Here is a 102935-nt window from a genome sequence, read left to right on the forward strand (position 1 = left end):
AGTGAGTAATTTTCTTTTATTTATATTGAAGAAGTACTTTTTAGCTTCAAACTCCACTGGAGGGGAGTTTAAACTCAAAACCCCATAGACTACACTCATAACATTTTTAGTGTATAATTTGCTTTTTTTTATTATTAAAAAGAGTTATTTTTACCTGAAGTGAAGTGGGGTTTAAACTCAAAACTGAGTCATTTAGCTACGCTCATAACATTTTGAGTGCGTAATTAGCTTTTTTTTTATATTGAAGAGGGGGTTTATCGTAAATTTTTGAGGGGGTTTTAAAATAAAAATCTTCCTTAACTGTGCTCTTGGAATTAGGGGATTTTCGTTTGCATTTCTTTTTTTTTTGTTTTGTTTTATAGAAGAGGGGGAGTTAACTGCAAAAACCCCAGGTAGGGGGTTTAAAGCTCAAAACCCCTGGTAGGGGGTTTTAAACTCAAAACCCCTAGTAGGGGTTATTAAACTCGAACCGCTCTGGTAGGCGTTTTAAACTCGAACCCCCCCTGGTAGGGGTTTTTAAACTCGAACCCCCCTGGTAGGGGTTTTAAAACTCGAACCCCCCTGGTAGGGGGTTTTAAACTCAAAACCCTTTGTTGTGCTAGGGCAAGTGATGGTTTAGTATTAAAATCTCACATAAAATAAACAAAATCAAAGCAAAAAATCAGTCACTAAATTCCGACTCCCCCCCCCCAAGGGGGGGATTTCATTTCGGGGGGGGGGGGGTTTGAACCCCAAGAACCCCCCCCCCTGGCTACGCCCATGGTATTTTCTATACATTCTTTCACCCCTGCAGCAATAAATCTTTGTTATTATTACTAGATTTCTAGTATACGAAATTAGCTTTAACAAAAGTATTTTTTTAAATCAGGGAAACAAATGACGCACTTGCATCCTCAAAATCAAAGTTTGTCTTTCTCTCGCACCCGTGAACGATAGCGTTGGGCGTTATGTAAGTTTGCTCATTTATATGTCTTATTAACAATTATTTTCCTTGTTGAATTAGATTTTAATAATATTTTGTTTTTGTTTTATATGTCATCATGACTTTTTTTCGCAAAATATATATATATATTAAAAAAATGCATACACAATTTGAGTATAAATATGATAATTACGTTCCATTTATTAATATGCGAATTTCATTAAATTTAAATGTCTAAAAATATGCATTTTATTTACATGATAAAATAATTTATAATGACATGCCTGAATTGCGTGTACCATTGTATTAGCAGACCTACGGAGCTTACTAATGTAGATCAAACTACAGATGGAAACAGTTATAAAATGTCTTGCCCAGTCATCCAAGCTTGTGTCTACGGCTACTAATGGGTCAGCGGTTCTCAACCTTTTTAGGTCGGCGACCCCTTTTTACGATTCTCCACAATGCGGCGACCCCCTAACGTAAAAATCATAACCCTAAGTAACTGCTTTTCACAATGTTATAAAACAGTTAACTATTTACTATTCTATTTCTTATTCACCATTTTTATGTTGCATAACTTGCATACTTATGTGACTAGTTAAGAAAAAAAAAGCATAACGTAATTCAATGAGAATAAATTTACTCTCAATGGTCTTAGGCGACCCCCAAGGGGATCGACACCCACAGGTTATAGGTCAAGGAGGGTACAGTGCCATATCAATCGGGCTTACCCCTGCTTTCGTTTTCCAGGCTTAGACGTCCCAGACTTTGCGAGCTTTGATTCTGCTTGCCTCTTGCGCCATTCACTCCGGCTTGGGGGCAAGCAACAGGTAATGAATTGTTCTCGGTGACAATATTGCGCTGGTGAAAAAATCGTAGTGTGTATCTTAGTCGTCACCTATGTGCTACGCCTATCCCACACGACACTGTTACTTGATAGGCGTAGATTGTCGTAAGTACATCAATGACATTAAAAACGTGAATCTCCCTGTAGATAGTCTCATGATCTCCCCCCCAATAGCTTGTAGTTGATTAAGCCCCCACCTTCTTCTTTTCCATTTCCGCTTAGCATGGGGGGGGGGGTAAACTACGTCTTTCAATAATGTAGAAGCTTGTACCAGACATACAGACGGACGGAATGAGTTAATAAAAACTTCGTAAAAACTTCCAAACAGATGCTTACACCTTTTTAAACAGTGACTGGAGGAAGTTTTTTTTTTTTTTTTGGGGGGGGGGGAGAGGGCAGGTATATTGTATTTGAAATTTTTTTATTTTAACTTCGGTTTTTCTAAGGTCACCAGACAGTCAGGTGTCGCCCCATCCAGTGTAGAAAAAGAGAGAAACTTTCCATTGACTCCGATGCATTCGGACCTATTTGAAGACAGTGTTTCGCCTGATAAATTCAGGTTTAATAAACTAGTTATACAACAGATTACTTATTTTCATATTTATTAAACTGTAAGTTTACATTCTAAACTTTACCGCAGTCTAGTTTTTCATATATCTTTTTTTTTTAAGGCTTTGGACGTCTGGTAACCTTCCAAATATTTCTAGAATATACTCATAAGTAAAAAAGTAGTCCCAAAGGCAGACGCCGAATGCGATGGATTGATGACGTGGAAGCAGATCTGAAGCAGCTTGGGGTTAGGGCGTTGAGACGAAAGGCCCAGGAGAGGTCTGAATGGAAGGATGTGTTGAAGCAGGCCAGAGCCCTCCATGGGCTGTAGCGCCACTGGGATGGATTAAAAGTAAAGTTTCCCTTTCAGACCTTTTGGTCTATAGGCCAGATGATGTAAAGGTCATCTATTTCTGTGGCCTGGGGTTAACAAGGGTGTCATGTGACCACCACAACGAACAACCGCCTTTACTTTTCTCCAACTAATGTCATGTACCATTAAAGCTGGGTGGACTCGAAATAAAAAATTTCCACTCTTCAGCAGGAGTCGAACCCAAGCGCCTTAACGCTCAGCTACCGCGCCTCATAATATGCACATATAACATCCTTATTGCATTGCGCTTAACTGGCAAACTAAATTGCAACGCGTGTCTTGTGTTGATATGGGCAACCGGACCTAGTCATCCTACAAATATACCAATCAGCTGGTACTTTATAGCTAAACTATAGTATCATTATGTCATTACTATTATATTGGTTCACAACGAAAAACAAACAAAAAAAAAGTATTTGCAATAAACTTTTTAATCTTTGATACAAATTCTATGTACAGAGTCCAACATCACACAAACATTAACGGTAATAAGATAAACCAGCCATCAATGTTCTCTCAAAGTGTTTAGACAATTTGAAAAAAACAGTTTCAACAAAAACATTGTTTTGAACACAAAAGTTGGCAAGTCGGGACTAGCATAGTTTGTCTTGCATAGAATTGTCTTTGTCTTGGTCATAGGTTTGTTTTTTTTACACAGCTTGCACACTGATAACCTTACACACAGTCAATCTTGCACACTGACAATCTTGCGCACTATGCAGTCTTGCATCACATCTTTTCAATGTCTGGGTCTTGATTTTTTAAAAATATATTATCGCATGTTGGTACATTTTCATTTATCTCACGGGTCTTGGTTGGGTTAGAAGTCTTATGTTTCAAATAATTATGTCTAAAGTCTTTACCTTTTTCAATGCTACGATCGATCGGAGGTCTCTGTGTGTGTGTCCTTAAAGTGTGTAGGTCAGTCTTTAGGAACACATGTTTAATGTGCTCCCAGGTCATTTAGGCACTCGTGTATTAGTCTGCATATTCAATTATTTTAAATGCTCCATTTCTTTAGTACCTTGAAATAGTAAGAAACTAATCGTTGATTAAAAAAAAAAACAAATCGCCCTCCTTCATTTCAAATACTTCGCTTAGGCCAATCTTATAATGTACACTTGTCACCTTGTCCATGTCGGTCTTACTACGTTTCGGTTTATGTCCAGGTTGGTCTTCGTCCATCGCGCTCATTGTCAATCTCGGCCATTTGTCCATCTCACTCATTGTCCATCTCGGCCATTTGTCCATCTCGGTCATTTGTCCATCTCGCTCATTGTCAATCTCGGCAATTTGTCCATCTCGCTCATTGTCCATCTCGGCCATTTGTCCATCTCGGTCATTTGTCCATCTCGCTCATTGTCAATCTCGCTCATTGTCAATCTCGCTCATTGTCAATCTCGGCTATTGTACATCTCGGTCATAGTACGCCTCGGTCTAAATCTATCAAGTCAATGTCCATCCCAGTCAAAGTATATCTTGGCCGATGTAAATCCTGGCCGATATTAATATTCTTATAGTTAAAATTGGCCACCCAAAAAGCAGAATTCACTAATTTTAAACATCAAAGGAGGTTTAAACTGGTTTCGCTTCACTGATTGCTAGATGATGACGTGATTTATTGATCGATGAATTGATTGATTGATTCGCATGTGTTGACTTCACCCATGAATAAGTACACATTGTTCTTGGTGATTTAAACTTTGTTGCATAGTTCAACTCTCAATCGGTGTAAACCTCTTTAAAACGTCTGCCGTCATATAAATCAAATCAGCACAAAATTGAACGAAATAATAATAATCACAAAATGCCGAAGCGTTCCAAATGTTTTCTGATGATAATTGAACGACAGCCCTCCATGACCTTCTTAATGTTGCCCGTGTCGACAGCACATGTGTAAAACAGATGACACGTGTGCATTGTGTGCCATTGCTTGTCATGGACCTGAATGTTCTTGTTAATGACCAGGTCCCCGCACGTGATCATCTGAAAGAAAGTGACAGCAGACGGTAATACAAAAGGGGGAAAATAAAATATGGAGATCTATTGACATTCCACTGCCTAGGACGTAAGCTTTCTTTTTTTTTTTAAAGTAATGTCAGTATTTTATAAGATAAGGTAAGAGTTTGAGTTTTGAGTTTAGGCACAATAGAGGCCATGTCGTGCCCGCGATAAGGTAAGATATTTGGCTTAATTTGTGGGCCAAGTGAAGACGTTTCTCTAAGATGCAGGGCCGGAATGGCTGTCACGTGATAACAGGCATGCATGTCAAGGTTGCCAGTAAAAACAACAAGTTGTTTGGTACCAATTTATTCTCGAAATCACAGTAGATTTGGAGTAGAGCCAAAAATAGTTTATAAAGCCCAAGGGAGATAACAAGTATAGTTAGAATTCACAATAACGAGAATCAAGATATTTTTAGAAGCATTATTCTATCGCAGAATAGTAAAAGAGAAAAAATCGGAGTCTTTTGTTGATTTTATTTTATTTCAAAACTTTCTCTGTGGATTTTTTTTTTATGCTGAATGATATTGTGTCCTTATACATTCAACTTTTTTAAATGTGCTTTTTATTTTACTTCTCAATTTAGTGATATTAAATACAATATATGGAAAGTAGATATATACCCATAAGTACGCATAGGTTTGCGCAATACTACCGTTACAAATCCATAGATGTAAAGGTATTGTAAAATCTAACATATAAACCAGGAGTTATATCGTATATATGTATCTATGTCCCGAATAAAAATCAAAACCGTTAGACCAATCTTGATCAATCTTGGCATAAATGTTCCTTAGATCATTGCGGAGACCGTAGTGTATGTTTAATGTCCCTACCACTACCGGAGGGCTTTTAAATAGACAAAAGTTATCTAATTGTATCTCCATTAAAAAAGCGAAACTTTTTAACAAATCGGGTAAACCTGTTATACTTTTGATTTCGTGGCAAAATTTAAAAAATGTGAAGGGAACATTTCCTAATGTTTAACATAGATTTTTGTTTTTACTTTTTATCGAGTCTTAACAGCGAGTACAGCGAGTATTAGAAATTTGTTTGAAAAACAATTTGTCGCGTGACATTTAATTGTGTAAGGGGTCTTTCAAACATGCCAGAACAATACACATTTTTTTGTATCTCTAATGTTAATAAAGTAAACTTTTTTTTTTACTCCGCTTGCTTAGAACTTTAGAATCGTTTGTAAGAAGATTGAAGATTTTCACGAGAAACTAAATGTCAATGACGTTTAATACAACTTCACTGCTGCCAACTAAAAAAACAAACAACTGAGCTAAAGTTTTAACAAAATCTCCAAGCGTGGCAGCTGATCTTCGTATCAAATCTCCTTTATTGCTGCTAGTTAGTTGCCCATTTGATTTGAAAAAAAAAATTAAGTCATAGCGTGTAAGTCGACTACTTCCTTCATATTGAAATTATTGTGTTCTACAAACGGAAGAGGTACACAAATCTGATAGTCTGCAGTGCTAAAAAGTCCACAGAAATTATCAAATACCTTTAAAAAAAACATAGCTTAACACTCCCTTTATTTGTGTACACGTGATACACCAAAAAGCTAGCTATTTATAGTTTTGTTTCCTCCATGTATGAAAATCTTTAATAGTAATTTAAATAGCAGAATTATTTTTCGAGCTGTTAATTTTCTGTTTTCAGCATCGGTACAATTAAGGCCATGCCCTGCCCATATACTAATAAGAAGATTCCCAATTCTTGCTATGACTTACTTGGTACAGTTTTTTAATATAGGCAGCAGTCTTGACCGCCTCAGCGCTGATGTCCGTCCTGGAGGAGCGATGTCTTCGTTTGCCTTGGTACTCAGACCCCCCGGGACATGACTCGATGAATTCATTCCTATCGGCATCTGGGAAGTAGGAAACACGAGAGGAACTTGAGCAGTGGCCGAACAAACAGTCCCACACTTGGTACACACACTGGGATGTTGTGTATAGAACTGTATGGTTGTAGGATTGTTATTGCATTGATTTGAATGTGATGCTAATGAGAATAGGAGTGTGAACTAATGGGACATAATCGTTAAGAGGGGATAATCGTAGCATGAAGGGGAAATAATCAAAGTATGATGGTGAGAGGTGGGGGACTTCATAAGAAGGTTGTCATTTCCTTTTAATTAACATAGTAAATGTGTTTGTAAGTTGTTAAAGTTGGAATTACTCTTGTCATGTGCTCATTGATGTATGTTTTGTCGTTGAGGGCTGCCTGAAAATGGTCAATGACTTTAATAAATGGATTCATGGACTAAGAAGTGTGAAATTAAACAAAAAATGAACATAGAGGGAGACAAACTAGAAGGGAAGTAGGACATGAAAACACCGGAAGTCTTTCAAAAAAAATGAAAGCACACGACGCGCTCTAAGCAAGCCTCCACTTGGGGAAGGCTGCCCAGGTCCGAGCAAACAGAGCAAGACCGGTCAGTGTACCGTTGGTTTATATTTTACATGGTTCAGGGTCAACTTCAACTCAAAGACGTCTCTGAGCGAAGAGGAGGACATTGTCTCATATTCTGCCCCGACTAGCTGACCTCCGTCTCGACAGGTCTAGGAAGTCATATGCTCTTGACCTCTATGGAGACATAAATGCAATGCGCACAGCCGCAGGGTTTTAGTCTGGGACTTTGGAAAGAGATGATTTCAAACTCTCAAACTCTTGCTCACACGATGTCTGATGACGTAATGATGAGGCAATGAAAATAGATTGTGTCAACTGGATGATAACATTTGATCATTTCCTCCAATTTCGTTAGACAACTCGAGTTTATTTATTTGCCATGGTAGGTTTTTCTGGCAAGGTTGATTATAATTTTTTTTAAATGATTTAACTGAGCAAAAATGTGTTTTTAAAAGCAAAACCTTTAACCATTTAGAACTGACGTTTAGGAAAGGGAGAAAGAGAGAGAAATGGCGAAAGAGAAAGGGAGAAAGAGAGAGAAAGGGAGAAAGAGAGAGAAAGGGAGAAAGAGAGAGAAAGGGAGAAAGAGAGAGAAAGGGAGAAAGAGAGAGAAAGGGAGAAAGAGAGAGAACGGGTTTTGTATTAATTGTATTTTATTGTGTGTCCTTTGTAACAGGCACACCAAGGTATTCGTAATTTTGTACTCTATATGTATCAAGCAAATAGGGACCTGGGCCTTATAGATGTTCCTGGTCTCTTCTCTCTAAATCCGGCCCTGAAAACATTGTTATGCTGCAAGGTAAAAGATAGCCTCAGTCATCGCTATAAAGACTGTGATGGTTCTGATGTTTTCAGTTTGTCATTACGATAAAGACAATGGCAGCTTGCCAGTATTCTATTTCAAAGACTTACTGGAATGAGCGAAGGTGGTATAATCTGGGAACATGTCCGGGTGCTGGTCTAAAAATTCTTGTATTGATCGCCCTCTTGAGACTTTCTCTAACAGTATGTCGATCTTGTTCAGAAACAGAAGCACCGAGACTGGGCGGAGAAATCTGGGTTTTTAAAAAGTTCAGAATTAGTTTTTTTTCTGAAACTGTTGACAGCTGTCAGACGTGAGCCCTGTGACAAAAAACTTTATTAAAACTTCGTCAAGCTGATTGTAGATAATTACATTTTTTTTCTTTCTAAAGAAAGTCTAGTGATGTATACAGTCTTCTGATATAGATACCGAACTAGCGTAAGGTTAAATCGTGTCGAAATTGTTATTTAATATTGTATGGCGATACTCAGAAAGTATTCTAAACGGGGAAAGGGTGGGGCCGTGATCGTATGCGGGTTTGTGGGTTGCTGAGGGTTGAGGTTAAAGAAATGACAGGAGGTAACAGCTTTTTTTTTCTTACAAAGGTAGTCTTAATGTCTTTATTATAAATGTAAACAAGATTACAAGGTGGCCCCCATAGAATTCACCAATGGGCCAGGAATATATCCAAGCCATAGTCTTGTTTCGATCGTTTAAAGTAATACAATTTTAAAAATCAATTGGCGTTATTTTTCACATAAAAGCAAACAGTGCAACACTTCGAATGAAAACCTCCGGATACAGTGTCGGTGGCACCTAGTGCGGTAGCTCAGGGTGTCACCCATCCCACATCAACTTTCTTTAAATATGTTCCAATAAAGACTATTGCTAGTTAGTTCTTTTTGTAGAACCAATACAGTGAGCTGATTACCTACTTTTATTGATTTTTACTCAAATGTAAAATCCAGCTGTTTATGACATTTATTCAAATGTTATTGCAAATTTTACAATGATATTTAATTAAAATTATAAACAGACTTAACATCATATGAACAGGTTTCCTTTATAATACTTTAAGACAGAAGTGGTATAACGTTGTGCTTTGACATTTAAACTTACACTACCATTTAGATGTGTTCAGGCATATTTGGGCATATATCTAAAGATTTAATTATTATCTTTTTCGATGTGTCTGCTTTTGCCAAGTTATAATTTTTCCAACTTGGTTGTCACCCCAAAATGGTGTCGACCAGTGTGGACCGCATCCCTTGCCCCCCCCCCCCTCCTACTGACAGCTCCAAGATACCCACCTCTTCCCAACAATTTCAATTAATATATTGGAGTAGACGGGCTAGGAAATAAAAAAAAATGAGCCCTCACAACTAAACAGGTTTCTTATACGAACAGCATAGGCCTAATACACTATTACCCAATAATAGGCCTAATATATATATATATATATATATATATATATATATATATATATATGCTGTACGCACGTTTATGCATAGGGTTAGGGTTTACTGGGCGTTAAGGTTAGGGTTTGGAAAAAAATCGCTTCCCCCCCCCACTCCAAAGTTCTGGATCCGTTGAAAACACGCCAAAATATCTAGGGGTGACCATGGATAGAAAACTGTCAATGCTCCAGCACGTCCAGGAAGTTGAATGAAAAGCCTCGGAGAAGTTAGCGTTACTAAGAAAGCTAGCCGGCACAAAGTGGGGTGCTAAAGCTGACATGCTACGCACAATGTACTTAGGGGCAGTTCAAGTATATGCTAGTAAAACTGCCCTCGAATCACTCGACCGGGTACAAGCACAGGCCCTAAGGTTCATTTGTGGCACCTTTCGGACAAGCCCAATAAAACGCTGCTGAAACCTTAACAAACGTAGCCCCTTTAAATCTTAGGAGGGAGAGGGTGTTACTTACGGCCTACGAGCGCTATAAAAGGGGCGACTCTAGGCTATCCACCACAATCTTAGTGCAACAGTGGAGAGAGAGGAACCGCATAAAAATGCGATCGTTTCTTCACATTGCGGTCAATTTGTCAAAATCAGCTGGGCTCTCCACTGTCAGAATCCCTATTAGAAGGATTAGTACATGCCCTCCGTGGAGGAGAAAACCGGCCCCACAAATAAACCTATCCCTTATAGGGCAAGAGGGAGCCACCTAGAGGCGATTAACACCTGCCATTGTCCAAAAATTTGGCATCAGCAACAATTAAGTCCTACCCATGAGATGCCATTTTCTGCTATACCGATGGGTCGGTAATGAGGGACCCCGATTGATCTGGGTATGGGGCCCTTAGAGTCTACCCAGACCGGACAGAAGCAGACCGGCTCTCTGGTCCATGCGGCTACGCTGCATGCTCCATGGACGCTGAGTTAACAGGGATAACTCTACATGAAACTGGAGCCACTACTGTGGTACGCGTCACCGACTCTCGCTCTAGTCTCCTAGCTATGGGTGGCGGGGGAGGGTCGCCCGTAACAGAAGAGGCAGTCAGCGCCGCAGATTACATCCGCCAAGCTATTGGAGCTGTCGTTTTCATGCAGTGGGCGCCCTCTTATGACTTTACACGTTTAATCTTAAATGACAAGATTTAGAGCTAGACCAAAATTGTGATCTGGATTAGTAGGCCTACACTGGGTAGGCTAATAGTGCACTAATGCTGTTCGCATCGGATTCCTTTCTAAATGTGATAGGCCTACTACTGCTTACATACTAAATACATCTGCACCCCTAATCTGTAAGAAGATAATCTATTTCCTTAATAGATTATAGATGTAAATTGTGTTCAAATTGAAACAACTTACAGTGAATAGTTGTATATGCAAGTGGGCTAGCATCCATACTCAAAATTGGGAAGATTTTACAGTAGATCGATCCACCAACAACAGACGTAGAACAATTCGAAGAGTGCACAAGATCCGGAACTGGCGGCTAAAAATAGCTCGCTGAAAGGTCTATAGTACGAAAAAAGGGTGGGCTATTTAACCACTTTGTTAAATTCAAAACAACCTTTTTAATTAAATCTTCTTTTTTTCAGAATGGAGGGTCAGAATGACCAGTCCTATATCTGAGATGAACTCAGGAATGGTTTCCATATCTGGCAGCGCTCCATTTCGTTTGTTTTCTAAAGCGGTGTTTTGGGGCCACTATCTTGTTCGGGTTTCTGGATCAAGTAAGCAGCTTTGAAGTATGTGGTCAGAATTCTCTGGAGACACTCCACAAAGGCATGCTAATTAAATAAAAAGGAACTCAAGATAGTCCATAAAATGCTAACAAGCAACTACCACCATTTGCTTATCATATGGGAATTCCCATAAAAAATATCAGCAAAATATGACCAAACGATGCAGACTACAGGAAATTCTTGCGTATACAGCAAAGGGCCTACAGTTTTGTACCTTCACAAATATTCTACAACCTCCCGCCTTCCAAAAAAAAAATGTGTAATAGGCTACCTGTTATTCCAAACTTGTTCAAAGTTTTCCAGAGACTCGAGAAGTCTGTTCCTCGTAGGATCTTCCCTGAGAGTTTGATCAAAGGAAGACATTTCTCCAACGTACATGATGGCAATGACGTCATCAAAGACTTGAATCCATTTCTTTCTCTCTCCCCTTTGCCCCCCAACATCGTAGACACTGAGAGGAAATAAAAATATTTACCGAAAATTCGCTGAGGGACATTGTACATCTACAATAAGAGGCGGAAAAAAAAATATTTAGGTTTTTTGATATATCTGGTGAACAGAATAAAAAAAGTTTTGATACAGAGGCGTAGTGAGCGAAAGATGCGTCAAGGGAAAGTTACTTTATTGGCGCCCCCTCCCCTTTTTCATGAATATCACATAGAAATATAGGCTTATAAATGAAAAGTATTAAAAATAATAATATAAAAAAAAACTCAGAATGTATTACCTAACTAAAATATTTACAATGATTTTATTTTTAGGCGCTTCTCTGCGTGTGGCGCCCCCCCCCCTCGAGGGTGGCGCAGAGAGCATCGTGCCCCCTTCCCCCCCACTACTACGCCTCTGTGTTGATAAGCTATGTTTTTGTATTAATAGGTTAGTAATTTCCATGCACTTTTTAGCGATTCTGAATCAAATTTCCAAGATCTTCCGTTGGTACCTCATTTTGTTTATTTATTTTTTGTAAAATAGTTTAAATTAAGCGTCCTTGACATTGTTTAGTAATGTATTAAGGTCATCGTGAAAATGGAATCTAAAGAAAAATGTGAGAAATAAACAAAGGATGATTGGGAGAGATTCTGAGATAAATAGGCAGAATTAACAATGTCAAGGACGTATTGAAAGATCACTCTTGCCAACTTAATTATGAAAAATACTTTGTGTTAAAGTTTAGAATTTTATTCTGCATTGCTAAAAAAGAATGTAAACAATAATTATTACATGCTTTTAAAAAATACTAAGCTTATAGACACTTTCGTATTCTGTACACCTGATACACAAAAGTTCCCATTTATGAAAATCCCACATGACTGCACAACTGTTTAACAATCAGATTATTTCTTTAGAGACAATCTTTAAATGTTTATGTTGGAAACTAATGGAAGTTATAACAAAAGGTCCTATGACGATGATTCAAGGGACGTAATGCACACTGGGACCTAATCCGATTCGGTTCGTGACATCTACTTTTTATGCTAGAGTCATAGACAAAATAAATAGAGACTGGCCGATTAAAGAGTTTTGTGAAACGAAAATTTGTGACTTGCAATTTTGTGTACTTTATTATACAGCATTTATGAGAAGTATAAAAGTTAAGGATTCATATCTATTTCAGCCACACACCTATATAAGTATTACATTATTTTCACAAGTGTTTTTTTTTTAATCTCTAATAATGAAGATCATGATATTTTTCATAATTCGGAAATCCGAATACAATAGATATACATGTTTTCAAGTTACATGAAGTTACTTCCTTCGGCCAGTCTATATTTATTTATGTCTATGGTTAGAGTGTACTAGCAGTTCTAAATTAAAAAAAAAAAATCCCCCTAGGTCTGTAGCCTACTTAGTAATACACGGTTAACGAGAGTGTCATGTGGCCTGCACAACTAGCTACTGACTTTGCTTTCCCACGTTCAATGTGTTAAGTTCACACCCAGGGACATTCAATACCTCATTCAAGTGGATTTGAACCTGGCCTGCTGAACGGTTCAAGAAAACTTTTTTTTGTTACTTAAGGAACGATAATTCAATAATAAAAGTTCAAAAAAAGAAATTATGTTTACTTCCCTTTAAAGTTGTAAAATTTATAACATTTTTAAAGTCTCTGAAATAACCTGAATAATGTTTAAGCTCTAGCACTTTCCAGAGAAGAAAGAAGGCACTGATGAGATTCACATTTTTGAAGTCCTATTTTATAGCAGAAGGCTAAACAAGGCTGCCCCTCCCCCCTCCCCCCCCCCCCTTTAACAAGTGTAGCATCGTTCCATCACGACATCTACAACACATATTACAACAGAATAACATAAGTCGCAAATTTAACACACACAAAAAAAATAATTTCTAAAGATTAGAAAGAGAGTTTGCAAATTCACAAAAACTCAAAAGCGGCCCCAGAAGAACTCACCCATTTGTCGATCTGTTTTGTATGCATTGCAGGATAAAAAAACTATAGTAAAAAAAAAAAAAAGACGATCTCGGTAGATTATTAGTAGTACGTACAACAGGAAACATTATTAAAATCTGCATTTCTTTTAAACTATTTAGTTAAATAAAATTGCATACATAAATTTTATAACAAATATAGGCACCTCCATTACTTAAAATAGCCTCCCTTTTTTTCTGCTGTTTTTTTTTTGTGTGACTATTTAAACTAAAAAGTTTTTAAATGGTTTATTTTTATGAAAAAACAAACTTGTTGAATTAATTTTTAAAACCGGTTCGCTTTTATAAGATAATAAAGTAGCTCTTGCGCCAGAACTAAGAAGGCTGCAAAATATCATGAAATCGGATTTTCAATATCTTTTCTAGTTTTGAGATATAATCGTGACGGACAGACGGGCAAGACGAATACGTCTTTCCCATTTGTTGGTCACTAAAAAAAGCATTTTCTTCATTCCTAGAATAGGATCCCAATTGAATTGGTTTATTTCGCGTCAAGAAATATGCTCATTGTTTGCACTAAAGTTTTTAACCCCCCCCCCTTTTGCATCAGTAAATATATATTGTGGTAAAGTGGTAAATCGCTTGGCTTCTGAACCTGTGGTCTTGGGTTGAAATCTCGGTGAAGACTGGGATTTTGAAGTTCGGAATTCTGACGTCAGACCCTTTGAGTCCACCCAACTCTAATGGGTACCTGACTTTAGTTGGGGAAAGTAAAACGCGGATGGTTGGTGTGCTGGCCACATGACACCCTGATCGTTAATCGTTGACCTAAAGAAACGAATGACTTTAACATCATCTGCCCTATAGATCGCAGGGTCTGGAAGAGGGACTTTACTTACACTTACAACTTACCAAGACACAACTTACCAAAATCGGACATTCTGTCCAGCATCACGCACTGTGAACTCAATTTGTTGTATAGATGACGTCACCACACGACATCGCAATATATCCTTGGAATGGGATAATGAATCTCAATTACTATATCACAAAAGTAGAATTCTAGTTTTAGCTTTGTGTAGTTGTAAAGGTTAATGATATTTGTTATCGGGTTTCGCGTCAGGCGTATTAACATGAATCTCTATTAAAAAAAAACTAGTGTTTTTTTTTTTATTATTATGATTATTTTGTATTCACAAATTTAAAAAAAAAAAATACAAAAAAATAAGAAGAAAATGCCATCGACACATGACAAACATTTCAACCACACATGACAAACTCATATTCAACGACACATGACAATTAACGATACTTACCTGGTCAGATGGTGTATACTCTGATGCTCTGAGCTCGTCAATCTTTTCTAGGAAACTGAAAGATTAACCAATGAGAATTCAGTTCTTAGATTAACCAATGAGCATTCAGTTCTTAGATTAACCAATGAGCATTAAGTTCTTAGAAAACTGAAAGATTAACCAATGAGCATTCAGTTCTTAGATTTAGAAATAATTGATAAAGAGGGCGTAGATAGGATGGAAGAGTCAGTGCAATGAACTCCCTCCCTCCACTTCCCTTTCACTTTAAAAAAAAATTTTTACACACTCTATTAAACTAGTCAAACAAGATTTTCTCACTCAACTCAGATTATGTTAACTGCGTTTCAATATTCATTACAATTTTTACACATTTCCAAGAAAGCTGAAAAACTGATTCAAACCAATGGGTTGTTTTGAAATTGAACGAAGGGAAAAGATTTAAATCTTAACGCATTAGAAGAAAAAAACAAAGAAATTGCTATTATAATTATAGCATAGGTTTTTTAATAAACAAAATTTGATTGCAGAGGAATTCACGCAAGAAAAAAAATTTAATGCTACAATATTTTATTCAGAGAAAATTTTTAAAAAGGGCGAATAAAGCAGGATTTCACCCATGCCCGAATCAGGGACCTCCCACTTGGTACCAACTCATGTCAGCAATACAGAAACCAAATAAGTTTTTTTTAAAACGTTCAGCGTAAACTAAAAAAGTTCGCATAAGTTGCATTTACCACCCAGTTGTAACGTGGCAGTATGACCCACCTTATGACCATACACCAGCACACTATCCCCTGCAATAGTAACAGGGTCAACACACATTCATAACAACCATATGCCCCAAACCCTGTAGAATTATTGAACAGAATAATATCCAATTAAACTTAAGTCGCTTCAGTAAAGTAGTGATACAGTTACAGCTCTGTTATTAAGCAGGCCCAACTTCAGCATTAACTTTTCGATTGGTTAGAATTAAGTAAAATAATTCTACATTCTAATGGAATTAAAAGTTTTATTAAAGTCCATCTTTGGCATTGACAGGGGAAGTCAGCATAATGTTGAATATATTAAGTGTCCATATTTTAAGGTATATTTTTACATACAAGATCCTCTGGAAACCTCTTTAATGTATCAAGGTTGCGGGCAAATCAAATGTTAGGTAGATACTTATCAGGGTATTCTGATGGTGAAGCTATTGTGGCTGACTGATACTCAGCTTCAGTTACAGGTTGACAAACAGAAGTTCGGCATAAATATTATTCAAAGCAAGACTAAGATACTAGTTCAGAACACAAATACTGCACCTCACGTAACCATTAATGGCCAACCACTAGAAATTGTTGACCATTTTTTCTATCTTGGCTCCATCATATCAATCAATGCTCTACTGGATAAAGACATTTAACAACAGGGTAGTCAAAGTAATGGGCACCATGTCACGGTTGCAGAAAAGAGTGAGGGACAACATCTAGTTGACTAACGATACTAAAGACTGAGTCTACCGGACCTGTGTGATGAGCACTTTGCTACACGGAAGTGAAACATGGTCAAACTACTCATAGCAGGAAAAAAAAAAGCTGAATGTCTTTTACCTCCGATGCCTAGGGCGGATCTTTAAATTAAGGTGGTAAGATAAAATAACCAATGAGGAATTGCCACGAAGAGCAGGGTGCCAGGACATCCGCTGTGCTATCAGCAGCAGACGCCTTGGTTGGCTTGGCCACGTTAGTAGAATGCCAGTAAGTCGACTTCCACAAGACATTCTGTATGGCGATCTAACAGAAGGCATGAGAGCCGCTGGTCACCCACTTTATACGGATGTATTCAAACGCGACTTGAAGCTCTTTAAAATCGACACTTGCATCTGGGGAAAAGTGGCACTGGATAGATCCGCATGGAGAACGAGTATAAAAGAAGGGTCCCGGATTGAAGATGCCATACACAACAGTAGTAGAAAGAAGGGTGAAAATGCAAGGCGCCTGGTGACCGCAGCTGTGTATTAAGGATTAGCCTCTTTAGCCACACAAGAAGTTTCAAGAGGTCTGTCGAGACGATCAATGCCACAGATATTTTAAGAGTGAGGAAAAATGATAGTTGGCCAACTTGAATCTTTATCTTTCTTATTAGTTCTTAAAAACAAAATAAGTTACTCACTATTGTGCACAATCGAGTAATTAGTTGGTAATGACTAAAGTTTCTCACAATTTTGCACAGTCAAGTAGTTGATAATGACTAAAGTTACAATTGTGCACAGTCAAGTAGTTGATAATGACTTAGGTTACTTACTATTGTGCACAGTCAAGTAGTTGATAATGACTTAGGTTACTTACTATTGTGCACAGTCAAGTAGTTGATAATGACTTAGGTTACTTACTATTGTGCAGTCAAGTAGCTGATAATGACTTAGGTTACTTACTATTGTGCACAGTCAAGTAGTTGATAATGACTTAGGTTACTTACTATTGTGCACAGTCAAGTAGTTGATAATGACTTAGGTTACTTACTATTGTGCACAGTCAAGTAGTTGATAATGACTTAGGTTACTTACTATTGTGCACAGTCAAGTAGTTGATAATGACTTAGGTTACTTACTATTGTGCACAGTCAAGTAGTTGATAATGACTTAGGTTACTTACTATTGTGCACAGTGAAGTAGTTGATAATGACTTAGGTTACTTACTATTGTGCACAGTCAAGTAGTTGATAATGACTTAGGTTACTTACTATTGTGCACAGTCAAGTAGTTAATGACTTAGGTTACTTACTATTGTGCACAGTCAAGTAGTTGATAATGACTTAGGTTACTTACTATTGTGCACAGTCAAGTAGTTGATAATGACTTAGGTTACTTACTATTGTGCACAGTCAAGTAGTTGATAATGACTTAGGTTACTCACTATTGTGCACAGTCAAGTAGTTGATAATGACTTGTTTTGATAAAACACTCTTGAATACCTTGATCTAGCCACAACTTCTTGCAATGATCCCAGAACTCCTGTTACAAGACAGTAGAAACGGTTCCAAGTTTATTTTCTGTATCAAAGTGATTGTTTGTTAGTATTGAACGATTTTTTGTTTTCTAAATGCTTGATAAGTCTTATCAATTTTTAATTAACATAAAAGTATCTCTTTCAGACCCTGGATCTACAGGGCAGATGGTGTCCATAAGTGTCTGTGGCCCGCGGTTAACGAGGATGTCATGTGGCCAGCACAATGACCAACCAATGTCATATACCCATTAGAGTTGGATGGATTCAGTTGTACCATTAAAATCCCTAAATTAAAAATGCCTTGTCTTCACTAAGATTCAAACCCGATAATCCTAAATTTTCAAAGCCAAGCGCTTAACCACCTAGAGCTTCTAGGTCTTCTTGATATAATCTACAACATTCGTTTAGCTTAAAATATTCTGCAATGAAAAGAAAAAATGCTAAAATATAGACAGCTCTTTTTTGTTTGCAAACTAAAAACTATCCTCTACGACTTCGTTAATTATGTGTTCAATAATGTGTCGCTGACATATAAGAAACTGTAATTCCGTTCTTTTACGTTTGTTAACTGTTACAAAAAACAGTAACATTCATAAATAGAATTGTGTTTTTTTTTTCATAACCGTTAAAAGTATTTTATATATCGCGGCTTTCACCTCTGGTAACTCCGGCTTTGGATCAGCGCCAACATTCAAGATAAACTCAGCGCTCACCGCACTGTCGTCTGCTTCGAATGGTAGAGACATCGTCTGCATGGCAGAAAGTAGAGTCTGAAAAATAAGACGTCACTGATCTTGACGTTATAATCAAAGGACTTCGATCAAATCAAATTACCGTGTTAAAGAAATCTTTAAAAATAATTTTTGTTTCAATTTTAAAAATATATTGTATCAGAGGCGGACTTAGCAGTACGAAACATTTTGGCAAATGTCTTGTGCGGGGCCTAAACGTAACCAAAAGTATCATGCTAAGAGCTTTTTTGGTATCTTTGTTCTAGATAACAAGTCTTGGTTTTGGAAAACTATTTCCAAAGAAATCTACTACAAGGTATTTCAGTCTATAACGGATAGGTATAGTTCATTAGGATGTGGGGCAGAAGTCCAGTACATTTGTATTGTATCACAGGCTGACAGTTACAAACAGAAATCTCTCCATTGCGGGGTCCCTCAGGCCTTGAGCAGTTGTCCCTGTTCGCCACCCAATTATGCCGCCTCCGGTTTCATATAGCAAAGTATGTTAAACGCGATAGCATCTAATTAGTGTACCATATCACCAATGATAAACTATCAAATAGCCCATTAGGTAGTTAGGAGTTAATTATTATTATAGCTTGTAGTTATGAGTTAATTATTATTATAGCTTTTATATAGCGCTACTTTCATGCTTATAGCATGCTCAGAGCGCTTTGGTCCAATCTCATTTGTGGACCAGTGGGGGGGAGGGGGTATCTAAGAGTTGGTTTTCCGTGCTGCCTTTAGGCGCTCAGTAAAAGCAACTCAGCCCGAGTCGGGTGTCGAGCCTCGATCCCCCTTCTAGGTAGCCCTTCTAGGTAGTTCAAGCGCACTTAGCCTCTCGACCACGCTTCCCACAAAATATGCAAAAAAAAAAAACCCAAAAAACAACAACTAGCCCATTAGGTAGTTATGAAGTTATGAGTTATACAGAAAATCTAGCTCATTAGATAGTTATGAGCTAATATAAAAAAAAATCTAGCCCGTTAGGTAGTTAAGAGTTAATATACAAAAAAATCTAGCCCGTTAGTTAGTTAAAGAGTTAATATACAAAAAAATCTAGCCCATTAGGTAGATATGGGTTAATAATAAAACTCTAACCAGCATAGAGTCTAAGACGTTCTTGTGGATATCTTTTACTTTCTCCATTCGTTCCCTGAAACAGAAGAGAATCTAATGCAAGGTACAATAAATAACAAGTATTTGGCTTATAGTATTGCAACTTGTGTGGCCTAATAGCAGGGGCGGACTGGGTGTCAAGATCGGCCCGGGCATTTCTATACAATCTGGACCATAAATTGAATCTCATTTAATTATAAGCCTTCCTTTCCACGAAATTATTATGTCAAGTTTGATCATATATTGATAATTGAACTCATGCATACAGTGAACTCTATATCCTTATGAGAAATGTAGGCCTTATTTTGCTTTTTAATCGCTAAGTGTGTAGGCCGTAAAAGGATGAAGCCTACTAGTAGTTCAGTCTACGGATGTAGGCTATTACATCATTTTGAAACTGTGTTAGATTAAACTAGTATTGCACTATAGAGTCTGTACAAGATTAAACTAGTATTGCACTATAGAGTCTGTACAAGATTAAACTAGTATTGCACTATAGAGTCTGTACAAGATTAAACTAGTATTGCACTATAGAGTCTGTACAAGATTAAACTAGTATTGCACTATAGAGTCTGTACAAGATTAAACTAGTATTGCACTATATTGCACTATACAAGTTTTTTTAACACTTTTATAAGATGATATTATCAAACATTGAACATTTTAATAGTGGCTGGCAATCATGCGTCCCTCTCAGTGCTCTACTGGACCATTTGGGTACTGGCCCACCGGGCATTTGCCCGAACGCCTATATAGCCAGTCTGCCCCTGCCTAATAGCGATGTCATAAGTTTTAATGATATTACATAAAATACTTTGTGAGAGTCACTTACATAAAAGAAAATCCATTGATGTGGATAATCCTCATCTGTTTGGTCATGGTACTTTTTCCTGATTCACCGGTACCTGCAGTCAGACATGTTTCATTGATATTTTAGTACACACCAAACTTATCATATGCCCCGCGCTGTTTTTTATGCCTCTATTCAGTTCGCACATTCGTAGAGGGCAAAACCTTCTGGGTAAAGGGAGGAAATGGCTCTAACGATTTTCCTAGAAATTTGACAGTTGATTTATATCGTTGGGAAAAGAGTTTTGAGCTCGTTGGCCACATTGGGAAAACCATAGCATATATTTTTTCAAAGTATAAAAGAAAGTTAGTTAAATTTGACTAGATAACTAGAAAATATTTGACGCGTAGGACGTTATCATCTTCTTTTTTTGAAGTAACGTCTGTAGTATATAAGATAAGATAAGATATTTCCCTTGAATCTTGTTCATAGTATACGGCTTCGGGTATTTCCACTTGTAGGTTTTATTTTCTTCAGTTAAGAATTTAATAAATTAATATACAGGAACATTTTGCGCATCGCCTTCTAAGTCTAGATCAAATGGTCTATCATTAGAATATTAAGTAGACTTATACAATCGCTCAACCAGGAGTTTTCTAAAAGGGAAGGGGGAAATGGTCGGGGGAAAAAATGTAACTTTTAAAAAAAAATCTAACATTCATTAGTTATTAAAGGCAAAATAATCGCCTCTTTAAGTTGTATAAGTTGTCTTTTTTAGCAGCCCCCGAAAGGGGAAAAGACGCTATTAGTTTTGTGTGGCATGTCTGTCCGTCCGTCCGTCCGTCCCGTTTAGATCTCGTAAACTAGAAAAGATAGTGAAAATCCGACATCATGATATTTTAGACCTTTCAAAGTTCTGATGCAACGGCTACTTTTTTCTTTTCTGAAAGCGAAAAATCTAATGTTATGCAAGAATTTTTTAAAATAAAAATACACCAGTTTTACAACTATCCACTATTAATAGTTACAACCACTTTATGCGAGACGTAATTTACTACTGCAAAGACCATCACTTGAAGGCAGCCCTCATGACCATACCAAGAAAAAGCCTTTGACAGAGTGGTCAACGACTACCTCTTTAGGATACTAGCCAAAACAAACATAGACAAGTCCCTGACAAAATATATAAATTTGGTCTACACGGATGCCACAAGTCAGCTAATTGTCAACCAATCTCTTAGTGATCGATCCCCATTAAGAGATCGGTCAGGCAAGGATGTCCCCTTTCTCCTTTTTATACACCCTCTGCCTGGAACCCTTAGAAGCCTTAGGTTAGACCAAGAATTCGCAGATATTAAAATCCCAGGGCCAAATGCCGTAGTTAAAATCAAGGCATATGCAGACGATACTACCCTTTTTCCCTCTTCAGAAAAAGACGTTAAAATAATAATAGAGAAATTTACACTTTTTGGGAGGGCGAGCGGGTCCAAAATTAATATCCAGAAAGCCATAATGGGGTTAGATAGGTGGGATATCCCCCTAGTTTTCCCTTTAAGGCTTAGGATAGAAAAAGAGATTAAATTCTGTGGTATCGTGTGGACCAAAAACCCGGCACTTTACACTAGAAAACAATGGAATGAAATAGCAGATTAGGTAAAGAAAATAATAAAAACCTTTCAATATATGCCTATATCGGTATAATAATTGTTGGAAGGGCCATTATAGCCAACAACCTGATAGTGCCTAAAATTTTGTATCTGGCCAACAGTGTAGGGCCACCTCCTAACTTCATAAAAAACATACACAAAATCATTAGAAAATTTATCTTCAGAAACACATTCATTAAAATTAAACACAAAACACTAATACAAGATAAAAAAAAAGAAGGGGGATAAGCCTACAAGATATCAAAACAAAAATTAAAGCACTTCGGTTAAAATTTATCGGTAGGGTAGTTAGGTCCCCTGAAAACTTCCCCTTAACCTTATACTATTTCGTTTTAAGGCTCAACAAAATTTCTCCCCATCCAAAACAACACACCCCACTATTTCGGCACCCACATCCACCCATTTTACAGATCACTAACCAGACACCTACAAAACTATGAAAATCTAATACATCACAAAACTAAAAACATTTACACAGCACTTAGCGACAAACTTCAAGAAAATTTAAAGCTTAGAATAAAATGAGGGAGGGAATTAGGAATAGTTGTCAATACACGCACACGTGCACGCCTTTACACAATAAAAACATAACTCCTAAAGCACGTGAGGTGGCCTTCAGACTGATTTACGAAATGACCCCAATAAAGACGAAGGGTAAGGACAGGGCAGGCCACACATGTAAACTATGTGGGGTAGATAATAACAAACTAGAGAAACATTCGTTTGGGGAGTGTCCAAACTTCACCACTGTGAGAGAAACTCTGTCGGACATTTTAAATGCCAACAGTCTGGCCATAGGTCTAGCTATATTTTTAAAATAAAATACCCAAAAGCAAAAAAGTAAAAAACTTAAAGATATGAACTTGATTTTGTTAGCAGAGGATACTTATATGGAACATGTATTTAAAAGCTACTTATGACAGCAAAATCCTAAATAGACTTCAAGTAGATCATATATACAGAAGGATTATACAATGTAGGATAGAAAATGTTAAATAAAAAAAAAATTAAATGTACATTAAAGCATTAGAGTTTATAAGAAGAAATTTCTATAAATCAAACAAGAACATAAAACTAAAATGTTATTTAAACTTGGTTAGGCCAATAATAGAATATGCATCCTCTGTTTGGGACCCCTCAACTCAACATTAAGAAACTGGAACAGACATAAAATAGAGCATTGAGATTCATAACAAACGAATATTCACATTTGACTAGAGTAACACCTTTAGTAAAATCACTAAATTTAGAAAGCCTTCAGGACAGAAAACTCAAAAGTAAAGTAGCAATTATACATTACACACTGAACCATAATCTTCAAATACTAAAACAAAATTTAATAAAATACCCAGAAAGACACAAAGATAAAGGCACATTCCTCATCCCATATGCTGGGACAAATTTGTACAAATCTTATCTTATATAATACAGACGTTACTTCAAAAAAGATGATTACGTCCTACGCGTCATGCATTTAGTCATGCATATTAACCAATGACTTAAATTCAGCCAAGTCACTGGTTTTCCTGGCTAGCTCAGGCAACCCATTCCATGCTCTAATAGCACTAGAGAAGAAGAAGTGTTTGTACAAATTTGTCCTAGCATATGGGACGAGGAATGTGCCTTTATCTTTGTGTCTTTCAGAGTATTTTATTAAATTTTGTTTTTGTATTTGAAGATTATGGTTCAGTGTTTTATGTATGATTGCTACTTTACTTTTGAGCCTTCTGTCCTGAAGGCTTTCTAGATTTTGTGATTTTACTAAAGGTGTTACTCTAGTTAAATGTGAATATTCGTTTGTTATGAATCTCACTGCTCTATTTTGTGTCTGTTCCAGTTTTTTAATGTTTTCTTGAGTTGAGGGAAATGCTCCTTCTTCCCTAGCGCTATTAGAGCATGGAATGGGTTGCCTGAGCTAGCCAGCAAAACCAGTGACTTGGAGTTTAAGTTATTGGTTGATATGCATGACTAAATGCATGACGCGTAGGACATAATCATCTTCTTTTTTGAAGTAACGTCTGTATCATATAAGATAAGAAGTAAATGAAAATTGAAATGTATAAGAATTTAAAGACTATATTTAAACAAAAGAAACTTTAATTAGAGAATAAGATGAAAATTCCTTTTTTTAAAAGAATAATATGTAAATGTATATAATACTGTGAAGTGACTAAAACAGAAGATTTGACCTAATTATTACAAAGAAACGTAAATGTTTATAAAATAGAAGACATTCACAAGAAACAGCACTACTGCTACACGCCTTTCCCTTCTGAATAATACAGTCTAGGTAGATCTACCCATACAATCAGCATCTAGCGTCCTGCGACGGGGAAATTTGAGACACTTTCAACAACCAAGTGACCTTGATTAGTCTCCCACCGCTAGGGCACCCAACAACCAAGTGACCTTGATGAGTCTCCCACCGCACCCAACAAACGAGCTCACAAGTGCTTGCGATCCTCTTCTATAAGAGGAAGTACATCAGTAGCACACCGTTACCGGAAGTCGGAGTCTTACAACACCGACTAGGAATTCCGTTGGTTGAAGGAACTCACACCACTACAAACTTGAAAAAATGAAGAAGAAACTCAGAGAACGCCAAGAGAACTATTAATGCTAAGCATAAAGAGAAATAAGACAACCAGTGCTTCATCCCAAGGGAGATAACAAGAATATACAAATCACCGAAAGAAGTTTGAGCCATCAATTGTCTCATAAACAAGGAACTCCAATGGTATTCTCACATTAATGCCCAGAAAAAAAGACCCAAAAAACTACTTAAGGGGAGATCTTCATTCTTGTCACCCTTGAGGAGGTGGCACTGAGTGCAGTGCTCCCTGCTCTGTGCTACCAATGTTGTTAATTTATTGACAATTCATTCCAGTATTATGCCAAAGCTTATTGATTCTGTAATTATGTTTTGTAAGAAAATACTCTAACACCTTCATGTTGTTACACAATCTTTATAGTTATATTTAATGCAACTAAGGTATTACCACAACGCAACTTTAAGAGCAATGAATAAGTTTCAGTTGGATTTTCTGTGAATAATAGTAAAATACAGAGAGGCTGTCGCGGGTTGAGACTCCCCGAATTCTGACTCTACCAGACATGATTGCCATCTTGACGACAAGGAAGTAATGTTTCAGGTCTCAAGGGAGGCAATCAAAAATTGTCAAAGGAAGGGGAAAAAAGTTATTATGACATTAACCCCGCTCTTTCTTAGGAGCCCTTGCTGCAGTCCACTCCGCAAACAAACCGGAAGTACTGGAATATATGACCTTAAAATATTTTTTCTTCATAAGAAAGTCTTTTACATATATTCAATCTATATTATTATTAGTGTCCAATCATATACATCATTAAATAGAAATAAAATTGATTTAAAAGAGATGGAAAAAGAGGCAGTAAAGCCCCCAAAAAAGAGACAAAGAAAAGAGGCCTAGGGCCCAAGGATTCCTATGATGATAAAGCTAAAATGGAATAGCGCAAACGCTGAGGTTTCCTAAAAAAAAAAAGGAAAATTTTTTTTTCTTTTACGGAAATGATTTTTTTCTTGAGGATTTGAATAAGAGATTGACCTTTTACAAGGGTTAGATGTAGTATTAATGAAACAGCCGCCGAGCGATTGGTTAGCAGACATGCAGGATGGGCAAGGTATTCAGTGGTTAAGATATGTTCACTCCAAACATCTCAAACACAACAAGAAGAAGATGGACAAACCAGAAAATGGACACACAAGAAAATGGCCACACATGAAGATGAACACACACACACAAATGGACATGCAAAAAAAAAAAATGGCCACAATTGAAAATGGCCACACACAAAGATGGGCACACAAGAAAATGGCCACACATGAAGATGAACACACACACAAAATGGCCACGCAAGAAAAATGGCCACACGTGAAAATGGCCACACAAAAAGATGGGCACACATGAAGATGGGCACACATGAAGATGGGTACACATCTGAGAAAGACAACTCTACAAAAACCAATTCTTTACAATCAAAAAGTGTCAAATATAAAAAAGGTTGAATGTTTCTACCTAATAACAAAAGTTTCACTCTTTTGGCGTCCTTCCTGTGATCTCTTTTGATCGAGCGTGTCAGCTCCTTGTCTCTGTGGCGGGCGCGCCGAGCTTCACTGCTGCTTTCGAAATACGACTTTCTTCCTAGAGGCGAGCAGCCGTCAAAGCAAGCCATGACAGGCGTGAACCTGTTTGTAGCAGAAGTACAGCCTTCATCTCACTAAAGACCGCTCACTAGTTACACAATATTGTATTGGGATTAAAGAGCGCCCTCTAGCGAACTTTTCAGACACAACCGTTGTTTTGTTTCTTTTTTACTTGTACTGTCTTGTCTGTTCAATTTGGAAGTAGTTGCATAGTGAACTAGTCGTTTTATGGTAAATTATTAAGTCCAGAACAACCCAACAGGCATGTCCAAGAGATTATGAAAAAAATTTAGGTCTAGATCTAATAATTTTCAAATTAAATTTGGATGATCTCTAGCGGAAGCTGTGTGGTGGAGCGACGTTCTGGTGATGGAAACTGAAACAAATGTAATAATGACATGTTATATTTCTTAACAATGTAACAGTTATGCTTTGCAGAGGAAGAGAGAGCGAGAGAGAGAGAGAGAGAGAAAGAGAGAGAGAGAGAAAGAGAGAGAGGGGATTGTGAAAGGGAAAAAAGTGATGTAGGAAGAGAGGGGGTAAGGAGGAAATTTAATGGAAAGGTCGAAAAGAGAGAGAGGGAGAGAGAGAGAGAGAGAGAGAGAGAAATGATTTGTGATGATGAAGAAACATGATATACAGTGAAGACATAGAGAGGGGGGAAGCGAGTGTGTGTGTGTGATGCTATTGTGGAGGTGGGGGGAAGAGATGTATGGAGGGATGTGATCAAACAGAGGACATAGAGGGGAGGTAGAGGAAGAAACTGAATATATGAAATACAACCGTAAATTGATGTGTGTGATATGTACAGAAAGTTGATGTGTCAGACACATGAGAAAGTTGATGTGAGACACATGAGAAAGTTGATGTGTCAGACATATGAGAAAGTTTATGCGTGAGACACAACAGAAAGTTGATGTGCCAGACACATCAGAAAGTTGAAGAAAGTTGATGTGTGAGACACATCAGTAAGTTGATGTGTAAGACACAACAGAAAGTTGATATATGAGACACAACAGAAAGTTGATATATGAGACACAACAGAAAGTTGATACGAAGAACACAACAGAAAGTTGATACGAAGAACACAACAGAAAGTTGATATGTGAGACACAACAGAAAGTTGATATATGAGACACAACAGAAAGTTGATATATGAGACACAACAGAAAGTTGATATATGAGACACAACAGAAAGTTGATATATGAGACACAACAGAAAGTTGATACGAAGAACACAACAGAAAGTTGATATGTGAGACACAACAGAAAGTTGATATGTGAGACACAACAGAAAGTTGATACGAAGAACACAACAAAAAGTTGATACGAAGAACACAACAGAAAGTTGATATGTGAGACACAACAGAAAGTTGATATGTGAGACACAACAGAAAGTTGATACGAAGAACACAACAGAAAGTTGATACGAAGAACAAAACAGAAAGTTGATGTGTGAGACACAACAGAAAGTTGATATGTGAGACACAACAGAAAGTTGATACGAAGAACAACAGAAAGTTGATATATGAGACACAACAGAAAGTTGATACGAAGAACACAACAGAAAGTTGATATGTGAGACACAACAGAAAGTTGATATGTGAGACACAACAAAAAGTTGATATGTGAGACACAACAGAAAGTTGATACGAAGAACACAACAGAAAGTTGATACGAAGAACAAAACAGAAAGTTGATGTGTGAGACACAACAGAAAGTTGATACGAAGAACACAACAGAAAGTTGATATGTGAGACACAACAGAAAGTTGATACGAAGAACACAACAGAAAGTTGATACGAAGAACAAAACAGAAAGTTGATGTGTGAGACACAACAGAAAGTTGTGTAAATAACATTGAACTGGGGTAAAGACACAAAAATATGATGTGCATTGAGCTAAATATTTTTTTTGTACGAAGAAGCTGATATGTTTATAACTTTTCAAATTGAATGAAAACGTTTTTAAAAAGCGATTACTTATACAGACCTAGACCAGAAATCAAAATAAATACCAATTCATCCACACAATTTTTGCCATTCGGGCCTATGTTCAAATAACCCACAAGCCAGTGGGGTTAACGGCATTATTAATCCATGTTTGAAATAACAATTAGGTATCTACATAACCTTTAACCCTCCATAGCTTCCTCCCAATCCATAATTAGACTGGGGGAAAAAAAACAAGCCACTGTCTGTAAAATCTAATCTGTTACTATATTTGTCTTCGCTGGTTCCGTGCCTATGTTGTCATTCAGATTGAACACACCTGATAACAAATCTCGATTCGTTTTTATTTGCACCTGGTAATGTATTTGAGGAAGATTTACCCTTTAAGCCTTTTATTCATGGACTAAATGTCTGATTTATACAGTCCTTTATAAGCACCATAACAATCAGCAGTCTTAAATGTTTTGTGAAACAACAAAGCATTAAAATGAAATTAAATCCGCAATATTTTAAAGTAGGTCTTTTCCAATAAGCACTGCACGGAACTATATAGATCAAATATTTAACAAAATGAAAACTAGAATATTGCTTCGTCAAGCTCGTTGTCTATAGGCCAAATGATATAGACCAAATGATATAGGCCTAATGATATAGACCAAATGATATAGGCCTAATGATATAGACCAAATGATATAGGCCAAATGATATAGGCCAAATGATATAGATCAAATGATATAGGCCTAATGATATAGACCAAATGATATAGGCCAAATGATATAGGCCTAATGATATAGGCCAAATGATAGGTTTTAAAAAAAAGTTTTTGCTAGGCGTTCGAAATTAAATTTAAGCTCTCAAGTTTCTAATTGCATTTTCCCCATTGGGGCGCCATGGATTTAGTGTCGCCATACTTCCTCATGACAAATAATAAACGTAGCCTGAGGATAAAGATTCCTTGGATATCGCCTATGACGTTTTATGGATATACCGAGACTCTTATAAAATGACAGGGAAAATCTTCTCAATCAAATAGGCCTACAACTACTAAATAATGTAACTACTAAGGATAATACTTTAATTAATAAAAGCTTAGACCAAGAAACGAAAGTAATAAGGAAAGAAAACAACGAATCAAAATTAAAACCTACTGGTCTGTCGTCTGCGTCTAATTGATCTTCCGGTGGTCAAAGAGAAAGAAATGACACGAAGACTCTTATAATTTATAAGGACAGTGAATCAACGTGAAGCAAGCTAGATCTGTGTAATACTAATAGTCGGAAATAAGAGAAGGATGAGGTGGGGGAGGGAAAGCATATTGATACATGGTGTGTGTGTGTGTGTGTCGAGGGGTGGAGGAGAAGGCAGAGTATAGTAAAGGGGACACAGTGAATTTGTTCTTAAATTAAACCCAGATCAAATGTGAAAGCACAGTTGCGAGATTGTGTCATAAATCTGACACAGCAGCCACGAGCCTTATCTACATATTGTTTTGTGAGCTGTTGTGTTGTTCCCCCCCCCCTTTTCCTCCTCCTCTCCACCCCCCCCCCCGCAGCATTTTTTTTTACAACACAGGGGAGGTAAATGAAAGACAAGGCAAATAGAATAAATAGAAAAATAAAACAATGCTGTGTTAACAGATTTTTCGATCTTCGTAAGAACACATGCATGGGCGTAAGTAGCTCTTTTTTTAACCTTGGAAGGAGGGTGCATAGACTAAATACTAATGGACAATCTCTGCATCGTCGAAGGCCATTGCGTATGTCAACATTTTTATGTAGCTATAGGTCAGCGTGATTAGATCTCTTTTGCTCATTAATTATATAGAAGCCAATAGTTCTGTGATTGTTGACATTACAATCTTCCTCGATCTGGATCTACACATTTTCTTTCGTAGCTCGAAGCTGTTCCGGTCCAGCTGAATGTAGCTGTAATCTTAACGAAACTTCTAACAATAAGTATCTGAGAAAAACAAACTATGGCATACACAAGAGTATAGACACACACGAATAAAGACACTCAAGATTAAAGACGCACAAGAAGATGGACAAACAAGAATAAAGACACACACAAAAAAGATAGACAAACAAGAATAAAGACACTTCAAGAAGAAAATGGACAAACAAGAATAAAGACACTTCAAGAAGAAAATGGACAAACAAGGATAAAGGCACTTCAAGTAGAAAATGGACAAACAAGAATAAAGACACTTCAAGAAGAAAATGGACAAACAAGAATAAAGACACTTCAAGAAGAAAATGGACAAACAAGAATAAAGGCACGCCAGAAAAAGATGGACAAACAAGACTAAAGACACTTCAATAAGAAGATGGACAAAAAAGAATAAAGGCACTTCAAGTAGAAAATGGACAAACAAGAATAAAACTTCAAGAAGAAAATGGACAAACAAGAATAAAGGCACACCAGAAGAAGATGGACAAACCAGAATATGGACACACACGAAAAATGGACACTCAATATGATAGACGCACAAAAGGATAAACTAACACAAGAACAATGGCCACAGATAAAGATGGACACACACAAATATGGACACTAATGAAGATGGACAAACAAGAAGATGGACAAACAAGAAGATGGACAAACAAGAAGATGGTCAAACAAGAAGATGGACAAACAAGAAGATGGAGCCTTTCCCCGCTGCGTTGACATGGGAATGTTAAATAAGGTCAAGTACGATGTAGGTTTATGTATAGTAGACTGTCCTGTTAAATTTATCACAGTCATAAATCTTAAACCACTATAATAAGTCTTTTATATTACAACATGTCTTGAGACATGATCATTAGGCTAAAAACGTTACACACTTTATGACCTTGATTGCAGGTAAATAGCTTTTTTTTATTTGAGAATATTCTTATTCAACTTATACTTATTCTTATGTACTTTGAAGTAACGTCTGTATTTTATACGATAAGATACCGGGTAAACTATAGAAAAAACTTGCCAACTTTAATAATGTCCGCTCGTGATATACGGATCTTCTAGAATCTACATCTATTTCGAAAAAAAAAAGGTTTAGTTAATATGACCTAGAGTTTACTTCCCTAAAGAAACGGAGTGATGGATTAGAACTAGATAGCCACTTTCTTATTACAAAGCTTTTATCAACTATGTCTGTTTAGTAACAAGTTTGAACACGTGATTTCTATCACATCCAATCTCTGGTCAAATTGAAACTTTGCACAATTATTCATTGGTGAAGACAATCAGTGATTCAATTTTTAAAAAAATTTCAAATAGTCAATTAATTACTGATAATTAATTTTTATGTTTGATACCATCAAGGGAAATTAATCCTTCTGTATTCACATATATGTAAACTTTATTTCTCCCACACCCATTCTCGGATTAAGTTGAAACCTTAAACGTTTATTTATTGTGCGTAGTAAAACATGAAGCAATTAAAACATCAATCAATTGATCATTGGTTGGTAGTTAATTATTTGGTTTGATATCGAAAAAGGGCAATAACTTCTACTTTGTTGAGAGATATAGTTATACGTGTGGAGCTGGTTAGTTAAACTTTGTCTTTACACAAACGAAATATTTAAATATTTTTTATTTTTTTTTTTACTATCACGCTCAGTGTACTCAATACTGCAGTACGAAACAGTGAATGGGATTTTCCCATTTAATGAATGTTTCTACCAAGACACTAAGCTCAGAAATATGTATACAGGTATTCCTTGGTTTTTGAGTGTGTGGTTTTTTGTGTTTTTTTTTTTATTTATTTTTCTTTACTAGATTGTGACAGCAATTACTAATGTTGGGAAAATCATGATATGAAAGTCGAAATCTAGATCTAAAATTACACAAGCCATGCGCTGCCCTGCAAAGAAAAATTGTTTTAACACTAATCTTGGTAAAAAAAAAAAAAAAAGAAAGGCGATTCATTTCTTTTTTTGTTTCAAATGTGCCGGGTAGGGGGAAGTTGAAAAATGTGAAAAAATTTGGCTACTTTAGTGAGGTGGGGGGAGGGGCAGAAACTTAAAAAGGGACTGGGGGTGGAATGTATGGCATGATTTAAACTACTTGTACTATGTAAACAGTCAACCACTTGACATGCGTGTTATCCAAGGTCTACTTAAAATAGTTGACTTCAAGAAGAATTTTAAGATGTCAAAGGGAGGTAAATGCACACATTGTTCCAGCAGACGTTATCACAATTATTAGCCCATTGTAGTCCCTTCTGGTGACCGAAAAGATCAAATATGATAAAAAGAAATCAACAAACGTTAAAAAAAAACTTAAAGTGATTTAAATAAAACATAATTTTTTTTTAAATTAAAAAATTTCCATTTGCAGTGTAGAAACATCACCTCATGATACCTAAACGTTTCATACATTACAATTACAAACTCTTTATCGAATTTAAATTACAGATATGCGCAGAGTAGGTTTCACTTCGAAATTAAAACTGCATTTTTAATTTCCTTTTTTAGTTTATTGACAAATATAATAACTTTCTATAAGTTTCTCATTTATTCTTACTTAGTATTACGAAGAAGAGTAACGACACAGTGATGTGGTCCATTACATAATCCCCAATAGCCTGGTGTCACGTAACAAAATATCTTGGATCAGCGGTAGGGTCATTGGACAATCAGAATAATTCTAGAATCAAATCCTCACAATTAATTAGGGCCTATAGTAGTGTAGTGTATTGCTTGTCTCCTTCAGTAGTAAGACGACCATGGTTCATGTATTAGAACTGTTTTTGTTTCATGTAAGTGTAGAGCCCTATTCTGGAGAGACCCTCCCGTCCAGCCTTAAAGTCTCAGACGAGGTGACATTTTCTTCACTCTTCATAAAGTAGGTTGCTGAAAAAAAAAATCTTTCTCTCATTGCAAATGATTTGAAGCAGTACTGTTCAAGCAACTGAACATCCATTATTCCTATGCCCCATTCCTTTAAGCATTGTACTGTTGACAATACCTCAGTTCTAACTTTGTTTAAACTAGACTATTTTTGTTTTAGAATATATCAAAAGTTTAAACAGCGGAGTAAACGCCCGGCATTTAACAAAACTTCTATCGTCTGTTTTTCTGTCTGTCAGGTAAAAAGTTTATACACGTTTATTCTCACTCACCCAATCTCGGATCAAGTTGAAACTTTGCAAAATTATTCATTGGCATAGACAAGACATGTATCAATTAAAAAAATTACCAATTAGTCAATTAATTACTGGTAAATTCATTATTTTGTTTGATAACAACCAGGGTAATTACTCCTTCATTATTCAAAGATAGTAAAATATACGAAAGAGGGTATATTTGTCCCCCCCCAAAAAAAAAAATCTTGATTACCCTCGACTTTTTTATGGTATGTTTTGTATTGATGTCTCTGATACAGTTGACTCATTCCTAGTTGTCCGCCTCATCAGATTCAAGGAGGGCGCCCCTACCCTTTAAGTATTTAATTAAAGGACCTACAAGTCCATTCAAGACATGCACCACCCTGCTAAGCAATATTTTGTCCATTAGTTAAATTTTAAAATGGAAGGGGGTGGGAACAGCAAAGGGAAGTTTTTTAAAAATAAGTTCGTGGTATGTAAAAACAAAAGGAAATGCTAGTTACCATGAGGGTGGGGGGGGGGGATAGAATTACCTGGTTACCGGGAGGGGGGGGTGATTCAATTCTTGCCATATAAACAATCCGCCACTTGACCCAAGTCTCCTGTGTATTCGCTTGTCCACTCGCCTTTGATTTGAACTATAAACCCTGGCTGTTCAGGGCTAAGTCACGTAGACTTATTATAACTTTTTAAGCACACACATACAAAAATGTCTGTCAAAAACTTCATGAGTCACGTGACAGTGTAAAGTCAAGGTCACTTTATTGTTTGGTCAGCAGATCCAGACCCCCCCCTGTGTACTTTACATAGTGCCACTCAGACGCAAAGTTCAATAACTCTTCTACGCCAATCAGACGTTAAAGGTTCAGATTTGGTGTAGAACGGAATTTTTCTTCTGGATTTGTCATCAAGATTTGACCCTAGCAACCTTGTCATTAGAGTTTCATCATTTTTTTCCGAATATGATTTTCTTTACCAGATTTGCATCGCATCCTGAATGGTTTATCCAATCATTTCGTGTGTACAGGACCACGTGAGGACAATATTCGCCTTTCAGGAATCCGATACAGTGCGGGAAGATTTGTGAAGAGGTTACCGAAATGCGCATTGACTTCACATAGGCTATTTAGTAGTAGTAGTATTTTGGTAATGAATTGAATGAATTAATGGGCATCCGATTAGAAAGTGGTTGTAAGGTCTTAATCATTGACTATCATTTGCTGTGGCTTCGTAAAATGTGAAAATTTCGGATCAACATATGATATCCCGTTTCCTAAAAATGGAATACAATATGGAATTAGATCTACGTGGGGTGGCCCGATGTTGTATCTTTTTAAAACATTTCAAAACAATCTTGGGAAATTTGAGTTGAGTGTCTCGAGCCGGTCTCGAGGTGACTAGCTTGGGTGGCTTCTTTTTATAACAAACTGCCTATATTCAAAAGAGAACTTCATGGAGAGAAATGGTTAAAACCTGGACACGGATCTCAAAAAACGACTCTAACGATTTCCCCAGAAATGTAAAAGTTGATGTATATCGCTGAGAAAAGAATAACTAGCTCGTTGACCACACGGGGGAAAAACTCTAGTTTGACTGTTATACTTTTCAAAGTAGAAAAAAAAAGAACGAAATTTAAATTTGGCTTGAGAACTAGATCCAACTTCGGTTTTGAAAGGACTATCGCGTTTGGGAATTTCCGAATATATGGCATTAATTATTGATTCAAAAGTTTTATAAATTAATGTTCAGGAAAATTTTGCGCATCGTCTTCTAGGTCTAGATCTAAATGCTTATCATTGGAATATTATAAAGTGTAGTAGATCTATAAATTCGCTTAGCCAGGATATACTTTCTAGGCGGGAACGCGGGTTGGGGGGGGGGGGGAAGGAGTAAAAAATTTTCCATTGTTTTTTTTAAAATCTAACAGTCATTAATTATTGAGAGAAAAAAACAGTCACTCTATCAGTTGTATAAGGAATTATTGTGTTTTAAAAAAAAGTATTTTTATTGCTGTTTTTTTTTTTGTTCTTAATACAAGCTCTTGTTAAATAATGTAAATATTTTCTATACTGTATTGGTAACATTGAGGATTTTCTCAGCCAATATATTTCGTATCATTGTAGGGACACCAAGAATCCGTTGCCTCTTTTTACAAAGCTTATATCAACTCATTCGGTATGTCTGTCTGGAAAAACGTGTACAAGTTATTTCTCCCACACCTATTCTCGGGTCAAGCTGAAACTTCGCACAATTATTCATTGAAATAGACAAGACATGAATCAATAAAAAAAAGTAACCAATTAGACAATTAATTACTGGTAATTCATTATTTTGTTTAGCAGCAACAACGGAAACTAATACTTTGGTATTCACAGATATAGCTAAATTTGTTGGGTTTAGTCTCCTTAAATAATTGTTAACGCTATTTCTCCCTCACGTATTCTCCGATCAAGTTGATACTTTAAACAATTATATATTGTATCTAACAAAACATGAATCAATAAAAAAAAATAGTCAATTAATTATTGGTAATGAATTATTTTGTTTGATATCGAATAAGGGAAATAGCTTGTAATTATTGGTAGATATAGTTTTAAGGGCGGAGTTCTTCCCCTTTAGATAAGATTGCATTTTTCTTTTAAGTTTTTTTTTTATTTTAATGTTTGCTTGTTTGTTTTCTAATACACTGTTTAGGCAAAATGGCCACTTTCTGTCGATTTCTTAATTGTTGGACTTTCGGTTTAAAGAGCGCTAATTGATTGCATTTTTTTCCTTTCTTAATTCTGAGCCTTGCCACATTCATTTCAGAGTGAGCGTGTAGTCACTGTAGTGGCTTTAGTCACGTGACAGAAGCATTAACCATGATAAGGTGAACCGTGGTCACCTGACAGAACCATGGTAACCTTGGTCATGTGACAAAAATAAAGTAACATTGGTTATGTGACAGATACTTAATAACTCGATCCTGTGACAGAAACCTGGGTCACTTACAGGGTGTTAAAATCGGCGTCAGCTTTACTATACAACCCGTCTCACAAATAGTTTACCATATAATTTGCAGCCATTGTGACCTACTTTCATACTAATTAAAGTTTGATACTGCAACAATGCAGGTAAAAGTGGGTTACATATAGATAGACGTAGAAGATATATGAAGTATCAATGTGTATATACAAATCTACAGTACAATCCAAATCCATTTAATAGTAGGTCCTTCGCATGTAAGGCACTAAAAGAGTAAAGCATTGCAATAGGATGGCTGCCTGCTCGTGCGGTATGCGAGCTGGACTGTCGTTCGGACTTGTCGATGGTCACGGGTTCATAGTCTGTCCGCTGCTATGGCCCGTCGTTCTGCGGGAGGTTTGGACTAGGAAGTAAATTATCTTCAACCCTGAAAGAACATGTAAAACTTTTTTTTTAGTAAAGGAAACAACAAAGTTTCCACTGAAGGTTATACCAGGTACATTAACATATCTACATTCAAGGAATACGAAGATCAACAAACTACTCACTGTCACATCGTTTATGATTTATTCCTAAACAATGTCATGTAGAACGGCTATATCCGTTTCAACGGGTTTCCTTTAACATGATACGTTGCTCTTGGTGCTTTACAGCGTATTATTTACACATCTTATCTTATATAATACAGACGTTACTTCAAAAAAGAAGATGATTACGTCCTACGCGTCATGCATTCAGTCATGCATATTAACCAATGACTTAAATTCTGCCAAGTCACTGGTTTTCCTAGCTAGCTCAGGCAACCCATTCCATGCTCTAGTAGCACTAGGGAAGAAGGAGCGCTTGTACAAATTTGTCCTAGCATATGGGATGAGGAATAAGCTTTTATCTTTGTGTCTTTCAGAGTATTTACTTAAATTTTGTTTTTGTATTTGAAGATTATGGTTCAGTGTTTTATGTATAATTTATGAAACCTCGTTCACAAATTACTTGCGTACATAACAGCGTAAGCACTCTTAACAACCTGGAGGCGAGGTGGATGAGCGATAAAAGCGCTTTGCTTCCAAACCGGAGGTCCCAGGTTAGCATCCTGGTGAAGACTAATATTTTTTTTTACTTTCGGAATTCTTAGGGCGCCTCTGAGTCTACCCAGCTCTAATGGGTATCTCACATTAGTTGAGGGAAAGTAAAATGCGGTTGGTCGTTGTGCTGGCCACATGACACCCTCGTTAACCGCGGACCACAGAAACAGATGACCTTTACATCATTCCCCCCCCCCCCCCCCCCATAGATCACAAGGTCTGAAAAGGAGAGCTTTACTATACTCTTAAAAGCCTAGCTGATTAGCTCAAAATAAGCCCCTGTTAATAAATTGTACAGCTTTAAAGTTCACTAACTGCCATTTGGACAGTTATTGCAAGACGGTCCTCTTTGCTTTCAAGACCATATAACCATCACTACAATAGTCACCCCCCCCCACACCTTTTCATATTCTTTATAGTTTCCCACACTTATATTCACATTTTCCTTTTTATCAGCTATATTCATTAATTCGTAACGTAGGCCTAAATGGTTAATGCCGACTCCGGTAAGTCGGTCTCATCTGCATTATTGTTGCAAGAAATTTTTGACTGTTTTAATAACTGGTGTAGAGGCATTTACTTGGTAGAGGTAGAAGCGCATAGGCAGTCTTTTTTTTTTTTTTTTGGATTATAGATATAATATTATACAATATGTAGTCTATTGTATTTTCTTATTTCTATACAGATGTTAATATTTAATAATGTTTGAACCGGTACTTGATTTAGATCGAGATCACGCACTTAAATCTAAATTTGTACGTATGTTTTCAGTTAGCTTTACAATTTTAATTTGCCATTGTTATTTTTATGTATTATTGCCATTTCCGGTTATGATCGCTTATTTCTGTCTGCTTCTTTCGATATCGACTTCTGAGAGAACTATTGTCAGTATTGATAGTTGATAGAGATATAGAATGTAGATAAAATCTAATAATTTAGAAACTAGACTATTACGTATCACATGCACTATTATAATAATAATATCACAAACATTATAATATAATAATAATACTAGATTCTATACTACAGTCTAGTACAGTACAAAAGTAACAAGTTGCATGGAAAAAGTTTGTCTCTCGACTCTACTCTAACTAGCAGTAAAAATGCCACAGAAAAAAATAATTCATGATAATATTTTTTATAATGATGATTAAGAATAATTCAAAGCTCTAAAATTTGTGTGTAGAAGAATAGATGAAGGCCTATGTCTCCCATGATATGACATATTAAAACAAACCAAATGTAAAAAAAGCAATATTATATTAAAAATATATTATATAATTTATATACTAGATCTAGTCTAGACCTAACATTTTAGGCCTTAGCCTTAATTAAACTATTCTTACAATCAATGTTTGTTTTACATGTTTGGATGTTCCTTCAGAGTTGAAGATAGTTTATTTCCTAGTCCAAACCTCCCGCAGGACGACGGGGGATGGGAACGGGCAGGGTTTGAACCCTGGACCATCGATAAATCCAAACAACCAGGCAGCCATACAATATATTATAGATCTAATCTAGATCTAAATGTTCTATAAAGTGTGTATTAAATTTGCACAAGATAGATCTAGATTCTAGAACTATTTTAAAATGTGTGTGTATTATTTTTTTGCACTATTTCAGAATTTAAAAGAACAATCAGGAATACTCTTCTAGAAGTTCCATACAATTAAATGTTTTTAGAGGCTGGTCATGTGACAGCACATCATGATCAAAGCTGAAATGTTATCTCATTCTGAATCACCAGCATCCAAAGAAGTATCACAAATGGTTGCATACCAATTTAAGAACTGCTTGCCCCATTCAAAAGGGGAATCACAGCTCCATGTTTTAGCCTTCCAAGGAGAAAGTGATAAGCTGAAGCAGTTGCTGATACTTATTCGAGCTGAGCCGAATCGCCTGAATGCTATCAATCAGCGTAATCGCCTGGGCTGCACTCCTCTGAGACTTGCAGCAACAAGTTGGTGCTGTTTTTTTTTTCTTTTTTCATTGTCTGTATTGATAAACTATTACACTTTTTGTGTGTGTATGTGGCGTGGAGGATTTGGGGCTAGTGAAGTCTTTTTAACATTTTCATTATTGACTAAATTTGATAAACTATTTTTTAACTTATTAATTTACTGTTTATGCCCTTGTGGCTTGGGAACATAAGTAGGCAAGCCCTAACCTCGAACCCCCAAGGAAAGAGGAAGAGAGGGACGGCCCAGGAATACATGGCGCCACGATCTGGAAGCAGATGGGCAAAACGTGGGGACAGTTGTAGAGACTCGCCCAGAACCGAGATGCCTGGAGGAAGCTGGTTGGTGGCCTATGCCACAGAAGGGACCACAGGCAGAGATGAGTTGAGTCATGGCTACTGAGCATTAGGATCTAGGTTTTTATTGTCTAGCAATTATGATTTTCTTGACTGGGTAAAGATGGTGTTTTTAAGCTGATTTAACTCTTTCACTCCTAACTGACGTTGATTTGACCATATTACATTTAATTAATTTTTGGTTTAATAAACTTTAATTTGTGTTTTATAAAAGAGCATGCATTCTTCTATAATTATATACTATACCTAATTTAGCATTTCCTAATTACATTTTAAAAAGTTATTGAAGTTTAGCTACTGAAACACAAATGAGCAAAATGAATGATTCCATCGGAACGTTGAAAATAATTACGGAGAGAAAGAGTTAAACTCATTACTACAATCCCAAGATTCTGTCCTGGAGAGAAGGATCTATTCTATGCTACAACAAAAACTAAATGGTTGGATGTGCATGTATGGTCTGTGTTGTAGATGTTTCAGACATTTCTTCAGAGATAAATATTATTACATGTTAGTCCAAACGCCCTCCAGGACTACTGGGTATGGAAGTGGGCAACTCTGTAGTTTGGTGAACTCCATATCTACATTAAAAACTCAAGAGATAACTGACCACTAAAATAAGTCAGACCTTTTCTGGCTGTCTTGAAAGTTGACTTTCAGATAAAAAAAAGATATTATAATAGTATTTTTTAATTTAAAAAGTTCCCTTTCAGACCTTGGGATCTATAGGGCAGATGATATATAGGTCATCTGTTTCTGTGGCCTATAGTTTATGATGGTGTTATGTGGCCAGCATAACAGCCAGCCGCCTTTACTTTTCCCCAACTAATGTCAGGCACCCATTAGAGCTGAGTGGACTCAGAGGCACCCAATGATCCTGAAATTAAAAATCCCAGTCTTCACCTGTCTTCTTTTAACAGATTTTTTGTAATTTTTTTTTACCAAACATTAATGCTTAAAAATATAAGTGCCAGAGTTAGATTTCTTAATGGGTTGCCTGAGCTAGCCAGGAAAACCAGTGACTTGGCTGAATTTAAGTCATTGGTTAATATGCTTGACTAAATGCATGACGCGTAGGACGTAATCATCTTCTTTTTTGAAGTAACGTCTGTATTATATAAGAAAAGATAAGTTTTTCTTTTTTTTTATTTATTTAGGTGGTCATCTAGATTGCTTGAATCTGCTTCTGGAGGCAGGAGCCAGTGTGGACATCTCTGATGTCAAGTGCCAGACTCCACTTTTTGTTGCCATCAAGAACCGCAGATATGAATGTGCAGAGAAACTTCTTCAGGCGGGAGCTTGTCCAGAAGGGGATAGTAGTAATTCTTCCACCCCTTTGTATGTTGCCTTCATGAACAGAGACCTTCGGTGTCTCTTGGTAATGATACAGTTTAATCATCACATTGAATATTTAACATTATTTAAATCATGGAGTTAGTTAACTGTACTATCCAATACTATTAACTGTTTCACTACTAACTGACGATATCAACATTGATTTGACCCCATTTACTTGAATTGATTTTTGGTTTTATAAACTTTAATTTTTGTTATATAAAAAGAGCATGCATTCTTCTGTAATTATATACCTAATACAACATTTCCAGATTACATACAAAAAAGTTTTTGAAGTTTAATCATAACAGGGTAGTGAAACACAAATGAGCAAAATGAATAATTCCATCAGAACATGGAAAATAATTACGGAGAGAAAGAGTTAAGAGCTTTAGAATTTTCTTGACCTTGTTGGGCAAAAGAAGAATTATTTACTAGGATCATCATGTGATACCAAGATAGTCAAGTAAACTTTGGTGGGATACAAAAACATCTTTTTGAGGCCTAATGGTCCTTAGAATATGTAAAGTATATTTCACAAGTCTCTGCAGTCAATAGTTGACTAAAAGACAGCTAAAATCCACCTTCAGGCTAACTCTTCATAACAAGAATCTGATATCTATTTCAGCAGTGTACTGTAGTGTGGTCTTCAAATTCTGAATAAAAATACCTCACTACATTTTGGTCTCTAACAACATTCCATTTATAGAAACTAATCAACAGGTTCAATGAATCAAGCTGTATAAGTCATAACAATGTATACTTTCATCTTATTTCTCAGTTACTGTTGGAGTATGGAGCTCATCCGGATCAATTAACTCACTCAGTCCAGTTTCTGCCCACCAAGTACACACCAAAAATAACCTCACTACGAGCAGCAGTGGATTATTTAAATGGTCCTGAAGACACTTACAAAGCTGTGAGAGCTTTGCTAATAAGAGGATGCAACATAGACAGTAAATCAATCTTTTGCTTAAAAATACATATCCATAGCTTTTTATTCTGAAAACCATACAAACTTTTTTGTGTGTGTTCTAATCCAAGTTTTTTATGGGTTTTTTCTTTCTTTGTGAGTTGAATGAAACACTTTAATTTTCCAAGCTGAAATGCTACATGAAGTGGTCAGGAAAAGGAATCACTTAGAGCATTTCAAATGATATAAATGACTAGATACCCAAATTTGTATCTGCAGGATGTAATAAATGTGCTAAACAGAAATAAAGAGATAAAACTGTAATACAGTTTGATGCATTTCTGATGTTGGGATTAAAAAAAAAAGATTTTGATAAAATTGTATTATTAAGTTTATTTTTAATGTTCATATTTAAATAATTCTGACACATTTTTTTAAAAAAAGTAGTGATGTTGTTTTTTTTAAATTTTACAAAGCTTATATCAACTCACTCTCTATCTTTCTAATACACATTTTGAACACATTGTTTCTCCCACTTCCCATTTTGTGGATCAAGTTGAAAATTTGCACAATTATTTCATGTGTTGTTCATGAATCAATAAAAAAAATTAAACAAGTGGTTAATTAACTAGTGGTATTCAATTTATTTTGTTTGATACTGAAAAAGAAAAATAACTCTTTCAATATTGATATATATATATACATATATATATATATATATATATATATATATATATATATATGGATGTGATTGTGGAGTTTTTCCCCTTAGATGATTTTTTTTTTTTAAGTATTTTTTTTTATATTGTACTTGTTTTTCTTTAAAGCCATAAACTATCATATTTATGTCTTCAGACTTAGTTAAATTAAACATTATATATTTGCTGTTCATTTAAATCTATCTTTATTCCAGATGAATATTTACATCACAGTAAGCTTATATAATTTAACCTTCAGTAGCACTAGCTAATACATGACATGAAAGCATGTATTGCATAACCTAATTCCTGTCTGCTTTTATCCAGAACATCTTAGTAGAGGGAGGGAGGTCTGGGTCAAAGTAGATCCTTTTCATTGGAGAAGGAGCACCTGTAAACATATGAAACTTGTCACTGGATAATTTATTTGCAAAAAAAAAAAAAAAAAAGCTTTATGTTCTGACATAGACTTAAACATTGATATGGTAATTCCAGTATATTGTCAGGGTTTCAATCTCTAACATATAACTTTGTTTATGTACAGATTTCACATACCATAGCATCATATATCAAGACAACGAGAGGCTGGTAGACCTTTTGTACAACTTTGGCCTAGACTCAACAACCAGAGATGTCAACAACAGACTAGCCAGTGAACTTGATCTCAATAATCAAGCAAAAAGAAAACTCTGTTTATTAAGAAGTACGTTTTCACACTGCCTTTTTTTTGTGTTTGTAAAGAATAAAAGAATCTTACAGTAAAGTTTATTTTCAAAAGTACCTTACAAACGCAATTTAAAATAAGTTCATTTCAAAACCTTTTTATCATTTTTTTATTTTTACAAAGTACCCCTTTCAATCTATAAGGCAGATGATGTAAAGGTCATCTGTTTCTATGACTGACGGTTAATGGTAGTATCATATGGCCTGCACTACAACCAATCTGTTTTACTTTCCCCAACTAATGTCGGGTACCCATTAGAGTTACGTAGACTTCGGGGCATCTAATAATAGCAGCTTTAAAATCCCTGCCTTTACAGAGATGTGAACCTATGGTTTGGAAGCCAAGCACTTTACCTCTCAGCCACCCTACCCCCTTTCAAAAATTTAAATTGATGTATTATTTGCATTAAAAAATATATATTAAATTTCCTTTAATAATTTTGATTTCCTTAACCCTTAAAGGACTGAGCTTTTTTACAATGAGTGCTTACAAAATGGAATTACATTTCTAGTATTTAGAGGCTAAACAACCACATGCGTCCTAAGAGTTAAGGATGAGGACAATGAGCTGAGATAGTTATCAGAGCAATCTAGTTGCTTCCACTTTATTATTGAACACCCTTGTCTTTTGCTCTTTATTTACCCATGGTTTGTCATTAGTGCTTGAGAATGAGTGCATGACCTAGCCCCTGTGTGTTATTGTCTGCAGTGGAAACATTAAAGAAGGGGAAACAAACACATTAAGTATTGCTGATAAGATAAAATAAAACACACACACACACACATGCAAACAACATCCTTCAGACTGCAGGCTTATTAAAATAAAGCACACACACACACACAAACAACATCCTTCAGACTGTGGGCTTATTTATCAAAAACTGACTGTAATGATTGACTCAATTTGTTTTTTTACCCCCACTCTTTCTTTTATCTAGCCACACCCAGAAGTTTGTTGTCTGCCTGCAGAGTGGCTATTATTTCCTGTCTAGCCAAGCCCAGAAGAAATCTGTGTGTTTTGGATTGCCTGCCCCTGCCAGCATCAATGGTTTCCTATTTGAAATTTAATGATGTATGAGGGTTAGTGTACAAATGATGAATTCATCAATTGAATTAAGAAACAAATACTTGTGGATATGACCAGTCCAGTTTGCCCCTTTCAAACTTCATCCCTCAGCCACACCTTCAAACTAACCACAATTGTTTTTTCACTTAGATGGTTAACACTTCAGGAACCAAAAAAAAAAAAGCCACAAGTCAAAATTTGTGTACTTTGTTTGTTTGATGTTTGATTGAACTTTGCGCACTCACTTTAACTTATGAACTAGTTATTAAAAACCTTTTTTCTTATTTATTGGGTCATATGTGCTAATGGTTTACATTTTCAAATTCCAATTTATCATTTCATTACCAATAACTTTGATTAGGGTAAGATGTGGAATTATAAATGTTTTTCTGGCAAATGCATAGCATTTGTGTTGTTTTTTTTCTGGTTCTGTGACAGTTTGTGTTCCTTAAGAGCCAGAAATGATTAAAGGCAGCTATTAAAAAAAAAGAGGGGGGGGGGGGTTTTGAGAAGAAATGTTCTAATGGACCTTCACATTGACTTTGCATAACTGGAGAGGGATTTTGACTCTTTCGCCTTCCCTGCTCCTGTAATATTAATCACTTTGCAATATCGGCCAGGAGGAAGAGAGAGGTTTGAGTGAAGGAAATAAATTTGCTACCAATTGTTGAAATCATTCCTGACCAAGCCAAACCCCAATACATTTTGATGTGTTCTGTCTCTTGAATTGATGCTATTCAGTTTTGTCTTTTACAGCACTTATCTCTGTTTTAATTAGTTTTAAAGTTATTTTAATTTGGGACACATCTAGCCAGTGATTTGTATAATACTTATTCTATTTATTTTTAAAAGATTTTTTTTCAACTTTAAAAAAAAAAAATAAACAATGCATTCTGGTCATCGCCTCTCATTTGCAATAGAATTCCTCGTCTTTCCTCCCAAGCAAAAGAAAAACTATCAAAATATAAAATGTATTTTATAAAATCAACAAAAAAACTTATTTAAGGGGAAGAACCACAAAAATCACTGCCATATATCTCAGTGCTTCAGTGTTTAACACCATTTTTTCTATGTAAAACAAAACTAGTGTTTTGATTTACAGATAATGAATATATGATTCTTTTTTTTTTCTTTGCAATAATAACTTTGTAATTGATGTTAATTTTTTGATTGAATGTGATGTCATTGACTATAAATAGTTATGAAAAAATTTGTACTTGATCCGAGAATGGGAAGTTGGACAAATTATTTACTAAATGTAATAATTAGGGAATAATTCCACCCACATCTCTTTATACTTTAGGATTTATTACCAAACAAAATAATTAATTACCAATGATTAATGAACTGTTTGGTTAATTTTGATTTTTGACTGATTCATGTTTTGTTTGGTACAATAAATAATTGTGTAAAGTTTCAACTTGATCTGAGAATGGGTGTAGGAGAACTAACATCTACAAAACTTCTACCAGACAGAGTGAGTTGAAATACACTTTTAAATAAGTAACAGGGCTAACACAGAATCTTTGTATCATAATTGTAGAATCAAGATGAAACAGCAAATAACTTTTTCTTGCACCAACAAAATGGAGCACTTTTTTTCCCCCTGTATTTCCACCTATGTAAATAGTTGTAATCAGTTAAAATATTACATATTTTATAAAAGATTTGTTTCATTAAATTAATTGTTTTATTAATTTTAATTTTATACATATACGTATATGTAGATATATATTTTGATGTGATCCCACCTATTTTTTACTTTGTTGATACAGAAAAATATATATCTCTTTACTGAGCTCTCTTGTTATATAATTTTGGATGTAGTATTTGATATTCTCTTGTTCTACTCTAATGTGTTCAGTATTACTTTTTATTACTTCACACTTGTAATATTTATTTTCATCCTTGACCATATTGCATTGTATGAGGAGTGAATCTCACATTTCTGACTTTAACAAACATTCAGTATTGTACATCATAACGTGTAGGAGAATGACAAGGGCTTTTCTTTGTTGTACTTTTTAAAAAGTTATATGTTCTGCACCTTAACTTATCCTTGCACTTGTTACTGGGCCTGTCTGAAATAAGTTAAAGCACTGCTAATGACACTAGCTAACCCTAATAGGCGATAAGTCACATTTATCTGTCCTAATAAAACTGGTTAAGGAAAAATGATTTCATCTACTGGGATGCGTGGTCCAGAGGCTAAGTATGCTTGAACTTGGCTTAGCTACCTATGAAGGGGGCTCGAGGTTCAACACCTGAATCAGGCAGAGTTATGATTACTCAGCGCCTAAAGGCAGCATGGAAAACCTCCTAGATACCCCCTCCCCCCACTGGTCCACAAATGAGATTGGACCATAGCACTCTGAGCTTGCTATAAGAATGAAAGTAGCGCTATATAAAAAGCTGTAAGTAATTCATTTATCTTTTCAAATATTCCTTCTCCTGGCTTATCTGCTTTTTCTTTATTGTATGGAGCTAGAAGCTTTTATTGCTGAAACAAAGGATTAAACATGATGTGTAACATATAATAATAGCAGTACAAAGTTTATTGAGAGTAGAAGGTGAAGAAAATATGGGGAAACACTGATAAGCCCTGTCAAGGGCACAAACCATGATCCAGTGCCTAGCAGCGACCAAGTACCAATGCAACTTCTCCTTTGATTATCCAGCTCTCAAATAAAAAAAAAAGCTGTTGTTATCTGGCCTCCACATTGCTACTCGGGTCAGGGGATTATGTGCACCTCCTAGAGCCGGCCCACATCTTTGTCCATAATCCTCCTCACAAGCAATTCTATATTTAGAGTCAACACAAATTGGAATCTGAGGCTTCTTCCACAAAGACCAAAATGAGACGTTGACATTAATACATCATGTTTACTCTTTCTTTATGGTACATGAGTTGTTTTTTATTTGCATTTTAAGGTATACAAGTAAGGAGCAGTTAGCTTTTGTAAAACATTTATTTCACTTCATCTTATCCTTAGGTTAAAATAGAATGATCAAATTATTCAAAATTATCTCAGTTATGCATTATCTAAGAATAAATTTGAAAATGAAGCCTTAATTGGGCACTGCAATATATATTTGATACCAAGTTTGGTAACTGTGATTGAGCTTGTTCTATTTTTTAAAATCCTTTTAGAACTTGTGCAACCTAGATACAATGCTATAGAATGCATTACATTCTATAGGTTAGACCAGGGGTGCCACTTTTCCGGAATAACCCGGAAATCCGGTTTTGAGGGGTCCGATTTTCCCCCCCCCCTCCGGGTTTGCCTTCTACAATTTTGTAAAAATCCAGGGTTTAGTTGATTTAGACTTTTTCGAAATTTCTGGTCATTTTCCCCCGTTAATTTTAGTTTGTTAGTTCCGATCGCGCGAGCCGCCATTTTAAAACAAAATCGACCAGTCTCATATCTCGCTATTCGCGAGACTTTCACTTTGCATGCGCACTAAGCTTTATTTACCGGTACAGTATTTTTTTTTTTTAAGTGACAAAAAAGTGTAAACATTCTAGATCTAGATCTATAAAGAATTTCTAGATCTACGGAACGCGCCTCGAATCGGCTCGATTTAGAGTCTAGATCTATTTCTATGATCAATCTAGATCTGATCTAGACTGTAAAGTCTTGTATTTAGTATAGATATAGTCTAGATCTACTCGCGTACCTAGCGGCTAGTCCTAGATCTAGAAATAGAAAGAAAAAAAAATTCACGAGTGAGAATTTTTTTTTTTTTCGTGTTTTATATTTTAAAATTTGTATAGGTTCCATATAGACATAGAGCCTTAGCTTATGTCAAGAGTATTATAGAAGTAGGATCTAGATTTAGGATATTTATATCGTTTTTAGATCAGAACTAGAATCAATGATTGAAGAATTAAATTAGTAAGTTTGCGTTCGCCTGAAGGCTAAAAAAAATAGATCGATTGGTCAATAGATTTATACAAATAAATTATAATTATGTATAGGCAGTCCAGCACATTCTAGCCATCTAGGTCTACATTTAAATATTAGAAACTAAATCGTAATGTTCATTTTGGAGTAGATCTGTACTAAATCTCAAAATCAATTTTATCTTGTTGCAATAGATTTACAGGTCCATGCATGTACATTGATGGAATCAGTTTTATCAATGTTGATTAAAGTAGGCTGCTTCAAAGGAATAATGAGGGAAAAAATGTTAAGAGAGAAACATCATTTAAAATAACTGTGTGTTTGGGGGGGGGGGTTACAAACATTGTTAATATAAAATTGTACTAAATCCTCTTAACTTGTATTACAAGCTTTATCAATAAATACACACAAACTCTATTTATTATAATGATAGGCTTACTAATTACATATTTAAAACATGGGGGGCATATTATGATACAGATCTAGGTAGTAATTTAATACTGTTCTTCTTTCGTAAAATTTTGGTGCTTAAATTGTATATGCGGTACGTTTCAGGGTTGGTAAAGTTTGGGGTTTATGATTTCAGGGTTTGTCAAATTTGGAAATTCTGGTTTCAGGGTTTACTTGGTCTCATGGGTGGCACCCCTGGGTTAGACAATCTAATATCATTTTATCCTTACAAGTTTAGCTATTCCTTATTATACTTCTGGGCAAGTAATATATTTAAAAAAAAAATATAATACATTAGTTGTAGCAGTTGAATAACTGACTCGTTTATTCATTGGTCTTATTGCAATCATGTCATGTGACACTCTGTTCCACAAGTGCAATTATTTACTAGTTTTACATTGTTGACACAATTTCTCTGTTTCAAACTGAACAAAAATGTTGCATTTATCTAGAAACTATGTCTACACATTTATTTTTTTTTTTGTATAGATTCTTCTCTGCAATACAGGAAGTGAGTTATGACACTGTGATCAATGAATGTTCACTTATTTATACATCACCTTACATTTTCAAGCAATAAAATGTTTATCAAGTCTAACTGAGTTTATTTGGTATTTGTTCAAAGTGATTAGCTTGTGTTTGTTTGAGTAATGGCATAGCGTTGACAGAGGATTTGTTAAAGCCCTGTTGACAATATGAATATTAAAACCCTGCAACAGGATGAATCTTTTTATCCATTTAATTTACAAATAATAAAAACATCAAAAATACTTCTGTTTAAATCACAAAGCTTATAGGAAGTGTTGTTGTATCAATTAGTTTGGATCAGACATGTTTGTAATAGAGCTTGACCAACAACAATACATGTGTGAGATTAATAATTTTTCAAATTGTTTTTGTTTAGTGCTATTTTATGCTTTAGCTTTTTCAATACACAATCTTATCACTAATTGGGGGAGAGAAAGGGGTGGGGGGTGGTAGGGATATTTGGGTGGATTTTACCTAATTGGTTTTTAAAAGCATGCATTTACACACAAAAAAAATGGGTGAATTACCTGAATTTGAACTTGCGGCTCATGCCTCCTAGGGCCAACATGCTTACCACTCTGCTAGTGAGGTACTTATGACTAGAGAAAATTGTGTAGTTATATATTGTGTTTCAGTTAAGAGTGGCTACCTATAAATGAGACTAATTCAGCTTATAAACCACTTCAGTCAAGTACAATTTCTTTCCCTTGTTAAAGATACCAAACAAAATAATTAATTACCAAGAGTTAATTAACTAATTGGCTATTATTTTTTAAAAATTTATTGATTCTTGTGTTGTCAGGTAAAAGAAATAATTGTGCACAATTTCAGCTTGATCTGAGATTGGGTGTTGTAGAAATAATGTGTACAAATGTTTTACCAGACGAGTGCATTGATATATGCTTTGTAATTACTTGTTGGTGCCTAACTGTTATAATAATAAAGATTGTCTTCAGATCCAAAGACTAAGTAAAAGTCAAGTAATTCACTGGGCTATCAGTCCTAGCTGTGATCTACAATTCTCACATTCTGTTGCTGGTGGTCGAGTCAAGTTCCTGTTTCATCATCTGTGCTTGACTCGGCTTTAAGTAATATTAAATATTGCACAGCCTGCGCTAAATATTTTTAAAGCATTATGTACACTAAATCATTCATAGAGAGGCAGCTGTGAACAACAGATATATATGACAATGTCTTTCATAGCTGTGAAATAATAGGTGCTGATACTCAGTGATTAGGTGCCGGAACTTAGTGATGGAATGCCTAACTTTAAACTACTAATATATTAATAATAAACGTTAAAATACAAGAAAAGTAATGATTTTTTCCCCACATTGAAAAAGCAGGTACGCCGTACCGGTGCGTACCCTCACAAAAAAAGCCCTGTATATACATAAGCACCGGTATGGTGTACCGGCACATTTTTAATAAAAGTATTACTTTTCTTGTATTTTAAGTATATTATTAATTTTTAGTAGTTAAAAGTTAGGCAATCAACTACTGAGTACCGGTACCTATTTTTTTTTTCTACAAAAAAAAAAGGACTGTATATAGTCTATATATATATAAATATATATATATACAGGGCTTTTTTGTGACAGTACGCACCGGTACGACGTACTGACACCTTTTTGAAAAGATTTGAAAATACGTTGTATTACGCATATTATTAATTTTTAGTAGTTAAAAGTTAGGCAATCAACTACTGACTAACGACACCCAAAAAGCACTATATATATACATATACACTATATATACTATATATATCTATGAACAACAGATTTATATGGCAATGTCTTTCATAGCTGTGAGCAACAGATGTATATGGAAATGTCTTCTACAGCTGTGAACAACAGATATATATATATATGGCAATATCTTGGATTGCGAAGATTAAGGATGAGTGCATTGTTTCACATGGCCATGCAAACCCAGTTGTGAGAACATCAGATACTTGTAGCTTTTAAATCAAAGTTTCCATTTCCTAATTTGGCTGCTGACAAAGGCTATAGAGCCCAGTCTGACCCAAGGCTATCGAGCCTAGTCTGACCCAAGGCTATAGAGCCCAGTCTGAATTTAAGCTTTATATAATATCCCTGCTTACTTTTATAAGTAGTTTGGTACAATTATCCTAATGAAAATAAAAACATAATAAGAAGAATTATTTGTTTCTTTTTTTTTTTTTTTTTTAATGTGCAACTTAATGAAAAGTCAAAACTACACAGAAAGAAGTGCCCAAATTTTAAAAAAGGAAATTCAGGAAATCATTTATAAAAACCTTGAAATGATAACAAGAAACATCATCTAGACCTAAGCATATTACATATTTACTTAAAATGATATAGACCATTCAATCATAATGATATACTAAGTGGGCAATAATACAATAATCTGGGACACAAAATTTAAAAATGAAATTAAATTACAATTTTATAACATAATAGCAATGTAAGTGATGGAAATTTAAAGCTCATTGACTACACTGGAACAAGAAAAGTCCATAGTATAGGTGTCACCAGATTTAGGACATACAATGGAACAAAAATTATACAGAATGACTATAGTTACAAAGAAGTATTTTTATAATTCTTCTTTACCACAGCTCTATAAAGTCTTCTATATTAAAAGACTAGTAGACTAGAAGTAAGGATTGTTTTTATACACAATGACTATTATAGCAAAGCATTTTCTTTATAAATACTGTACAATGAATAAGATAGCCTGGTCTAGTAGCTTTTACTGCTAGTGTTCAGTAGTCTTATGTGGATAGATGTAGCAGCATTGCTATATACTAAGTTCATGGGTCATGCTAATTACAAAAGGTCAAAGTTCATCAGCTAATGCCTTTAATATTGAGACTTTCTTGAGGGATAAATGTTGTTTCCAAGCAGATTATTTCTTTCATCAACCGATGCTAGAAACAAAATGTTAACAAGCCTCAAATGATAGCCAAATAAACAGAGACTGATTACTTCATATATTCTTCAGAGATCCATGCGCTTCTTGTGCCTGCTTTTTTCCTTTAAATATTGTGGGTTGCAGACCTGTTAAGTACACAGACCAAAGATTTGCAACTCACTCCTCATCGACCTCCAAACTGTAATCAAACTGTAATTCACTACATTCAAGAAGAACATTACCAATTTCCAGTTCAATACTTTTCAATTAGTTTGCCTTTTGAACTATTGTTTTGTTTCTCAATCTCTCATAGTACCTTAAATTACACTATGTTTGTTAACTTTGCTGTATATTGAATTATTATTTTTCTACATAATGCAAAGTAAGCAGACAATAAATACATAGAAAAAAAAAAAACAACTACTCAATTCAGCCTGTTAATTTATTAAACTAATTTCTAAAGAGCCTAAATATATCTGAGATATTCCTTTTCCTATTATGTGCTTTACTAAACCAATCTGTAAATATTGAGCATTATGTGATACAACCATCTTGTTAAATGGTCTATGTGAGCGAGGGTGTTCAATGAGGCAGATGACTCTCAAGTTGAACACATGTGAGTGATGATTTCATTACGACCACAATATATAATCCCAGCCATTAATAAGATCCTATTCGATGGTTTTTAAAGCCAAGCATTTCAAGATCATCTGTCACATCAATACTTTAGATTTATTTTATACAGATGTTTGTATTTCAACATAAAGTAAGAATAGTTACTTCAATATAAAGCATTGTAGCTGTGTACAGATCAAAATATCGTATGGAATCATTAGCCAGAAAACTTAAAACAAGTTTCAATAACTATAAGAAAAAAACCTGTAACAAAACTGTGTGGGTGCACTAAAGGAAGGAAGTGTGTGTCTGCTGGACAAAGGGAAGGGAGGAGTTAGTGCCTACTGCTAGTAAAATAAAATTGTAATAATTCCAACCAAAGCCAAAAGCAATACCAAGATTTTTTCTTATCTCCTTATTACTTGTACATAGACAGTTCGTGAGTTCACACATGTATTCCATCGAAAACAAAAATACAGTTCATATAGCACAACAGCTCAGCATTGCTAAAAGCAATCCTGCTATATGTACAGAAAACAAGATCAAACGTTTTAAATGATACAAGAAGGGAGATAAAATAACATTTTCTATTCATTATCACAATTGATTTCATATCTCCTCTTATGGACACAGAGAATATGTTTTACAGCACAGTATCAAAGTACTGTAGTTTTCATATGCAACACTTATCAAGATGTCAAAGTACTTCAGTCTTATTATACAAAACATATATCAAGATGTCAAAAGTACTTCAGTCTTATTATACAAAACATAATATCAAGATGTCAAAGTACTTCAGTCTTTCTTATACAAAACATATCAAGATGTCAAAGTACTCCAGCCTTCTTATACAAAATATATATCAAGATGTCAAAGTACTTCAGTCTTATTATACAAAACATATCAAGATGTCAAAGTATTTCAGTGTCTTCCTATACAAAACATATCAAGACATCCAATTAATAGAAAAAACAAAAAATAGGCAAATTAAACAATAAAAAATAAAACATTATCATCAAACATTAGGTAAAGAATACGTTTATAATGTACACAAGTTAGTCACAGCCTTGGATATTGAGTGTTTCAATTAATAGTTGTTTTTTTTAATATTGTATGTATCCCCACTGTACAGATTATTGCACTAATACATTCCTAAAGTTAAATAACTGTTAAAACCTGAAGTAGGCTATACATCGACAGAAAAATAAAACTTATGGATATTTATAGTTGAAGCTTTCTAATTCAAATTTGTTCATTGATGTTAGTAAATACAAAATAAAATTTTTTGACAAAACTATCTATGTATTTAGGTTAACACAAAAATAGTTATGCAGGAACAGAAAGAATAAGGGATATTTTTCTTCATGATCAAACTTTCTATGGTAACCTTTAACTGAGTCTCATTACTTCAATGTTCATCAAAATGTGGTTAAAACTTCTCCGAACTGTATCAGTAACTTTTTAGAGCTGCATAAATCAATTCCACGCTGAGCCATTCGCCAGCACTGATGCATTTAGAATTGTTTTGCACAAAATATTTTCCTTGCAGCAAAGATTTTCCATCAATAATAGTCATGCTATCTTTAACACAAACATATCTGTAAAAATGAATTGAAGATAATTTTCTTTTAGAATTTATGACAAAGAAAAGCCTCTTACTTCAATCCTTACTGAAAAATTTAAACTAGTACGTCAACTGGTCACATTATGATGACATTTTGAAAACAATTCTACTAAGAAAATGGCAGGAAAAAAAAGTATGAAGAAATTTATTTAAATAAAAATGCAATACCTAACTGCTTTGATAGAAATAAGTTAAAAGCTAACTTGATACTTACCTAGGTAAGTTTTATTCCTTTACAAAGTTATTGATCATCCAGCCCAGGACTTGACGATCAAACCCACAGGAGAACAGGTTACAAGTAGGGTTGCCTTCTGCCCATGCTACAGAACACACCATCCTGGCATGACCCTGGATTTAGGGAAAAGTAGAAATCACATTAGCACCACATGCTGAGTGAAAATATATATGTGTATTATGTCAATGAAAGGTAGGTAGGAATGTTCATCAGAGTTTGAGTATGTTCATCAGATAATATTTATAAAAACTATAAATAAAACAAAACTAATACATGCATAGATAAAACATACTAAATTGACATTAGGATTTTTTATAAATTTCTTTCTTAGAAAAGTAAACAAAAAAATAATATAAAGTAAGAAAAAGAATCTAATCCAGGTTTGTTCCTATCTTTATAAAATGATACTTGAATGAGAAAGTACTAGTATAATAAAGTAAGATGTCTTTAAGACTTGGCCATATAGAGGGCAGATGAGAAAAGCTAGTAGCATATTATTTCCCTTACAGCCAAACATTATATTTCATTGTATTTCTTAGGTCATCATTGATGAGCCTTTGAAAAAATGTTATTTAGACAAAAAAAAAAAAGTAAAGTTAAGGAAGAAATATAAATAAATGCTTTGTTAACTAGCCTTTGGCATGTGGTGTAGCAGAGGTATAAAATCAATTATTACAATTCAAAAAAAAAATTGAATGAAGGAATGGACTTTTTATATTTACTAATATTTTACTAATATTTACTAATACCAAAAAATAAAGAAAATCTGGTTAAAAATAAAATATCCAATGTTAAAATAGTTTGTGAAGGTGTAAGTTTCTCTTATTCGATATTTACCTGAGTGTTAGTTCTGGGCAGTCTGCCGATACGAACACCATTGATGTCATACAGCCTAATGTTTCTGTTGTCATGTGGTATGGCGATGATATTCTGAGACTGTGACACTGACAGCCTAGGAGAAGAGAGAGAGAGAGCACAAAGTATAAGGACTGTGTTAGGAATTCATATGCTTGCTTAAAATGTGCATGTCTGTCCACCCCCACCCTATTATCTTACCAATACATGAACAATCCCTATCTCCGAAACCACCATGACATCAGATATACATCAGAGAATACCTAAGTGGTCTTGCTGATGGGCAGAACTCCCCTCCTGAGCTATTCAATTCAGTCATTGGCCTATTTTCACTGCCACAAAATTGACTAGCACTCTGCCTAAGTGAAAAGATTGGCTGGTCTATTCATCTTGCCAATATTTGTTAACCTATCGCAGGTGACCCATATAAACCTCTAAGTCCCAATTTCTTTAGCTATTTTTTGTCACCAAAGTATCTGTTTCCTAATTCTTAAATGTATGCTGGTTTATGGTATACTGTTAGACCACTTAGACCTAACATGGCCAAATCTAATTAAAGATTTTATACTGATGAAACTAAAAAAAAACCCAAATTAAAAAAAAACTTTTTACCATTCTAGGTTTTAAATAAAATGTCTGATGACACCATGTTCATAATTTGGTATTTTTCAAAAAAAAAATTAGACTCAACCCCCTACCCCACCCAAAATCAAATGGTACTATTGACGTATACCTATTGACTTCAGAGTCTGTTCTTATGGCTGCTATAGGAGATCGCATGTTTCTCATGTCCCACACTTTCACTGTGCGGTCATCACTTCCAGAAACAACTTTATCACCACTAGCAAACACAGATGATGTCACCTGTCTGAAAGAAGAGAACAAGGTTTCACATTTCTGCAAAGAATAGAATGGTCCCAACAATCAATGGCAAGTACAAAGTAAAGGATGATATTGTGTCCTTCCCAAACCACCATTTAATAGTAACTTTAAATAACAACGTAAATAACAATGTCCCACAGATGATGAAATAAAGAACAAAGTAAATGACAATATCACACAGATGATGAACTAACTGAGTGTGTCCTTGAAACACATTCACCAACATAGATGGCGCCCGGAAGTCCCACAGCCTGAATGTGGTATCCTTAGAAGAAGTCAACACAAGTCTCTGGCTCTGGTCTGCATGGACATCTGTCAATTCTTGATCATGACCTAAGGAAATTAATACAAGACAAATATATATATATAATATATATTAAAAGATTATTAACATAGCAATTTTATTATGCCACCTACAGTCCAATTTGGAGATTTACACTGACAATTATTAAGTTTATATATATTTTTTAAGCCAATAATGAATTGTTTAGTTAATGGAAGACAGAGTTCTGCAGAGTGGAGTTTAGAAGACATCATTTATAACACTAGATGACATGGTTTATAACACTACATGATATGGTTTATAACACTAGATGACATGGTTTATAACACTACATGACATGGTTTATAACACTAGATGACATGGTTTATAACACTACATGACATGGTTTATAACACTACATGACATGGTTTATAACACTACATGACATGGTTTATAACAATATATTTAAGCAGGCATATATCTCAAAATATGTTGAAATTTTGTTAACAATTTTAATTCTATACTGAAAAAGTATGAACATTACAGTCTAAGACTGATGTACAGTAGAACATTGTTTATCCAGACATCATTATCCAGAACATCAAATATCAGGACAGACTTTTTTTTGTTTTTGTTTAACAGTACAGTATCTAAGTGGTCTTGCTGATGTGCAGCGAAAGATCAGTGATTATTTCTCTCAATAATGGTAGGATAAAGTTATGTTTTCTTGTAGAGTTTAATTGAATTTCATGTTTATGTACGTCACAATTCACCCATTTGAATTTTCTTTATATTTTTGGTCAAATGGACCATTTATAACATTCTGCATTCAGTTATCTGGATGATGTATTATTCGGACAGACACATGTTCCCAATTAATCTGGATAATCGACCTCCTACTGAACTATAAATCTGATCTAAAGATTTCAAAATGCCACAATAGTTGTACCAGTTAATTGTGATATCATTTCCCTTGACTCTGCATCTGCTAATACTGCTGTCCTATCCCATGATGCAGTGATGACCTGAGTTCCTTGGTTCATCCAATCAGCTGCAGTCACAACTTCACTGTGATGCAAAAGTTCACAATGTGGATTTCTAATAATACTGGCATCATGTGAGAAATCACTCAAATCTAAGACAAGATAAAACTAGGTCAGATAAGAGTAGATTTTAAGACCTAAATTATTTCAATAAACTAAATTAGCAGAAATCATGGCATTTTGAGCATTGAAAACAAAAATTTAACCATCTGCTTCATTTTCAAAGTATTATAAAAATAATAGAAACAATCTAAGTAAAGGTCCCTTTCAGACCTTGCGATCCTTAGGGCAGATGATGTTATCATCATCTGTTTCCTTAGCTCATGGTTTACGAGCAGGATGTCATGTGGCCAGCACAATGACCAAACACCTTTACTTTCCCCAACTAAAGCCAGGTACCCATTAGAGTTGGGTGGACTCAGGGGTGCCCTAAAAATCCTGAAATTAAAAATATCAGTCTACACAGAGATTTGAACCCAGGACCCCAGGTTTGGAAGCCAAGTGCTTAACCACTCAGCCACCATGCCCCAAAAAATCTAAGCATGGCCCATAAATTGATAAAGAATGGAGAAAAAAATATTGGAGTTAAAATTTTCTTTTAATAAAAAAAAACCATAGTCCATAAGACAAAATTAGATTAAGAGTTTGAAAAATTGCCACAAAGTCAAAATGGAAAAAAATAGTGAAGCCCATATACCATGTAAAAATAAATGATGACCAGATAATACATTTCAAAAAAAATATTTTCATAAATAAGCTTCTCTAGAGGATATTATTGTATCAGAACACTTTGTCAAACTATAAAGGCACACTATTCACTTACCATCAGTACCATCTTCTCTACCAGAACTGTCCAAGTCATCTTCACCAGATGAGTGTGATTTCTGAAAGATGAAAGATTTAGTTACATTGTATATTAATTAGATGTTTCCTCCAGTTTGAACCACAACTTTTGAAACTATATTCTAGACTCCATAGAAATTTACTTTGTTTTCTCTAAGCCTTATCAGACTGAGGTTTCAATGTACAAGTTATCCTCCCATGAGGTATGGCTTTAGTTTTAGTGTTTAAATTGTTTTGCAATATTTCCATCACAACAAAGTGCTAAACAAACTGAGCCTATACAAATAATTAAGCTTCAATTCCATATTGTTATTCAAGTCAGGAAAGTAGAGTAGACCCAAGCTATCAGGGGCAGAAAAAGCTACATGAAAGATAAAGGGAGATAAAAGATGAAACTAAGTTAAGAAAGACAAGAAAGCAATGTAAAGAGGACTTCTCTTGAGGGGAATGAGACAAGATGAGAATATGACAGGGTGAACAAACGACTAGCTGATCATGCTGGTGGACAGAGGAGGGAAAGAATAGTGTGGACTGAAAGAATGGAGAGATGGGAACAAAGTATATGCAAACATGAAGAACAGTAATAAAACTCACTGAGTAGTGTATATTATTGATGCCAACAAAACTTACAGATGCATCGATGTGTGATAGCTGAGACAGGGGTGCACGCCAGATATGAGCTGACGCATCTCCAGAGGCTGTCAGGATCAGTTCTTGGTTGGGATGAAACCTAATGGAGTTCACTGATCCCTTGTGGCCAATATATTGTAACAAACATACCCCAGACTCGACAGAATATACTCGACTAGTGTGATCTGTTAAAACAACAACAACAATCAACTTCAGATTTCAACTTGGGGGAAGAATAAATGATAAATTGACTAATTTCAATAATGAAATCCTAAAAATATTTTGAGAAGACTTGAATTCATTTTTAGGTTAAAATAGTAAATAAAATTAGTAACAAAATGATATTATGTATTAAAAAAAAAAAAGGACATTTAATACAAATTGGTAGTTACAGGTTTTTGTTTTAGGTCAACAGTTAAGAAAATTTGTCACCAAGCAAAATATGGATGTCTCTTTAATGTTATGACTGTATGGCTATACACATTTATTTTAACAGAAAAGAATTAAAAATGTCTAATTTGACTAAAAATATCAAAAACAACTAATCACAAAGTATGATTTAAGTTTACCAGCTGATGCTGTGGCAATGACCTGCTGTGTGTGTGCCCTTGACACACTGACCTCCCATACACCATCACGATGTCCTCTGAACTGTCTAACAACAGTGTAAGCAGGATTTGGATTTCGAAAGCTAGAGACAAGTTTGCTTGTGGACTGCTTGTATGTAGTTTTGATTCGTTGGGATAACAGTGGCTCTAAAACAAATTGAGGATTTCATGAAAATTATAACTCCTCCATTGTAAAAATCTTAATCTACAGCACTCTGGTTACTAACAACTAAGTTTGTTAAGTAGTATTGAATAATCCCTGAGGATGGAGCTCAACAACCTAGTAAGCAAAACACACAGGAGAAAAAAACTCTGATTTTTAAACTTCCAATGCCTTTCTGTGCTAATCCATTTGGACTTAGGAAAATCAATTATAATGGTATTCCCATTAAACTGGTCCATGCAACATATTGCAAAGCTTTTCTTTGGACCACATCAGGAAGGTTGGGACTAGGACCATGACATTAGGAAAGCCATAACCCTTTCTTGAAGGTCCAAGAACATGCCCTTAATAGGAAACACTGAACACATACATTAGCTTTTGAAACAGAAGGAGTCCTAATCATCCTAATCAATCTGGTAGACATGTAAGTTAGACATATTGCTTTTACCAACAAAGTCAAGACCTAACAATGTCAAAATACCAACAAAGTCAACATGTAACCTTACAACTTCAATTTACCAACCAAGTCATTTACCCAATTGAGTAAAATAGATATGAGGACATTTTCTAATTCAAAATAAAAAGCAGTCTTTACATATCAATTCAAATCCATAGTTGGATGGCCAAGTATGACCTGACAGGAGACAATGGTAAATCACAGAATGCATGAGCTTATTGCATTTTTGGAAGAACTAAATATTTAATTTCAACCCCAGAAAGAAAATCTGTATGAGATCTCACATAGTTTAGTTGTTTGTTTTAGAAATAGTGTAAGCAATATTATTTACTTGAATCCAGCTTTGATAATCTTTCTAGTTTCACAATAACTACACACAACCGTTAATACCTGCTTCAAAGGTGCCCTAAACAAGTAGTACTATATGCAACAACATTAACTAAATCATTACAGTGATGGGAACAGACTTAAAAAATTTTTTTTAGGAAATTTTGTACCCCCCCCCCCTTTTAGAACTGGCCTGTTGCGGCGACTTAAAAAAAGATGTTGCTGAATTTTTTAAAATTATGTAGAATCATTTTATTTAATATTTTCTTTAATTAATGTTACATTACATAATAATTACACTGCATAAGCTTTACTGCTCACATGCACACAAAATGCATGCAAGGCACTATTGTTAGTATATATAGATGAGAGGAGAAAGCTTTCAAGCAGAGATGCTTTATATCTGGGTCCAGGCAGTCTGAGCATTCTATAATAGATAACTGCTTTTCTGGTATTGTAACAACTTCTCTCTCAAACAAATATAAAGAGTAAATGTGTTTGAAAATCAAAACATGCTTGAGTTTTGGAAATACTTCAAAAGTATGAGCTACACTTCCATTTGTTTTGATTGTTAAATTTTGTACAGGAGAAACTGTTTATTAAACTTTGTACAAGAAGTCCACCAAAAATGCTTTGAAAAGAAATTGAGAGAAAGCTGCTGAATCTCTGCTGAGTTCTTAAGCAAGACAAGCAAGAACAACCAGATGAGGAGCAATGCTTAGACTTAGAGAATATTTAGCAATAAAACTGCATAGTAAGGCTTCCTTATGTGACTCATGCAGATACAAGTTGTTTATAAGAAGTGGATCTCTACCACACTGGGCTTTTAAAGCATTAGTAGGGCCAAATGATTAGTTATTAGTTAGATATAGAAAAACTTTAATATATATTTCTCACCATAGATCTAGATCTATCTATATCTAGATCTACTTAAATCTAATAAGTTTGATCTACATCTCTAGTGGCTTAAGATCCAATATATTATTATTAGATCTATATTCTATTAGACTTATACTCAGTAACTCACTAAACTGACTTATAGTCATGTAAAGTAGGCCTACATCTATAAAATCTATATAGATAGAAGACGGCATGCACGGTTTAAATTATAAAAATTTAGGGGCCATCATAACAAAAGAACAAAAATTAATAGCCTCATAGGCAATAGCGGCCAGGCATCATGATACTCTGATACTTTTCAAAAGCTGGCAAGCAGCCTTGTTGAAGTCTAGACGCGCTAGATCTAGATAAACTAGATCAAAAGTATTCAAATTAAAGAAAATAAATATCTTATCTAGAATATATCTATCTACACTGAATCAAACTACTCTAGTCACTCAAGTGTAGACCAAGATCTAGACTTGAGACAATACAGTACCGATAATACGAGATTTAAAAAAAAAATAGAACTTAAAAAATGTGTCAAAAGACTGTATGTGCTCATATTCAAAACAAATCAAAAATCTTATTTCGCATTCTTCCGAAAATGGAAATATAATAAAATCATGATTTTTTTTTTCATTAAAAAAAGAATATTGGGAAAATTTCAAATTTTTTGGCTAGAAAATTGGATCAGAAGAAATTTTCGGAATTCTGAAAATTTTTTGGAAAATTCCCGTCACTGTCATTAACACAAACTTTTATTTTTGGTTCCATAATCTGTAGAATCTTGGGCTTCCAGAGGTACTTTCTCCACAGTGCCTGTCTCGCAGCCAAGTTTCTCTTGAGCTACGTCCAAACGTTCTTGCACTAGAAACAAACAAACAACAGGCAATACAACCATCACTGACTACACTTGGCCATGAGCAGCGAAAGTTAAGCAACAGTCAATGGAACAAATGATGTTAAATTTATTTCCTTTCCAAACAATTTATAATATATTAATATATAATAAAGAACTGTGAAGTAAAGTGAAATATGTATTATTTATTGACTTCCATTACATAAGATAGTGAATTGTGACAGGATTTGGAGTTTGGATTTCTAGCACATCTGCATAATTTAGGCCATGTCGAAACAATAATTCCTCAAGGATTACTTCTCCTATATAGATCAAGTGCTAAGAGTTACATAACTGAGGTATTAAAAAAACTCAAATAGTAAAAATTTTGATAATCTAATAATTAAGCCAAAGCTAATGTGATACAACTAGAAAAATAACAGCAAAAGAGAAAAAAAAAAATATTCTGTACATCAATTTGGGCTACAGATACAGGCTATTCAAATCAATAAAGAAACTTTTGCATAAATTCAACTAAAATGATACTATGTATTATATTTATTATAATTATTTTGTAACCAGATGCAACTTTACAAAACAACAGAAAATTATTTTTAAAAAATTAATGGAGTATACTTACATATTAAATTTGAAGCATAAAGATACTCAAATTCTTTTTCTATTTGTGAAAATAACAGATGTAGCCTGTCTCTGAAAAATGTTGGAAAATGCTAAAACTTATAAGTTCAAATAAAAATAACAATTATTGAAGGTTATTACAATGATTTGAGATCCCTTTACAATACATCAAAGGACATGGCTTTATAACTAAAAGTTACATAATTATAACCTTAAATGACATATATATATATATATATATATATATATATATATATATACAACACATAGGAAACTGCCAAAAATTATTTTTCATTCATTTAAATTTAATAAAAAGAAAACTTTCTCCAGACGACACCTTTCTTTTAACATTTGCAAACAAAAAGTACTGTCATCAAGATCTCTAGCAAATATATATTATTATTAACTATGAATACATTGAAAAAGCCAACAAAACAGAAGTTACATACCGCAGCTGAGTGGGTAATACTCCTTCCAGGTCAAGTTCCTCTCTCAGCTTACTACCTGCTGGAGTTAAAGAGCCCCTGGAACTGTCAGTGTGACTACGGTGGCGCCGCATGACTCTTGGGCCCTTGGTCTTCTGCAGTACAGCAGCCTGTTTATATGTATTCAGATCTTTTCCTCCACTTGACATTACTTTGGTGTAGTTGCTGTCCTTACTTGCACCTGAAGAAGTTTTGTCCTTCCCAGTACTCCCTGAGAGTTTAAATGTGTTCTCTTTTGTGACGTTGGGCAACGCCTTGAGGCCACTGCTGTCTTTGTTAGAGCTTAATGATGTTTTATGTGCAGAGCTGTCCTTACCTCCTGGAAGGGGCTCCAATGGCATTGCAGGGAGTTTATAGATGTTTTACTATTTAACTTTTGATGGTCTATACTGACAATAAAAACAAAGAAAACCTGTGACAAACAACTCTAGCACAGGACATTGGGTTAGAGGGTTGTTAAGGCAAGTTTATAGATGTTTTACTATTTAACTTTTGATGGTCTATACTGACAATAAAAACAAAGAAAACCTGTGACAAACAACTAGAGCACAGGACATTGGGTTAGAGGGTTGTTAAGGCAAGTTTATAGATGTTTTACTATTTAACTTTTGATGGTCTATACTGACAATAAAAACAAAGAAAACCTGTGACAAACAACTTTAGCACAGGACATTATTGGGTTAGAGGGTTGTTAAGGCAAGTTTATAGATGTTTTACTATTTAACTTTTGATGGTCTATACTGACAATAAAAACAAAGAAAACCTGTGACAAACAACTCTAGCACAGGACATTGGGTTAGAGTTAGACTGTTAGAGGGTTGATAAGGCAAGGTCACTAATGCTGAAGGCAATAATTAGGTTAAAATAGGATGCCCTAATTTTTAATCAGAGAGTAATTAAAGTTTAATGATTAGATATTCTAGATCTACGCTCAAACTGCTACAGTCAGTACAGAACAGTCTACTAGATCTAAAAATACTATATTAGATATATACTACATAAATTTGCTAATTTACAGATCTATCATTCATTATCTACTAGTATAGACTTAGAGTAATATAGAATATAGTTACTATAGACAGTATCTATATATAGAGTATAGTAAAATCTAGAATCTAGATCTATATTAATTATTAATTAATGAAATGTAATATTTAATGCTGTCTATCATGACAAATCATGTGGCTATGAGAGTATGAGATAATATCTGAAAATGTGAAATGATCATAGATCTACATTTTTTTTTTTTACAGACTATCTATCATGAGTCTATGCCTCTATGGCATAGATCTATATGCCATGGTTACACTATGACTATGGTAAAACTTTACTAAGACTACTAGATCTACTAATAAGAGTAAGTTACTAGATCTAGATCTTATATTTATATTAAACTATTATTTTGTATTCATCACTTACTAAACCTTAGCCTTAGCCCAAAATCATGAAAATCACAACTGACAACTGTCACTGACCTAAGTCCTAAGTTTAAAATAAAGATTGATTGTAGCACTAGCAGTAAAAATCTGTCTAGATCTAGTCTAGTATTTGATCTAGATATCTACTACTCAAGAATCTAGATCTAGTTAGAATATCTTATAGATTAGATTCGAGACTAGACTAGACTCTAGATCTAGATCTAAAATGTGTTGGATTCAATTCGGAATATCAGGGTAGATCTCTAGTCTAGATGATAGATCTAGCTTAGTAGCTACTCCATTTTTTTTTTCATTAAAACCCAGATTATGGATCTTTGATAAGATCTCCCCCCCCCCTTTTTTTTTCTCCTTCCCATAACTAGTGGTTCTAAAATATATATGCTACCCAACAACATACTTTTTGGCTTTTGTATATTGAGTGGAACAGTCAGCATTACAATAACAATCACGTTACAATGCACACTTTTTTGGTAACCTCTAAAGTCTAAACCCTCATTCTCATACCACAAACTTTTAGCTAGGCCGACCCACATTTGTGTGTATGCATCCTTCATATTAACACATCATACCCTTCTTTGAATCATCCGTTGCATAGAATCCTAGCATATATCATTATATGGATTTTTAATTTTTTATTTGGAATAGAGACCTACTTGTATGTCTAGATCTAGTCATTTTAAAATTGTGCTGCACAGTATCATTAGGTAGAGTCTTTATTATACATTTCCATATTTTCTCCCCCCCCCCCCCCCAAGGTTTTCATACTTGCAGATAGGCCTATATATATGGTTTCGTGTTCTTTGTAAAAACATACAATTCTTAATCACACTGATCTAGGACATATCCCTCACATTCACTCTGAGAAGTATCTAGATCTAAAGGAGAATTAGATCTAGATCTTTGTAAATATACATAGCTAAAAAAAAAAATATTAAAAAACTGGAGCAAAAGAAAGTCATGCACCTAAATAGTGTTAATAAGTGCTCTTAATATAACTTTGTACTTTAGACATATTTAGTAGATCGTCTTTAAAAATTACGAATAAAAAATGGTAAATTTAACAGCTGTGAGAGAGAGATTTTGATGGTGGAAAAAGGCTTATATATATGTTCTATATTAGGCTTAATTTAAGTATAATTGCAGGTTAAATTTTCGTAATTTATCATCTATGAGTGGGAAAATTAGTGATTATCAGTCAGTGAGTCTTATCATATCTTATGAAATGCAGTCGTTACTTAAAAAAAAAAGATGATGATCACGTACCTATGCGTCAATCATTGTAACTATAAGTATTAATTAACATATACAAAACATATTACATAATCAATGTTGCCCACCCCTGATCTAGATCTATATTTTCTAGTCTAGAATGACTAAATCTAGATCTAGTACTAGACTAGATAAAATTGACTTGATCTAGATTAAAATCTAGATTATTCTAGATTTAAATAAAAATTCTAAATGGTAACAGTAATTTTAAAAAAGAATAAACTGAAAACATTTTGAAAAAATATTAGACTGAATAGACTCAAATTAGATCTAAATCTAGAATCTAAAAAATGACAATAATTTGATTAAATTGTAATTTTGAAATGTAAATAATGTGGGAACCACTGCATAACTGCAAGAACATTTAATATCTATCTATATATATGTAAGTGACTAATGTTTTTGTTTGTATTAAGATGGCGTAGGGAAGTGACGAAAGTTTCTAATAAAACTTGGATCTGGATATCCGATATATACAAACAATTCTCAGACCGTGCCATTGTTATTTGTATGATTGTTATTTTTTACAACCACAAGAATCTATATTAGTATGTTAGGTCTAACAGTTTTGTTTTGAGATAGAAATTTTTAATTCTAGATAGGGTATTAGAGTATTAGACTAGATCTAGATTCTAGATCTATCTATTGTAATACCGTATATAAACGTAATACGCTAAATAAACTAAATCAGGCTAATCAGGCAGGTCAGGACAGTCAGGTTAATTAACTTAATAATAATACCGACGTCTAAAAACTACTTTACTACTAACTTTTAAACTTAGTAACCTAAGTCCTAAGTAACTAGTCATTACTAGTCTACACTATCACTAGAACTATTACATTAGATGATAAGTAGATCTACTAGATCTAGAATTCTAGATATATCTAGATCTAGTATCGTAACTATTAAACTTAAACTATCATCTAGATCTAGTTATTCTAGTACTAACATAACACTAATAAAACAGTGTTACACTACACCTACAGTCTAACCAGTCCAGTTACTTGAGTTACCAGTCTTACTACTATCAGTGACTATAACTAAGACTAAATACTAAAATAGTAAATTATACTAGAACTCTAGTAACTAGATCTAGACTTAGTACTTAGTCTTACAGGTAAAATTTTTACCGTCTTACACACTTACTTGTAAACACTTACACACTACTTACAGTTACTGAGTCTTACTCTTACAGTTACAGTTACAGTCTTACTCTTAGTCTAGACTGGTCACTCTAGAGTAGAGGTAGAGTGCTAAAAGTCTAGGACTCTAAATTAGTATTTATTTTTACTAAATTTTTAGACTGATTAGATCTAGATTAGATCTAGTTACTTTTAACTTTTAATTTTAGTAGTTAGTTAGAGTCAATCATCAATGACTAGTCTAGTGTCTCTCTATATTGTAGTATATATATTATTTTGTATTATTATATATTAGTGTTTAATCATAATCTGTTTTATTAATCATAATTAATTTAATGATTTTTATTTACTAATGATTTAAAATGAATCATCCAGGAAAACCAAGGCAATGACTTCTACTACAGAGTTTAAGTCATTGATTAACATGTAATACATGACTATGAATAGAGTCTAGATTGATACTTGGAATATGATGAGATGCTAGGATTATCTTCTTTAATTATCTTCTTTTTGAAGTTACATCTGTAATAAGATAAGATAATGTTAATTTTGCTATTTATTAGTAGATCTAGTACAACTATTGAACATTGGTACCTACGACCCCCTAGAGAAGTAGGGCACTTGCCCTTTGGACACTTGATCAAAGGGAAGGACTTCTGTTAGGCCAGGCTCATACCGGATAACAATCAGTTCATTGAAAACTTATGATATAAACAATCATACACCGACCATGTTACTGCATGTAATACCTACTAATACTAATAATTAATAATAACATCATCAGCTGGCCAAATAATGCAACTATGTCAGTTACACAAGATACACCCAATTGCTCTGCTCATGTCTATATTGCACGAAGGGAGGTATTGTGTTTGTTGATAGTTTGTACTTCAGGCCTTCTGATATTTGCGCTGAAAATATTGAAACCTGCCATTTAAAAAAAACAACAACATGGATACATTATCTATGAAAAACAAGATGACCCATGGGTGGACCTTTCAGGGGCTGCATTTGATTTTGCAATACAGATCATTTAACAAAGTTGAGTTATCTGGAACAAAGAGCTCTGTGCTACTTTGCTCATGAAAATAAAAATTTAAAAAAGATAATATATATATATATTTTTTTAACAATTGCCATTGATAATAGTGTTACCATAATTTTGCTAAAAACAAACCTGATATAGCATGTTATCTTTAAATTACTATGTCATGTTTCTTTTTACTATCCTACTGGCAGGCAGTTGAAAAGTCACAATGGTCGAAGCTGATTTCAGCCATAGTGAATTAGACCCAGATATGAAAGTGAGTAAAAAGTCTCTAGCCAGGTTACTCAGGACCTATAACCACAAATTGTAATTTCTTGCGCAATAAAAGGTTTTGATTTTAAAGTTCATTAGCTTTTTCTTTCTTCTGGCCTTTTGAACTATTGACTTTAAAAATGGATGAACTGAAATTGACTGACCCTAGTTGCCTGAATATTTGAAGATGATATTTTATAGTGATTTTAAAAGTAAAGTTCTCCTTTCTGACCTTGCGATAGGGCAGAAGATGTAAAGGTCATCTATTTCTGTGGCCTACGGTTAACAAGGGTGTCATGTGGCCAGCACAATGACCAACCCCCTTTACTTTTCCCCTTCTTATGTCAGTTACTCTTTATAGCTGAGTGTACTCAGAGGTACCCAAAGATCCTGAAATTAAAAATCCCAATCTTTACTAGGATTTGAACCTGAGACTCTGGTATGGAAGCCAAGTGCTTTACCCCTCTGCCACTGCACCTCCTAAAGTGATTTTACATTTCTGTTATTCTTTCTAAATACATGGCTGTAGAAAGACTACAGCACTCAAACGCAAAACTGCAGATCTATCTTTATTTTGATTCTTGATATAGGCATAGGTTTTATGGATATACTTTTATCTACATTCATTGTGCAAATCTCAGGAGCAGGGTCATTGTGCTGGTCACATAATACTCTCAATAACCAGTGTGGCCGCATTGGTCACAGAGATCACTAGTGAATTTTATAAACTAACCTTGTTCTATAGATCTTTCAGAGTGTAATTTGTTAATTAGAAAATAATTATTTTTGTGATATAATATGAACTGCATTTAGCAATGATTGAAAATTATACACACATACTTATTTGGATGAATAGGATTCCCTTGATGCACTTGTGGAAGAGCTGATTGATGAAGTCTCACTGGGCTTATGTTTTGAGATTCACCGCTCCTGTAAGATTGGATCATTCTTTCTCAATGGTTTTGATGATACGTAAGTCATACTTTTCTTTTTTAAGATTTGAGTTTGTTTTTGTTTTGTGAGTTTCAGATGTTCCTAGCCTAAACCTCCTGCAGGATGGCAAAAAAATGGCTGTGGGTAGGGTTTAAACTAAGGACCATCAAACTGACAGAATAAACATATTAATCAACCAGGCATTAACTGTAATGGGCATATAAAAAAAAATAATTTTTGTTCACAAAGTATTAGATTAAATTAGATTATAGTTTTTGTTAAATTGTTGAAAGGGCATTAATACAGTTTTTGTTCACAAAGTATTAGATTAAATATAGATTATAGTTTTGTTAAATTTTTGAAAGGGCATTAATACAATTATAGTATAGTTCTCAGTTAATTAAATATTTTTGTATAGGTTAAAATAGTCTAAAAGATGGAATAGCAGCACAAGAAGATCAAGCATGAACTATAAATCTTAGTATTAGCAACACTAACTAGCTGTAGTAAAGTCCTAGTAAAAAAAAATCTCTTGGTAATAACATCCACAAAATGTTTAAATCCACTACAAGCATCTAGTCTTTATTTCTCTCTATTGTATTTTTCATGTTAGACAAAATCATTAACTTTGTTTCAGAAATAGCTCAAAACAGCATTATTATATTTAGTTTTATAGAGTGTGTTATGAATCATTACATATTCAATACTTGCTTGTAATGTTGTGTATTTTATTGTTTTCTTTCTCTAGATCTGATACAGAATATGGTGAGTGTGATTTTATCTCTGAAGTTTATGGTCATTGAATTCTCAATTACCTATTAAAACCTAAAGCACAACATAAATAATGGCATTTACTTATTCAGATATTTCCTCTACCATATAGTACAACATAGTTATGTTAAAATATGAGTTTATTTTTGATCAGTTATCAGTTTACCTCAAGTTTACCTTTAGTTTAGGGGAGAAAAATATTAAGTTGTAGTTTAAAGACCTGGAGTTCTTGGAAAAAAGCAACACTTTTTTTTATTATTATTTCTTTGTGATTTGTAAAATGAACTTCAGATAATTGTTGAACAGCAGAATTGCATCATTTCTCAGTGAACTGCTGATAATTTTAACTATTTCCAAATGTTTGAAAAAAAGTTTACCCTGTAATTGTTATGCTTGAAATAAAATGTAGCTCCATTGAATGCAGCTCTAGTGGACAGACCAGGGGTGGATGTTCTAGGGCAAGTTCCTTCAAAGAAAAACTATGAATGCATTTGCCCCAACTGTCAGCGTCACTTAGCAGCCTCTAGATTTGCTCCACATCTGGAGAAATGCATGGGGATGGGGCGAAACTCCTCAAGGATAGCAAGTCGAAGGTAAATAATTTAAGTACTTTGCTGTAATGTAGAAAAATTAATTCTGAAGCAAGCATTAATCAGTAATTATGTGTATGTTTCTAATTCTAGTTTTGAGGGTGTTTTTTTTTTAAGTATATTATACTTTCAGTGTGTTGGTCAACACTGTTGTAAATAGTTCTTAGAGAAGTACATAAATAGCTTATGTTACGTAGATTGGTTTTAGCTCCTTCAGTCTGTTATGCTCTCAACACACATTGAGTCTTGTTGAACACTGCTGTATCTTGAGTAGAGTGTTGACTGTTAAAGTGGAGGTAACAACTAAGTCCAACTAACCAACTGAACTCAGGTGAAAGTCCAACAATGAAATGAGACAATCAAAGGTGTTGATGATTAAAACATTTACTCCGGTAATGAAGGCAATCAGTCTATGTCGTGGCTGTCACTAACCAGATAAGTCCAACAACTTCTCAATTAACAAAACCTTACTGTCTCCAAAGTCGCTAACATCAGTGTTTTTATTCCGTAAACCAATCTTTGTCTTTGGTTTTTTTTTTTTTACGATGTTATTAGTTAGGCTATTCTAGTTTACAATAAAGAATTAGGCCCATAAAGTTAAGATTCATTTTGTTTTATTTATCTCGGGTTAGGTTTTATATTACAACAGTGTCATAACCTCCACCTGAACATAGTCAACACTCTACTCAAGACACAGGAAAGAAGTGTCCAACAGTCTACATTATGTTAGCTAACGTAGCTGTATACATTTAAATCTTATTATTATATAATAATATTTTAAAAACATATATATACTTTTTGTTCCTCTCAAGAATCGCAAATAATCAGAAACAGGGAAGTGATGAAAGTGGTCAGGATGATGAAAATGATAATGATTGGAATTATTCATCAGAACCAAAACGAAGTAAGGTTTTGTTCTATAATGGTAGCCATAATAATGTCCCATTCCTACACCCTGGTCTCTTAGTGAGATGATTTGTTAATAAGTACATTTATTCTGAAAGGAAAATAAAAATATCCAACTTTGGCTTTCTCTTTTTTTCTGATTGACGTCATCAGCATAATAAGCTGCATAATTTCAATGTCAGCTAGGCTTTAATGCTATTCTTTCCATCTGCGCCACCAACTGTGAAACATCCAGTTTTGTTAAACGCAATTCTAAGCCATTTCTTAAGTGAAAGGAGCCCTTTTTTTTTTTAAGAAAAAAGGTATCATACTTATCTGTACAATAATTAATAGTGACACTCCAGCTGTAATACCTAGATAAATCCAAATCTAAGGATGTCTATAATTTTAAACCTAAATTTAACCTAAACTCCAATACTTAATCTTAAAAAAATAAACTTAAACTAACCCTTGATCTGTTCATCTTGAAACTAACCCTTAACTTTCGTACTACAGTATTTAATATTCTCTTAACCACTTCCTAAAGAATGCCAATTTTTCATTTGTTCCTAGTAAAAAGGCTAAAAAAGGACAAAGTAAACAATTCTCCAAGAAATAGAAAGTTTTCAAAGCTTAGGAATGGAGGTTAGTACACTGGCACACTTCTTTCATACTTTTCTATTATATATATGTTGTCATTGTTTTGACACCACAATAGGGCTAACTGTGTGCGATCAGCTGACACATATGAAACAGGTTAGCAATACAGATTAGCGTGCTGTGTTGATGGACAAGGGACAATACTGGTATTAATTTTACACCATGTTATGTGATTTAAGCCTTCTGAGGGACTAGAGACAGGGTGTATATGACAGTTCAGATCAGCACTGTGAGTCAGTCTGGGTACACTGAATCCTTGACTTAACCAGTATGAATTCAGGATGAGATAGAGACATTATTATTTAGTACACAGTACAGTGATGTTCAGTAAAGCATTTGTAGTTAGTGTATCGTATTGCCACTTGTGTAGTATAGGCTGTTATTTATTAGTTACTAAAGTACCACATTATTTTGGAACTCTGTTTTCAAGTTCTTGAGTTAGATGTATTGTGTTGGGCAATGTTTACAGAAGGCCTGTTTAGAGAGAAACGTAACATTATTTATATTTATATATAACATCTAATAATCATAGCTGTATTAATTGTCTATAAATATATTTAGAATTTATTGAACCTAATTTGACTATTGAAATTCAGGCTCATCTCAAGACTTGGCATCTGCTGACACTAGTGAGAATGCAGATTCAGCTCCCTTTTATGAAAGCATGAGAATAGGTGAGCTCACAAACTGGAATGAATGTGGATGTTGATGAAATTCACATGGTTCAGTTCACCAATATACTAACTTGAATCTTCTAAACTTTATTGTCTTGTATCTTTCAACTCAAACACTAATCTTAACTTTTTTTTATCTTTCAACCCACACAGGATTATCTTCTTTTTAGAATGTTCTTCTGTCATGTATAAGATAACCAACCTTTATTTCTACTATCTTGTATCTTTCAACACACACTTATCTATACTGTCTTGTATCTTTCAATGTGTCTGAAAGGGGGTGGGACTTATTTCCTAGCTTTGAATGTAAGAAAAAGTTATGCAAATTATGCTTATAACTTCTGTTTCAAAGACTTTTGAAGTCTATCCAGATTCCTTGTCTGCTTTCAAAGAAAGTCAAGCGTCACTTAAAATTTGGGTCTGAGGGTTTGTCTACTGATAATTTCAGAATTAGCTCTGCTGATTTATGTATGTCAGCTGGTACAGCAACATGCAATTTATACTTTTCTTGATCCAAATGCTCACAGATACTAAAAGAATATCTTTCAAGTCTATATGGAAAAGGAAATTATTTTATTCAGTCTTCATTCAAGAAGTTAGAGCAGTATTTCTCAAACTTTTTCCTTTATGGAACACTTCCCACATTCTGATTATTTAGTGGAACACTTTGCACATTCTGATTATTTAGTGGAACACTTTGCACATTCTGATTATTTAGTGGAACACTTTGCACATTCTGATTATTTAGTGGAACACTTCACACTTTCTGATTATTTAGTGGAACACTTTGCTTTTTTTTTTAGAGACAGTTAGTCACGTGGTGGCCTCTTAGTTAATTATATTCCAGTAGTTTGTGGAACACCTATTCAGATCTCTTGCGGAACACAGTTTGGGAAACACAGAGTTAGAAAAATTGACACATCTTGATCATCTTTGTAAATGATAGGCTGCTATGTAATATAAATATTAATCTGAAAATAAAATTATGATTCTTTTTTTTTTTCAGAAGAGAGAAAAGCACTTCTGCTTTCTGTAAGTAACACAATGTTAACATTTTAAAATCAAATTATTTACACTCGATTTAAAAAAAAAAAAGAAAGGAAATTTCTAACTTGGTTTAATCGCACTTGTATCTCCACAGAGTTGTGGAGTCATATCTGAGCATACAAAAAGAATGTGTACCAGGTAATAGATGTTTGCACAGTGTATAACTGACAATAACATAATTGATGGACTGTGTTTGACCTTGTCTCAACTAGTTGCTTTATGTAATTGTTTTTCTTGCTAACACATGGGCATTCCATGACCTGTATGATGACTGTCTATGAGTTCCTTATGTCATAATTGATTCTAGATATTCAGATAGTCATGTTAGCTATTTTTTGTTGGTTGATGAGATTTGTGGCCGTGGAAAAGCCACCAATGGAATTGTACAGACTGTCAATGTTAAAACCTCAAAAACAAATAAAAACTCTTTTAAAAATCTGATTGGATTTCACTATAGCCTACATTATGTAAAAGTAGGTACAACTATTATTTATTCTTGAGAATACATCATTTATTATTGCTGAAAGTGACTATCAATTCTACCATCTCTCTATTCTCGTTTTAAAAATTCTGCAATAGCCTGCAGCTGACAAGCAGCACCTTGTGCATATTTTGATGGGTCCTGCATTTTTTGGTTACTACAGATGGTTGTATTTTAAATGTACTTTTGTAAAGAAAGATAGGTTTGTGGTAATTGATAGTTTTAGTTCATAGGTTCTCGTATTGATTGTTTATCTATGACTTTTTTTTTGTTCTTTATTGTTACAATTACTAGCAAAATAGGTCTTTTTAGTGACATATGTCGAATTTTAATTTCACTCTCATGAAAGCTTCTTTAAAGATACTTTTTCTCAAAGAATTTCTTTAACACTAAGAATATGTGTCAATATATATATATATATATATATATATATATATATATATATATATATATATATATATATATATATATATATATATATATATATATATAGTTATTCCATTAAGATTCAATGACGACCACTTCTGTCAACCAGAAAACTGAGGGCTTTGCACTCCACTTCTGTGTCTCCTGATGTGAATAGAGTGGCCTTTATGAGCCTGTATTGTTTTAGCTCGAGCGTGTGTGTGGATATTCTTGTTATAATAATAACAATAGCACAGTATTGTACTCAACTCTTATTGTATTGTTTTGTTGTCTAGGACAGGTAAATGTGTACAGCATACAGATGAACAGAGAAGACAAGTTAGACAACTTCTGCTTAGACAGAGGTAGATACAAACTTTTATTTATAAAACAACAAAACAATATTAACATAATAAAGATGTTCTTTCAGCTGATAACTTAAGATGCCCTGTTTGCCATTGAATTCTTGATGATGTTGTTAACATAAATTTAAAGTAATAAATGTGAAGATGATGACACATGGGATGATGATTTTTATTTTGTCAGCAGGGCCCATGACCTGGAAGATATCCATATAGACATTGATACGTATGATGATGCCGAGAGTCAGTCACTAAGAGAATCTCTCCAGTGGGAAGCAGCCTCCTCTCCTGCCGACTCAACGTCAACAAATAACAGTATGATTTAATATATTTTGTTAAAATTTTTGTTTTTTTAGACATACCAATAGTAAAAATCATTTTAAAACAAGCTGTCATAGGATAATTTGTTTAATGCACACAAGTTGTAGATGGCCCATGCTAGTCAGTTTATCTCATACATTGCATTAAACACTTTTATCACATACACTGCAGTGACCATGAGTAGTCCTTTAATAGACCAGATTTTGCAGGAAAAAAAAAGTTCACTTGTTTAGTAACCTTTTTGGAATGACTATGTCCCAGCTGTTGTAATAATATTTATGTATATAGCTACATCATGTGTATTTAATGCATGAGTAATAAAAAAAAAAGAAAAAGAATGAAATGAAATAACAAGGCAGAAGAATAATGTTTTAGGATACAGAAACAAAACGTTTGAAGGCTGCTTCTATGAACTAATGACTAGTAACAACATCCCAGAATAATGTTTTCAAAATATCTTTATGTATACATACTTTCAACCCAAGTGCCCAACTTTGGTAGTGGTTGCACCTATTTAGAGCATTAAGAAGTTTATAAGAAAATAAAATATTCAATATCATATACTTTTCAAGATAAGGCTATCCATGCACATTTGTTTTTACCTTCTTGGTTTAGAAATAGTCAAATAGTCACAGGTACTAATTAAAAATACTGGATATGGCTACAGAGCCCAAAGACTAGTGTCTGAGTTCTAGTTCTGCATTTGAGTACAGTCCAATGAGACACATGAGATAAGTTAACTTGTGCTGGGCCACAAAGCTCAAGTTCCTGCAATTTAGTGCTGTCTAATGGAATTGTGGGATAGTTGAGATAGTCTGCAATTGATATGTGGTGATTATTTGAGAATTTTTGTGTGTTCTACCAGTTTTTGACATGTTTTGAGTAATGTAAAAATGGTTGGGTTAGGCCCTTTTCTTTCATTGTTAGCCAGACAATAGGTAAACTGTATTACGCTTGCCAAAAAAGGTGAAATTAAATCAGTAGGAAATTTTCCCTTAATAGAATTTTCAAATAAAAGTTGTAATCTGCATGTTATGTTGAATGATGTCATCTTCCATCAGGTACAACTGGTCCAGTCAATGCAGGCACATCACAGAAAAGAAAGCAGCGATCCACTAAATCTAGTAAGACTAAGAAGTCAAAGTTGGCCAAGCAGAGTGTGTCCAGTTCTAGCAGTGCAGGAAGCAACAAGGAGCAATCCCAGCATACACTCTTTGATTTCTAATTAACAACTAGGCTAACTTTGTGATAATCCTTTTAGGACATTTAATCAGACTAGAAAGACTCCAATGCTTGTGTAATCCATAGTTACATGTTTGTCTGTACCCACATATACCACTGAGGGGAAGAAAGTAGGGACAGGACTAAATGATCCTTCATTTTATTACAAATATTATTTAATTACAAAAGCTAATTTCTAATGTACAAAAAAATACAACTAATTTTTTGGGGTTCATTTTGTAACACTATTTGACATTGTACAATAGTTAACCTTGTGTTCCCAAGACTTCTGGAGATAACCTGGAAGGAAATCATCAGAGTAGGTAACCCCTTAGTTTTCTTCCTGCAACTTCTGTAACTCTGAGTTGGTGCCAACCAATTTTTTTTTAATTTCTGAAGATCATGCCAGAAAGTTGAAGAAAGAGATTATGAATCCTAAGAAGTTGATGAAATCTTTATAAAGAGTCCAGGAGAATTGAGAGTAATCTTTGACGCATCCATTAGTTCTAAAAACATGTATGGAGTTATCAATAGTTTTAAAGTATGTTAAAATTTATCATTGAGTCACCTAGAAATTTGTTCTATTTCTAATTGTTTATTGTGAGTGTATGTACGATAGCTTTTTATGCTGTACGCTAGTGTGTGTTATTTATATATTGATGGTTTCATTTTCTCTAAACATGTTTTATTTTTTTTTCCCTGTCCATTGTTTTAAAAAAAAAGTTTGGAATTCAAAAGTTTTGTACTGCTGAACTGCTTTGAGGTGAACTTTGTATTGTATTTGGTAACACAAATTAAATATACAATGAGACGCAGCCTTAAAAGTTGTCCCTAACTCTACCTAAGCACTTTTCAATCTATTCCTGTTCTGCGTCACTGGGCTTTGCATTTCACTCCCCTCATTTCTAATCCATTGTGGCTTTGCCACTGAATTATATAGGCCATATATATATACAGGGCCAGATTTAGGTATGGGGAGGCCTCTACACTCTTTTGAAAGATTTAATAAAGATCCACTTATGAATACAAAAAAATATTTACATCTAAAAGCGTGCTATATTTTTAGAAGAAATAAATAGACTACTTGTAAATTTAATTTCTTTTTTTTTATATTTAATATGCATATTTTAGTTATAAAAATGTGTACGAGTTGGTGGAGGGTATTGCCCTTAGTTGGCACACTGCCATAAATCCGAAGCTGTACTAGTACTTACATATTCCGAGCATGCTTTAACTACAAGCGGATACTTCTTTACCATGACATTGTTGCCACCCAATGTAAAGTTTTAGCGTTAGAAATAAGGAAGAAAAAAAACTTTATCTGACCCCTCGAAATTCTAATATATATTTTTCTCCTTTGTGGAGGCCCTGGGGCTGTAACCCCGCCTGCCCTCCCTTAAATCCAGCCCTATGTATACATAATCAAGATTTTAATGTACATGATAGTTTTGCCCTGATTTAGAAAAACAACAACTGATTAATAACGTGTACAAATTATTTTAAAATAATTTCTAAAATTTTCAAAATATCCCCATGCTCAACTAGAGTCAATATGATCACTGTTGTTTTCCTTAGAATACTCATGTTATAACATAGCTTGAATCCTACTCACAGAAAATGCTTTTTCTGTTAAAAAAGAACCTTTACAAGACAATCATTCATTAAAATTTTAAAAATAAAAAAAAATGTATTTAAATATCTGTGATGAGATCAAATGACATTTATGTATTTCATATGTTGTTTATGTCTTTGTTTCCTGTGACTTAGACCAACCATTTCAGTTTGTTATTTTCACTAACAATTTATTGTATTCGGATTGTTCAAGTTCTAAGTGATATTTATTAAATGACAAAAAATTTCCAGAAGTGTTTATTTGTGTGTGTGTTTAGATGGAAAGGGCTAGTTCAGCAAATCCAACCTTTTGTTTTCAGACAAGTTTAATTAAGATTTTAACTAAGTCTTTCTTCTTCTCACCTGAGCATTGTTGCATTGTAACAATTGAAGAGTTGCTACTGCCCTATTTCCTTGTACAGTTGCAGCAATGAAATGATAGGATTAGAACTAGACTGGCAAAGAAATGATCAGTGCCATGAAAAACTACAGAAGTGAGAATAAATATTCCCCTCCAATTAATATTTTGTTTCATTTCAAATTTGATAATTCTTTTCTTGAAATATTAAAGAAATATATAAATAAATAGAAATATATTTTCAAAGATAAAGTAGTCATACTAATTAACTTTCACAGGGAGTATCATGGTATGTATGAGGGTTAGGAGTATGAGATAATGAAGTATGAGTCCTGCTAACTAGCCAGTTCAATGGCTGATGGAACAAGTTATTTTTATTTCTATAAGATTTCTTAAAAAAAAAATATATAAAATTGGTGCATTCAGTTGTTTTATAATACGCTGCAATTATATTCAAATTTTTTTTTACTACATTGACTTGATAGTGCATATTTTCAGGAACTAATCTTGATTTGTATAAATAATTGTATGTAACAATTCAAGACGTGGATGTAAAACATTTCTATTTTTTCCTTGGCAGAATCTCATGATGAACAGAAGACAAAAACACATTTTTAATTCATGATTTTATTAAAAATAAAATATTAAACAAAATATCTACTCCCTGAAAACTGAACAGAAATATTTATTAAAAAAAAGAACAATACTTTATCACAATATACATTCGCATGATATGATTTAGAAATTAAATATTGTGTCTACTAAAGTTTAAACCAATAAGCAGTGGAAGGCTAGAAAGCAGTACATCTGTATAAAGTTTCACTGAAATCTAAGCAGCATATTATCACATCACAGAATGAATATGACACCACAGAGTGGATACTAATTAAGAACTCAACTTCTCAATGGTTATCCTGCAAGCCAGTGTGTGTGCGGAAGGTATTGTCAGGAGCGAAACTTAAATACTCATTCTGGAAGCACTTAACCATCACCACATCCAATCTCTCTGATAATGCCCAAACGGTGCCGAAACACAATTGCTTTCCATGTTTCTGCTTTATATTTAGGGCTGTCCTCTAAAGAATGCTTGGTCCACTTTGAAAATTAATGGTCAATGAAAGCGGGTAATGAAAAGCTGACATTTTTCTGTTGGCAAAATTTTTTACAAAGCTTATATCAACTCATGTCTATCTGAAAATAATTTAAAGATATGGCAAAATATATTGGGGTTTGTTCCCCTTAGATAATTGTACATGCTATTTCTCTTACACCCAGTTGAAACTTGAAAAATTATTTTTGTACCTAACAAACCATGAAATGATAAAAAAAATAAACCAATTAGTCAATTAATATTGGTAATTAATTATTTTGTTTATAAAAAGAGAAATAACTCCTACATTATTGAGATATAAAACAGTTGTAAATGTGGAGTTCTTCTCCTTAGATAAAAAGTATAGTTTGCTTGTTAGAAGATAGTGTGTACACAGTGCAATGATGTCAGGGACCAACAGGGTTGGGGACCAACAATCAGCTTCCTATACAAAAAGCAGAGTAGAAAGAATTATCAAATTATAATTTTATCATCAGTATAAACTAAATATATGAAAAATATTGAAAACTAAATACAACAATTAAACAAAACTTGATAAATATAAATAAATATTTATATAAATAGTTGATAAATATTCTTTAAAAAATCAACACAGTTGGGTTGATGGCTTTCAAGCAGAACTGCTACAGGATTGGGAATGAATATATAGTACTAAGGTAAATAAGGTTTGTCAAAACAACACTGTTATTAGTTTACAAAGATCATTATAGGACATAACACTGTTATTAGTTTACAAAGATCATTATAGGACATAACACTGTTATTAGTTTACAAAGATCATTATAGGACATGAACGCCCACCTCTCTCAAAACTTCCCAAGACACTTATAACTGACCCACAGTGTGTCTACATAATGTAGCCTTGGCATTCTGCTACTCAAAGTTTTGCTGCTATGTGCACTATTTGTTTTCCTCTAGAGTATATATATATATATTTCAAACCAAGAAAAAAAAAAATATATATATACAGACATTTATATAAAAAAGTACAAGCACATTTTGCTGAGCATGTGTCATAATGAGCAGATGAAATAAATGTATGAGGCGAGACTCTGGACAAAAAAAAAACTCTTCAGTTAGGAATTCAAGTCCTCAAGCTCTCACATCACACATTTGTTCTACAAATTGATGAGCATTTAAACAAACAAATGTAGCATTTAAACAAACAAATGTAGCATTTAAACAAACAAATGTAGCATTTACACAAACAAATGTAGCATTTAAACAAACAAATGTAGCATTTACACAAACAAATGTAGCATTTACACAAACAAATGTAGCATTTAAACAAACAAATGTAGCATTTAAACAAACAAATGTAGCATTTAAATAAACAAATGTAGCAATTAAACAAACCAATGTAGCACTGAAACATTCCACTCAGCAAAAGAACTGGAAGTTAGCCATATGGCCTAGAACCAAAACTCCATCATTTAATATGAATATTCTGTATATATATAGATCTAAATGTAAAAATTTCACAAAAAGACCATGTACATTAGCACATAAGAACTTAAAGAGCAAATGTACAAAAAAAAAACACAAAAAGACTTCATCCAATGTAGAAGAACAGCAAGACCTCATTAAAGAGACAAATCACATAGCAAGTTTAGCTTTTTGTTATTGTGTTTAAGCAGCAGAAAACACATGATCAAAATGTCATCATAAAACACACAAAATACTCCCATTTCATTTAGATGTAAAGTATCACAAAGCTCAGAAAAAATATAATTTAAAACTGTTGGAATGCAGAGAGTTCAAGTATAACAAGACATAGCAAAGTATGCAGTTTAAGTTAAGAGTTAGGCTTACACATTTAGAATTAACTCTAAGAGGATACTTAGGGTGAGATGGTTGGGCCCAAGTTATAAGCTAAAAACTAAACATTGTGACTTTCTGGCAACACTCACGTTTTATAAACCATTACATTAGAGACAAAGATCAGAATATCAATAATTGAAACATCCCCAATCCATGTTAATGTTAGACTTGTTTCTTGTTTTTTTTTTTTGAAACTTCCTCTTGGAGAGAGTTCTTTGGTTTTCCTGGCTAGTTCAGGTAACCAATTCCAGGACAAAATGGCTCTCATGAAAAATATCCCCCCCCCCCCCCCACAAGTAGTCCAGCATGTGCAATACTACTATAAACACTGCAATATGCCAGATTGTAAAGCTTCCTTTTTACTACAACCTGGTATTAAAATGTTCCAATTGAATAAGAAATGGAGGGGGGGGGGGGGGAGAGACTTCCATAAATTTTAACCACTATAGTGACTATAGGCCTACTCTATACTAGTGGACAGTATATTGTTAAGAATGGACATTTTTGAAAATGCTTAAGTCATCATCAAGAGCACTAGCTACACTTAGGCTTGATTATCTTTCCTCAAATATTTCATGATTTTTACATACTTTTAGAACTAAGCTTTTCATTTCATAAAGAGATGGAACATGAATCTTAACCTCGCCACCTAACTGGGACTGGTCATTGAGCTTAAGGCGTAAAAGTTATCAGTCATAGCTAGTAAGCCAAGTCAGCATGCAGCTGGTCATTGATGAACACATCCACACAAATCAGTTTCTATAATGGCCTCAAATTCAAGTTGGACGGATGGTAGCCAACAGAAGAGGAAGGTAGCCACTGAAGATGATAGAAACTAACTAAGAATGAGAATCACCCACAGAGCAGTCTATACCTATTAAAAAAAAATTGTATGACTACAATCACCATGATTTTAAAACATAAAAAAAAATCAATGCATTTCTTTCCATAAATATGAACATTTTGGGGGCTTTAAAATGTAAATATTCAGTATTTTGCTTGCCATGAAAATGAACACTTTGTAAGTGTTGAAATTTTAAAATAAATATATTAACATATCATTCAAGAGATACTATGAGCTAATCATATATAATACAGAGCTTCATTAGCCCATATACACAAACTGATTATTAAACTGTGAAAAATAATCATTCACTTAATGAAAACAATGCTAATGACTGGACAAGAAAACAAAACAATTTTTATCTTCAGTATCATTAAAAACTTTGATCAGCTTCTATTTAACACAAAACAATTAATCATAACATAGGACATTAGAAAATGCAGTAAGTTCAGAGTTTGTTCTATTAATAAAGACAAGATTTTTAAAAAGTAGAATCTAACATTATCACACAGGCAAACAAAAAATTTAGATGTGATCTTTTTCAAAGTAAAATTTTCTTTCAGGCCTACAAGCCTTATAAGTGAAGATAAGTTAAGGGTTTATTATAGTGATATGTGATCAGCTATAGGAATTTATATGTATTAACTCTCTTATATAAATGTCAGGTATAGAGTGCCAGCCTGTACCAAGACTCAAACTAAAGACCTCTGAATGGCTGTCAAGTGCTTCACTACTAAGCAACAAGGTTTCACAATCTATTTATAAACTGATTACAAAGTGTATTTTTCCAAACAATAACAATAATGAATACTAATATAAAGATACATATACAATGACAAAAAGAATATATACTTGAAGTTAATGACTTTAAGAATGTCCTCGTACAATAACAATAAGAACTAAAGTTCTAAGTATAAAAAAACGCAACAAAAAAAAAAAAAAGTATAACTTGAAACATGGGAGAAGATATGATCAAATAAAGGCAGCATCAACAAACATAACTCTGGTATGACTGTTACCTATAAGAAGTCTCCAGCTTGTATCATATGCTGTAGTGAATTGTTACTGTGACATTTCTTTTGATTTTATTTGACGTTACCCATTCTGATTATGTCAAACAAATAAATAATCAAAATGGGGAAACAAAAATAATGATTAAATAGCATTTAAATCATGTATGCAAGTAAGACACCTATCCAAAATGTCAAAGGTAATATTTATATTCTAGAAAAAGCCATTTTTGTTTGTCTGTTGAATAGGTAATAACTTAAATTAAGAAAAATTCTCATGTGACATTTCCATAGCTGCAAATCTTTAGATTTTTCAAAAATTCTCTGGACACATGCATAAATTACTCAAAACATTCATTGAATAATGAAATTTATAAAAACGTTCTAATTGAATCATAATCCAATTAACTTAAAAAAAAAAATGCTTATATTTTCAGCCCATTGAAAACTTTAATCCTGGAACCTCTTTTAAACATAAGTGAAAATTCAGTCATGCTAATTTCTTTAATAATCTGGTTTGGGGCGTTAAGGATTTGACATACTTTTTTATATTAAAAAAATATGTTGTCTTTTATTGGTACTCATTATGAAAAACAACAACACATTCTAACAAAACTTATTATCTAATAAACTTTTAATAATCATTTATTTCCACTACATGGTAAAATCAACTCTTATTCAAGTGTACCTTGATATGTGGCATTGAATGTAGACAAGACTTTAGAAGCAACAACTCTCTCTTCTATAACAGTGCCTTGCATTGAGTCCACCTTGGTGCGCCTCACAAAAGGGTAAATTTCTTTCAGCAGAGCACAGGGCATGTGTGTTCTCTCTTTAACAGGGACAAGGGATCGTTCTCTGCGGAGGAAAGTGCGTGAATAGCAATCAGATGAAACGCGTCCAAAGTGAAAATTTATGACTTCAGCAGTCTTACTTGGAACAGAAACAGGATAACCTTCAAAGACACCTTTCTGAAGAGGGAACGTCCAGTCGGTAGGAAGTATAATTTCAGTCTTCATCCAAATACAAACTGGCCAAAGGTGACCAGAGTCGTAATGATACATAAAGAAATCTATAAAAGGAAATTTAATTTGGGATTCGCCTTTCCATAAGTCTGAGTTCTTATGATATAGTTTCCACATGTAATCAGAACCCATGTTGAGCTCAAGATCTGGCAAACATGAGAGAACCTGACGAGCCAGTGGCCACTGCTGGCTATCAAAAAGTATATCCACATCATCATCCCAGGGTATCATACCGTGGTGACGCCAGTAGCCAATAAGAGAGCCTTCTGATATGAAGTAGCTGATGTTAAAGGCGGCAAAAGCTTGAGTTGCTGAGAGCATAGCAAAGAGCATCTGACGCTGCTCAGTGACAGTCAAAGTGGGTTTGTAGTTGTCCAAGATCTTCAGTTCTTCATCTGTCAAAGATGGTTTGATTGTAGCCACCAGTTTATACCAGTCTTGCAAATCATAAACAGGCATGTCTTCAAGCTTGGGCATTTTGACAGTGGCAAGCCGGTCATGCACCGGTTTGCACGAGTCTGTGTATGGGCTACGATCCACATTGTAAAACAAATCTTGAAGATGAATTTTTATAACCTGAAAACATAAAAATGTAATAATAATAACAATAATTAAAACATTCCTATGATATTATATAAAATGATAAAATGTTAATTCAATAAGATTCACCTAAATAGTAAAAAAAAAAAAAAAACCTGTCTCACAGATAGCTCAAGTACAATCAAAACACAAATGAAATGCAGATCAGAAATTTAGCTTTCAGTCACAAAAATTTTTTGGAAACCTGCTATATTTATTTGCATTTTAGGATGTGATTACTATGAGAGTCTATTGTTTAAATATTTTCTTTTATCTTATTGAAAAGAAAAAAAAAGAGAACTGCAGTTTAAAATTACTATCACAGAACAAATACAAAGTCTGTCCAAAGGCAGTGTGAAGCGTCTTGTGTGGTAGCTTAAATTGCTGCCACTGCTGACTAGCATCTGAAAGGGGAGCAATTTTGTAAGTCTCTCTTGCCAGTACATAGCCTCTCCACAGCAAATCCTATGCAGTACCTCCTCGTGGTGACAGATGGAAACTGAGGCTAATCTGCAAGGGTCTCGGAGGAGGTTTGCGTGTGTCCCTGTAAGATCTAAGGCTAAGGGAGTAAACCCTAACAGAAAATCCGGGCTTGGAGCCTCAAAGGCGTGGGGACAGTAGTAAGACTACTGTTTTCTGGCAAACTCCTGCAGCCACCTGACCCCAAATTGCGATGACTTGCCATCCCTTTGGACCCGGTCAGTATGGAAGAGAGGCGAGTGTTGACGTGTGGGCAGCCTAGTACTCACAAGTTTACCACCCAGGCTTTCCCCCAGCAATGGAGAGGTAACTCCATCTCTGACAGTAATGTCTCTGAAAAACTAATGTGTCACAGGTACTAGATTTTGTAACTACTGACCTTGTAAGTGCTGAGCTGTTGCAATGTTTTCGGCCAACCGGGAATCACAAAGTTTCTCAATGATGGTATTAAAAAGATGATTAAAACAAGGATGACAAGAACTTTTAGCCTAGCTGTCAGTTTGTATTTGATCCAAAAGGTTTTCAACTTATTGTTGCGTGCCATTTTAGAAGATGTGTTTAATACCTGGGAATATAAAATATTTAAGCAATGATTTCCAGAGAAAAAAAAACAACTATCAAACTTTAAAAATATTGTACACTTTATTTCCATTCATTAACAGGTTAAAAATAATTATTTTGTTTAAGAACGTAATGTAATTTCAAGTATGTTCACAACTAAGAGTAGCAAAAAAAACAAAAAAAACAATGGTAAGCCAATATCAAAGAGTGTGTTTTAACATGAAAACTGCTTTTTTATAAAAAAAATAAACAGAGATGTACTACTGCAGGAGAAAGTGACTATACACAAAATAAAAAAAAAACATACATATAGGACACCCTGCTGGACCAAAGTAAAAACAAAGAATGTGCGGTCCATGATGCCTTTATAAACAAACAAAAAAGAGCAACACTTAACAAAAAATAAGCCTCATTTAATTTATCTGTCCACCTCCTTCCGATTTCTTGTACTTTTATACCAGCAGAGCTAATTTCTTTTCTGTCTCGATAGACAAACACATCAGACAGATTTATATTTAATAATTTAAGTTTTTACTTTGGTCTTTCAAATTTTCTTAGGTATGTTTCTTTTCTTTTCTATGCAAAAAAACCTACTAGAGAGAACAAGACAAAGTACAACAAATTGACAGGGCTTATAAGATACAAAATTAAAACAGAAAAAAAGAAAAAAGTGGACCACAACATGCGAACAACTAGACCTAAGCAAGGATGGTCGGTAGGCTTGGAACCTTCTGCATCTGGCATTGGCTAGCAGGAAAGAAACAAATAACAAACCCCCTTAGCTGCACACTCTTTCTAATCTTCATGAATGACCTCCAGGACCTTGTTTCGGTCAATAAGGCCCTTTATGCAGATGACATCTTAATTTGGACTACAGAGAAATATTCAGTGCTGACTAGATCCAAATTAAACAGAGCCCTCACAACTATCTCCACATTTTCAAAATTATGGGAAATGGAAATAAACAAAGAAAAGTCAGTTTATATTTAATCTTTAGCCACAGCAACAAAATATAAAAAAGAAACTACATCCTAAAAAGAGACTTGCAGTCAATAAATAAAGAAGAAAATCCAACATATCTTGGTGTAAAATTAGACCAAAGACTGTCTCTAAAACACTTTATGGCAGATTTAAAAGAAAAGGCATCACAAAGATTAAACATAATAAAACACCTAGCAAGAATATCTTGGGGAGCTGAAAAGAAAACCTTAAGACAGTTATACACTGGATATGTCAGATCTGTCATGGATAACTGTCTCTCCATACAAGTAGCCGCCAACAAAACCTACCAATCATCTTTAGACACAATCCAAAACCAAGCCTAGCATCTAATCAGTGGAGGTATGAGAACTACTCCCACAGCAGCCTGTGAAATAGACTCCAATATTAAACCTCTTAAGTTAAGGTGCAACAGAGCAGCAATAGAAGCTATTGAGAGATACAGAAGGTTGGAGGACGATCATCCTAATAAACTACTAACACAGAGAAATAGGAAAAACAACAAAAAAAAAAAAGCAAAGAACTCTGATCCAACTTACAGAGGAACTAGCCCTAAAACACCATCTACCCAATAACATAGAAAAAATTACCAGATTCTCAAACCTAACTCCTGGACTTAACTACAAACAACCAACCATTAAAACATTTAATAAATAATACTCTAACAAAAGAATCAAATCCACTGGAGCTCAAAGTAGGCATGCTTGAAACAACTGAAAGCTATCCAAAAACAGCCATCCATATATACACCGACAGATCAGCCTTCAAAGCCACCATCAATGCTGGTCTTAGTGTCTTTCTGGTCTTCCTAAAAAATAAACACTTTGAAATAAGTGCACCCTGTGGCGACTACTGCTCAAACTTCCAAGCCGAAATTGAGGCAATTAGCATAGCTTTGCAGACAGTCGAAAACAAATTATTAGAAGGGATACAATCACCATCAGATATTGTTGTCTTCACAGACACTCTTCAACCACTTAACAGCAGCACCTCAAAAAGCCCAAGAGAGTTGACAACACTAATAGTGATAATACATCAGATGATGAAAAAATTAAACATCAACATTGGGGCTGGGGAAAAGTAAGGGCCGTTGGTCATTGCACTGGACACATGAAACCCTCGTTAACCGCAGACAGGCTTTACATCATCTGCACAATAGACAACAAGCCAAAGGTCTGAAAGGGGAACTTTAGACTTAGATCTTGATCTATATAGATTATTATAGAATCTAGTAATAAAAATTCTAGAAATATTTATTTTGTAAGTAATCAATAGAGTATAGATCAATATCTTGTATCATTACATAGATCTAAAATCATTTAATTTAACTATTAGAATCTAGTATGTTAGTGTAAAAATATCATATAATAATTATTAATAATAATATGTAATAATATAATGTAATAAAATATGTTGTGTAAGTTTGAATTCAAGTTCAAGTTGAACTATTACTAGACTACTAGACTGTAACTAGACTCTAGTAAACTAGTTAATACTTACTAAGTCGTAAGTCAATTACTAGACTAGACTCTAGACTAGACTTATCACTTAAGACCTACTGCACTCCTAGTCTAGTAGTTGAAGTTCGAAACGAAAGTTTCAAAGTATAAAATTATTATACCTCGACTAAATCTACAATAGATCAAAATTTATAATATAGATTCTACATCTATTCATCATATTGATAAAACTGATGTTATCTATATCTAGATCTAGTAGAGTCAAATTTTTATGGCATTTTTATTTTTGATCGGTTGCCATACAGCCGATTTCCTGATAAAATTTGACATTCTAAACAAGTGAAAACAAAATCGGAGTGATATCCCTTTAATAAAAATCCAAATAAAAAACAATAACGTCTCTAGCGAAAAAAAAAAAAAAAGAAAGTTGGTTTTAATAATAATTTTGATTTTATGTTTTCTGTTTACTTCATATTAAATCATAATACTAAAAAATTAGAAGACAGACGTTATTAGATCTAGAGTCTTTATACTTTAAAAAAATTTAATTCAAACAGGGATCCAGAATTTCCGAGTTAGTGTTTGTTTGTTTGTCTATTTTGTTTTATTTTTAAAGAAAAGATGAGGAATAATATATTCGCATATTAACTTATTGTACTTATGTAGATCTAGTTTAATAAATTAATTCTACACAGGACATGCTTTTTGTGGAGGCCCCTACAATTTTTTTAAATTCTTTAATAAAGATCCACTTATGAATGAAAATACTTGAAAATATTTTTAGAAGGAGGGAATAGAGTTCTTGTAAATTTAATCTAACTTTCCTTTTAAAAACAGATTTAATATTTAATATTTTTTTAAACAGAATGACTGATCTCTTAAATCTCTTTTGGCGAACTTCTAAAGTCCCAGAGGACTGGCAAAAGGAGTAATTATAAAGCTTCCCCCCCCCCCCAAAAAAAAAGGGCAACTTGGAAGACTGCAACGATTGGAGGGGCATTAAGCTTACTCTCTCTCTGTCCCGGGCAAAGTTTTCAGCACTGTTCTGTTGAGACCGCCTCAACAGTCTGTAGATGAGAGGCTCAGAGAAGAGTAAGCAGGCTTCCGAAGAGGCAGATCATGTGCAGAGTAGATCTTCGTTCTATGAAATATCATAGAACAAAGTCTCAAGTACCAACAACGGCTAATTAAGACTAAGACTGCTTTATTGATCCTTTTGGAAATTTGTTGTGATTACAAGGACTCTTCTCATTGATTTCTCATTCTTGATTGACAGTAGTAGCCCACTTCGCAACGACCTGACGTAGTTCTGATGTTCAAAAAGTTCCTCTAAGTGTGGTAATGTTGTGAGTTGTGAGTGTAATTTTTGATGCCCTTTTTATGATGGTTTCTAGACGGCGCAACAGTTTAGATGAAGCGTTGCCTTGCCAACAAGTTATTCCGCATGTTAGCAGATTTTGTACAGTCGCGCCGTAAAAAGTATTTAGGATCTTCTTGTTTAGTTTAAAGCTATTGAGTTTATATAAAAAAAAAAGTTACTGGGCTGTTTTCTTTGTCAGAGTTCCAAGGTGGTCTTCCCATGAGGGCTTGTTATTAATGATGACGCCTAGATATTTATATGATTTTACTTGTTCTATCAATGTAGTCTTTATCTGAAGTTCGCGTATCATCTGTTTTTTCTTTCTGAAATCTATTATAAATTCTTTAGTTTTTGTAACATTCAGTTCTAGAAAGTTGTCAGTGCACCAGTTTGTAAACTCTTCTATCGAGCTTCGATACTGAGTTTCGTCTCCTGAAATAAGACCGACTATGGCAGTATCATCTGCGAATTTAATGAGTTTAACTGAGTCATAGATGCTTCTTATGTCATTAATGTAAAGGGTGTACAGTACAGGAGAAAGAACACAACACAACCTTGTGGAGCACCCGTACATAGTACTCGAGTTGACGATTTGGTGTTTCGTAGTTTCGTAGACTTTAAGAAGGCGTTTGATAGTGTCCACCGAAATTCACTATGGAAAATAGAGAATACGGCACCTATACAGTAAATTTAGTTGCTGCATTAAAACAGAAGAAGGAACAACCGAGTTGTTTTTTTTAGCATCGAGACAGGTGTGAGACAGGGGTGCATCTAATCTTCCTTCCTCTTCCTCCTAGCCATTGACTACATAATGAGGAAAGCAATGAACCTGACTGCTTTTGGTATTCCAAGGCGTGAACAAAAACGAATGACGGATTTGGACTTCGCCGATGACGTTGCACTACTTGGGGTTACAAATAAATGCATACAAGAAATGACGGAGAGCATAGACAGAGAGGCATCCAAAATTGGCCTCTGCATAAACTTGGATAACACTAAAATTTTGCGAGTGGGATATAAGGCAAAGGGTGCTTTCGTCATACTTGGCGAGTAATAGCTTGAAGAGATGGACAAGTTCACTTACCTTGGCAGCATCATAACAAATGATGGGAGTGCCTTCCATGATGTAGCATGCCGAATAGGAAATTCAGGTAGCATTTTCCAAAGGCTGTAGCCTATTTGGACAAGACGGCTGACAACAATGCCACCTATCTTGCATCATTCAGAACCAATCGTTAACTTCTTCTCACTGTCACCGTAGAAACACAAACATACACTTATCTTATCTTATCTTATATAATGCAGACTTTACTTTAAAAAAAGATGATTACGTCCTACGCGTCATGCATTCAGTCATGCATATTAACCAATGACTTAAATTCTGCCAAGTCGCTGGTTTTCCTGGCTAGCTCAGGCAACCCATTCCATGCTCTAATAGCACTAGGGAAGAAGGAGCACTTGTACAAATTTGTCCTAGCATATGGTACGAGGAATGTACCTTTATCTTTGTGTCTTTCTGAGTATTTAATTAAATTTTGTTTTTGTATTTAAAGATTATGGTTCAGTGTTTTATGTATAATTGCTACTTTACTTTTGAGTATTCTATCCTGAAGGCTTTCTAAATTTAGTGATTTTACTACTTTTGAGTATTCTATCCTGAAGGCTTTCTAAATTTAGTGATTTTACTAAAGGTGTTACTCTAGTCAAATGGGAATATTCATTTGTTATGAATCTCACTGCTCTATTTTGTGTCTGTTCCAGTTTCTTAATGTTTTCTTGAGTTGAGGGGTCCAAACAGAGGATGCATATTCTATTATTTGCCTAACCAAGGTTAAATAACATTTTAGTTTTATCTTCTTATTTGATTTATAGAAATTTCTTACACACACATATACACACACACTCTATAACAATTGCAATAGGCCGATTGTATGAACTTGTGTAATTAGATATCCCAAATATTAGGAGCAACTTTAGGCCTTCTTATCTATATCGGTTTACAACAACAAAAACCTATCAAGCGAATACTTCTATCTATGATGTGTCTATCATTAAAAGAATCATGGGCTTGTACAATTATATATTTATGACTAAATGAATCATGTAGGCTACTGCTTTCAGTAGCTGCCTTAAGGGGTGTCAGTGGGGCGACGGGCCTAAGCCTCGCGCCTGAGAAGGGAGGGGGGCTCGACCGGAGATTTTATTGTCACAAACTTGATCACTACATATTTTCCTAATAAAATCGATGTTAGTATACGAAATAGTAGGCCAGCAGTATCTACCTAATGTTCTATGTTTTGTAACAAAAATAAGCCCACAGCGTTAGAGGCGGATTAGCCTTTTAGCGTGATGTGGTACGGTATATATAGACTACACTTACGGCTCAGGGCCCCGCACGTGACACTCGCTCAGGGCCCCGCGCACTGCTAAGGCCGCCCCTGACTGCTACAATCATATATTTGTGACTAAATGAATCATGTTCTGATACGATTATATATTTATGACTAAATGAATCATGTAATCATACAATTATATATGTATGACAAAATGAACCGTGTACAGATACAATTATACATTTGTGATTAAATGACAAGAATGAGGCAATAGTTAGTAAATTTGAGCACCACTAATTTAAAGAACAAAAAAAGAATAAAAAAAAAAGATTTTAAATCTTCTATTGGTCTCGGGCGTTTCGTGTTGTGTCGGTTGAGAGTAAATCTTCATTACTTGTCCTTTTGTTTTTTAGTCTTGCTGAAATTTTAATGGCGGTTACATTGGCTCCAAGGAAACGCAATAGCCAGGCAGTAAAGCCGTTATAATCCGCTTAACAAGCTCTGTTCAGAAGATTGTCGGCTGGCCCATTCAGCATTATCCATACTTTCAAATTGAAAGGGTGCTGTTTAAAATGTGGCAGGAGTATTTATTTTCTCCACTTTTGGACGATCGCAGTTCACTCTTTGTCGCCATTACGAGAGACCTAATGGAGTGAAGCCAAAACAGACAATACACAAGAGGGAAAAAAAATTGGAAGAGAAAAATATATTTAAAATACAAATAAAATATATAGGCCTAATAAAATGTTATAAATGCCGTTTTTAGCGTATCCCGAATGGGTAAAAGCCGCTAATAGTTTTTTTTTTTGTAGTGTGTCTATCCGTCCGTCTGTCACGTTCAGATATAAAAAAACTGAAAGTGCTGAAAATGAGATTTCGCCATATTCCGGAATCTGCTAAAAATGGAACCTAACTTAAAAAAATAAATAAATATTAGTCGTCTTAAAAAATATTTTAAAGTCTTATATAATAGGCCTAGATACTAGTTATAGTACATGCAGGTCGTAATCTAAAGGAAAAGGCATTGATAAAGGATTTTTTTTAATAACCAATAAGGGCCAACTAATATATATATAGGCCTACAAACACATATATATATATATATATATATATATATATATATATATATATATATATATATATATATATATATATATATATATATATATATATATATATATATATATATATATATATATATATATATATATATATATATATATATATATATATATATATATATATATATATATATATATATATATATATATATATATATATATATATATATATATATATATATATATATATATATATATATATATATATATATATATGCATGTTTTCAGTTTGTGGAGGGTAAATCCCTTGATAAACGCAATGTCAAAAATTCGGAGCTGTATTTACTTATTCCGAGAATGCTACAGGCTTACACTTCTTAATTACGACATTTTTACATTTTTGCCAGCCGTAAAAATGCGGAAAAAATGTTGAAGAAAAAACTTTAAAAGTTTCTGACCCGTAGAAAATTCTGATAAATTGTATGCCTTTTGTGGAAGCCCCTTTCTTGTGGCGATCCTGGGCTGCCCTCCCTTTATTCCGGCACTGTCTGTCATCTTGATAGTCCCGGGTTCAAACATCTTCAACTATCATCTCTTGTCTGCAGGAGGCTTAGGGCTAGAACGTCATTCTCTTCATTGCTAAAGTTTTATGAAGTATGTTAAAAAAAAAAAGGGTTATTTTATCAATGAGACCTAATTTAAAGTGTTTTTGACTAAGTCACTTTGTTTCTTAGTTTTACAAAGTGTAGGTTTCATTTACTGCAACTAATGAATTCATTTGTTTGCTGTTCTAGTCATCTCTTTAACCCCGGGACAAGGAGCTGAGGGCTTATGTTTCTTAACATTCTGTTGTTTGGCTTCTGTCGTGAAATCTCATTAGAGCAGGGACATCTTCATATTTAATTATTATTATTATATTACAATTTATTGTATTGTAACATAAATGTTGTAAGTGTTGTTTTTTCCGGCGAGTTAATAAATAAGTCGGAACAGAAAGGTCGGTGATTCCGGAAAAGTTAAAGAAAGTTTCTTATCTCACTATCACCAGAATTGTGAAGGATGCGGAACTTTGTGTGCGTTTCGTAAATTAGCCTTATCTTTTCTGGATTATTTGAAGAGTGTTATTTGGCAACTCAGCTAAAGAGAAAAATAGACATTGCAAACAGTGAGGGAATGTGAGCTGATTTGAATATGTGGGAGATGGTGATATCGGCACAAAAAGATCCCCAAAGAACGGCCAAGGAAAAAAATAGCCCCCTCATAGCAACCTCAGCTCCGCCTCCACTAAACAAAAATGCGTCAGTCTAATCGGTCCACTCAAAATTCTAACGGCTTTGAGTCTGTACTATGGAGATAGCGACATTAGTCTTTTTTAAAAATTATTTTTGACTCTGTTGGCCTGGGATCCCATAATTGAGATTTTTCTAATGATTGATTTGAAAGCTCCATCTATTGTCCTTCTTTTTAAGCTTGATCAAGCTGCCAACTATTGCACACTTTAATAAAGATGTTAACAAAGCAGCATTGTAGGTTACTATATATTGTAATAACTCCGCTCCTGCCACGACGCATATGGTGCGCACCAGCGCACTGTTCAATATTAGTGATGGACAGATTGTTAAGTGCGCACCAGCGCACCGTTCAACACTAGGGATGGACAGAGTGTTCAGGTAGATAAAAGAAAAAGTTGAATGGAGAAACAGAAGTAAAGCTTGGTTTCATCAGCCTAGAATTGTAGAATGGATCAGCATCACGCCATTGTAAGTTGTCTGATCAAGAAGTGTCAGTGAAACTGTGGAAGGGTCGTTCCTGTTAGTTTATGAAAGCGTTCTTGAGATAACCAGAATTGTATTGGGGGAGGGATGACTTATTGATTTGCGCTAAAAATTTTGATTAAATTGAGGAGGATATGCGCAAAACGCCGACCTCACTCTCTCGCCCTAAAGCCCATTCAGAAGCAAGATTTGGTTAAGACGTCTGGGGACGAGTTTGGGTGCAGTGGTTGACCAGAGACTTTCTGTGTGTCTTGTCCTGCTCTAAAGTGTTGCACAGCACTGTGCTGGTAGTTGCCTTTCTGCCCGATTTGTCTAGTTTTGAGACGTTTCGGACAGGCCGCCAAGTCCAGAGTTCACATGCTAGGTTCGACAAAACCTCAGTGTACTGAGTTTGACGGACACGTCAGATACACTCTACCTGGTTTAGCCGGCCAGTCAAAGCCTACTAGCAACACAGGTGAAACGATAAACAAGAAATAACCAAGTCATTAAAAATGCACGTCTTTTCTGACTCAGGTCTCCCCCCCCTCTTTAAATTTCATTCCAGAATTTTGTTCACTTGAATTACGACCCCGACAGACCACCTGGTGATTTCATCAGAAACTCTTTAGCCTAAACAACCAAAACATCCGCACTGCTTTCCTCATAATTATACCAGAAAGACGCATATACACTCGGTATCTGGCTGGAAAAGGTTTCCGCTCTGCTCAGAAAAACAACTCAGCTCGAGTCAGATCTGGAATAAACACTTCTCTTACCCCCCCCCCCTCGGGTAGCCACAGTGTCGAAGTTGTTTGATGCCAATATTAGTAGCAGCATTTAGGATTGCATTTAGTTTTAATGTTCAGAATAGTTCAGATTGTCAAAAAAGATAGAGATATTGAAACTAAAATGCTGCAGATAGTTTACCTAGTAGAAAATCTTTATTGTAAATTTTAGGTCATAAAATGTGTTTTTTTTTTGCGGTGAAATTTAATTTATCATTATCATTATAGTTGTTCCATTATCATACTTAAATGTCCCTATTTGGTCACCGTCTTGAAGTCTTGCTCTGAGCATATGGAGCAGCATATTCCTTTGTCGTCCCAACCCCTCACCCCCACTATAAACAAACACATTTTCCGCCTCTGGTCTGCAATTAAGTTTTAAGTTAAAATAAAAAAAAATAAAAAGCGAATGTTGGCTATCACTGTTTGTTTGCTGGCAGATGAAGTTATCATACAGGAAAGCGCAGCACTCTAGTCCCGTTGGAAAGTCATCCATCAAACAAGTCAGCGTCTATCCCTCGTTGTTTCTGCCTTGCTATCGTACTTCTGCCCCATTCGTAAAGGTACTCGTCTTAGTCTCTTGGTACCAGTTTGCCCAAAAGTTATTTTAAATGCTGAAGTTAAAGAGTTAACGTCCGCTGCTGTATGAATGGCCAGGGAGTTACGGGTTTTGATACGAGACTACAGTGTGTATGTGCTTCAAGTTCAAGACAGTGGTGAGAGTGTACATGTGTTGGGACGAGGGTTTTGAAAAAAATAAAATTACATGGCCCAAGTTTTCACTGCATTCTTACATATTATCGTATTCGCGGTGCCCCCCATCAGGATTACCCGTAGACAAAATTCTTTATGAATGTCGCGTTCTGCATGAAGGGCGATAAGGACTTGAAAGAGAGAGAACTGGTTCGTGTGCGGCTTTTGGTCTGTCCTTGTACGGGGACAAGGTGACCTTAAAACTCACTGCGCCCTTCCTTTCACGTGCTCTAAGGGAGTAATCTCATCATGGTTAGGCTACTAAAGGGGTTTCTGAGTCGGAGTGGGGCCCAGGACGGCCAAGCATGCACGATTACATATAGACCGGTATACGATGATAAAATTTAAAGGAATTAATGTGAACTGTCTTAATTAAATCTCATTTTCAAAATGTGTGTGGGTATATAAGTAGGTAGTAAAACAATTTTTTCAGACCTTACGATGTATAATGTATATGTTTCTATGGCCGACGGTTAACGAGGGTGTCATGTGGCCAGCACAATAACCAACTGCCTTTACTTTTCTCCAACTAATATTAGGTACCAATTATGATGAGTGGACTCAGGGGCGTCCTAAATATCCCTAGATTTAAACTCCTCTTGATCCGGAATCCAAGCTTTACGCTCTACCAACACGACCCCCCATACATATATAAATACAATATATTTTCTTAGTTGTTTTTTTTTTCAATAAACAAAGAATACATTTAATAAAAGATGTTTTTAGAAAAGTTATTCTTTTTTTTCTCCATTCAATTATATTTTATATGTATAAGTATTCATAATATGTCATGAACACTGGCGGATCCAGAGGGGGGGGGGCGGTAGGGGCGATCGCCCCCCCCCCCCGATGGGGGGGGGGCGGACGAATTATAGTATAGAATTCACACAATTTGTATGCGAATTTATTACTTATGTTAATAATATATACTAATTATTTATATTTCAACCTATTTTAAGATTTTATTTTGCACAGCCCCTTCTAGTATTTTGGCCGATTTGGTAGGGTCGGGAGGCATCAATCCGCCCCCCCCCAACCATAAACTTTCGAGTGGATGGGCGGTCCTATTTATTTGTATAAATCACAGCTTGCTAACAGAATCAATTAAATATCTATATGATTAAAACTTGTTATTGGTATTTTAACCGGTCTTTATATAATTTCGTTCACCTGTAGGCCGATTGGAAGGGGAAGAGTGAATACCTCCACTGCCCTTCCCATCTAAACCCTTTGAGTGGGGGGGCGGTCCTACTTTTATGAAGAAATCATAGTATGTGAACAAAATTAGTCAAATATCTATATAATATAAACAGGTGGAAGTGCGATACATGCAATTCCCTTCCCCCCATCAAACAAATCAATACTTTTTCTTTTTCTATTATAGTGAGAAATTACAAAATGTAAAAAATCTGTAACTAATATAATTTATATATGCTATAAAGTTAATTCTTATATCGAGTCGCCCAACTCCTATTCTTTAATGCAAAATGCAATCAATAGCAGAAATTATAAAAAGGAGCGAGAATTAATCGTTTTCATTTTACCGCCCTTCCCCTTTCCAGACAGAGTTTGTGTAATTTGACATGAATTTATCATAACTATTTTAAGAAAGACTTTTTCAAACGAAATTTTTCAATATAACAGTCACGAATGAGATGAGTTCAAAAGCCAGATAATCTTTTCCTAGTCGACTTTTTCCAACCTTTACTCTATACTCTATTTCATATTTTTCTAGTTAAATAAATTTAGGACTATAACTCACAATTTATGCTAGAATTTTATTGAATATTATTAATCGAATTTTTTTTTTTCGGCGGCGATCCTCAAAACCTTAATCTAAATATGTGGGGTATCTAATCTTTTCAAAGAACAAATCGGTTTTATTTGTAATGTATTAGGGGACTATAAATTCATATTAGAATATTTTTCTCATTATTCAAAAGGTCCTTTATAATAGAATGAATAATGAGATGTAGGTCAGGAGAATGCGTTACTGCAGTGAAGAATGCCAAAAACGCTTTTAGCGTCGAGGCTTCGCCCCGAACCCCACTAATAAATAATGAGCTGTAGATGTCAGAAGAATGCGTTTCAGCCGTGAAAAATGCAACAAAACGCTTTTGGCGTTGGGGCTTCGCCCCGAACCCCACTAATAAATAATGAGCTGTAGATGTCAGAAGAATGCGTTTCAGCCGTGAAAAATGCAAGAGAACGCTTTTGGCGTCGGGGGCTTCGCCCCGAACCCCACTGATAAATAATGAGCTGTAGATGTCAGAAGAATGCGTTTCTGCAGAGAAAAATGCAAGAAAACGCTTTTGGGCGTCGGGGCTTCGCCCCGAACCCCACTGAAGAAGCTTACAGCGCTCTCCTAGACCCCCAAGCTTGCAAGAGAAAGACTGTTTTTTTTTTCTGTTTTTTCCGCCGAAGATTGAGAAACAGTCTTATTTTATTCTCATATATCGAATATATATATATGCTGTACGCACGTTTATGCATAGGGTTAGGGTTTACTGGGCGTTAGGGTTTGGAAAAAAATCGCCCCCCCCCCCACTCCAAAGTTCTGGATCCGCCAGTGGTCATGAATAGTAACTAAATTAGTTACCCTTATATGCCATGTGTCTTCGTCTTATACCGTTGTATAACTTACACTTAAAATACTTTTCGATTTTGTTATAAAAATGCTATACTCTATATGTTTGGGAACAAAAACAAAACAATTTACATATTAAATTTTGAAAACAAATTAATTGTTACAATTGCTTTCATAGTTCTATCACTGAGGTTCTCTAGCTTGTAGGCTATTTAGTTCAGGATCTAATATATATATATAAATATATATAAAATATATGCTTAAACAACTTGTAGCAAAAGTCAATAACAACATAGACCCTCACCAATTTGCATATCAAGCAGCTAGGGGAACTGAGGATGCAATTCTATTTGCTTTTGGACCAGCTTTACAAGCGTCTCGACACACTCAAAATATATGCACGAGTTTTCTTCGTAGATTTCTCCTTGGCCTTCAGTACCATACAGCCACATCTAATAATAAACAAACTCAGTAACTTAAATGTAAGCCCTTACGTACAAGCATGGGTTTTAAACTTCTTTAACCCAACGGCCCCAGTATGTTAAAGTCAACAACACCAAATCGTCAACTCGAGTACTATGTACGGGTGCTCCACAAGGTTGTGTACTTTCTCCTGTACTATATACTCTTTACACTAATGACATAAATAGCATCAATGACTCAGTTAAACTCATTAAATTCGCTGATGAAGTGATAATACTGCCATAGTCAGGTCTTATTTCAGGAGACGAAACTCAGTATCGAAGCTCGATAGAAGAGTTTACAAACTGGTGCACCGACAACTTTCTAGAACTGAATGTCAAAAAAACTAAAGAACTTATAACAGATTTCAGAAAGAAAAAACAGATGATACATGAACTTCAGATAAAGACTACATTGATAGAACAAGTAAAGTCATATAAATATCTAGGCGTCATCATTAATAACAAGCCCACTTGGGAAGACCACCTTGGAACTCTGACAAAGAAAACAGCCCAGCGACTATTTTTCCTATATAAACTCAATAGCTTTAAACTGAACAAGAAGATCCTAGATAATTTTTACCCCGTGAATATACAAAATCTGCTTACATACGGAATAACTTGCTGGCAAGGCAACGCTTCATCTAAACAGTTGCGCCGCCTAGGAAACATTATTAAAAAAGGGCATAAAAAATCACACACACAACATTACCATATTTAAAGGAACTATTTGAACAGATATGTCTAAGAAAAATCGCAAAAATCTTGGAAGACAACGGCCACCCGCTCCATCATAACTACGTCAAAAAAATGGGCAACCACTGTCAATCAAGACAAGAATAGAGCGGTACAAAAACTCGTTCATACCTTACTCTGTCAGAATTTATCAACACCAAGATGCCTGCGTGAAGTCGCTGAATGAACTCTTAATGTTGTGTTTGTTTTATTTATGTGTATGTTTCTGTTGTGTTGTTTTTATATGAGAAAAGAGTCCTTGTAATCACAACAAATTTCCATAAGGATCAATAAAGCTGTCTTAGTATTAATCTTAAGTCAAGATCCAAGGCCGTATTTACCTAAAGGCTACACAAGCTTAGAGGCCCGCCCCCCCCCCTTTTTTTTTTAAAGTTAGCGCTAACATATATCTGGAATTTAAAAGGGTCCCATATCTTTAACAGCTTTGAAAAGTCTAAATACGGCACTATTCATATTGTGGAAAGGTCGATATATCTAGATCTACATACATTATTTTTCTTGACAAATTTTCTTGAACAATATAGGCATATTTAATTTTATAATTAAGTAAAAAGTTCCCCTTTCAGACCTTGTGGTCTATAGGGCAGATGATGTAAAGGTCATCTGATTCTGTGGCCTACGGTTTACGAGGGTGTCATGTGGCCAGCACAAAGACCAACCGCCTTTACTTTTTCTCAACTAATGTCAGGTACCCATTAGAGCTGGGTGGACTCAGAGTCGCCCAAAGATCCCGAAATTAAAAATCCCAGTCTTCATCAGGATTCGAACCCGGGACCCAAGCGCTTTACCACTCAGCCACCGCGTCACCTAATTTTATAATCTTCAGCCTTAATCTATCTAGATTTTGTGACGTAAACTACTTTATCCGACAAATCAAAAAATGAAATGATTAATTATTATTGTTAGAATGTTACAATTTATCAAAATAACAATTACGATTCTCCTGACAAACTTATTTCTCCTAGTGCCTCTCAGCGAGTGGCCAGGGGTGAGATACACTCCTTTACTCCGTTGTCCACCATTACACTAATCAGTGCCGGTTTTAGACTTATCTTATCATATCTTATATAATACAGACGTTACTTCAAAAAAGAAGATGATTACGTCCTACGCGTCATGCCTTCAGTCACGCATGTTAACCAATCACTTAAATTCTGCCAAGTCACTGGTTTTCCTGGCTAGCTCAGGCAACCCATTCCATGCTCTAATAGCACTAGGGAAGAAGGAGTGTTTGTACACATTTGTCCTAGCATATGGGAATGTGCCTTTATCTTTGTGTCTTTCTGAGTATTTTATTCAATTTTGTTTTTTTGTATTTGAAGATTATGGTTCAGTGTTTTATGTATAATTGCTACTTTACTTTTGAGTCTTCTGTCCTGAAGGCTTTCTAAATTTAGTGATTTTACTAAAAGGTGTTACTCTAGTGTCTAGTCAAATGTGAATATTCGTTTGTTATGAATCTTCAAATGGCCCTTAGCTATTTGAGATTTATAGGCCCTTTATATTGCCAGATAATATATGTCAGTGCTAAATATTTCTTGGGGGCCCTAAGCTTAGGCTTGTGTTTCCTACAGGTAGGCGTAAATCCGGCCCTGTTACTACTGCTTATATGATGCTCTTTCCCAATAAAAAGCAGGAATCAATTCGCGTAATCATCTTTGTCTTCTATCTTCCGCTAGAATCTAGAAGATATAGACTTGATTGCCATATTGTAATACAGGTTTCTTCGCTCACATATTCATGCTTTTTTTGGGGATTTGATTGTAAGCAAAGGTACGGTCTGCTGATTAGATTTTTTAAAGTATTTCTTCAAACAAAGGGAATTTTAAAAAATAAAATCTTATAGGGAAGAAACGAAACCACAAATAAAAAAGCCATGTTTCTATGCAGATTTTACAACAAACTTTGGCCCCAGGTCGTGGTTTTACTAATGATCTTGTTGACGAAGAGGAAGTCATTTTTATTTCCCTTTGAGATACACTGATTACTGCAGGAAATGGTTTGTATTAACAAAAACGTCACAACGAGACATTTGTTACACAGTGGCCAGGGACAGATAACTCGCTGTTTTACATTTGGGTGGAAGCGGGGGCGAACGGGTTAGAAGTTTAA

At 34.6% G+C, this 102935-nt stretch overlaps 5 protein-coding genes across 15 annotated transcripts; 2 read left to right on the forward strand and 3 right to left on the reverse strand.

Moving 5' to 3' along the window:
- Nucleotides 1–3107: 3107 nt before the first annotated feature.
- LOC106072828 (guanine nucleotide-binding protein G(s) subunit alpha-like) lies at nucleotides 3108–29539 on the reverse strand. 2 transcript variants are annotated; one of them, XM_056004790.1, is made up of 12 exons: nucleotides 29400–29539; nucleotides 26172–26675; nucleotides 20492–20564; nucleotides 19642–19696; nucleotides 18466–18579; nucleotides 17717–17814; nucleotides 14820–14874; nucleotides 14431–14516; nucleotides 11387–11566; nucleotides 8032–8174; nucleotides 6438–6574; nucleotides 3108–4680 (listed from the first exon to the last, which is right to left on the reverse strand). In XM_056004790.1, the coding sequence occupies exons 2-12, from the start codon at nucleotides 26326–26328 to the stop codon at nucleotides 4495–4497; spliced, it is 1284 nt and encodes a 427-aa protein (XP_055860765.1). In that variant the 5' UTR covers nucleotides 26329–26675; nucleotides 29400–29539; the 3' UTR covers nucleotides 3108–4494. The 2 variants fall into 2 exon arrangements, with proteins under 2 accessions (XP_055860765.1, XP_055860766.1); XM_056004791.1 differs by lacking the exon at nucleotides 29400–29539 and adding an exon at nucleotides 28292–28457.
- An 8664-nt stretch (nucleotides 29540–38203) lies between these two features.
- Nucleotides 38204–49394, forward strand: LOC106072829 (ankyrin repeat and SOCS box protein 1-like). Of its 2 annotated transcripts, none has more exons than XM_056004655.1 (6): nucleotides 38204–38276; nucleotides 39016–39352; nucleotides 40864–41084; nucleotides 41823–41997; nucleotides 43197–43355; nucleotides 44314–49394. In XM_056004655.1, the coding sequence occupies exons 2-6, from the start codon at nucleotides 39100–39102 to the stop codon at nucleotides 44451–44453; spliced, it is 948 nt and encodes a 315-aa protein (XP_055860630.1). In that variant the 5' UTR covers nucleotides 38204–38276; nucleotides 39016–39099; the 3' UTR covers nucleotides 44454–49394. The 2 variants fall into 2 exon arrangements, with proteins under 2 accessions (XP_055860630.1, XP_055860631.1); XM_056004656.1 differs by having other exon boundaries at nucleotides 44345–49394.
- A 3233-nt stretch (nucleotides 49395–52627) lies between these two features.
- LOC106072830 (WD repeat-containing protein 37-like) lies at nucleotides 52628–65292 on the reverse strand. 3 transcript variants are annotated; one of them, XM_056003794.1, is made up of 13 exons: nucleotides 65086–65292; nucleotides 63575–63994; nucleotides 63127–63197; nucleotides 62405–62515; nucleotides 59781–59966; nucleotides 59212–59396; nucleotides 58562–58622; nucleotides 57645–57830; nucleotides 56628–56766; nucleotides 56285–56419; nucleotides 55534–55648; nucleotides 54676–54809; nucleotides 52628–54435 (listed from the first exon to the last, which is right to left on the reverse strand). In XM_056003794.1, exons 2-12 carry the CDS (start codon nucleotides 63949–63951, stop codon nucleotides 54687–54689), a joined length of 1689 nt encoding a protein of 562 aa, XP_055859769.1. In that variant the 5' UTR covers nucleotides 63952–63994; nucleotides 65086–65292; the 3' UTR covers nucleotides 52628–54435; nucleotides 54676–54686. The 3 variants fall into 3 exon arrangements, with proteins under 3 accessions (XP_055859769.1, XP_055859767.1, XP_055859768.1); XM_056003792.1 differs by having other exon boundaries at nucleotides 63575–63999; XM_056003793.1 differs by lacking the exon at nucleotides 65086–65292 and adding an exon at nucleotides 65030–65056 and having other exon boundaries at nucleotides 63575–63999.
- LOC106072839 (ataxin-7-like protein 3) lies at nucleotides 65264–78976 on the forward strand. Of its 7 annotated transcripts, none has more exons than XM_056003799.1 (13): nucleotides 65264–65283; nucleotides 68701–68765; nucleotides 69618–69733; nucleotides 70443–70459; nucleotides 70875–71058; nucleotides 71868–71959; nucleotides 72514–72585; nucleotides 73197–73274; nucleotides 74281–74306; nucleotides 74416–74459; nucleotides 75504–75572; nucleotides 75754–75884; nucleotides 76952–78976. In XM_056003799.1, the coding sequence occupies exons 2-13, from the start codon at nucleotides 68718–68720 to the stop codon at nucleotides 77113–77115; spliced, it is 1041 nt and encodes a 346-aa protein (XP_055859774.1). In that variant the 5' UTR covers nucleotides 65264–65283; nucleotides 68701–68717; the 3' UTR covers nucleotides 77116–78976. The 7 variants fall into 7 exon arrangements, with proteins under 7 accessions (XP_055859774.1, XP_055859770.1, XP_055859772.1 ...); XM_056003795.1 differs by lacking the exon at nucleotides 65264–65283 and adding an exon at nucleotides 66719–66819; XM_056003797.1 differs by lacking the exon at nucleotides 65264–65283 and adding an exon at nucleotides 66733–66866.
- Nucleotides 78977–79626: 650 nt separating this feature from the next.
- On the reverse strand, nucleotides 79627–89317 carry LOC106072841 (uncharacterized). Its single transcript, XM_056004371.1, has 3 exons — nucleotides 89011–89317; nucleotides 86330–86515; nucleotides 79627–85467 (listed from the first exon to the last, which is right to left on the reverse strand). Exons 2-3 carry the CDS (start codon nucleotides 86492–86494, stop codon nucleotides 84541–84543), a joined length of 1092 nt encoding a protein of 363 aa, XP_055860346.1. The 5' UTR covers nucleotides 86495–86515; nucleotides 89011–89317; the 3' UTR covers nucleotides 79627–84540.
- Nucleotides 89318–102935: the final 13618 nt, after the last annotated feature.

This window comes from Biomphalaria glabrata, chromosome 11, assembly GCF_947242115.1.
Source record: "Biomphalaria glabrata chromosome 11, xgBioGlab47.1, whole genome shotgun sequence".
Classification (NCBI taxonomy): domain Eukaryota; kingdom Metazoa; phylum Mollusca; class Gastropoda; family Planorbidae; genus Biomphalaria; species Biomphalaria glabrata.

Excerpts from the sequence above, each read along its gene's own strand:
- LOC106072828 (XM_056004790.1), bottom strand. The coding sequence starts at position 26,328 with ATGGCTTGCTTTGACGGCTGCTCGCCTCTAGGAAGAAAGTCGTATTTC. Across the intron at positions 20,565-26,171 it reads AGTGAAACTTTTGTTATTAG|GTACCGGTGAATCAGGAAAA; the intron begins GTAGAAACATTC and ends GTCTGACTGCAG. Across the intron at positions 19,697-20,491 it reads ATCAATGGATTTTCTTTTAT|GGAACGAATGGAGAAAGTAA; the intron begins GTAAGTGACTCT and ends CTTCTGTTTCAG.
- LOC106072829 (XM_056004655.1), top strand. The coding sequence starts at position 39,100 with ATGATCAAAGCTGAAATGTTATCTCATTCTGAATCACCAGCATCCAAA. Across the intron at positions 39,353-40,863 it reads TCTGAGACTTGCAGCAACAA|GTGGTCATCTAGATTGCTTG; the intron begins GTTGGTGCTGTT and ends TTATTTATTTAG. Across the intron at positions 43,356-44,313 it reads AAAACTCTGTTTATTAAGAA|CCACACCCAGAAGTTTGTTG; the intron begins GTACGTTTTCAC and ends TCTTTTATCTAG.
- LOC106072830 (XM_056003794.1), bottom strand. The coding sequence starts at position 63,951 with ATGCCATTGGAGCCCCTTCCAGGAGGTAAGGACAGCTCTGCACATAAA. Across the intron at positions 58,623-59,211 it reads TATCACACATCGATGCATCT|AAATCACACTCATCTGGTGA; the intron begins GTAAGTTTTGTT and ends TTCATCTTTCAG. Across the intron at positions 55,649-56,284 it reads ACAGACTCTGAAGTCAATAG|GCTGTCAGTGTCACAGTCTC; the intron begins GTATACGTCAAT and ends CTCTTCTCCTAG.
- LOC106072839 (XM_056003799.1), top strand. The coding sequence starts at position 68,718 with ATGGTCGAAGCTGATTTCAGCCATAGTGAATTAGACCCAGATATGAAA. Across the intron at positions 68,766-69,617 it reads AATTAGACCCAGATATGAAA|GATTCCCTTGATGCACTTGT; the intron begins GTGAGTAAAAAG and ends TTGGATGAATAG. Across the intron at positions 71,960-72,513 it reads TTCATCAGAACCAAAACGAA|TAAAAAGGCTAAAAAAGGAC; the intron begins GTAAGGTTTTGT and ends ATTTGTTCCTAG.
- LOC106072841 (XM_056004371.1), bottom strand. The coding sequence starts at position 86,494 with ATGGCACGCAACAATAAGTTGAAAACCTTTTGGATCAAATACAAACTG. Across the intron at positions 85,468-86,329 it reads AACAGCTCAGCACTTACAAG|GTTATAAAAATTCATCTTCA; the intron begins GTCAGTAGTTAC and ends TTATGTTTTCAG.